This window comes from Chelon labrosus (assembly GCF_963514085.1).
Source record: "Chelon labrosus genome assembly, chromosome: 21".
NCBI lineage: Eukaryota > Metazoa > Chordata > Actinopteri > Mugiliformes > Mugilidae > Chelon > Chelon labrosus.
In genome coordinates this window covers 16225730-16369908 of record NC_140354.1, presented here as the reverse complement: position 1 = coordinate 16369908, position 144179 = coordinate 16225730, and the positions used below count along the sequence as shown (strand labels likewise).

At 41.3% G+C, this 144179-nt stretch overlaps 4 protein-coding genes across 5 annotated transcripts; 3 read left to right on the top strand and 1 right to left on the bottom strand.

The window, feature by feature from the left end:
• Window positions 1-12351: 12351 nt before the first annotated feature.
• Window positions 12352-29423, top strand: LOC311506935 (vesicle-fusing ATPase). Of its 2 annotated transcripts, XM_084571091.1 has the most exons (20): window positions 12352-13154; window positions 14811-14910; window positions 15014-15053; window positions 15156-15322; window positions 15415-15525; window positions 17133-17208; window positions 17499-17654; window positions 18108-18307; window positions 18387-18552; window positions 19112-19186; window positions 20090-20277; window positions 21072-21167; window positions 21250-21406; window positions 22047-22180; window positions 22805-22951; window positions 24374-24508; window positions 24790-24903; window positions 25591-25646; window positions 25876-25933; window positions 27935-29423. In XM_084571091.1, the coding sequence occupies exons 1-19, from the start codon at window positions 13072-13074 to the stop codon at window positions 25904-25906; spliced, it is 2232 nt and encodes a 743-aa protein (XP_084427217.1). In that variant the 5' UTR covers window positions 12352-13071; the 3' UTR covers window positions 25907-25933; window positions 27935-29423. The 2 variants fall into 2 exon arrangements, with proteins under 2 accessions (XP_084427217.1, XP_084427216.1); XM_084571090.1 differs by lacking the exons at window positions 12352-13154; window positions 25876-25933 and having other exon boundaries at window positions 14648-14910.
• Window positions 29424-31332: 1909 nt separating this feature from the next.
• LOC311506934 (thyroid hormone receptor alpha) lies at window positions 31333-118621 on the top strand. The gene is made up of 11 exons (XM_084571089.1): window positions 31333-31965; window positions 45541-45647; window positions 57528-58744; window positions 82666-82879; window positions 97250-97311; window positions 99816-99937; window positions 102773-102920; window positions 104503-104708; window positions 107096-107242; window positions 108432-108690; window positions 110284-118621. Exons 4-11 carry the CDS (start codon window positions 82824-82826, stop codon window positions 110532-110534), a joined length of 1251 nt encoding a protein of 416 aa, XP_084427215.1. The 5' UTR covers window positions 31333-31965; window positions 45541-45647; window positions 57528-58744; window positions 82666-82823; the 3' UTR covers window positions 110535-118621.
• Window positions 118622-126614: 7993 nt separating this feature from the next.
• On the bottom strand, window positions 126615-129493 carry LOC311506326 (dual specificity protein phosphatase 3-like; the record flags this gene model as incomplete). The annotated part of the gene is made up of 3 exons (XM_084570237.1): window positions 126615-126823; window positions 127142-127374; window positions 129315-129493. The coding sequence occupies 3 exons, from the start codon at window positions 129491-129493 to the stop codon at window positions 126615-126617; spliced, it is 621 nt and encodes a 206-aa protein (XP_084426363.1).
• Window positions 129494-131392: 1899 nt separating this feature from the next.
• On the top strand, window positions 131393-141039 carry LOC311506234 (bMERB domain-containing protein 1; the record flags this gene model as incomplete). Its single annotated transcript, XM_084570117.1, has 6 exons — window positions 131393-131474; window positions 134143-134263; window positions 136655-136728; window positions 137527-137641; window positions 139024-139094; window positions 140571-141039. The coding sequence occupies 6 exons, from the start codon at window positions 131393-131395 to the stop codon at window positions 140687-140689; spliced, it is 582 nt and encodes a 193-aa protein (XP_084426243.1). The 3' UTR covers window positions 140690-141039.
• Between the last annotated feature and the right edge of the window lie 3140 nt (window positions 141040-144179).

The following is a 144179-nucleotide window of genomic DNA, read 5'->3' as shown; positions in this document are numbered from 1 at the left end:
TCTATATAAAGATGCAGTTATATAAACATGACTAAGTAATGTCCGGACTGTGTCCTACCCCCTAGAGCAGGGTTGTCAAATTCATTTTAGTTCAGGGGCCACATTCAGCCCAGTTTGATCGCAAGGCAGCTGAACCAGTAACATAACCTCTAAATAACGACATATCCAGATGTTGTTCTAGTGCAAAGAAGCACAAGCACATTATGGAAATGTTTACATTTAATGAACTATCCTGTGACGAAACATTGAAATCTCCTAAGATTGCTGCTATTTACAGTTTGGTTCTGGGTCTTAGTGTTATGTTTGCAACTCTGACTAAAATAGTGTGACTACCAAGTGGAGAAATGAGGAGTTGCAGTTACTTTTATGGAAAAAATTGCCATTAATGTCGTATATGTAGTTTTTGGACTACAAATTCATCCCCCGGGCCAGAATGGATCTCCTGGCCGGACCTTGAATCTCAACGCCTCTTGTCACTGTAGAGACCCACTGGTGCAGGACACGCCAGGAAAAACTAGCAGAACACAAATGGCGGCCGGCTTGGTGCTTCACAGCCCTAAGAGACTGAATAGACCAATCATGTCCAGATAGCTTAGCTTAGCATGTAGACTGTTAAAAGCTAGCGTCGAGTTATGTTGCACGATCAAGACTCATTTTGGGGTTTTCCTTACCATTGACTTGCACCATAAAATGACCCTTGTACAGCGTTATTTGACACCATAAAATAGCATGCATAAAGTATAAAATGCATTGCAAAAACATAGAAATTTTGAATGCCATAAAGCTGTGCTAAGCTAATCTAACAAGCTGTTAACTTCACAGTATAAATTTTCTTTAATTTTGCATTATTTAATCAAGTTTAGTAGCTGCTGTAGTAAATTGTGTTTCAACTTCCACCAGTGCATTGTTTAGTGACAATCAAGTCGTCACACCCAACTTGGTACTGTGGATGAAACCATTTATCTAGTTCATCTCATGCTACCAGGACAATGTCGTTTAAAGTTAACGTCAAAGATTTGAGACTGCCAGATCTCGTTGTTGACCTCCCTGCTTGCGGCAAAGGCCGTAGACTTCGTTTTGGCACAAGCGGGATGTGTTGTTTTGCTACTAGATGGTGTGGACACACCTCAGACATTGAGCCGAGACAGGTGTTGAAGTTGTCTTTCACTGTTGCTGCTCTCTCCTCTAGCTGCGCGAGCTACTTTTTTAATACACATCTTTGATTCATCAGAGTATCCCTGACTAATACACACTTGGTTATAACAATTTAAATCTGACAGGCTAGCATCATTACAGCCCGTGAAAAATTACAGCACCGGGTGCCCTGAAACCTGCTCGATTGAATCCCATCTTCATTTGCCAAGAAATTACTTAGTGTGATTTATTTACTTGGGAAAGGGAGTTGGCTTATTAATTTCATAATGAGCTTTGAGAGCATTGATTGAATGTGCGTGTGTGCATGTGTGTGTGGGTGTATGTGTGTGTGTGGGTGGGTGTTGGCTTCAGGCGCCAAACAGGAACTAATCAAAGGCTTTGAAACTGATTTGGGCCTTTTCCTATTATTTACAGTTATTATATTTAACGTGCATTGCTTCTGCATTGTATTGTATTGCTAGTATTAGTTCGAAAATGTAAGGTCTGGAAATGATTCATTTAACTGCTGGCCCTTGGACAGGAAAATTCAGACTGCACTGTTTTTAAACTGTAGCAGAATCCCTAAACCAAAGTAAACACAGACACATTAACAGACTATGTTCAGTTAATTTTAATCTTTAAATGTATGTTTTCTCATACTGCAAATGTGTATTTTATGTTTGTATATTTTCTATATGTATCTTTTTACACTAGAATAGAAACAGACCAACTTCTGCAAGAGCTTTCCATAAGATTTTACTAATCCGATTTTTTAGAAAATTTGATTTAAAATTTTTCACCGTGGTCAAATGAACAATTATTTATGTGTGGTTTGTACAGGTATACCTAATGTCATGGCCTAAATGAACATATTGAACATACAGTACATTTTAATTTTATATGTATATTTTTGGAAAGTTGGTAAAATAACTTGAGTGTGGATGCATTTTAAAGTTGCGTACGCCTTTTTTTATTTTTTGAAACAAGCTAAAAGTCACACGTTTTTGACCTTGTTTACGGCCTTGTGTAGTTAATTTAGCTAACATGTTAGCAAATGGACCAATAGTGGCGTTCATGTGTAGATGTGTTTAGGCTGAAATGATAAACGTTAGCCAAGTTAGCTAATTTTTTGCTCTGCTTTGGTCTCCGCCGATTCTTAAGAATAATATCTGTCTAGGCTATTGCTGGGCATGTAGCTTAGCGTCGGTACTTTGGTTTGTAGGGCAGTGAGCTGCAAAACCGAAACACTGAGCTTAAAGATGCTAAAAGGCTACTTAGAGTGGACATGAAATGCGGAGTTCATTGATAATTAACTATGCATTCTTCATGAAAAGCGTCCACTTTCACATTGCACATAGTCACATGACCCGTTGCTCATATGAAAATAGTCACTACTGCAGCTTTAATCTCAGAAAAGCTTAATTTAAAGATATGTAAATGTAGAGAAAACACAGCAGTGTGTAATAACAGCAATCCAGAGACTGATTTCTTCAAAATAAGAGGTTTGGTAGGGCTCTTTGATATAAGCTCAGAAAACTCTAACTGCGAACGCCTTCAGGATTAAGTCCAGAGCAACAGGGAACAGCAGATGCGATGCTATCCGCTGTGTCGCTATCTTAAACCCTTGGCTCTGCTGCAGCGGCTTCATTACCTATCGATCTCCAGCGCAGACATCTGGCTGGATAACACCCCCCCCCCCTCCCCAAGGCACGGCAGGATGAATAATTTAATGGGATGCTTGGAACAGAGGAATATTTAGGATGAGGAGGTGCAGGCAAGTGACCGCGTTAGTTATTCAGCCACTCCCTGCTCCTGTACTTTCACCCACCGTCAAAAGGCAGGAAACACATTGTGAATAATAAACGGAAGAGGCAGGAGGCAGCAGATTTGTCATAAGGGAGGGAGGGAGACTTAGCGATTGAACGGTAATTGGGGGGAGGGAAAGGCCTCCGAATATTAACAGGGCAGGAGAGAAATTAGTTTCAGCATATTGAAATAATGACGAGGCACTGGAGAAATTTAGATGCAGATAAAGATGTCGGCTGAAATGAAGGCAAGTGATTACATGAGGGGTTAACCCCAAAAGAGATGCGTCTGATTAGCAGCGGAGTGTGTGCGAAGGACGCAAAGCACTTCATTGTCTGTAAATAAAGTGGCCATGCTGCCGTCACAGAATAGCAATACCAAAGACCTTTGGTATTGTAAATACGTACACAATGGAGGAAGAGAAGGATGGAGGGAAGCGTGGAAGGCACAATGCACTGCTGTCAAACATACGGTGGCCCGTCAGAGGGTTTAATCTGGCCCGCGGGATGAATTTGCAATTTGAAAGTGCGACACTTGGGAACACCAAGACATAGAACTATACAGAAATTGCACTTCTTTTTCTTAAGAAACATCCAGTTGTTAATTACATCTTTAGTCATAGAGCAGTTAATTTAATGTAAACACTTTCATATTGTGCTTCTTTGCACTAAAACAAAGGGAAACATTAGGAGTTGTCGTTATTTATAGGTTAATATGCTATTGTGTTACTGTTCCGGCCCCCTTGAGATCAAACTGGGCTGTGTGTGACCCCGCTTCTCCTCCTGTAAATGGTCATAGAAACAGCTGGATCATGGACCTAACAGCCAAACCAGGCTCTTGACGGGTCCTCTTGGGTCTAAGGAACAAGGACCTGACCTGAGTTGGACAATGTCCAAATTCTCCTCAGTCTGTTCCAGTTACATCGAGTCCCGTGTTAGTGCCACTGGTCTCGGGTCTGTGTGACATCTCACAATGTCTGAGTAACAAGCCGAGGCATGTCATGTGCTGTCAGTGAGCATTTTGTAGTTTTGGTGGAGTGTTGTGTCATGACAAGTAGTGCTTATCATGAACTTTCTACCCCTTGAGTGCTCTTATCTCTTATCTCTAATTGAGATGTTTTGAGTGGAAGTAATGGGCATACAAGATCATTATTTGGGTTTATATTATTACAATAGGTATTATTGACATATACCTGTCAATTATTCTGCTACAGGTCTTTGGTTTGGTCTCTAGAGCTCAACCAGATTTTCAATTAGGTTTATTCATGTTAGGTCTGGCTATGCTTTGGTCACCCTTAGGACCTGTATCTCTTTTCTGAAAATCAACTTGTGCATGTGGGGTTTGGATTGGAAATACTCAACATTTTCAACAATATGTAGTGAAACTGTAAGATCACCATCACAAAAACACAATTTTTTCACAAGTGGATGCCAAAGCCTTGCCAGGGAAACACATGCATAATAGACAGCATTTAGCATTATATGGCTAACATAATGGACTTCTTTTAATGCCATACACCCACCGTTCACTTCCTGTCTTGATATTTCCTGGTTGCCAGCTTTTTGTTTTCGGATGTTCCTCGATTCTTGATGATAGCAGTGATGGTTGTACATGAATAATAACAAAGATAGAAAGAAATCTTCTTCATCGGCCTAAGAATGACAAATAACTTCAGGAAGTTGCCGTGCCTGGACAGGAAATAGTCTAAAACATTACCGTCTGTACATAAAACCACCGTGTGGTGAAAGTGTTGGGTGGACGCATTGATTTTGGTGAACAATTAACAAGCAAGCTATCAACTGCTGAGCTTCAGAGGTACCAGTTGGCAAATTTTGTTAACTCTGCCTTGCTTTTGCTCCCCGATTCCAGTCTTTGTGCTATGCTAAGCTAAGCAAAGCTAAGCTAACACTCTGCTGGCTAATGCTACCAAGAATGCAGATGTGAGCTGCTGTGACATCCTTCTTCTACCGTTCTGCTCCAACAAGGAGACGTTTCTTTGAGTTATGCAGCTGGTTTTGAAGCACTTTTCACCCCTCCGCTGTTTCTCATGAGTTTAAAAAGCCGTCATAAGAAGCTTGGAGCATCCTCCAGGCTAAATTCGGCTCAGCTCCGCTAAGAAACTGGGGCTAGAAATCACGCAAGATGACTATTAAAAAACATTGTGTTTTCTTCTGACATTGTTACGCTACCTGTGGTTGATTGTTTGTTTGTTGCCACATGCCCGCTAATGATAACTTATCCATTCCTAACCACCATAACAGCAGACAACAGCAATAACACAACTACCAGATCACTGCTTTTCATACTAAATAAAAGGATCAAATTAGAAAATTTCTGATAAAAAAGGGCATATCGCAGTAAGAGTGTCCATTACCAGTGTGGTCACCTTTATTGTAATTTCACATGTCATTCGTCAAAAATCATTCACACATCAGAAACAAAAACCAGCTGCTTTCCTTCCCAAGCGGTTGGCGTTTTGCCTCCAATGTGGAGAAGAGATAATTGACTTGTGAGAAACATAACGGCGAATGTGTTTGGGTGAAACTACCAGACTTGGGGTGTAATTTGTAACAAGAACATGTGTAAAATTCACAGTTTGGAAAAAGATCCAAGAAGATATAAAATAAAATTTGGCATCCAGTCAAGACAAACCCCAAACCTGGCCTGCATGCATTTCACTCCACACCAAGTAAACGTTTTAAATATGTGTATGTCATGCATGAGTGAATTCATACATTTGAATGCAGCCACTAGCTACACTCCTCCAGCTCCAGCAGCTTGCTGCTCTAAGCCCCCCTCTGTCTCAAACACTGTCTTCTGTCCTTCCTCTCTGCTTGCCTACGCTGGCGTCCACAAGGTCGTAATATTTTTCAAGGTATGTATGGCTACACAACTGTCAAGGCGAGCTGCCGTCTTCTTCGTCATGTGTAGTGTAACTATCAAAGTGTCTGTGGCTCTGAGACCGGAGAGCTAGCTGCTGCTTAGAGGTTGTGCGCTTCAAGCCGGAAAGCTGGGCCGGATCCTCGTGAGACGCGAGACAACCATAGGATGTCTGACGCCATTGCAACCCAGGGACTGAGCTGCAATGTCATGCTGGTGTCACGTGCTGACTGAATGGAAATGCTAACTCATTAGCATCCATTAATCACCTCCCCTGTCGCACTTGCAGGTCTCTGATGCCCAGAGCAAAATGGATTTGTTCCGCGAGGAGCTTGCCATTTTGATTCCGGTGCCAGGTAGTCTGAATACAAATAAAAACCTTTAGTATTAGAGCACCGTAGCCATGTTTATGGAAATATGAAATTAAAGTTGCCATTCTAATGTAGACTAGTGTAACACGCCATATGGATTTCATTATGGGGCGTGTTTCAACTGATACAACTGAGGAAAAAAACATGCAACTGGTTAGTTCTGGAACCAATCGGAGCCATTTTGTTGCTAACAAATCCAACTCCACGGCGCTTGGATACACGTACGACTACGTAGCTGTTACTCTTCTGTCCATCACCCAAACAATTATATTGGCCCAGCAGATCTTTACCAAGGCATAATCAGTTCCCAAAGGAGGGTTTCCAGACCAGTTTTCTGTCCCAAAACATTTGCAGACGGGGAAGTTGGTCTGGCTTCCAGGTCGAAGGATTGTGGAATATTCTCCTCTGGATCAACGCGTTGCTTCTTTTGTTGACTGTTAGATCAACTCCAGCAGCCCTGAAGTTGTTAGTAGCATATGGAACAATATTTAGGGTCATAAAGTTGTTCCATTTACTACTAGTGTAGCTGCAGAAATCTCAATTGCAGCAATTATCTTCTAGGAATGGCCTTGCAAAGGATCTGGACAAAAATCCACCTTTCAACTTATTAAAATTATGTAGCTGCAGACTTAACATCTTAAAGGGGAATTACTGTTTTTTACAACCTGGACCTTATTTCTGGCATAAAATACGTTCATTTACTCACCTATATAACTTTGTATTTGTAGTCGTTTGTCAGATATTTATATCCGTGTATATCCATATAGTGGGAGTGACTGGGGCACCGAAACGCAGGCTCTAAATAACGCATTATCTGCCCTTATTTACCTGTAATTTGCTTCTGCTAGTTTTTTGCAACATGGCTGAATATTTTTCCAATTCTGAGGTTGTGGACGGCGACTTTGTTTATGATGGACGTCCTTACCGTTTTGAGCTAGAGTACACGGATGAGGTGCTCATTGAAAGGAGGATGTGGAGGCAGAGAGAGGAACAGCTGGCCAAAGAACAACAAACCGCTGCACATCCACGAATAGACAACAGATAAATCCAGACTCAACGGGGAATAGCACTAGTGTATCATAGAAAAATATTGATGAAATGAACGAGTTTTGTGGCAGATAATACGTTATTTAGAGGCTGCGTTTTGGTGCCCCAGTCACTCCCACTATATGGCTATACGCAGATGTAAATATCTGACAAACGACTCCAAATAACACCTAAGTTATATGGGTGAGTAAACCTCTCTTTAATGCCAGAAATAAGTTCCAGATTGTAAAAAACAGTAGTTCCCCTTTAAGGACTTATGCCAAATTCACAATGAAGACCTTGAGATAAGGAAGGATGCTCCAGAAAATAATGATTATTTTACCCAAGTATAATTCTGTATACCAGTAAGAAGATAATTAGTGCTCAAAACATCCTAGTTTTACTAGTTGACGTTAATAATACTGTTTGGCAGGATTTATATATGGTTTTGTCATCATCTGCTGAACTGATCTATGTATTTCTTACGTAAAATACTGAAAAAAAATAAATTTTTTACTTAAAATGGGGTCGAATTTTAATTAGATCGTGGATGCCACACAGACACGGCCCTCGGTTTTAAATAAACCATGTTACGATGCTTGATGCTCACTGTTTTCTAGGCTACCCAGATGCTTTCTAGGTTAGGCTAGATGGGATGCAGATGGCAGATAACCATGCTGCCTTCCCTATCGTCCTTATTGATTTTTGTACCACTTCCCTATATTCCCTGTTCTCCACCATCTCCATTACCACGAAAAATGTTTTTTCACCCTGCGTCGCATTTCTATTCCGTTCCATTATCGTTTTTCATTCCTCTCTTTATTGCTTTGGCCCTTTTACTTGATTAGATCTATGCAAGATATTTGCGAATCAATTCGGATGCATTGTAATTACACTGTCAACATATGGAGTTATATTTGAACAAGTCCAGTCAGTCAATCTTTTTTAATGTCTCTCCATTTAAGTACATACTGAATTCGACTTTGACTGATTGTATAGAAATGCAATCAAATGTTAAACTTTGCGGCTCCACTAATCAATATAGTTTTGTGTCAACAGCATGTGGATGCTCTTCGTGCAAATTAGAAAGTTAATTTATTTTTGACATGCGTGCAAAAAATGAACACACAACCGTGTGCCTCCACAAATATTTTAGCGTCTTTCAGGTTCGAGTTTTGGTTTTATATTATAATCTGAGATTCTGTTTCTCATATGGTTACGACTCCAATCTCAGAAAGCCCCAATGGTTTTTTCTTGGAATAAATCTCCAAGCTGCAGTTTTTTTTATATAATTATTTTGTTTCTACTTGTGGCCATAATTAAAAGTACATAGGTTTTACTTTTATTGAAACCTTTGGTAATGTGTTTAAGGTGTGCAAAAGAAGAAAAATCAAACTTCATATCTAGAAATAGCTGAACACATGAACACAACTGAATCTGAATATCTACTTGGAACTGATAAAGAATTCATTCGGGTTCCTTTAGTGGAAAACTGTGTCTTGTCCTCTAACATTGTTAATATTATTATATTAGCTCCTTTTTCACAAAATTTGTGTTTGTATTATTGGATGGCTTTACTATTTTGTGAATGATCAGCATCGATGAATATCAAGATTATTCCTGATGGAGAGAATGAACCTGGTGAATCCGTTGATCCGGATAAAGATTGTCTCCATTGTCCAGCTCAAAACATTACCAAAAGCTTTAAAAGATTTGTAGTATTTCTATTTTCAGTAAACAAAAATACAGTGCACCAGGAACTGATTTTAAGATCTAGGTTTGTTGTGTTGTTAAAGTGATAGTATGGGCTATGTTATCTTGCATTCCTGAGGTATAAGGTCCAAGGATATTAACTGTAAGTGATGAGTTAAGGCTCCTTTAAGGCTTTCAGACAAGATGGCCTCGCTCTGCTTCACCTCTGTCTGGCCAGACTTCAGGGGGTGCAGGTGATGTGGGCAAAGTGCCAGCACTGCAGTGTCTCTGTTCTTATTTTCCCAGTTTGTCTCCTTATCCACTGTCTTTGATTTCCTCGTATATTATTGTCTGTCTTTATCTCTTAAATTCAACAGAATATTCGTGGAGACAGCCTTTTTAGTTTTTTTCATTTTATATGTGAATTATTGTTTCAGCAGTTTTGCAGTGTGATATAAAATGCTGCAACGGTGAGGTTGCGATTTTTTTTGTTTGTCTGTGTGTACTTCCAGGAAACACTCTCTGCAGATAAATGTATGGATTTGGCAGAATTTTGGAGATGAGATTAAGCCAAAGTTTGGGTGGTGACTTGATTTTCTTTGTGATCTGGATCTGGAAAGTCAAAATTATTTCTGTTAATGGCAAGGGCCCTGCAACATTTATGTTCTGTTCAACTAGTAAAGGTTGATCTCAAATTGCTGCAGGAGCTGCAACTCTTACCTGACTCCTACATCTGCTATAGGGATTGTATCTTGACACTATTCATTTTAAAGCATTTAATTATAATTTGAGTCAGCTGGAAGCCCAACAGTATGTATGTCCGGTTATCATGAACCAATGACACGGTGAATCACGTAATCCTTCTGAACTAGGCATCTAGGCAGAATGAGATGGTTAAGTCTGAATTTACTTTTACCGACAATTTTGGACATTTCTGACAACACACTCCCTTGGGACTTTCTTTTACTTGCACATCGGAGGAGGAAGCTAGGGCAGAGAAACAACAAACCTTCCCTGTGTGTTCTGCTTGATAACGTTCAGTCTCTGGACAACAAGCTGTGCGCACTGAGTAAACACCAACGGGACATTGGGAGATGCCGTGTTCTGGCATTCACTGGTTCGTGGCTGGAGTCCAGTGTCTAGACTGTGCTGTCACTCTGGAAGTTTTTCTATCAACACCGAATGAAGGACAAGTATGTGTCTCTTCACAGTTGCTCACATGCCGACAGGTTTCATCACTCTATCTGAACTTGTTTATAAAATGTTTGATCTTGGACTAGAGACTTTTGGTGGGCATGTTCCAGGAGATCATCGTCTGGTTTGCTGAAAATGCAACAATCCTGGGCTTCATCTTGGTGTTGAGCTGACTGGATTTCTTATGCAACATATTTCATTGTGTAACTCCCGTGTTATTCTACATATGACTGATGAAACCCTGAAAGTGAACTGACACTAATGTGTCTGTGAAGGTTCTCGTTCATCCAGGTCAAGGTATATCCAAAAGCGTTTAAGAAAGGCAACCGGACTTGTAGAGTTTCTTGAAGACGTTTCATCCAAGTAGCTTCTTCAGTTCAAAAGGACTGGTGGGAAGTTGGGGTTTAAATATGCACATCTGTGGGTGTTACCCATCAGAGCAAAACATCTTCACGAAACTCTACAAGTCTGGTTGCCTTTCTTTTAATGCTTTCTGATAACTGACACCGATATTGGCACTGGCAAAGAGACCTAGCATCAATATCTTTCCATCCTTTGGCGTGCCACAAGGATGCGTGCTTGGTCCCCTTTTCTTTTAAACTTAAAAATCATCCTTTGGTCCAATGATCCGCTCATGTTCTATGCTGACGATACCCTCTATCTTCCTCAGTGATGTCTTAAAGATCTTTAAGCCTATCTCTTGATAAAAAACTTCTGTCAATCTGACAGTCCGTTTCATACTCCTACAAAGTCTACAAGACCTCTTTAGTAACCTTCACTATAAATCTTGCGTGTCCCATATTCGGCCACCATTCAGATTGTCTCTAATGCAGCAATACATCTAGCCTTCAACCAGCAGAGAACATCTCACGTCATTCCATGTTTCATTACTCTCCACTGGGTTCACTTTAAGTACCCACCTGCATCCACCCACCTGAATTCATTCAGTCACGTTTATGAGCCATCTCATTCTCTGCAACCTGCAACCAATGATGACTAATTGTACAGTCACTGAGAGAACTGCATTGATGCAGTTGAAAGCTTCTCCTCTATTTGATGGGACTTGAATTGTACCTGACTTGAATGAATAACTGTGAATGGCACACGTACGCATCCATACCCACCGCTGAAATAATTCAGCTCTTCAAGGGAGGTGGTTTCATCATTGTATGTCAGGAAACCTCTGCGTTGTCTTGCCCCACCGGAACAAATTACTTAAAACTATTTGTGGTATTGTAGCTGCTTCATCCTCGAGGCGAAGCGGCAATTCAAGCTTGTGACAAATCAGCCAGCAGTAAAGCCTGATTTATCGTCAGAGGCTCTGGTACATTGCTTAATGTAGTTACCATGGTTACCATTTCATGTGTTCAGGCTGCAGTGATGTGCATTGGAATCTCTTCTGCTCTGGTGTCTGCAGGGTTGTTTCTGAAAAAAAAAAGGTTTTCAATTTGTGTAGAAACAAGAACATGTCGGCGTGTTCTTCGCTGACATCGGTAGGAAAAAAGGCCAGAGGAAAAATAGATGGACTGAGATGAGGGATTCATACCCATCGCGCTGCTGGATTCTTTTCCTTTTAGACACATTTAAGAGAAATTTAACATAATCCAAACCCAACTAAAATAGCAGACTGCGAAAAAAATGAGAGAATGTAGGCTCAAATGACATTTCTGAATATTGTAATGAAAAGTCAGACAAAAAGGAAATTATAGTGTTATGATTACAGTGAAGCCTGGACTCGAACAACAGTGGCTCGATTCCTTTTCAAACCTGAAACATCAAATATTATTACAAATCTGTCCATCTCTGACCACATGATGATTAGGGTGCTTTTAATGCCATCAGTCATTTCATAGCTCTGCTTTATCGCTTCCTCTGGTATCATTAAAGGTTTCCTCAGTTACATTTTTCCCTCGCTTTTGGATAAAACATCTGATACAGTGATGTATGAAGCTGTTAACTTGCTGGCGGACGTGCTGCAGATGCAATACTCTGTTTCCATTTAGCACTAATGTCAGGAGATTGTAAAGAGGTTGAAAATATTAACGCAGCATTCTGCAAAAACCATTTTAACTTATTTAACTTGGAAACTTAACCATTGTTTGTCCTGCTTGCTAACTATATATGGCATTATTATAATATTAATTATAAAGCTTTATGGTGTGAGTGATATTTTACTGTGAGAAAAAGGGAAGACATTATGCTACGCAAATTAGTGTTAATGTTAAGGACATTTTGTAAAATGGCCAGAAAACTTTAATTAAATGAAACTATTTGCAAAGCTTAAAAAAAAAAGGAGTGACGAATGTCAAAAGCACGGACAGCTACAATTGTTGCTCAATTGCTCGTTGGCGTTGGCGTCGGTGAAGTCATCCATTTGAAAGATGAAACTGGTGAAGCAACCGCATGTGATTGGTTGATGCATCACCGGATCATTGCAGTGTTGAAAAAGGCCGAAGCCACCTGAACTTAAGTAGCACATCATACCCATGCAAGTGCCAGGTGTCGACTTGAGGCTTAATATCGCCAACTCGAAAATGAATCGTAGCATGTTGCTCTGCCTCTGGTACAGTGAACACACTCGTAACCACAACCATCATATAAATGTAGACCAGTACCAAGTATAGTATTTCCCTCTCAAATATAGCGAAGTATAAAATAAAGTAACTTAACATATACATACTCAAGTAAAGTACAAGCATGTCAAAACTGTGCATGTACGTAAATGACAGTAGTTCTACCTCTGGTTATACCACTTTGTTTGCATCAATCTTTACAAGTGTGAATCGCTGATCTTTATGTATGAACAGCTTTGGGCAAAGTGCATTTTGTTGATATATTTCACAATCTCAAAATTCATACTGGGTGAAACAAAAGCTCGCTGATACAAAATCTGTTCTGCAACGCAACACATATTGGTTCTTCCCAATATCTCACTCTCCTCCTCCTCTTCTCTTGATCTCTGCAGACGATGCAAGCGGCGCGATGCCCGACGGATGAGCTGTCGCTGACTAATTGTGCCGTGGTGAGCGAGAAGGATCTGCAGTCAGGACAGTGAGTAGTCTTTATCGCCTGTTCATCGCTGCGCATGTCGATACGAGCGCACACCTGGGCACCTCTCCAGTGACCTATCAGGCCACCCACTTTATCTGCAATCATTTACCTGAAAGGTCACGATCAATAATCTGATACAAGACTTGATCATAAAAGCTGCTGGAGATTATTTTAGTATAGTCTCTACAATGTGGAAAATTGTAATTAAAAAGTGCTTTTACATTTAACAAGACTCCAAAAACCTAAACAATGAATTGTGTTTTTTGCTTTCTTTAAATAAAGTCTAAGAAGAGAATTGTCTGATAAGTAAACTAGACGGATTGTTAAAATGTTAAACCACTAAAACCGAGCCATATGCATGAGTCGTTTCCAGCTTAGCGTAGCATAGCTTAGCTTAGCTTAGCATAAAAACTACAAAAATGGAGAAATGTCTGGCTTTCTTCAAAGACATCAAAATCTGCCTACTAGCATCTTTAGAGTTCACAGTTGTACATTTTATATCTAACTTCTTTACTTTTACAAAACTTATGTTCTACACTTAGTTGGCTTAGTTGAATGCAGGTACAAGAGTGATACTAATAATGTTTTCTAATAATGAAAAAAATATGAAAGAAAACAAGCTTACTCTTTGAAATATTGAGTCGAGCACTTCGGGCAGTGATTGGGGGGTTCATGTATTTCGAGCAGAAATAACATTTATGAATCATCAAGTAGAAATTCATATCAAAATTGTCACTGCGTGTATTCACGTTAATCCCACTTTGCTAAAGTTTCTAATTAAGTACTTTGGTTTATGGTCCCTGTATGCTTTCTCGAAACAGTTACTTATTTGGGAGTAGCTTAAATAATAATTCTTATTTTCAGTTAATTTTCTGCTCTCTACATGAAGTGAAGTGTCCGTGTGTGTCAGCACTTTTTTTTTGTCCCTGCCAGACAGTTTTATGCCGCTATGAAATCTGCTTGGTGTTGCATTCTGCAAAATCATCCCAGTCCAGACTTTTTTTTACTGCATGTGTGGGAGCGAGATAGAAATTTACTGTCACATGCAGCCGGACACTGGATCATAAAATACATTTTGATGCACACATCACCTGCATATTTTTTACTGTCATGGCAACTACAGCCTTGTCTTTCATTATCATTAAAAGTGTGTAGGCGTTGCCAACAGAGTTCTGTGCACACTCTTCTCAGTTGCAGAAATAAATACAGTATACCTAGCACTTTATGGTCTGCCAAGAATTGTTAAGTTCAAGACTTATGGCAGCCTAGCGTCTATATAAACGAATATGAAAATGAAATAAAGCTATTTAAGAGTTCAGTTTAAATTTAAATCTGTTGCTATATAATGTCAGACTCTTTGAAGAATATACAGTATGTTGTCTCTTTTTTTGTATTTGTATTCCACTGTGGGATAAATGAAAGGATTCTCTTAAAGGATTCTCTTAGTGTTGTCAGCCCTTAACACTCTAAAATTTATAATGAATATTAGACTTTGCTACATGGAAAGAAACACAATTTAAAACTCAAAGCAAATTTTTCTCAAGTTCTGATGATGTTTCCGACTGATTTTCCGACACACCACTTTAATCTCAAGACAGTAATGCGTGTGCTAGTTACAACAAGAAATTACAATGTAATGATTTGCTATGCCCGCAGACATGTGACTGTGAAGACCACACCCAACCACAAGTATGTGTTCACAGTCAAGACCCACCATACTGTGGCGGCCGGATCCATCGCTTTCAGCCTCCCGCAGGTAAACTAGTGAAAAGTACTCACGCGCCGACACACAAACGTTAACGTTAATTAGCTGCTGCTAAGATTCTAAAAATTTGTCTTTTCCTTTGTCTCTCCTGTAGAGGAAGTGGGCTGGTCTGTCCATTGGCCAGGAGGTGGAAGGTACAAAATATCTGCTTCATAGATCGGTTACTGTTATTAGTTTTGTTAAGTCAAAACTTAGCTATGATGAGCGATAACTGTGGCCCCGTCTGTTCCCCACAGTGGCCAACTACAACTTCGACAAATCCAAGCAGTGCATTGGCGCCATGACAATCGAGATTGACTTCCTGCAAAAGAAGAGCACCGACTCCTCTCCCTACGACTCGGACAAGATGGCCGCCGAGTTCATCCAGCAGTTCAACAACCAGGCCTTCTCAGTCACCCAGCAGGTTCCTGCTCCCCCGCCTCCAACCCTCAACACTTCAGCTCCTTCTTTCTCTTCGATTTTGATCACCCCTTTTCCCCCCTCGTTGTCTTTCAGCTCGTGTTTAGTTTCTGCGACAAGCTGTTTTGCTTGGTGGTGAAAGACATCGAGGCAATGGACGCCAGCATTCTCAAAGGAGAGCCGGCCACCGGAAAGAAACAGCAGAAGGTACCAGATCACCACACTAAGATCAGTCATCACACGGAGTGAAAAAATAAAGAAAGAAAGAGAATCTGAGGATTTTTGAGAGTCTTGCTGCTCCTGGAAGACAATTTAGTTCTGATTGGAGTCTCGTTGAGATTCATTTGTGGCACCTGTGGGAATTTGTTGATTGTTCTGGTCCAAAGTTTTACTCCTTCGATAATTAAACTGCTAGAGAATCAGCTGGAAATTGAATTGATTTTGAGAAATGTAATGACCCAGTTATCATCTGGATCCCTGGTGCAGGCGGGTCACAATAAACTAGGACAGAAATATACACATTAACTATACTACTTTATGGCTTCAAGTTAATAATTCATTGACATTACCACATAGCTACGATCCATACGCTATGTACTCACTCCTCTACCAACAAGCATCATTGAAGCAGAGAACAGCCTCATACCCCATGTGTTTGGTGCAGTAATTATTTATACGTGCCCATTAATACGGCATCCCCGACGGGCCAAACAAATGCAACAAGTGCTTGGTTTTACTTTGGAATATTAAAATGTAATGGATTCAAAAACACATGAAAAGAAAGGAAACGATAAAAACAAGTTCAGTGGTTTTTAAATGGCAGGTTCTCCTCGATGCTGGTAAAATGCATCACCAGGCAAGTTTAATTCCAATCTTATAATTTATATTTATATTTACAAAAACAACTGCAGTAAGTTTACGTCATTTTCTGTCTTTAGTGGATATTTAGTACAATAAAATGTGAAATTAAAGATATTTAAACTACTTTTATCTGCTCCTGTTGTCAAGACAGAAAATCTTATGTTAGATCTAGCTAGTTAGCCATAGCCACATTAACAAGACTGTTCAACAACACAGGAGCATTAAACCGAATAGTATTATTTGACTCTATAGAAGGCAAAGTAAGCAGTTTGTTCTAGATCACGCATTTCTGGTAAGCCATACGTACTACAAATCCCCAGTTTTTCTTTATGAACTTACGTAAAATTTCACAAATTTAAATAATCCACTGTAGCACTCTGTTATCGATTAAACAGACTGGCTACAGTGGCTAGGTTAACCATTCTAACTCAAAGGCGCATGTAATAGGAGCTATTTGTACAAGGATATGACATTACCTTGGAATACTTTAGGCCAGCAACAGGTAAAATAAGTCCATCTCTAAAATAAAACATCTATTTGTATCTGGAGCTTATTTCTTTTAGTATCTGGTGTCTATTCTGTGTGGATAAATGTGCTGCATTTCTGCGCCTGTTGTCGCTCGTATGTTGCATCCTCAGGGGCTGCTGAACATTAATATTCCAAATGAGAGTCCTCTCCCGGCCAAGGCTTTAATGGAAGAGGAGAGAAAAAGAAAAAATTGAAAGGGCAAGATGAAAGGAGGAGAAGTGATCACTTGGTTATTAACGCCGCTAATCTCCATCAAAAAAATAAATTAATAAAACGCCCATCTCCCTTTTTATTGTTAGGATTCTCTTTTAGATTCTGCGATGAGCTTTTATCTCAATTAAGGGCGGCAATGAATAAATAATATGTGTAAATATGCCCTACTTTTTCAAATGGAGTACCGGCTGTAACTCTCTTTTCTCTGACAGATCGACAGCGGCCTAATGGTGGGCAACAGCCAGGTGATTTTTGAGAAGGCAGAGAGCTCCTCACTCACGCTAGTTGGTATGTTACATCTGTTTTTTGTTTTTTTTCATCATCATTTGTCCATATAAATTGAATATCACTGCGGTAAACTGCGCTGCATACCAACACGAGGACCATTCTGATCATTCATGTGCCCATTTCTTCCACAAGATGGCAGTAAGAGCACGTTCTCATGAGGGCCTCATGCTCCACAAATCTCCTTATATAAGAAAGAAAATAAAACACAAATCACAAAAGTCCAAAATCCCTTAAATCACACCTTACCCTGTCTTCTCTTCCCTTTAACTCACTCCTGTGGGATTTTACAGGAAAGGCAAAGACCAAGGAGGCGCGACAGACCATCATCAACCCCGACTGGAACTTTGAGAAGATGGGAATCGGAGGTCTGGACAAGGAGTTCTCCGACATCTTCCGCCGAGCCTTTGCCTCCCGAGTTTTCCCTCCCGACATCGTGGAACAGATGGGTGAGAGACCCTCCTGCTACTCTCCACTAAGCTTTAATTGGCTGATGAAGGGAAATTACTTTTTAAGACCTGACACTAGAGAGGCAAGAGCTCGTTTTCGTCTATCAGACGTTGCTATGACAACGTAAACATGCTTTGTGCACATTGTATTCCCAGCAGTAGAAAAACGCATATTACAAAGGAGGTGCTATAGTGTTTTTATTTATTTATTTATTTTTCTGTACTCACACACACATAATATAACACCATTTTTATTGGTTTTATGATCCATTGTATTAATCTGGTTCATTCCCCCTCTGGATTTGAACACAACATATCATATCCCTCTCCTCTCTTGTCTCATTCCTGGTTTCTTGTTCAACCTTTTTTTTTTCATCCCCGATTTCTCATTTTCCTACTTTATTCTATCTCCTTGGCATTCCTGGTGCCTCCTCCTTGCTTTCTTACGTCCAGGGTGTAAGCACGTGAAGGGCATCCTGCTCTTCGGGCCTCCAGGATGTGGTAAAACACTGATGGCCAGACAGATCGGCAAGATGCTCAACGCCCGCGAGCCCAAGATTGTGAATGGCCCCGAGATCCTCAACAAGTACGTGGGAGAGTCTGAGGCCAACATCCGCAAACTGTTCGCTGACGCGGAGGAGGAGCAGAAGAGGGTGAGAGGCATGCTCAGTGTGCTTTTGTGTGCGATGATTACAATTGAAATATAACTGAAAAAAACGTTTAACTTTGAAGCTGGGAGCCAACAGCGGCCTCCACATCATCATCTTTGACGAGCTGGACGCCATCTGCAAGCAGAGAGGCACGGGCGCCAGCAGCACAGGCGTGCACGACACTGTGGTCAACCAGCTCCTGTCTAAGATTGACGGCGTGGAGCAACTTAACAACATCCTAGTCATTGGTAAGTAGCATCAGTGAAAACTATAGACTGTATAAAGATGGAAGGCGGAACAGTTCCTCAAAAGTGTAGTCAAAGCAAGTAGAGCTCCCCCTGGTGGCTGGCTGCAGTATAGGTCATAAGCTCCACCTCCTCCATGTTAGTGGGCGGGACTGGGGCCAAACTAAAACACTAAAATACACGTCAAATAACTTTTATTCAAGGAGAGATTCTGTCATTTTAGGTAGTTAATATAATGTTGATGCATGTTCAAGTGTCATTTTGTTTGTATAAGTTTTGTTTTAGTTAGTTTTTTGATGCTATAGAAACAGGATGTTACATAATGCCGACTACCGGTTGTCATTCCATGTTCTGTGGGACGGTGAGAGTTGTAAAAACAATTTAAAAAATAAGTACAGTGAATAATCCAACATTTCCTTGTAACTGGTGGAGGTAGAGTATATATCTACATAGTCAACACTGTGACAAATTTCGATCATGAGTAAAAACTAAAGTTTCCAAGTCTGCCACATAATCCCCATCCTTGCTGTCATTCTCTGCATCACTGTCTTTTTCTGTCCAGGTATGACTAACAGGCCTGACCTGATTGATGATGCCCTGATGAGACCCGGCAGGTTTGAGGTGAAGATGGAAATTGGTGAGTCCTCTAGTACTTTTATCCCTCTGCTTGGCCCTCATTTTAGTTCTAATTCAAATCTATCATCTCTGATGTGAAAATGCTGTTTTGGAATGTAGAATATAATATGATTCATTCATTCATTCATTCTCTGTAATCACTTGATGCAATTGCTTATTTAAAATCGCTTCCCATAAAACAAAACATTGGAAAACGGTAGACACTAACAACAGACGTGGGAAGCTTGCAGAACATGTTTCAGAGTTTTCTATGGAGGCACAGAACTGACAAAATTAAACAAGGCAAATATATAACTTCATTTAAATAATATTGTTAGTTGTTGTAAAAGAAATGTGATAAATAGTCTAGATATGTGATTTTTTTTTATTCAAGCTACATCATGAAGTGTTTTTATTTCAAAAATGTATCCTTTGATTCTCAGTGCAAAAAAGCTATTACCTCTTTTAGCTAGCTTTCAGGTCAAGGCCCTCTTTCTGTATATAAATATACCAGATTGTTCACATACTGTTACTACTATTACTTTTTTTCCTGAAATGCAATGCTGAGCTCTTATTATCAGCTCATAGTGTTCGGATGTAAATGCAACTCGTTTGGTACCAATGAAACATAAACTGACTCCTCACAATCATCTGCTTCGGCTCATCACATTTCATTTTAGGTGCAGAAAATGAGTTGGGTTGATAATGTGCAATCCCAGCGGTTCTCCCTCTTAACAGGATGTCACCGAATTGCCCGAATACTTAACTCTAACCCTAGCTAAAACATTTAAGCTTGCTAGTAAAAGAACACATTAAACAAGCTAGCGCTAATTCAGAGTTGACAGACAACATGCTTTACTGTAAATTTCTTTTCTTTGTTGTTATACTTTATGTACTTATATACGCCCCGTCATCCATCCTCCAGGTCTGCCGGATGAGAAGGGCCGCGTCCAGATCCTGACCATCCACACCAACAAGATGAAAAACTTCGAACTGCTAGCAAACGACGTTGACATCAAAGAGCTGGCCGCCGAGACTAAGAACTACAGCGGTGCCGAACTGGAGGGTCTGGTTAGGGCAGCGCAGTCCACCGCCATGAACCGTCACATCAAGGTCACTTGGAACTCTTTCACATACTCAACTAGCGGTGGGTTAGAATGGAAAGTGTAGTGGAGAGCCAACACAGACTTTATAAAAATAATTTCCCACTAAATAACAAGATATGGAGGTAGTACACATCCTGGAAGCTTAGCTAGTTAGCGCTAGCTAGGCTACACCAGTCAAGTGTGGCTTACATCAAACTGATTGCCTCTAGGGCAACTTGTTGCTTCCAAAGTAAAACTGAACAATATATTGATTCCTTAAGAAAAAGACATGAAAAGTTGGTTCTCGACCTTGGGAACAGTCTGTTTTTCCAGAGCTTGTAATGACATCTCGCAGCCTTCATCAGCAAGTACAATTACAACGATGAGGCATAACATTATGACCACCTTCCTGATATTGTGTAGGTTGTTAGTAGGGTTCCTTAGGATCCTATGGATTGAGGGGAGGGGCCTCTGTGGACCATCCCACAGATACTTGACCAGTTTGGGATCTAGTGAAGTTGGAGGCCAGGTCAACACCTTGTGCTGTTAGTTGTTCAACCAACTCTAGGACATGCTCCCTTCCCCGATGAAGGATATAAGATGTGGTTTAATGCTCAAAAAAAAAAAAAAAAGTAAATGTAATTTTGAGTATTTTGGCCAAGCTTTTAAGAGACATTGTTCTGCTCTCTATGCATTTTTTTTTTGCAAAAGCATATGATGTATTTAACCCTCTATTTACATGATGTCTATGATGGAGATGTATGCAGTTTCTATCCCAGAAGATTGACATTCTTTGAATGCTGAAATGCATTTTTGTTCCAGGCTACATCCACAGTTGAGGTGGACATGGAGAGGGCAGAGAAGCTGAAAGTCACCAGATCTGATTTCATGGGATCCCTGAACAATGACATAAAACCAGTATGTACCAGTTATTTGTTTTATTTTTAAATATTATGCTATATGAAAGCATGGTCCCTAACACTTGTGTTGTTTCCTCCAGGCATTTGGTACAAACCAGGAGGATTACTCAAGCTACATCATGAACGGCATCATCAAATGGGGCGACCCGGTCACTCACGTTCTGGATGACGGAGAGCTGCTGGTGCAACAGACCAAGAACAGCGATCGCACACCACTGGTGGCTGTGCTATTGGAGGGTAGGAAATCATTAAACGGACATCCTCAACAACATCCATCACAAGTGTAGCAAGGAAAGGAAGGACTGAAATGCAAGACACAGGGGAAGGCAGGAACAGGAAACAATTCAACTAAATAGGATTTAAAGAAAGAACATAGCAGAAGGTATTGCAGTGACATGGCAGCGTAAATCCAAAGTGAGTCCAAAACCAGAGTAATCCAATGGAAAGCAGTCAAACAAAAGGTGATCCAGGATAAGATTATCCACATAAACAAAAAGATACAAAGCAACTGCAACTAGGAACAGCAAGGACACACAAGCAGAGGAATCAATAGACAAAGGGAGAAGAAGGATTATATACTGTACGGGCATGCAGAAAAGCAAAGGAAAAGAAAAAATTCACAATGCAACACAGGGGCAAGAAAAGGCAAAGACAAGGAAGTAGGTCACCGATTACGAAATAAGACAAAGGAATCAAACTGGATAACAAACTCATAATTGTAATATATGAAACCGTTGACTCTGAAACATTAAACTCTTACATTAGATATTCCGAATTTGCAGATAGTACCAGTCTAGAATTCTATGTTATTGGAGGGATTTATATATTTACTTTAATCAAAAACCAAATTTGACCCCTCATCTTGATGCGCATGCAGGTCCACCTCACAGTGGAAAGACGGCCCTGGCTGCTAAGATTGCAGAGGACTCACAGTTCCCCTTCATTAAGATGTGTTCACCAGACAAGATGATTGGACACTCAGAGATCTCCAAGTGCCAGGCGATCAAAAAGGTAAGTGCTGCAGTGTCTTTTTTAGCCTTAAGGCTGTTTCATACTCTGCGAAAAATGAGAAGCTTGTTCTTGTGGCCCTCTTTTGGGATTTCTCGCAGCTTGTTCTCAGCTGTTACTATTCTGTGATTGATCAGAAATTGGATTTGGGCGTGGTTAATGTGGAAAAGTGGAAATGCTGGCAGCCACTGTGTGAGCTACCATATGCTAGTATTCGTAGTGTGACCACTAATCTCTCCTGGGTAGAGATCGGCATACTGTGTGTGGGTGCATGCTGAATGAACGGCGTGATCCGACGGACACGGTCGTCAAAACTGACTGTCCGACATCCGAAAATAAGAAGAAAAGTGCCTCTCGATGTCCATCTCCCGCATCTCCCACAATGCTTAGCGCATGTGACATATGCTGCAGTGGGAGAGCCCTATAAGGACTTCCCGGAGTTCGGCACTTGAGGTTCTTGACGTACTTTGTTCTTGTTCTTTCCTACCTCGAGAACAAGAACAAATTTCTCGCTTCTCGCGGATAATGTAACAAGCTTCACAGTATGTATTTGTAATTGATGTTTTGAAATCTTCAATCCATTTATTAATGTTTCCATGTCCTAATTCCTCTCTCCCTTTACTTCAGGTGTTTGACGATGCCTATAAGTCCCAGCTCAGCTGTGTGGTGGTGGACGACATTGAGCGTCTGCTAGACTACGTTCCCATCGGCCCACGTTTCTCCAACCTGGTCCTTCAGGCTCTGCTGGTGCTGCTGAAGAAACCTCCACCCAAGGTAATGACTTAATCCCATGAACAAATACTCTGTGTGTGTGTTTGTGTGTCCAAACACTGCTAATGTATCTAACTCACTTGTCCCACAGAGATCTATTGTTGTCATAAAAACCCATAGGTGAGCCACATCCTTGAAGACGTTCTTTAGCTTGAATGCACAGACTTGAACTCACAGGTTAGCAGTTACCAGCCTGAGGTTTAGCCCTTGGAGTAGATCCAGAGCCAAGCATTCAACCGTAAATTGTACTAACCCTAACCCTAAGCAGCCAGAAATACTAAAGTGGAAACATGCTACTACCAAGCGGACCAATCACAGCTCTTGTGACACATAGTTACATTTCTGGGGGGGTGCATGTCAGGCTACGCGTTAGGGTCCTGGCTGATGCCTTAGCTACGCCTAAGCCTAAACAGCCTGTTAGGCAGAATGGTCCCTCCATATCAGCTGGGTTCTGCTAACCCTAACCCTTACTGTTTATAAAAGTTTTTCCTTTCCTCCCTTGCCTCCTTGCTAACTCTAGGAGGTTCAGGCCAGGTTTCACACCAGATTTTGTAAAGTGTCTCGAGACAATTTGAATTGTTGTTGACGCTATACAAATAAAATTGAATTGAACTGAATCCTAGTTTTACTAGGTATTACATCTAGCTGTGAGCGTCAGCGGTGTTTCTCACTGTATTTTTTTTGTTTTTGACAGGTACTGTAGATCCAGGCCACCTGTTTCCCCAGTTCTAGTCGTTATTCTAAGCTAAGCTAACTTTCTTTTTGCAAGAAAGCCAATAAGCCTATTTCACGTTTCCTGTTCTTTAAATGACACTTGTGTAATATAAGAATAATCAGGTGAAAACTAAAATATCGCCCCTTAAGTTCCGATTTTGTGGCTTGAGTTTTTTTAAACGCCTCAGGACCGCCGTACCACTGCCATAATCCAGCAACATTTGACAAAGATACATTTCCTTAAGTTTTTTAATACAGCAAAACCATAATTTTTACAGCATATTTTCATTTTATTATGACTTTTTCTTTTCTTTTAAGCTTTGCATTTAGTTTTTATAATAAATCTCTTCTTGTTATGCCGACAAATCACTATTTATTCCACAAAACATTCTTGACTGCATTTCAGCACGCCAACTCTGTACAGAGCAGTACCAAACAAATACATAATTAAATGCAGAGTAAATGCCATGACACATGAATACAATTTGCCATCTCCTGTCATATGTTTATCTTGTAGAGGTTACTTGGTATAACAAAATCTCAAAAACAATTTTAGTTGTAAAAGTTGTGGTATGGGATTGTATTTTTCGTGATGAAAACCACTGTGCCCTGTAAGCGAGCAATTCATTTTTAATCAACAAAAATGTATAATTCACCAAGTGGTGAATCAGCTACAGAGAAAACCGAGTCCACCACTCCTCCTTCCCACAGGGCCGGAAGCTGCTCATCATTGGCACCACCAGCAGGAAGGACGTCCTGCAGGAGATGGAGATGCTGGACGCCTTCAGCACCACCATCCACATCCCCAATATCTCCACCGGGGAGCAGCTAGTCGACGCCTTAGAGGTATAAACACATTCATGCAAACACATCTTTTCATTTTTTCTGGTAGTAGTCACTATTGTGCACACACGTTTGAATGAATTAAAAATGCTTTCAAACAAGGACTCGCAGATGAAGGTGGGGAATTATATATAGGCATCCCAATCTCTAGAGCACGCAGTCAAGTGCATATACAGCCTTGAGGAATCTTTTACCCTGTGGAAAAACATTAAGTATAATTAAAAGGATGTGTTAGGCGGCACTGAAAATCTCCAGCTTTTCAACTGCCTTTGTTGTCCTTGCAGCTGCTGGGGAGCTTTACAGATAAGGAGCGTGCCAGCATCGCACAGCAGCTCAAAGGGAAGCGAGTCTGGATCGGCATCAAGAAGCTCCTCGTGCTCATCGAGATGTCGCTGCAGGTATGTGGGCCTCTCCAGCAGAGGCAACCGGCCTCAAAAAGCACCACGCGTGAACTGTGATCTGACACGATCTGACACGTAGAATGTTTGTTGTGAAGATGTTCCTTTGACAGATGTTCCTTTGGAGAGGACGTGCGTTAGCTCGGAAGTCACATGGTCATTTCTGACTTAGACATGTAGCACCCACCTAGACCAGACCAGGCACCCCCGCCCCATAGCAATGACACTCCAGACTGACACAGGCACATACACAAAAATGCTTTAGGAACAACTCGAAAAAAAACATGAAGAACAGCACAAGGTGTTGACCTGGCCTCCAAAATTCACTAGATCCCAAACTGATCAAGTATCTGGTTTGGAGGCAAAAGGGAGACCGTATAACATTATACCTGATGAGTGTATATTTGACATGTGTGGCAGTTACAGAAGCATTTGCATGAAAGCGTAAACGTAAATATATGGTGCTGCTGTGAGAACAAGTAATAGCACTACTATTTAATAGTAGGCGTTGTTATCTGCAGATCTGAGATATGAATGCTTGTGTACATACATAGATCATAGGCCAGTTATGCAAAGTGAAGACAGTTGCGAAAACGTTGAATGGAAGTTGTATACAGCAGTGTATACGGTATAAGATCGGTTTGTTCAACTGTCGTTTTCTCTTCCTCTTTGTTTTTAACTGCCTAGATGGACCCTGATTACAGAGTGAGCAAGTTCCTGTCTCTGCTCAGAGACGAGGGGGCGTGAGTACAACCACTCTTATCACTTTGACTGCCCTCATCTTCCCCTTTGTTTTCTCATCTGCTTCCCTTCCACGCTTCCCCTATTATTTTCTCTAGTCAAACATGGTAACGTCACACAATTAATTTTATTAAGGCTCCAATTCTAGAAAAAAAAAATAAAAAATACTAATAATTAGGGGCCTCTTTTCAACAGCTACTAACTTCAGTGGCTTTATTTTGCAATCACCAGGTTGAATGAAGGCGACCAAATCCGAATTTAAGCTGTCAATCGCACTCGCTGTGTACTGGTAAGGCTCGTGACGAAGTGATGAGACTAGTAGCTGTAGAGTAGAGTACAGAAGTCCCAACTGTGCCAATCCCAATATATAGTAAAAGCTAAGAGTCTGCAAAATAATAAAATATTAAACACTAAATATCTATGTACAATTTGGTAATGAGAGCAAACTGTTTGGTTATATATTAAAAAGGTTGTAATCCAAAACCAGTGACTGTTTACGTAATAAAGGTCACGTGTGCACTATTATTTCTTATGAGTTCAACTTTTAATCCATAATAGACAAAGTGCACAGTTAATTTAACTCTGCCCTTTGCCTTTCCACGTTCACATCCCTTTCATTTGATAAATTGTTAGATTTTTTACAAGATATTTCTTTTTGTAAACGTTATACGCTTCCCCCTACATTAACATTTGATGGAGTTTAGTAGTTTTAATATGTAACATGACATTCTACATGTCATGCAAGCGCTGAATTTTTACTCACCATTCATCTTTATTTTCCAAATGCAAGCAATATTGTATACCTATCAGTGTTGTATTTGTATTTGTATGTGTAGTAGTTCGTAGCATAGTCTTCCTTTATATGTTCAGTATAACTCCTAAAGTTTAGATTTTAGGAAACGGTTGCACCAACTCTTTGTAAGTTCCAACCAGTTCAGTCTTACTAAATTACAATGGATTGTTCCACAAAGTGAGATTTGTTGCCCCCAAATATTTGAACCCCATGTGTGGCTGTTGTGTTGAAAAGCTAATGAACAAAGCTAAGATTAGCCTGCTCACATAGGACATGTTTGAAAGAAGGAGTAAATTAAATGTCTGACCTGCCACTTGAAATGCTCATTCATAGTAAAAAATAAAATGGGAATATTTTAAATTACACGTTTCACATAAGTAGTGGGACGATATATATCAGAAATTTGAAAATGTCTGACTAAATGGCTAAATAGCGGTTAGCATGGTGGGATATTTTTACAGTCTCAACTGAATAAATGCTACTAGCTTGGGAATTTACTTCACATGTACTATAAACCAACAGGTTGGTATACCAAGGTTGATATACCGTAGACACTCATAAGATTATCACAGCGTGTTATGCTACAGCTTGCTAGCATAGCTTATTGCTTTAGACTTGCCGGCTCTAGAAATCTCTTATTTTTACATGTGGCATTAGCTGCAACAAACATCACATCTCAGTTGTAGTTACATCTGGGCATCTCGGATTTTCTGGAAACTCAAAATATGACTTTAAGTAGAAAAAGAAACGACTGTGGATGCATGGTAATCATGCTAGGTTATATTAATTCTCTATAGACATCTGCAGCCAATATTTGAGACCTGCTCTGTACGTATGTCAGTAACTGCACTCCATGTCCTTGACCCTTTGTTCTGGTCATGTAGTTTTCTCATCTTGACTTTGTCCTAAAGCATAACACAACAATCAGAGCCGCTCTTTTCGCCATCAAGAGGTCGCCATGGTGTTTTCAAGTGTTTCTTGAGTGCCGTTTGTGGTCGTTAATTTACCTTTTATATTTTCGCGATTAACTCTGATGCAACTTTCTTGACCCCTCTGATGATGTGAACACCCAGTTTGCAGTTTCTACAACCTTAGGCAGAACGGCGGGTACAAACTTAGCAACTGGTTTATGAATAATTGGTGCAACCCGGTCCGGGTAGTGGGTGTGAAAGTCCTAAAGGAGTGGAACTTGGAACCAAAGACTACAGAGTATTAACTGGACAATTTAAGCTATGCAATACATCTAAGTCTTAGTCTGGGGGCATTAGTCTTATGGTTTACAGATGTATTTTGCCTCAACTAAAATGTCTAGTTCGATATCTAAACTGATGCATAGGTCATGGGTAAATGGCGTGAAAGACTTGATGAGCCAAATGTACAAATTTGGTCAACAAAAAATATGTTGTTAACACGTATGTCAGTTGTTAACACACAGATGTCGGATGAAATAGCTCAAAACCGACAGGAAACTGAAACAAGACTTCTTCCCTTCTCTAGTGGTCGTAGCTGTTACGAGTAGAGCAAGCCGGAGGAATGACGCAAACATCATCTCTGCATCTACAAACCGCCCAAAGGGACAAAATGAGGAAGAAGCAAAGCAGAAGAAAAGGACGAGATATCCCTTTTGTCAATTCACTGATCACACTATTTAAATACCCACCTGGTCCAAGATTGGAACATGCAAAAAATCCTCCGTATCTCAGCATGTTTCTGTAGGCAATATCACCACAATCCCTACTACTACTACTACTACTACTACAAGTCATACTGTTAAAAATAAGAATCTGTTATCTGTAAAGAAACTGCAATAGATGATTGTAAAAAAAAAAAAAAAACATGTGCTGTTTTGTGCATTGTGCGTAAAAATGACCCATAAAAAGTACGTTTTTAGCTATGCTATTCGTTGTATTTGTTGCATATCTCCCGTCCTGCTAAAGGTAGTTATCATCAGTGTATCCTCACAGCGCACAAGCAGTATAAAGAGAACACAAAAAGTGACAAAAACTATTAAGATGTGAATCTATAAGAGGCTTTTAGTGAATGTGTAGTGGCTGTAAAAAACAAAAACAAAAGAAAAAAGAAAGATGTTTCATGTGTAAATGTAATCCCTTTAAATATACAGTATGTTCACGTTCTGTAAATAGTATATATAGACAAAAATACAGTATATCATGAAAATAAGTTTATTTCGTACAATATCAGTATGATTCCTGAGATGTTTTACCAGGTTAGTGTAATAGTGAAAGTAAATGTTGGATTGTTGGCCTGTCTGTCTGTGTTGCAGTACAGTTCAGTCTAGCTAGTTGCATAATCAGTGTTAAAAATTAAAATGGCAAAAAAATTAAAGAAAAAAAAGTCTTCACTTTCAACATCGACTACAAACTTTTAGTACTTCTATCTTGTTTTACTTGTGGGGCCCTGTGTCGTATTGTGTGCATGTGTGGGGGAAAACCAAATGCTGCATGTGTCCTGAGTGTGTGATGGTGGAACATGTGTGTGCGTGTATGTTTCAGTGTGTGCAAGTGAATCAGATATAGACCAACGGTGGTTAAATGTGTGATTTGTTTTTTTTTCTCATGTGTTCAGTCCAAACTTCCTGTTTCGTTACTACCATTGACAATGCGTGTGTGTGTAAATATATATCAACATGCAGATGTATTATTGCAATAAAAAAAGCACATATGCACAGAAAAAAAGGAAACATTCAGCTTCTTGTCTAGTCTCATTTATTTGACGTAGTCTTGACGTGAAGTATTTGGACAATTTTTTCTTGTCCTTCAGGTTCAAAAACATTCGATTTGAAATAACATTTTGGTTTTAAGAATAAAGTGGCCAAACTCGCTTTAATTTCAGTATCTTTGTGAAGGTTCTCAGTCATCCAGGTCATAGAATATCCAAAACAACAAGCTGAAACATTTCATCCAAGTAGCTCCTTCACTTGTAGAAGACTGGTGGAGAGTTCAGGTTTAGGCAACACCCACAGATGATCCTATTTAAACCCTAGCTAGAAGCTACTTAGATGAAATGTCTTCGAGAAGATCTGCAAGTACAGTCGCACTTGTTTCAGCTTGTTTTTTTGTGGATTTAATTTCAGTAGATTTACGTCTGTATTGAAAGAACTGCGCAGGAGAAACAATCTCTTCAAATCATAGCACCCAAAGTAAATGGAGTCATTCCTTTTAGAATCCTTTCAGTCTTGGTACATGCATTGCATGTATTATTGCAATACAAAATGACATTTGCACAAAAGAAAAAAAGAAAAGCTCAACTTCTTGCCTAGTTTCATTTATGTAACGCAGTATTGGCTGTAAGTATTCGGCCACTTTGTTTTGTCCTTCTGGTTCAAGAACATTCGGTTTGAAATATTGTAATGGATATAACATTAAAGTGCCCAAACTCTCACTTTCATTTCAGTGAAGTTTCTCCGCCATCCAAGTCAGGGTATATCCAAAAAAACAAGCTGAAACAAGGGCAAATGGACGTTTCATCCAAGTAACTTCTTCAGTTGTTGAAGACTAGAGGAGACCTGAGGTTTCGGACAGCACCCACAGATATTTCTATTTATACCCTGACTAGAACTGAAGACGCTACTTCGATAAAACGTCTTCAAGAAACTCTACAAGTCCAGGTACTTTTGTTTCTGCTTGTTTTTGTGGATTTAATTCAACATCTGTATTAAAAGAACTGTGCAGGAGAAACATTCCTTTTAAAACATGTTGCCCAACGTAACTTCAGTCAGTCCTCTTGAATCGTTTCAGTCTTAGTACATGCACAGAAGCTCATGCATGAATTAGAGTTGATTAAGAGACGAGAGTTACCATTTAGACTGGGATGGAGTCGTCTATCAATATGAGAAGAAAAGGTGACCAAGTGAGTGAAGAAGACATTACTGAAAATCAATGGCAAACAAGCTGCTGGGCTGAGGAACACAAGTCTTGTGGTTTAACAGGAAATCATTCGCATGGTAAACAAAAACCCCACAGTAAGTCAAGAATGCTCTCCAGGATATTTACTGACAAAGTTGTTTCCCGGTGGACAATCAAGAGAAGACTGATGACCAGAAACAGGATCAGAGGATTAAGATTAGATGCAAACTCTCATCAAGATGCAAATCTGTGACTGTTTGACTTTTCAAGCTTCTGAACCAATCCCCAGTGGCACATTCACTAAATTTGTTTTAGTTTTGCCATACATCTTGATTTGAAAATACTAACTCTAACCCTAACCATCTACTGGTTATTAAATGTTTTTCTGTTCAAGCTTAAGCTAAGACATTGTGAAGTCCCCTTTCTGGCTTTATTTGTTTATTTTCTTTTTCTTATTTTTTTTTTTTTGCTGTTAATGTCTACCATACATTTTGAGCTGCTGCTAATAATAATAATAAAGGTCCACTGTTCACATATTTTATACCAGTGTTTTTCAACCTTTCTTGAGCCAAAGTACATTTTTTTTTTTCATTGAAAAAATCACAAGGCACACCACCAACCGAAAATGTTAAAAAAATGAAACTCTGTAGCCTATATTGACAATATAAAGTCATTCTTGTCAAAGTGTCTTGAATAGGAATCAAATAAACACAAAGAAAAAAGTATTTTATATATCTATACAGACAGATATATATACACAGACACTTGACAATGGCATATTATTTGCAGATAATAATTAATTTGTTTTCAAAAAATGTATTTTAGATCAATTAGGTGGATAATTTCCCACGGCACACCTGAAGATCTCTCACGACACACTAGTGTGCCACGGCACAGTGGTTGAAAAACAATGTTTTATACTATATATAAATAATACATAAATTAAATAATAATAATTCAATACTGCTCTTTAGATAAGATTTTTTTTGTTACTGTAGTTTTTTTTGTTTTGTTTTTTATGTCAGTGGCTACCATACACACCAGACATGACACAGGAATTTTTTGTGTTATAAATTTATAATACATAAAATGCAAACACTGTTCTTTAGGTAAGAATGATATTTGCTGTTTTTTTTTACATTATCCTTTATAAATTTATGGTGGTTTGTAGACTGCATACATTTAAAGTTTTATCAGCTATAATGCATTTTGTATACCATGTATAATAAATAAAGTATAATAATAATAATTTAATACTCTTCTTTGGGCAAGAATAACGTGAATATTTTTTGCCTTCTATGGCTCCCATACATTTGCGTCGCTAACAACATCTAATCCTCCAGGTTGCCTGTATTATGTAACCGCTCCGCTGCAGTGATCCTCCCCGGCCGACGGAGGCGCTGCGGAGCCTGGTAATGAATCGTTGCCGGCGGGTCCTCTCAGCTCCTCCTGACCCGCATTCACTCGTACTGTACAGGCATGGGGGAGGACCGAGCATAGAGAGCTAGTAAACACTGTAGAGTTCCCTCTGCAGACCGTGGCCATGACTTTGGCAGTCCCGGGCGGCGGACGCGGCTCTCCCGTCTCCACGCACCTGATAGCGGATTGAAAGGGGAGGCTAACACCGGGGGAGGGAGAGAGAGAGAGAGGCATTAGCTGACGGTAAAACTGCTTTTTATTTCTCCCGTGTTTGTTCTGCTTCTTTCACTCTCTCGTTGCGCTGCTGTTCCGCGTTCGCCGGGCTTTTCTGTTTACGCTACGAGAGGCGTTTTAATAAGAGATGTAGCGGTGGTGGAATGCCTGTGGCGATTTATTATTTGGAGCGAAATGCGGGGACCGCCGCTTCTCGGGGACGGCCGTGCAAGGTGAGTGCTGTCCTCACGTCAACCCGGGCGCTGCGCCGGCCTGCTTACTGTACTCTACCTATAGGTTAATGCAGGGGAAGAAGCCAACGCTCTGCAGCCGTGTAACGTCCCCCCTCTGTCCCACGGTGAGACCGTATGTGACCTACATGGAGACCATGCGCTTCCTCCGCTGCCCCTAACGTTGTGCGATCGCTGCAATCAGAAACCTGTTAACCTACATTCTGCGCCGCGAGGAAAAGGTGCGGGGACGCTGTCGGCGTGTAGGCAGCGTGGTGTACGTGCTGTGCTGTATATGGATATACAAATATGTGGGCCTCCCGCCGCGTGATTTACTGCCTCTGCTCGCATTCCTCGGCTGTGGCATATCCAGAAAGTAGGTCCGTCTTTTTTTTGTGCGTAAAAGTGTGCCAAAGCGTGCGTGAGTACGAATCATGCGTGAGTCACAGAGATATGGGATATGAAATGTGGCTCCCAGCCCATAGCTGCCCCTATAAGGGGAGGGGTTTTGTGTATGTCTATCATGTCATGTATTAAGTTACACACAATGCCAGAAGTCTGCTATTGATTGTGTGTGTGGTTGGTGCAAGGCTTCCAGGATTGTTTTGCTGTATTCTTGGACCAATCAAACATTAGTTCTTATTTTGGACTCCTATCCATAGTTTGAGACACCTTGGCTTTGGGTGAATGAATGACCTAGGGCAACCCTCAGACTTCTTGTTTGATCTACTAGTGGTAGATCTTAAATAAACAAACCGCCCTCCCCTGGAGATTCATAAAAGCTTTTCTTATCTTGTATTTTTCCCAATCATGCGTGCGACTGGATTAAATCCAACAGATATTTCTGTCAAAGTTGACGTAGAGTGGAGAGGGTAGCTCATACCTTGGCTCCAGAAAACCCGTGTTCTGGTCATCCAACGTCATAAACTCCATAACTCTCTTTGGGATATTTTTCACCTTGACGCCGTCTCCAAGAAACTTTTCTTTTAAATATAGCGTTCGGTGTTTGTTTTGGTTGTTTTGCAGCAGCCTTCAGTCGTGTGATTTGTTTTCTCAGTGGTGAATCAAGTTGGTAGTGTTAAACGACAGTCTCGTACTACCACCTTTGCAGAACGTTCACATTGCATCTGACTGACTTCGTTTTCCGGAGCAGACATGTTTAGTCACGTGATTTTGGTTCCTCTTCTTGCGTCTAAAACCGTCGAGGAAGGTGACGTTTTGATGCTACACCGATAAAGATCTGACTTGGCAGAAGCCCCATCCCGATCGGATCATTTTACAAATGTCTGGATCTGGCCCGGCGCTGATCGGGACATCCTTAGACAAAACTGTTGTAGAAACTGTGGCTCATTTGCATCGTACACTGTCTCTCCACATTTAATCTGTAAGCATATAATGCTCCTCCGCCAGAACTGACGTGAATGCTTTTCACACTTGTACTCTTTGCATTAAGAACTGACTGTCGGTCGTTTGCTGGTGTCTGAAAATCTGTGGCCTATTTGTTGCGCCACATCCTGCCATTGCCACTACTATGAACCCTGTCGGTGGCTTTTTTTCCAAACAGGCATTTTTTTTTTTTTTTTTATCTTCGCCTTACTTCTCACAACATGGATCTTTCACAGTCAATAAAACTGTAGGCCAATAGATCAGTGTGATTCAGGAGAGGACAGCTCTGTTGAAGCAACACGTCCAGTTAACTGAATTACAAATCGTTAGCCTCATAGCATAATTTCCCAAGTCATTTTTTGGCCGCTGTTACAATATCAATAAAATGTGCTTGCAAAAGATTTTTATTTTTTCTTGTTTTCTGAAAACGTTAAAATATGACTAAGGCAATTATGCTATGAGGCTAACGAAATACAATCTACTGCCACCTGCTGGTATGATGAGTTATTTCCTGTTACACAGGTGCAGGATGTATGTGCTAGCTAATGCGGTGTGTTCAAGTGCAACTTTTTGGTCTGGATAGAGGAAACGTGAGGCGACTTTACAGTTGCACTTTCTTACCATTACTTCTTTCATGTCCATTTGTTGCGTCCGTACCATAAAATCCTCCGATTTGGTCGACGTCGGCATGCAAGATCTTCAAACGCTTCCATCAAGTTGTCACAGTTTACTGTGTGTGAAACAGGAACGCACTAAAACTGACTACTATACAATATTTCCCTAAAGTGCAAAAGCCAGCCCTTCGTAAAATTGCACAGGAAAGTCTTGCTGCCGCTGTGTTGCCCTGGTAACCCAGTTATGAATATAGATAGCTGGTGATTTTTTATTAGTTTATGGCAACCTTAGAAAGATCTTTGTGAGATCCTCCCTGTATGTTTTTTTTTTTCTTTCTGGGAAGCAAAAGGAAACATCAATAGTTACGGAATGAAGATAAATAATTCAAAACATGCGGTACGTATATATGTTTTTCAGCTACACGCCAGCTGGGAAGGTTTCATACATTGAAAACAATTAAAGAATGAAACATTTGTTAGATCTCTTAAAGACGTGACATTGAAAATGCCATTGGAATGACTCACAAAGCAAAGAAGGGCCCGTGTAAAACACACAGCGTATGTGTACATATACATAAGCCTTAATCTCTGCCAGCAGCCAGACGTGACCTCTTTTGACGCCCCCCACCCGCCCCTCCCACCTCCCTCTCTCCCGTGCTGCAAGGCCAGCGTCCTGGTTTTCCGTGGCTGAGGCTTAATGTATAGAGAGTGTAGGGAGGGGTGGAGGGGGAGGAGGAAGTGAGAGACAGGAAAGAAAACCAGTGCTCACCAACCCCCTTCCTCACCCTTCTGCCTCAGTGTGTGTCTGACATTGGTTACATAACCAGGCCCGCTGGCCAGTGCCCCAAGGTCCCACGGCCTGCTCGTGTCAAACAGATGTAGAGTAATGGGAGGGGCTTGGAGTACGCTGTTGAGTCAGTACCCTAATTTACCCCTCACACACTTTTCTTGGATCCTTTTGGAGTTGTTTCAACAAAGACTTCTGAGGAAATTAGCTCAAGAAGTCAGATTCTTCTTCTGTGGCTAATATTTGAGCATATCAACATAGGGGAAGTAGTATGGATTTTTAGTGTTACAGCATATAAATGTTAAAAGGAGTCATGTCCCCAAGTAATATGTTCCCCACAAAAGTCCAATACTCCCCAAAACCCGAATGCTTCAGTGTGAACCAATGAATCTTCCCTGTTGTAAATTGTAGGGATGCACCGAAATGAAAATTCTTGGACGAAACCGAAAACCGAAAATGGAGCCCGCAGCCCATATATATAATACTTTATATATTGAAATACGTCCACACAGCAGACATGCCCGTGCTGGCTGCGGTTGTTGCTTGCGTCATCACAACATCCTGTTTCGGCCGTGTTGTTTCGGTAATAAAAGTCTTTCGGCCGAAAACCGCAAATCCACTTTTGGGCCAAGTTTCGGCCGAAATTTTTTGGTGGCCGAATATTCGATTGAATATGAATGAATGCATCAGTTTTCAACCTGGATTTCAACCAAGAATTTAAATAAAAGCCAAGAATTTAAACTCAGTATACATTTTAAGGAAGTCTCTGCAGCAGATTATGAAGTAGAAGAAGACAGTGGCTGTTCATATATCACGTTTCATTTCAGCATTGCTCTCCTCCGTTTGCTAGAACCTTTTTAAAATTAAATTTCCTTCATTCTCTGTCATCTCTACTGATAGCGTTATCGGTATCATTTCCTCCGATGTACCCTTCCTTTGTGCTGGCATGACGAAGCGTGATTGCGGGGAACAGAAGCCTTTCAGAAAGATGAAGCTCTGCTGATGATAATTTGCAGTGTGTCCAAATATTAGTCTGTTCCTATAGAGGAGGGAAAAGTTTCCATTAAAGCGGGGAGTAAATCCCAGACTTGTGTAGCTTGTCTCACCAGTCTCGGCTCTTTGAAGCTTAACGTCAGCTGACAGCTTGATGGATGATTTTGTCCCCGCTTTTTGTACGTTCGGCGTCAGGTCACACGTTCGGTTGTATCTTATTTCCTCCATTGTTAAACAGCAAAGACGTTACACAAGCCTTCAGAAGCCCTGCAAAAGGTAAATCTGGGGGCTAACAAAGCACTTTTTTGGGCCGTTGGAGAGACAGACAGGTCTAAACACATGGCCAACTGACTAAACACAACTGGCAAACCAGGAATTTGTCACGTTATGCCCAATAACGAGTTCCCCAAGAACTTTTTTTTGAGGGTCTTGTATAGGGATCTCACTGTCACGTTTTTTGAGGTACCGACTTTTTAATATTGAGTATCAGCCGATCCGAGTCCTGAGCCGATCTTAATTATACAAAATGTACTCGCCTGAAGATTCATAAAGGCTTTGCTTCTTATCTTACATGTATCTTCCCAGATCACGTGTGCACCTTGCGACTGAATTAAGTCCAATAAATGGCGCCGTCAAAGTTCATGTGGTGTCAAGAGGGTAGCTCGTATCTTGGCTCCAGAAAACCTGTGTTTTCTACTCCAGAAATGGGCTGGTCATCCAACGCCATGACGCGTTGTCTCCAGGAGTTGTTGTTGTTGTTGTTTCGGTGCAGCATAGTACTAAATGACAATCTCCTACTACCACCTCACCTAACAGAGAAGTTATCGTCTTCTTCTTTGTTTCTTTGGCATCTTTTGACGATAGCCAACCGCCATTAAAACAGAAGACGAAGAAGAAGTTTTGATGCTACAGGGAGGTGCTTTTGTTCATGGCAGACCTAAAACAAATGACTCCAAAAGATCAGACTTGGCTGAACCCTGATTTGATCCGATCATAGTAATAATAATCCCTGGACCGATCTCCCGATACAGATCAGGACATCCCTAGTCTTGTAGTTAATTGAAAAGCTTCGTCAACTTGCTGGGCTAGGGCTAACTTCTTTGGAGCCGTGAATGTTAAAAGTGTCTCTACACACAATGAGGGTGAAGAACACTGTTTTAAACTATAAGTGTGTCCTACCTCTATGTCTTATGTGCAACCAAATGGCCACACTTTCAATTGTATTTAAAAAAATATCATTCCTAGTTTGGCATTCCTTCACTCTAGTTTCTTGTTGCTAACGTAGGCACCATTGCTGATATTCCCAATGAGCTAATACTGGCCAGTATCTTAGCCTGAAGACATTTAAACGAAATGACATGTATGACATTCATGTAGTCATCAGAAACTGTATATACCTGTATGGTTCTTTTAATTTGGATTTGTCACCATAGACCAGCGTCACGTTGTCATTTGGAGCTTTTCGAACTGTCTTGACTCTTTGGCATTTTGGACCGTTGGTTGGACTGAACACAAAGAGAAGAAAAATGGAGTGGGAGATAAGCAGTGCGGTGCCTGAAGAGTTAATAGCTTTCCTTTGTAATGTGCGACAGGTCTGTCAGAAAGAGATAAGAGAAAAAGCTATCACCTGAGTGAACGTCTATAAAACCGAATGTACAGGTCTGAAGTGAGCTCACGCACACATGCAGCCCTTAGTTCGTCTGCTGGAATGTTCTGTTCTACTTATTTAGGAGAAGAACATCTTTATTTAATGCAGCCTCCATCAAATTAGGGTCAGAACACCAGATCTAGACATGCATCTCCCAGACAGAGAATTAAACATCTGTCGGTGAGTCGAGGACGATTCCTCCACTATTTGACAGAAAATGACTTAGAGATGGTCTTAAATCTGGTTTGATAGTGGTCAGAAGCCTCATGACCTACGGAGTTATCATATTGAAAAGATGATGCTTTTCTTGCTTCTAATTTGTTTAAGTGTTTTTGTGTTTTAGAGCATGTGGTATACCGGATTTAACTTCCCAGATTGATTGAATTAATGGAAAATGTGCTTAACTTATATTCCTCTATTAATGGTACAAAATGGAACAGTTTCCACTTGAGGCAGGACACTTTTAGTCGTAGTCTTGATAAGATCTTTACCTCCGAGCTCTGTCCCGAGACTGGGATGTCTGTGGTGCCTGTAATGCTCTCTGGGTTTTCAAAACGGTGCGTTGTGTCTTTTGTATTTCACCTGTGGTTTTTAACATCCTCACCAGTAGCAGTGGCCCTAAGAATTGTAGTGTCGCTGTCTGTTTTCTGATCTGTCAGCCCACCTTTTTGGTGACTGATTTTTCATCTATTGCCATCATGCAACCAAAATTGGACTGTGAGACTAAAAGCTGGTGATCTGTACCATGCTAATGGTGTCAGTTCCCAAATGTTAGCACCACTAAAGCCGCTAGTGTCTATTTCCCCTTTCATTTCCACAATTGTGGAAAAATAGTATGCATTCAAGAACACTACACGTGGGTCTAGTTTCCCATGCTGATAATGCAAATATTTTAAGAAAACTGCTTGTTCAACACTACTACTAGCTACGGGCTAGGGTGTGTCTACCTGTGACCCTGTGGGTCAAACGTTATATTACTCACACACTTATCATCTGCCTTCTCCGTCCTGCTGATCAGTTTAGTGGTCTTTTCCTCTGTTTATGTGAAGGATAAAACCTTTGAGCACTGTAAGGCACTCTGTGGCTTCCTTAGGGCTTCCACATAATCTTCGTACACTGCAATACATCCTTTCTGGCCATATCCTCTTGCAAGGCTCATGCAGCTGCAGCCTCAGACTGTCTCTGTTGGACTGCTTCCTGCCCTCTCTCTAAATACCCTGGCATTTCTACCATTGTTATGGATGACTATTTATCCAATTATAGTAAGTGGAGCATGTATTAAAATGTTTTTAGGCTGGAATGCCCATAAACATTAAAGAAAGGAACCCGGACTTATAGAACCTACACATCCAGATGCCTTTCTTTATCGTTTTTGGATATACCATGACCTGAATGACCGACCGAGAACCTTCACAGACGTAAGACGTCAAGCGTTTTCCAAAAAGTGTCTTTCTCACACATCTAGCAGAGTAATTAGCTTGCGGTATATACACCAATCAGCCAGGACATTAAAGCCACCTGTCTAACATATTGTTGGTCCCAATCGTCCACCATTATCAGCTTCAGTTCATATGAACGTGGACATGGGATCTCTGAGATGCTCCTGTGCTGTCTGGCACCAGGATGTTGGCAACAAATCTTTTGGGTCCTGTCGGTAGCAGAGTAGTGCCTCAGTGGAGTGGACTTTTTCCGTCGCATCCTGCAAATTCTTGATTGGATTGGGATCTGGGGAGGTTGGAGGCTGGGTCCTTGGGGCCTGTGTCGTGTTACTCAAGCCATTCTTGAGAAGCTTTTGTGTTGTGCTGCCGGCCATCGGGGAACACCTTTGCCAGGGGATCTGTTGCCTTGTAATGAGATTACCAATGTTAATTACCTTTCCCGTCAGAGGTTATGACTCTCTGGCTGATCGGTGGAGATATTTGTCTCGTTAGCTCTGCTGCATTCACCAGTCATGTCGGCTGTTTAATGCCGAGCAGGTACAGTGATGTGGCTTTTGAAAACGAGGCTAATGACATTAGTGTAATAGTGGATAATGCTCTCAGTTAAACGTCAGTACAAGATAAAAGGTTTGAAAGCAAGATTACTGCTTATTACTTTAGATCTCAGTGTGTTGATATTACCATACAATCCAGTATTTGAAATTGAAAATGCAAATAGCCTTAATAATCTAACAAATCCAGAGTTAATATAATCGTCCAACAACAGCATTTTTAACAATAATACTGATGGGCCAGGTGGCTGATAGACTCGACAATTGTTTATCCATGTGTCACTTGTGATATCTCAAACTCTCTTAATCAAATTAGCTAAAAGCTCAAGGAAATTAAGCGTACCATCCATGTGTTTCCACCCCTTTGCCCAGAAGTGGCAAACATTTACGTCTTCATCCAGTTGTCATGTGCGGCATCCCAAACGCAACTCATCAGACTGTGGGTAAATTAATCTTGACTGATTCGTCCCACTGTTCTTTGTGCTAATCTGAGCCAGAGGTGGTTCGCCATCATCCATGAGTGACGGCATATTTCCTGCCACAGAGGTCCGTTTCCTTTTCCTCCTTCCATCTGTCAATCTATTGCATCAAAGTCCTCTGGAAGCGTTTCTCAAGGGGACACGTGTGGTTCAAGGGAGTATGCCAGGAGACAAAACAAAAAAGAAACCTGCTTCATAATAAGCGTTTCTGCTTCCGAGGGGTCTTCGCACCCAGTGAGAGTAGGCACAGCTGCATGCAGTATGCAGCACGCTCACATTCACTCTCTGTCCTGTGGAGAGAGGAACCGAGACCGGCGTCAGGAGTGGCCACAACAGGAAGTGTTCTAGGGATTACATGAAATGCACAGACTCCCTGCTCAGAATGAGTTTCTGCAGAGAGAACCGAGCTGTCTTGCACCGTAAAGCTCACATAGCCGCCTTTTGAAATAAGATTTTCCTGGGAGCGTGTTGTTCTCAATATGGGAGATGGGAGATGGCAAACTATCAGATCAAGATAGAAGGGGATGGATATAAGGGAGGTATTGCTCCAGACGTGGATTCACATTGCTGGAGGCATTTGACACGGCCCCATTTTGTCTTATAAGGCCCTGTCAGAGGAACCGCACTGAGCTGCAGCTAATGGATTTCATTTCACATTGAACATAAGCTGTGCTGGTGTTTGTTTCTTTCTCATTTTGTCAGTCATGTAACTTCTGATTCATAATCCTGATCATATTTTGGACATGTATAGCAAATCTTTACAGTTCCCTGTCTCTCTCAAGATAAGATGTTTATAACTACAATATATTAAATCATTGGATCAACTGAATCAGATTCCTCTACGCATTCTTTACTGAAAGAGAAACTTGAGTCTTCTTAATTGCCTTGCTTGCAAAGCTTACACACTGCCTATACGTGTCAAAAGGCTTTGGTCGTTGAAGTGGGCCATTCAAACCTGGTCTGCTGGTAGGCTCAGCGTTTGACTGGAACAAAGAAAACCGCTTGTTCAAGTATCTCCACCCTAGCCTGTGGGTCAAACTTAGTGTTATGTGACGAAACAACACTTGTGGTCCTGCTAATCTCACTTGTATTTTCCACTTAAATCTCTTAAATAAAATCTCCAGCAGATCCCTGTCCAAGTGAAGGGTAAAACATTTGAGCACTGTAAGGCACTCACAGGCTTCCTCAGGGCTGCTGGTGCTGACGTCAGTAACCGCATCCATAAAAATCTTCCCACACTGAAGTTCACCCCTCCTGGCCATATACTTTTGGCAGGTTACTGCAGCTGCAGCCTCGGGCTGTCTCTGTTGGATTGCTTCCTGCTCTCTCCAATGGAAAAAAAAAAATGGCTATCCAACCTAGCATACTGTTCTGGAAAAGTATCCTCTTCCAGAACATTTTTAAGCAATGTCAAGAGCACCCACCCTGGATTCAGCTTGGATCAGGTTCTTCAGAGAACCCATGACTTCATTGCAGAGTTTCCCATAGAATGTTAATACTATGGCGGCCCGCCACGGTCCAGTTTACTCCCCAACGGAAATATTTTTGCATGTGTCAAACAATGTTGTGCGTGCGTTGTGTTTTTCCTATTGCTCTCTCTTAATGCAATACACTCCTGATCAAAATTTTAAGACCAGTTGAAAAATTGCAAGAATTTACATTTTGCACTGTTGGATCTTAAGAAGGTTCTAAGTAGTGCTTCAAAATGCAAAAAGAAGAAATGGGAGTGAGACAAGAAAAAAAATTGAGTAAGCAATTTATTGCAAACAACCATTAAACTGAAATAGGCTGTTCATCAGCTGATCAAAAGTTTAAGACCACAGCCTTTAAAAGCCCAAATCTTTGCAAAAATGTGGATTCAGTGTCATTTTCTGTCAGGTACCCACACTGTCATGACCTCCTGATGGCAAAGGCAAAAAAGCTTTCTCTCTTTGAACGCGGTCGGATTGTTGAGCTGCATCAGCAAGGCCTCTCGCAGCGTGCCATTGCTGCTGAGGTTGGACGCAGTAAGACAGTCATTTTAAACTTCTTAAAAGATCCTGAGGGTTATGGGATATAAAAGTCAAGTGGTAGACCCAAAAAAATTTCACCGGCCCTGAGCCGGAGGATCCAATTGGCTGTCCGTCAAGACACGGGGCGATCCTCGGCCCAAATTAAGCTTGTCACTGATGCCAACTGGAGTCCCATAACCATTAGACGGCATCTGCGAGAGAAGGGTTTTAAGAACGAAAAACGTCTTCAAAGACCTCGTCTCTTTCAACGGCACAAAATTGCCCGTTTGGAGTTTGCACGAGAGCACCAAACATGGGACATTGAAAGGTGGAAGAAAGTTTTATTCTCTGATGAGAAAAAATGTAAACTTGACGGTCCTGATGGCTTCCAACGTTACTGGCATGACAAGGAGATCCCATCTGAGATGTTTTCTAAACGGCACAGTGGAGGGGGCGCCGTCATGATCTGGGAGGCTTTTTCCTTCAATGGAACAATGGAGCTTCAGGTTGTGCAGAGGCGTCAAACGGCAGCTGGCTATGTGGAGATGTTGCAGGGGGCATCCCTCATGACTGAAGGCCATCGTCTGAGTGGTAATGACTGGGTTTTTCAACAGGACAACGCTGCAGTTCACAATGCCCGCCTGACAAAGGACTTCTTCCAGAGAAATAACATCACTCTTTTGAACCATCCTGCGTGTTCCCCTGATCTAAATCCAATTGAGAACATTTGGGGTTGGATGGCAAGGGAAGTTTACAAAAATGGACACCCTCTGTGAAGCCATCTTCACCACTTGGAGCAACATTCCCACTAGCCTCCTGGATACACTAGCATCAAGCATGCCGAAACGAATTTTTGAGGTGATTAACACGAATGGTGCAGCTACTCATTAATGAGTCCTTTTTTGAATATTTTATTTCTGTTTTAGGGGGGTTTGGGGTTTTTTTGAGATGTGGTCTTAAACTTTTGATCAGCTGATGAACAGCCTATTTCAGTTTAATGGTTGTTTGCAATAAATTGCTTACTCAAATTTTTTTCTTGTCTCACTCCCATTTCTTCTTTTTGCATTTTGAAGCACTACTTAGAACCTTCTAAAGATCCAACAGTGCAAAATATAAATTCTTGCAATTTTTCAACTGGTCTTAAAATTTTGATCAGGAGTGTATTTGCATATTGTGGTAATGACAGACTGATAAAAACGCATGATCTTATTGTATGTGCAGACATTTCAAATTGATTTTAATAGGTGGGATAGCATCATAATTAGCTGTTCACATGAACAGAGATGAGGCTGAAAACCACAAAACCATGAAGGACACTTTGTACAGTTGCAATTCCGTACTAACCAAAATCATGTGACTGTGATTACATTACTGCGACCAACTGAAAAAGACATTTTTCTGTCATAATTCATATAACTGAGTGGAAAAACTAAAAAAGTATGCGTGACCCATGCATTCAATGGTGGACTGATGACTTGATTAACTGTTTAATCAAGCGGCATGTGCAGCACCAACTTCAATCTATTCATTTTACAATAAACTGTGTTTTGTTGCGTTTTAAAGTCTTTTGCAGAGAAAGCAGTAATTCATTGGAGTGCTTTAGCAGTCTTTTCTGTGTGTTGATGTATAGGAAGTGGGAAATGGCACTTGACACATACGTAACGTCATTAACACCCGCTGCTTTTTGTAGATTTGTCAGTTTTTATTAACCAAGTGAATGCTGGCTGCAACCGTTGAAGTGGAGGACTTAGGAAAAGGTGTTACGCTCCCCAATATCTGAGCCATGTGTGGCAGGTCCTAAACTGTGGAATGACCTGCCACTCGTGATGCGCCAAAATACATGTATGTCCACTTTTAAAACTCAATTAAAAACATATCTTTTTAGCTTAGCTTACCTGTCAGCCCCCTGATCTCTACTTACACCGCCTCTTTTATTTTATTTTATTTTCCCTGTTTTTATCTGTCCTCGCTTTGTGCTCAGTGTACTGTTGTGTGTGTCTGGGGGTGTTTTTGTGTCTGGGGGTGTTTTGTGTTTTGTGTTCCTTGCCTATACCTACTTTGTACAGTGTCCTTGGGTACCTTGAAAGGCGCTTCTTTAAATAAAATGTATTATTATTATGTGATTTGAGGCTCAAGTTGACCCTTTTTTTATATAAAGAGTCTTAACATTTATATCGAGGCTAACGTTTTTCTTTCCCTTTCATTTAAAGTTAATCAGCTTAATCAGTGTAACAAAGACCTACACACTCGATTACGGAGATGTCCTATATTTTCTCCGGCCTTACATAATTGAATACAGAATGGTGTAAAGCTTTTTAGTGTTGGTGCTGCCGGGGAGTTTCAAGAGATACTGTGGCAGAATCAGTAAAGGAAGTCTATCCTAGACATGGATAGCTTTGAACTTGGTGGTATGCGAATCATCTACTGCCTCCCAGACTGTTTAACTATATTCACATTCAGGTGACTTCTGTTTTCAGAGAAATAAAAACACCATTTAGGGCAAAATTGAAAACATTTTATCTTGATTTTTGTGACTAGTGTTGCAGAGAGTTAAAAAAAAAAAAAAAAGCCAAGCAGAAGTGCAAATGTATGGAGGCGCATTGGTGTCACAGTTTTTCTTTTTTTCAAATTTCGATATCCGGATTTTGTTATTCGAGGAAGATATCTCACAGTTACAAAGTACACATCCTGTAAATATGAGTGTTGGATCAATCTATAAAACAAATCGATCTCATTTAATGTAAATAAGAGCTTGAATAGCAGAATGTTTTTTTTGTAAATAATAGATTCTGTCCCAAATTTTTAGATTTTTGTTTAATTTTTTTTAAAGCATAGTTGTACAATTTAACAACATTATTTATTATTTTTTTGGTTTGCTACATTTAATGCTAAGCTAACTTTGCTAAAGCTGCCTCTTCTGCTAAATTGTTAAATTCAGGAAGTCATGAGTCATTGCCATTGTTTTTAACAGTTATAATATGGTATACAGAAAAGCTTAATTGGCAACCACCTGCTGTCATAGCATTCACTGTAATAGGCTAACAATCAACTTTCTAGATAGCTGTGAAAGCTGTTTTAGAAAGCTAAAAGGGACACTGACTACATTTTTTCCTAAACTTAAAGAACCAGAAAGTAGTGTTTCTCACATGACAAAACTTAACCAACTAAAAATTTACGATAATTAGCTTGAGTAGCGAAATTTTGCCATTTGCAAGTGACACTCGTCAGTTTATCCACTGAAATCTGCAGTCTTAAGCTTTCGTCGGACTACATTTTAAAATATAATTTATTACACAATGTAGGATGTAATTTATATTGCTATTTTTCTGTCCATGTGTCAGTAAATCTATTAATAATTAGCCGAAAAGTTGGACAGTGGACGGATGTGGAATGAAAAATCAGTTTATTAACTGTAGATTCTCATTTTTACCAAACTTTACAAGAAAGGGAAAAAAAACTGAACTTGTTTTCTTTCATATTGTTTCAGATTTTCCAGACCATCGTAGGAAGTGTATATCTGTTTTCAAGGAAGACGCTCTGCCATCTGATGTTTTTGTCAATAAAGAAGACGGGCCTCCATCTTCATAGCACCAGGTGGGTTCTGTACGTTCTGTCTACATTTTTGATTTGCGTGGCAGTCTCTGCATTTACTTTGCGTGCCACTAATTGCAGCAACACAGTGTTTTTTAGCATCTTGTTAAAATGATTTACATAATCTTGAAGCTGCATTAAAACCACACGTCCAGATGTGGTTTCTGCCGTGCATGCTGAAACGCCGCTTGATAGTTAATCGATGGCTGCGTCTGACGGCTCCGATGTGAAATCAAATCTACTAAAATAAAAAAGCTGTTTAAGAAAGTTTGATTAAATCGTGCACGTCTGTACGCATTTAAATTAAAATTCTCACCAGTGTCATATTCTGCATATTTGTGACCGTCTGCTGCTATTTAATCAGTTGTGTGTAAGTGAAATCAGCTTTTTATCAGTCAGTGGGATAATTGTATTATGCCTGCAGGACTCAAAACAGTTACACAACAAGGCAAGAACAGGAACATTCCTGAAGTCTTGAGACTTTTTGCTAAATAAAGACCTTTAGAAATCGTGGCATGTATTGACATGAGCATATTAACCTTTTGAGCGTTTCTGTGTATTTCTAGAAGCCTTTGTGCTGCGGTATAAATAGCTTTGGCTGCAGCTAGAAAAGGAACATAATGGCAGTTAATTTGAATAATAAAATACAAAATGTGATTAACCTCACTTGCATTTAGTTAGTCTGCAAAAACTTTCCCACTGATCATAAAGGTGGATTGATTTATATAGTGCTTTAAAGTGCAGCTGCAGTAAGTTGGCTTGTATTCTCCACGTAGTGTAAAAGAAGTCGGAGAAGAGTTAAATTTTACTGTGACATTTGATAGAAGTAAGCAGCGGAAATGTGTCTTCCTCTCTGCCGTGGAATATTGTTTCCCCTACAAACAAGGGCAAGATCAATACGTTTTTAAAACTGGGAGCATGCACACATATCCAAACCAAAGTAGGGCAAGTGTCTGCCCTGGAAAACAACAAAAAGAAAAGTATTGTTTGCTGAAAGTGTCAGTACTTTGTGCAATACATAAGTGAAATTTGTAGCTTTGCCTGTAAGCCATATGTTTTACTGCTAGATAAATATAAATTAAAAGAGTTTCATTTTCTTACTCTTCCTTGAGATTTTAAGAAATGCTCATTCCTGCTAAAAGAAGGTGAACCCTTTCAAATCTGGTTCAAAAAGAGCTGCAGTGCGATAAAGGCTGTGAGAAATATAAAAGGCAGGTTGTTTTATCATTCATTCAATGCACGGCCTACACAACATCATTTCCCTTTATTTGTTACATGCACGTCATGGATTTCTGCATGCTGCTTTTGAATTAGCAGAGGCAGCTCGAGTAGTGTGTTTGCGTGTAGACTGTGAAGTAGTACCACCCCCGGAGGACGGTTGTTCGTCCTTATTACTCCTGCTCAGTGAGTGTGTGGGGGGGGGGGGGGGGGGGGGGAGCATGGGGAGAAGTGGAGGAACCAGACAGACGCTCTTAACGCTGACGAGATGCGATGTGACAGGACGTATTGTGATGCGACGGAGGATATAATGGGATTTGATACAAGTTTATGTCTCGTCCAGCCCCAAAATTACTTTCACGCTGTTAAGTCTCCATGATCCAAATTACCAACACGTGTTCAGTACCTCCTTCGTGACCACGTCCTCATTGTCCAAAGGCCCTCCCATCCGAGCAAATCTGTGTGGAGCTGCTTCGCATGACGTGCTAGTGAACAAATCGGAGGTCACCGGCGCAGGCCACGGAAACAAGAACGTTCCCTCATATTCTTGCAGCAGCAGCTGTGCAGCTCATGCTTTATGCAGAATTGCACAGATCAGGGTCATGCGGTCTCGGGATTTCTGCACTCCAGGGCATACTTGAATTTCATGAGCAAAGAGATAAAGAGACAAAGTGTTGAACAACAAAATGAAACAAAATAATAAAAAAAGAGAGTCCACGGACGAGATGCTGTGCCATCCTCACTGCTATCCTCGTTTATAATCCCTTGTTCAAACTCCGAGCAGTACACGGACTTAGAGTTTGAACTGTATTGACCATTTTAAGACACCAATATCGTACCAATAGTAGTAGTTCTTTGTAGAGAGTGTCCACAGACAAACAGTAGTTTCTTACATCTGTGAAGGTTTTCAATCATCCAGGTCAAGCTATATCCAGAAACGTCAAAGAATGGCAACTGGGCTTGTAGAGTTTCTTGAAGACGTCTTCAGCTCTAAAGGACTACAAGTCCAGTTGCCTTTCTTTAACATTTTTGTGTAGTAGTTGTGTCCAATGATCGAAATGCTTCCAATCATCGGGTGTAAATATGAAGGGACTAGGCTGCTAGTTGTTTCTTTTACATTAATCAATGTCAAATGCCAGAAAGTAGTGAGAAACGGATGTAGTGGACCAAGTCTTCAAAAGTCTTGTTTTGTCAAATTGGTGTCCAACCCCGAAAGAACAAGACGGTGACATGTTGACAAAGAAATCCACTGAAGCGTAACAGTTGTTTGCAGTAGTGGCCATTGTAATTTTCCGTCAAGCCAGCCTCGATTCCTATAAAAATGTGAGTCTGATAAATGTATTTCTGTACGCAACTAGATACTCCTACAACCGATCGAGTTTGTTGTTAACAAAATCCACTCCATGGCGCTCAGTTGACGCGTTTGACTGCATTTCGGTTGCTCTTCTGTCCATCACCGCATAAAGCCCGCCCGTACAATTTGATTGGACCGTAGGATGTTTGCTGAAGCATAATTGGTTACACAAGGGAGTGACTCCAGACCAACTTACGGGGCTGGTTTAAAGCTGAATTGGTGCACGTCAGGACTAGACATGGGCGTTCCTAATGCAAATACCAAGAAGCATTCATAATGCCTGAATACGCATGACCATAGGCCGCAAGTTGGTTGGTTTCAGGAAGTTGTTGTAAATATTTCAGTGTTGTGGTTATTTCATGACACTTCTCGCATTGCTTACAGTAATAAATTATTTGTTATTTCAGTGTAGTTTTTATTTTTCTGTGGTTAGAACTTCAGTCACTTCAGTTAAATGACGTTCTACCGTAGCCCAGCGGGGGCTCTTTCAGCACTTCCAGGGTTACTGAACATGCACTCTAAGATTCAACCTCTCCCTTCACCCTTTCATCTTAAATTATAGAATCCGTCGGTGATGCATTAATAATTTTGTTTGGGAGCCTTTCACTACACTACACTAGGCGCAGAAAACAACAGACCCCGAGGCGAAAAAGGCATTACGCTACATCAGTGACGATAAGATGCGTTGTCGTGCATTTTATTTGAGATTTGTACTTTTTAGAAATGGAAAGAGAGACTTATACCCCGCCTCCTCTAAGGCACAGAAACGTTTAGATCTGGAAAGCCCTCGAAGGTTATCTCATGTACAGTCACTTGCCAGTTCATTAGATTCTCCAGTGGAAGCTAATGCATTTTAACATAACAGTCCTGCTCTAAATCTCCCCTTTATGACACGTTGTAATGTTCAGTTTATGAAGAAACCACATTGTAGAGGTTGTAAGTCAAATGGACGATCATTTTGGAGGATGTTGTTTGTGTTGCTGTTACACCGTATTGAATTTTACTCTAAAGTGTTCCTGTTATTTAGCCTAGCCCGCTGACTAAAATGGGTTTGCCAATAAAATAGAACAAACAGAATACAATTCAATAGTACTACAAAACAAAAACACAGCTGAATCGACAGCCCTCTCTGGTATTTATATAACAAATGCTGAATATCTTCATAACCTTTATGAAGATGGAGATTTAGTGCGGAGTGGTTTTCGTTGGTGTACCTATTGAACTGGCAGGTGAGTGTGTTCAGCAGCTGATTAAAAATAAGCTCTCTCTAAAGCTGCTAATTATCTGGATTTTCGAACAGTGTGTCCACCATCCAGACATCAACCCAACAGCCTTTTTGTTTTCACAGTCAGGTTAGTCAGACAAAGTGTGGAGCAGGGTAATTGTGATGGTGGACTTCGGGGCATATTCGTTGCCGTCTTCCACGCTGCCCTAGACCCACAGGTAATTGCTAGCAACCGCCTCTAATGGCCCGCTAATGGACGCACTTCCTGCTGCACTCAGACACCGACTCTGCTCTGACTTTCTGCTCTGTTGTGCTTTTCTTGGATCTATCCTTTATGACATTCTTCAGATTGTTTCCTACTGGAAGAGGCGACTGTAGGGATATGAAGGTGTCCCACAAACTATTTTAAGCGCTGTCGTATAAAAGCATGTGTTGCCTCGAAGATTGATCTCGGACTTCCGTTCAGTGCTTGTGAGAGTAGCAAACAAGCAAAACACCGATGTCAGGATATTGTGTTGCGTTGTGCTCGCGCTCCGGGAACAGAATGTCTTAAGCTCCGGTTCCACCTGGAAGGTTTTGGCAGTGCACCGGTTTGTTGTCTCTCATCTGTAGCATGCTACCAAGAATAACTTCAAAGACAGTTCTGGAGTTTAATCGGATTTAATTCAAAGGGTGCAAAAAGTAAGTTGTGCATGTTGTTTATATGTATGGATTAGCCCTGTGATGGACTGGCTACCTGTCCAGGGTTAGGCTATCGATGATGGATGTTGTTAATAACACTGCAACACATTTTAGATTTAACTTGGATTTACTACACCAGCGAACATCGACTGGCAGCCCGCAGGCCACATCCGGCCTGCCAGAGTTTTCCAGCCTAAGATATCGCAATCGCCCCCTAGTGGCAGTACAGGTAATATGAGTCTGTTAACGCTGACAAAGGCTAAAGAATAACATAAATTTGGAAGGAAAATTTATATTTAAAAAAAATAATATATTACTTGGGAAACAATATTTTATTTCATTTTATTTTACAAGAGCATCTGGCCCTCACAGCGTCTGATGGGAATAATTCTGACCCTTGGACAAATGTAGTTGATGACCCCTGTACTACACTACTTTCACTCCGAGTTTAACGCTTAGAGATCTTTTGTCTGTGAAGGTTCTCAGTCATTCAGGTCATGGTATATCAAAAAAAGTGTTTAAAAAAAAGGCAACTGGTCTTGTAGAGTTTTTTTGAGAAGACGTTTCACCACTCATCCAAGCAGCTTGTGACGAAGAACTGAAGAAGCTACTCGGATGAGATTGGTATCTTTTTATTCAGCACAACTTCACCAATAAGATCTGCTAATAATTTTTTTTACCATATGGGTCCCAAAAATACACAAAAAATCATCAAAAAACTAGTCTATTTTTTTAAAATAAAAACTAAAAACATGCTCAATGAACTGCTTTGGAACTTAAAGGTGGCAAACATGAACATACAACGGTAAAATTGAAAATAGTAAAACTATGTACAAATAGTCAGCTGCAGCTCTTCAAAGCATACTTATGTACAAAAGTGTACAGAGAGCTACACCAGCACTATTTCAAATAGTGCAAATGCAACATAAGAGGTAAAATTGAGACGTAATCAACTATATACAAATATTTCAAACACAAATATTTCAAACACACTCCCGCAACCCTTCACAAGGGTAAGCTACAGAAGAAGATGAATATCTACAAACTATATTCATCACATAGAGTAGTATCAGCCAATATTTTTGTACTATCAAGTTAAATCTGTCATATCTCTGGTTTTACACAGCCTATCAACGTCAAGACAGTTTCAAACTCCACTTTTTAGTGAAGCTGATAGCAGCACATCTAGGTGACCTAGTTATTCCTGTCACGGCTCTTTGACAACGTCACATGATCTGGTTCACAAACTGGTCATCCAGCCAACACACAAAACTTCAACAAAGAAAATTGCAGCCAACCCACTTCATGTTGCACGTCAAAAGACCTGCAGTTGTTCACTCAACCCATCGTCAAGACCAAAACTAAACGTTATGTGTCAAGCTTCAGTTCTGTTGACTAAAGATCAACAGTCTGGCACATGGAGTAAAGGCTGTTACATACTCCTCAAGAAGTTTGTCCTTGCAGCACTCGTTTGGGAGTTCTCGTACCTTGTTCTCAAACTTTTTTCTCATGTGATGTCCAGCAGCTATTCTGTGATTGGTCAGAAATCGGAAGTGGGCGTGGTTAAAGCGGAGAAGCATAAATGCTAGCTTCCAGATGCTAATAGTCGCAGCTTAACCGCTAATTTCTCCTGAGTAGTGATCGGCATACTGTGTGTGTTGCCTCTTGACGTCCATATCTCGCATCTCCCACAATGCTTAGCGAATGTGACGTATGCTGCAGTGGGAGGGGCCTATGAGGACTTCCCCGGAGTTCGGCTCCGGGGTATAAATTACCTGGCTGAACAAACTTTTTTTTTTTTGTTCTCACAGCCCTAGGAGGAAGAACAAACACTCGATTATCAGTCTTTATCACTTATAATTGACTCATTCGCTTATAGTTAACAGTTAAATGTTCATCTTCTGACATTGTTATACCCCGCACGTATTTGTTCATCTGCAACCTTCAGTGTTTGTAAGTATTCCCACCTTCTTGACAAAGGCAGCTGTCCTTTCAGATCCTTGGTGACATTTCTCCAGTCAACCAAATGAAAGCAAAGTGAAATGTCATTCACTGTCAGGGAAGGTGAGGCACATGCTCACGTCTTCAGGTGCGTCGTGTACCCGTGTACTCGCTTGCATGCGAATTCCATTTGCTGTTTTGCGCTCGTCAGGCTCGAGGCACGGACCGGGGGCCGGTGAATGCTTCGACAGCACAACAAAACAGCCCAGCTCATTTTTAAACCAACACCGAGCGGCATGAAGCATTGATGAAGCAGCTCTCAGCTTCTTTGAGCAATGTTTGGTCATCTGTTGTTGTGCTCCAGGCCTCATTTACAAAACCATGAAGTGCTGCTGGGCAGGTTTGAATAATCTGGCATGAAGCCCAGATAATACGGGACAAGTAAACTCTTGTTCCCATCTGAGCGACCCCGCGACATCAACCGCCACCACACTTATTGTCCCTTTTTCATCTACTGTATCTCGCGGTTTTGTTGACGCTTGAATGATTTTGAACATCACAGCTCCAGCTGACAACTGACCTCAGGATGAACCCATCATCACTTTGAGGTCAAAGGTGCCGTTGCCTAGGCGATTAGACATCTGTGTGATGACCCATTTTGAGGAATGTTGATGCGTTGAGGAAGAAAGGCCAGTGGCAACGCAAGCATTTTGTAGTAGCTCGCAATGTTTGTTTGTGGAGTAGTGGGCTGATTACCGGGATTAAGAACAATTAAGGCATTTTTTTTTAATCCCCTTGTGTCGGCTGCACAAAACCCAATCAATTTTCAGTTCTGGTTTGTTTGCTGTAGCAGCACACCGGGCGGGGCGAGCGCTCTTAAAATGCTGCAACAGACCGAGTATTGAATGCAGTTTAAATTGTCAACAATTAGCATAAATTAAATTTAATGGTTTTGAGATCCACATGGAAATGAGGATTCACAAAGCAATTAGTCTTCATAACAACTGATAAATTGGGCTTGGTTTGAAAAAAATTTTCCAATTCAAATTGATCTTGCTTTGAAAGACCAATATTGATTTACGAGACGGGTTTGCCGTCACAAATCGTCCCCTAGAGACCGCGCAACGAAATGAGTCCATGTGTGAGGGAGATCCAAAACTGTTTTGAAACTCAAATACACCAATCAGGCATAACATTATGACCACCTTCCTAATATTGTGTAGGTCTCTCTCGTGCCTCCAAAGCAGTTGTGACTCATCAGAGAATGGACATGGGCCTTCTGAGGGTTTTTTTTTTAGTTATTGCTAAAGCATTTTTGTGGTTGCATCCTGCTGGGGATGGTTGCTGCCATCAAGGAGTGTCATTGCTATGGGGTGGGGGTGCCTGATCTGGTCTAAGTGGGTGCTACATGTCTAAGTAACATCCACATTTCCTAGAACGTTGTATTTCACAAGATGGTCAATGTTAACTTCACCTGTCAGTGGTTTTAATGTTGTGGCTGATGAACTGATACTGAATCGAATCAGAATCTAATCAATTCAGGAAATTACTAGCGACACCCATCCCTACTGATTTATTGATAATATTATTCATTTTCTTCTCTTTGTGGTCTTCTGTTTTTGTTCCTCTCTGTAGGCCACAATTGACTTCCCCTTCAAGAAATGTTAACAGCCTCTTCACACAAACACTTGACACCTCCTGGGCCTGCACCTCTCCCAACTCCTTCACTTAAATTTAGCGGCAAAAACAATAGTGAAAGGCATTTTTTTTTGTCTCTTCGATACACTCAAGCCTCTTTTGCAATCAAATCAGACCTCATCAGAGGGTCTAATTAACTGGCAGCGGGAGTCGCCGAGTGAAAGAGACGCCAAGATTAATCTCATGAAGAAGACAGAAGGAGAGAGAGAAACAGACATGAGGGAACAATTATTCCATGCAATATGCATCACTCTTGTAAGACAGACTGGAAAATGGCTTCCATCCCCCACCAGTTACAGTAACAGATGTACAGTACGGGCTGCTAGCAGTAGTTTCTCGGAAATACTGCAGAAGTGTCAGAAAGTAAAAGAACTGATGGCTGGATGCCCGCCAGATTGGCTGTGAAAGTAGAAAAGAAAGACACAACCATTGGTTGTTGGAGATGGACAGGAGAGAGAGATTCCCATTTCTGTTCAAAGATTTCCTCAATCCTTTAACATTGTGTGTACAGTTGTGCATATTGAACATAGTTAAATCCTAAACCACGGTATGTTGTGTTTTATAAAAGGTGTAATGTCATTCTTTTGGAAATTGTGCTTCTGGGGACGGGAACATCTGTCCGTTAGTGGTCTAACAACAAGATGGAATGATATCAGATTTCTGTACAGACATTAATGGTTCCTGTTGGACGAATCGCTTTGAGTTTTGGTAGTTTCTCTCACGCCACCATCTTTGTTTAAGAAAACCGTTGTGGCCCAACTATGAGATGGAATGATAATCCCTCTGACTGATGAGTCTTTCCCATAGCACCACCATTTTTGCTTCAGAGAATAGTCTCAAAATCCACGTCTGTGTATCGCCATTCAATCTTGTAGGCACATCCATGATCTATTCCATATGATCTGTCCTAACATTGGTGATGATTTGTGTAAATGCACCTGGGATGGATGCACCAACCCCATAAAATCAAGGTCTTATCTGGGCGTGTCATGCGCTGGATGGGGGTTGCCTTTAAATTTTTTAAACGGGCCTTTTCCCGTGACGTTATCTCCAGCGCCGTCGTCACATCAAAATTTCAGTTCGTCCAGAAGCCAAGGACGTGCTCAATCTTTAGAACTGCTGTAACATGCATGGTAACGTTGCCATTGAGCGCCTATTGGTGTGCGGCGTTTCCCCTACCCTTATATTATTATCAAATTGTTCAGTTGTTATTTTGACTTTTGTCAATAAGTGCATGAACACCTGATCCCCAGCCCCCTCAACGCCTTAAACCTAGGGGAAACACCAAGTGTGTGGATATTAGCATTTAGCAAACATGTAGCTTTCCTGCTGTGTAGCTTTTTATTTCATTGAAAATACAATCTATCATTGCTCGATTTTTGTCTACCTTTAATTGAACATGTTTTTTATATGAGGAGTTAGCATATCTGCTCATCCATTCAGTGCATCAACAAGTGGCGCTAACAGTGTTAAGAGTTCTTGCGGCCGGGCTCGGGAACAAAGGTTTATTTCTATAAAGCCTTTGTTAAAGTAGAAGGCAAACCTTGACTGTCTCTCATGATAGCCGTGGACAAAAGCGTGGATGCGTGTGTCTCCTGAGCGTGAAACTAACTCGTGTTTGCCTTGACGAGAAAGAGAGTCGCACAACAGGATGTGTGTCTTCAAAGAGACCCAACCCAAGAGCAGCATGCACAGATGGAAGAAGATTAACAGGGAATGTATGCGTGTATGTATGTGTGTTTGTGTATGTACATTATGTGCAGTGCATTCAGATGCGGGTTGCCAACAATAGATTTCCCACCCAGTAGCTGCTTTGCATACTGAACAAGTCCTGTAGCTTTTTGTTATTACAGGATGAACTCAATGCATTTGTTATGAGCATCTACAGTATCGTCGCTAGAAGCAGAAACACTTTTTTTTCTTGTTTTTCAGGTGTGCATGAGTCACCTTTTCTTGTCTAACATTTATAGCATCTGACAAGTGTGCATGTCACAGAAGAAACCTTCCGTGAGAATGCATGTATTTTTGTTATCCAGGAACAGGTAGTTCCAGTATAAGGTGCGTTTCTCGTTCTAATGTCATTTAGGATTTTTGTTTTAACCAAATTACACACATATGAAAACAAACTGATCAATTATATTTACTACTTTTATCTTTATCCGGTCAAATTATATGGTTGTCATGATAATGCTTAGGCGCCTTGGTACTTTTTTTGCTTTTTGTTCGCTGTATGGCATCATTAACCCTACAAAGAGCCCGTAATGCAGCATTTGCTTTAGAAAACCAGAGTGACATGGTATTCTCTCTGTTCAAAAAGGATATCTGAAGACGCACTTGTCCTCCAAATAGAGTACTACCCACACTTATACGTTCAGCCAGTGGAGTATCATTTCTCTCCAAGAGTGCTGTAGAACACAAAAACACTTTAATGTTCCCAAGTTTGACAGTGTGAAGGTTGGTAAAAACTAATTTTCACCGCTCAAGGGCCTGTAGTGGCCCTGGGGAATTGTGACGGTGGCGGCTCATCAACCGACAGATTGACAACGTTCTACTGGTAAATTCCTGTTTCTGTTAAACCTTGGATAAACCTTTGTGCAGATCAATCCTACGCACTTTGGCAACTTACTTTTCCTCTACGTTACACCGTGAGGCTGAAAACAACTTGATAATGGTTGAATGGATGGCGATTGCACATATTCAGCATATCCAAAAAACAACCTGAAACGAGGGAACTGGACTTGTAGGGTTTCTTGAAGATGTTTCGCACCGTGTGACTGTATTAAGTCCAGCAAATAGGGCTATCCAAGCTAATGTCATGTCAAGAGGGTAGCTTGTATCGTGGCTCCAACAGACGATGGAAACCCATGTTCTTTGCTACAGAAATGGTCTGGTCATGCCACAAACTCTCCCTGTAATATTTTTCACCATGACGTTGTCTCGCAGCATTCAGTGTCTGTAGGTGTTGTTTCGGTGCAGCCTTTGCCTTGGTGTACTCTGCTTTTGGTGGTGAAACAAGTTGGTAGAACTGAATGCCGATCTCCTACTACCACCTCGCCAAACATCTACATTGCACAAACTACCATCTGCTGTGTGGCTGACTTTATTTTCCAGAGCAAAGTAAAGTCTTCCACACAGCAGACATGTTTAGTCATGTGGTTTTGCTCCTTCTTCTTGTTTGTTTTGGCAGCTTTGATGCTAGCCAACCGCCAGTAAAACAGAAGAAGAAGACGTTTTGATGCTACAGAGACATGGTTTTTGTTAATGGCAGACCTCAAATAAATAACTACAATAGATCGGGCCTAGCTGAAGCTTGATAACGATCCGGTCATTTTAAAAATGCCTGGATTGGCCCAGGTTAGCACTGATGCCTCACAGCAAGAAGGTTCTGGGGTCGAATCCATGGGTCGACTATGGCCTTTCTGTGTGGAGTTTGCATGTTCTCCCTGTGTCTGCGTGGGTTCTCTCCGGGTACTCCGGCTTCCTCCCACCGTCCAAAGACATGCTTGTTAGGTTAATTGGTGATTCTAAATTGGACGTAGGTGTGAGTGTGAATGGTTGTCTGTCTCTCTGTGTTAGCCCTGTGATAGACTGGAGACCTGTCCAGGATGTACCCCGCCTCTCGCCCGATGACAGCTGGGTAGACTCCCCACAAACCTCCAGAGGACCAACAGTTACAGAAAATGAATGAATGAATGAATGAATGAATGGATCTGCCCGATACCCAGCGGGTAAAAATAATAACCTCCTTTTGTTTTCTTCTTCACAGGTGGAGGCTCTGAAGAAACCGTCCCGCTCACATTAAAAGGCCGAGCCAAGAAGCGACATTTCTCTTCCGATGGACTCTGGCAAAACACCAGCATTCGTTTTCGAAAAACACAAGACACAAGAATACACTTCAGGCGTACCTCCTGCCGTCCGCTCCGACCCACGCAGAGAACACCACTACCTCTCAAAGACATAGAAAAAAAGAAAGAAGCAGCAGCAGTTTCTTATCCGTTACCTTTTTCCTATTTTTATTTCTCTTCGTGCAACTTTTTTTTTTCTTTTTTTTTTCTTTTCGTTTTTTTCTCATTTGTACCTCAGGGATTGTCTCCCACTGCCTACCTCCACCACCGAAACAGCCAACTCAGTGACTGGAACACGGCGCATATACATCACCTGTGACCTCTCACTGTTGTTACCGTGACAACCTGTATTGCCTCTCAAACTCTCCTCACTGCAACCGTTATGACCAGCAATGACCTTGGACCGCCACCTGCCAGCTCTGGCCTGCCCGAATTGTACTGATCCACACTTGCTTGGACCTGAGGCTAGTTATCACTGGGAGGTGGAAGGTAGCTACACACTCACACTAGCCTCACCCCTCTGTGCAGTACCCCTGGCAGGCAACTATATACCTCAGCAAACACACCTTCTGTGACACTGGAAAGGGAACAGAGGAGAACTTTTCAGCAACAGCATTCACTATCCTTGTGCTTTAATCTGCCCGGCAGGTAACACATGCTCGCTAGCCTGGTGCTCTAATCTACCCAGTAGACAACTCACTCCACCATCTTCCGTTTGCCTCGGAGGCAAGGGTAACGCAACGGACGCCCGAGGAGGCCTCTGGAGAAGCAAATCAAGAGACTCAGGAGTACAAGCCGGTGGGAAACTTCATACCCAGGCATTACAATCAAAGCAGTAGCAGGATCCAGCAATTGCCCGCAGGGCCCTCAGAGATCACAGCAGTAACCCAGCCCCACCCCTCCGCCCACCCTTCGCCTTGAGTTTACCCTTCACCTTGGAAGGCCCGGAGAGGAGCCATATCAGCTTTTTTTCCCGCACTCTGACGGCACAACGCAAATAACAAAGGACCGAACGCGAAAGAATTACACAAACAAATGAGAGAAAAGAGTAAACAGTGAGGAGATCTGCATTGTTTGACACTGAAGACTGAAGGACGGGGAGCGAGGCAGAAGGAGTAAACACAAGAAGAATGCAATGGTAGGTTCCTTTTTCTTGTGTTTGCCATGTTACTGTCACATGTCCTCTCCTCACCAACAGGCTTCTACTGGTTAGGGTATAAATATATACACAACGATCAGGCTTATCATTTTGACCACCGTCTTAATATTGTGTAGGTCTACCATGTTGTCTCTAAAACAGTTGTGACTCATCAGAGAATGGACATGGGCCTTCTGAGGGTGTCCTGTGGTGTCTGGCAACAGAAAGTTGTTAGTTGGGGGGCCTTCGGGTCCAATGGGTTGAGGGGAGGGGCCTCTGTAGATCATCCTACAGATACTTGATCAGTTTGGGATCTAGTGAATTTGAAGGCCAGGTCAACACCTTGAGCTGTTCTTCATGTTGTGTTTTGTTTTTGTTATTCCTAAAGCGTTTTTGTGATTGCATCTTGCTGGGGATGGCTGCTGCCATCAAGGAGTGTCATTGCTATGGGGTGGGGGTGTCTGGTCTGGTCTAGGTTGGTGGTACATGTCTAAGTAACATCCACACCAATGCCAGGTTGAAAAGTTTCCCAGCACAACATTGAATTATCATAAGATGGTCAACGTTATTCACTTCACCTGTCAGTGGTCATAATGTTGTGACTGATCGGTGTATATACTGTATATAACAGAGGTGACTGAAATCTACACAGTTCCTCGCTTGCTCCCATCTCTGCTAATGAGCAATAGAAGAATATTTTTCCTACTTTTGACATTTCCTTCCTACATATCACTAACTGACATTTAAATGGCATTTCTGCTTTATTACATGATAGAGTGGAGACAGACAGGAGATTAAGGAGACGGAAAGACCGCTGTGCAGTAAAGGTCATTAACTGAATTTGAACTCACCTACAATAACACAAATCTCGGCAAAACCCCTGTCAAATGACCCGGCCTCGGAGAGTATAGCTTGAAACAACCTTGAGTATATGTCAAATTATCACTCGACAGTTCAGATTATTCACTTGGTGCACATTAAGATTTGAGTTGACTGCAGTTATAAGACAATTCACACCACAATTCTGTTTAGACTTTCAGGTTCTTTCAGTGACTTTGGCGGTCCCATTGACGTCAACATCTCAACAGTTGTCGTATTGGAAAGGCTCTCTACGTTTATGGTCCCCAAGGGTGAATTTAAATACCTCTGACCTCGTGTCTTACTCTGGCATGAAACAAAGTAGCAGCATAATGATGTGTTGATTCTAATTAGCAATGTTAGCATACCAACATGCCAAACTAAGCTGGTGGAACTAGTAAACATGGAGCTTGTATTATCATTGTGAGCACACTGACATTAGCAGATCGCCGTTGTGCCTAAATACAGGCTGACGGAGCGCCTAGCACAGCTGCCAGCTCCTAGGCCACGAACATGCTGCACACAAGTCTGCCTTTGAGCACGACTCTGGTGTTTGCCACGTGAAAATCCTTAATATAACCCAAGCATGAGCTGCAGTCTGAAGGGTTGCTGTAGCTTTATGCTACAAGCAACTCCTGTCATTTGGGTTGAGTTCTGCTCAAAACAATCAAGCTTCTACAAAGTTGTAGCAGGACTCTGTCAACTCCTTCGTTCTCCGTGTTACCTCCGTGACCAATTTAAAGGGCAAACATGAAGTGTTTGCTGTGATTTCCACTCCTCCAGGTGTTTGTTTACTACTGGCGCCGTGGGAAGACTCTGATTAAGTCCCACCCACTAACATGGAGGGGGTGATACTGTAGCCAGCCACCAGGGGGAGCTCTACTTGCTTTGGCTTCACTTTTGAGGAGCAGTTCCACCGTCCATCTGTATACTGTCTATGGTTTAAATCCCTACTGTGCCCTTGTAGATACCTTTCTATGGCTGTATTGTCTACAACCTTGCAGACTTTTTAGAAATTCAGCATTTTTATTTTTTACCCTAAATTGATTAGTTTAAGATTCAGGATTTTAAGAGGGTCTCTATGCCAAATGAATGGCTTGAACTATCTGGTTGCTAAACGATTGATTAGATCTCTTGCAGGTCACAAACTTTGGTTGTCTAACTTTTTGTTGAGCGGGTCCACAGTCCAATTTGTCGAGATCAGGTGCCAACTGCTGGGTTGCTTTCGCAGTATGTTTAGGGTCATCGTCCAGCTGTCTCCCATTTACCGGCGTCCTATCAAAGCTCTCTTTGTGCGACTGAATCCGAGCGGGCAGCATGTCCCCGTGCACTTCAGAATTCATCCAGCTGCTTCTGTATTCTGTCACATCATCAATAAAAACCAGCTACCCAGAGAGAGAGAGAGAGAGCGAAGGAATGTTTCACACCTGGCTTTTGGGTGTCCAACTGCGTTTGAGTCTTTGAAAGGGTTCAACCGTGAATGAAAACGGTTGTAATTCCTTCACCTTTTCTCCAATATGGATGTGAATGTCTTCAAAATAAAGCAGAGAGTCTGCACTCGAAGTCTGTATTCATAATATAACTATAACATGAACATATGTAGGTATGATAACACAACATATTATATGTTAATAGTATGACCACCTTATCCAACAAAGGTTCAAAAAAGGCAACTGGACTTGTAGAGTTTGTTGAGAAGACATTTCACCACTCATCCGAGTAGCTTCTTCAGTTCTAGGGGACTGGTAGGAAGTCTGAGGTTTAAATAGGAACTCCTCCTGAAAAAACTTGCTTGTTATGCTTCAGGAGGAGTTCCTATTTAAACCTCAGACTTCCCACCAGTCCCCTAGAACTGAAGAAGCTACTCGGATGAGTGGTGAAACGTCTTCTCAAAAAACTCTACAAGTCCAGTTGCCTTTTTTGAACCTTTGTTGGATATACCATGACCTGGATGACTGAGAACCTTCACAGACATATGACCACCTTCCTAACATTGTGTAGGTGTCCCTTGTGCCTCCAAAACAGATAATGGACATGGGCCTTCTGAGGGTCTTAAGGTCCTATGGTTTGAGGGGAGGGGCCTCTGTGGATCATCCCAAAGATACTTGATCAGTTTGGGATCTAGTGAATTTGGAGGCCAGGTCAACACCTTGTGCCATTCTTCGTGTTTTTTTTTTTAGTTGTTCCTAAACCGTTTTTGTGGTTGCATCCTGCTGGGGATGGTTGCTGCCATCAAGGAGTGTCATTGCTATGGGGTGGGGGTGCCTGGTCTGGTCTAGGTCCAGTCTGAGTAACATCCACACGAGTGAATGGCAGGTCCAAAAGTTTCCCAGCAGAACATTGTATTGTCACAAGATGGTCAATGCTGTTTACTTCTCCTGTCAGTGGTCTTAATGTTGTGGCTGATTGGTGTATATGGATCTAACTGTTCATTCAAGCCAGTAAAACGTCTACAGACATTTGATTTTTCTGCTCATTATTAGTAATCAAGTATTTTTGTTATATGATCTAGTCATTGGTGTATACAATTTATAGCGGTGTCGGTTTCAAAGAAGATGTTGCAAGTTTTAAGACCCAACAAGACCCATATTTGTAACATCAGCTTGGCCTCGTGGTCTGTCTTCATTTATTTTAAATTATGGAACAGCTTTACTAATTCGTAAGGCGAATGTTGAGATGCGAGCGTCCTCCTTCTGCGAGCCGACTCTCATCCTTATGCCGAGATACGCCGCTGATATAATGCGGCGTTTTGTCTCGTGGCCTCACGCCGTTTCCTCTTTTCATGGTGGGGAAAAGTAGAGGGGGAAGAAAAATAATGGCGCCGCGTGAGCATGACGAGAAACGGAGATGTTGCAAAGACAGGCGGCTGAGAAGTGGGATTTGGAAAATGGGAAAGAGAGAAAATGAAGTAGGGGGGAGGGTGACAAAACAATGTATGAGCCTCACCTCAGAAACCCTCTGTCCTCTCCCTCCCTCCCTCCTCAGTCAGTCAGTCGCAGGGAGTCATACATGCATTTCCAGCATTGAGAGTCTCCTCGCATCGTGCTGCTCTCTGCTTTGTGTTGCCATGGCAGCCTTAACCCCCCTCCACACACACACACACTACCTGTGGCTCGGATACGCAGTTATGTATAGAACACAGAGACGGAGTCGGCCAATCAGATTGCCTGCTCCAGCTCGCGAGCCCGAGTGCCGTCTTCTTTCTCCGCTCCACTCAGTGTTTAGGAAACACACAGTTGGCTTTCAACCAATCACAGCGGCCCGTGGAAGTGTCTGCGAGGTGTGTGAGGTCACATATATCGCTTGGTGGCCCCGGTGTGTCCCTGCTGCCGCATTAAAGGGCACCAGAGGCTGCGTGACATCTCATTATATGGTTTTTGTGCAAATGCTTGTGTGCGCAAGACGCATGCGAGCAGAGCGGGGGTTGAGTCATTCCCAGAAACCATAGCTGCAGTCATACTGAGCGCGTGACTGAATGTATGGACATGTAGGTGTGTGATGCCACTGACAAAGCTGCCCAGTGGAGAAGATGAAAAGCACTCAACCCCACAGAAACCTCCTTTAGATATAATGGAACATTAGGTTAGCTGTATTTGTGTGTTTCATTCAGTCTTCAGTGCAGTGTAATATCTACATTCACTTTGCAGTTACATCAATTTTATTACCGGTATTAATAAAGTGAAACAAAAACAGCAGTATTTACCTTTAACTGAATCGTAAGTGGTCTACATCTGGAATTTGTGGCAATCAACACTTCTACGCTTAAAGGGAAACTACCCTTTTTTTTACAACCTGGACCTTATTTCTGGCATAAAATACGATCGTTTACTCACCCATTTAACTTTTGTGTCATTTGTAGTCGTACGGAAGATATTTAGAGCCGCATATATCTATATAGTGGGAGTGACTGGGGCACCGAAACGCAGCCTCTAAATAACACATTATCTGCCGCGAAACATTTCCCAAATATTTTATGATACGCTCGTGCTATTCCCTGTTGAGTCCAGAGTTACCCGTTATCTTCATCCGGGGTCTGTAGATTGACCTACTAACCTCTAACCTGGATGATGTCATCTCCGAGCGCCGCGCGCACCCCATGCAGCTTGTTTACCTGTAATTTGCTACTGCTAGTTTTTTGCAACATGGCTGCATATTTTTCCGATTCTGAGGTTGTGGACGACGACTTTGTTTATGATGGACGTCCTTACCGTTTTGAGCCAGAGTATATGGATGAGGAGCTTGTTGAAAGGAGGATGCAGAGGCAGAGAGAGGAACAGCTGGCCAATGAACAACAAAACGCTGCACGTTCCCGAATAGATAACAGGTAACTCCGGACTCAACGGGGAATAGCACTAGGGTATCATAACAAAATATTGGTGAAATAAACGAGTTTCGAGGCAGCGTTTCGATGCCCCAGTCACTTCCACTATATGGATATACGCAGATCTAAATATCTGACCAACGACTCCAAATGGATTACTGTAACGCACTTTATTTTGGGGTCAGCCAGTCTTCCATCGTACATCTCCAGTTGGTCCAGAATGCGGCTGCTCGTCTCTTAACTGGAGCACGTAAGAGGGACCACATTCTGGCCTCCCTCCACTGGCTGCCGGTGCATTTTAGATTGTTTTGTTTGCCTTTAAATCTTTTAATGGTCTCGCAATGCCTTACCTCTCTGAGCTTCTCCATCCTTACACTTCTGCTCGGTGTTTCAGGTCAGCTGATCAGCTACTCCTAGAGGTACCGAGGTCTAAACGGAAGCTAAGAGGGGACAGAGCTTTCTCTGTTGCTGCTCCCAAAGTGCGTAACGACCTACCACTGCACATAAGACAAGCCCCCTCACTGTCCATTTTTAAAACTTGTCTTAAAACCCATTTTTATTCCTTGGCCTTTTCAACCCAGCATGAGACCCTGTCTTTGTGCTTTTGTTTCGTGTTTTTAGTGTTTTGTTTATTGTTTTTACTGTGGTTGTTTTTAAAGTGCTTTATAAATAAAGTTGAGTTGAGATAGTATGAAAGTATTTAAAGTATATCGTGATGGGTGAGGGGCTGATACAGTTATTGGTGAATAGGGAGGGAACAGGAAGGGGCTCAGGACACAACCTTGTGGGACTCCGTTTTTGATGATGGTGTTTGGGGATGTTATAGTACTCTGACTGTTACTGGTCTGTCACTGAGAAAACTTTGAGCCCAGTGAATGAGAAGTGGAGTTTCTTGATCGTCTGGTGTTGTTGAAGTTGTGTTAAAACCAGAACTGAAAAATAGGATGCTTCAAAAACCAGATATTAACCACGAAACCACCATTTTCTTGTTTAATTATCAGACGTTGTCTCCGTCATTGTTTTTCTTCTGTCATCTGTCATAAAAGACATAATAAAATAAACCACAAGAAAAGAGACCGATGTCAAAGAAACAGTTCAACAGAAACACGCCTAGTCACTCCCTTTCTCTGAGTGACAGGAAAAGATCAATACGTCTCTCATGTATGTTCATTATGGATTGCCCGGAGCCATTTAGGTTGAATTAGCAGAAAAACTGGAACGGCTAGCTCAGCTCTGTGCAGAGTTACAGAACAAGAAGATGACACTGGGATTCATTTCTCTTTTGCGGAAGAGTTAATATTCCCACAAAAGTCGTCTCTGCAAAGATGGCTCGCTGTTGAACCGTATCTTGAACAATTCGGCTCCTCCACGGGAATTCATTGATTTTGCTGTGAAAATTCCTCATTGCAAATTCAGGCTGCAAAACCAAGTGACTGCACAACGGATTATTTTTATCTTTGTAAAAACAGTGAATACAATTTAGTAATTTATTGAATTCACATTGATTTGAAATAATTTTCTTTTGATCTGAAACAGTGCATTATACCTGCTTTTATTCACTGTTAGAAAAACAATAGCACGTAGAAACCTTAAAGGGGAGATGATAAGAGACAGTCTGCCTCTGAGATATACAGTGCCGTCCATTGTTTTGCACATAAATTGCTTTATGCAACACAACAGAAACCAATCATCTGTCCTGTTGTTTTGTTTTTTTAATAAAAGTGATTGTTTCCCAGACTGCTGCATCGACGCTCGGCCTTTCTACTCTTCGTCTGTCCAGAACATTGTGAACGCTATTAACGCTCAGAGAACTCCCAGTACTGATCAGCGTGTCCATGGACTCTCCATATTAATTGACCACAGCCAGACTGGTGGGAGAGGCAATCAATACTGTTCATGTAGGACCAATGAGGGACTGCAAGAGATACATCTTAAACTCAGTTATAGAATATAAATCCTTGTTAGTCTTTTAATAATCCCTGAGGGGTGTCACGAGCAGCGTAACAGGAAAGACATATATTAAATCAACCTAGAAACACACACGAGACTTTATATAAGACTGAAATAATATAATTCTGTGAAGAATTTACTGTACCAACGCCTGAAGCTCTGGGTGGATGTTATTGCCCAAAACCTCCAATCTCAGGCAGGAGATGAGGTGAGAAGAGGATAATTTGTCTTTGCAGGTGTTGAAAGAGCCACGTCATACCTTGTACCTTGCTTGTACCACATGTTCCTAAGATATAACGGAAGCCAGAGGTTTCAGTTCAGTTCCTCTCTTTAGTGATGATTCAAATTATACAGGGCCACAACCGTTAAAGGCAGCTCGGGATACATATTTTCTTAATGAGAACGTTCTGTTTCACTGCATTAAAGCCTCATTTAAATTGATAAATTATGTACAGAATGTGGTCATTAGTCTCATCAGTTCAGTCTTTGGAGGATCGGGCTCTGTTTTATATCCTAGCCCTTTTTTTCCCCCCTGCCTCCCATCTATCAGTGAAATAACTCCAAGGCAATACACAGAAACACAAATCTTTCATCTATTCTGTGAAATTCTTACTAAAATTTAGTCCTTTTTTTTCTTACATGAGCCTGTGACTGGCTTCTGATGATTTCCGCCTCTGTTTGTGAAGTGCTTGTTATCACAGTAATACAACAGGTTACAATGGCAACCGGCGGTTCAGCTGTGTGTCAAAGTTATTGATAGAATAAGTGGGAACACAGCAGGATGGAAGATCTGTAACTGAGAACAACAGCTGATGGTTAAACAATGAGATGCACAGACATGTATCTCCAAATTAAAGGCTTTACACCGTGTCGCTTAAAAGTTTTTGGGTCCCTAAAGGAACTAAATATTTCCAGTAACTGCTGATCTGTCGTCTGCAGTATCTTGGAGGGATTTTAGCTCACTACTCAGGACAGAACGGCTTCAGTTCAGAGATGTTGGTTATTCAAGAAAATAAGGCATTTGTACATATCTATGAGTTGCAAAGGTTTGTAAACCCCTTTTGCAGCAATACCAGCAACTAAACATTTCCGGTAACTGCTGATCTGTCGTCTGCAGCAGCTTGGAGGGATTTTAGCCAGGATTTTGGTCAAATGAATGAGTTTCGCGGCAGATAATGCGTTATTTAGAGGCTGCGTTTCGGTGCCCCAGTCGCTCCCACTATATGGATATACGCTGATGTAAATATCTCCCGAACGACTACAAATGACACAAAAGTTATATGGGTGAGTAAACGATCGTATTTTATGCCAGAAATAAGGTCCAGGTTGAAAAAAAACAGTAGTTCCCCTTTAATGGCAGTGGCCTGTCCGTAGCTAGCCAAAAATGTTCAGCACCACAGAGGTTCTTAGTCTGCTATGTCCAAAAAAGTATAACATTTAATATCATTTGGCAGATTTTATCAGCTGCAGCAAGCTCGCACATTGCACTCCAAACAACATTAACCCAGTTTTACTGAGGCGTTAACTCCTCAAACACCAATAAATGTTTGAACGAAGCAAATAAACCTTTATTCTTGTTTTTACGTACACGTGTTGCGCACACTAATGTGGCCTTTAATGTTTGCCTTAGATTTTTTGTGGAACATGCTTAACAAGTTTGTAGCTTGGAGCAGATGAATACACTTTTGTTGTATTTTTTGTTTGAGAGCAAGCTGGACAAAGGAACTCTTCAGATGTTTAGTATTACTCTTGCTCATCACAATTTCAGTTTGACTGACCTGTCCTGCCTAGCATGGATAAGCTGCTATTTGTCCTTGTTTGGATTTGAATGGACTTTGTTGTTGGACGAGGGTCCTGTCCTTCATCACAGTAAATGAAATGAATCTAAATCACTGGTCCTCTTTCCTGTCTTTAAAATACTCCTGTTTTTTAAAAGGTATTTCTTGTGCACCATCCATCTCTACATTTGGTTTCTCTCCTCTCAAAATTGTGATTTCAGCTTTTATGAACTTTTTATTAACAATGCTGGTTAATGAATCACGCTCCACCTGAAGCCGTGATTTGTTGCTGTTTTCCCTTTTGTCTTTATCTGACCGCACAGAAGTAAGGCTTTCCATATCAGAAATTTTAATCTTTCGGAAAATAATCCCTTTACAATACGACCTTTTGCAAATAGTCTTGACTCTTTGTTGTGAATGTGAATGGCACCTAATTTCCAGTTAATTTGTTTTTCTGTGAGACGTTTATGAGATAACGCACAGTCACAGCTTACAATCTGTGAAATTACAGGGCCGTGGTCAGGCTGTGCAAATGAGATGAGAAAATAAATCATTTACAGCATTTGGAAAACTGGATGGTGAACTCAGGTCATGAGGTTTGATGCACAAAACATAATTACAGCAAAAAGAAAGCAAGCCAGCTCATGCACTATTTTGTTACAATTTACATGCTCTGCAACCTTCTAATTTGATGAAGTTCTTTAAATCTATTGTGGAAAAAAAGGCCTTATTGAGTGCACATAATCAAAAAAATGCAGCACATAATGCGACTCATCACCCACTGTCAAGGATGTTTTCCTCCTGAGGTCAAGAGTGAATGCTGCCTTCTGCAGTTAAGCTGTTTATTTACACCCTTGCACTTAATGCAGAGAGCCCTCCACTGCTGCGAGCAGTGACTTCATGTGAAGTGACCCTGCAAACAAAAGGGGCCACAGAGGGATTGTTAGGAAACGGTTGTGGGCAGAGACTCGCAGGCATCATTGATTCCTTTTTCTTACATTTCTTTGTCCGGCTTTTCTTATGATTCCAGTGTGTTATGTGCTGTTAACTTTAAATCTGGTACAATTCTTTGAAATCCTAGCATTCCACATTAAAAAGCCCTATGCAAGGACATAATACACCAATAAAGCCACGGTACGCTGTGTCCTCCACCTCTATAGTCCTTATAACCAGATAAAAGATGAAGGCGCAGGAGCTTTATTTGAGTCACAGTTTCTTTAATGTAATTTCATCTCTTGTTTTCAGTTTCTCATATATGCCGAGCCTTTGTAATTTATTTATTATGTTGTTCCCATCCTTCAGTAGACATCTCTTGTAAGGTCAGTGTTTTCCTGCTTTCAGTTCACACAAAATAGATTTTTATTTTTTTTTTACCATTACTGGTGGAGACTTGCAAATCAAACGTATTGGAGAATGTTAGCTACCAGTGATTTCAACTCGTGGCGCAACACTTGCTAAATGAATGTCCGCTATGGTCGAGTCTTTGCCAAGCGAGTTCACGCGATGTTTATTAAGGTGATCGTGTCAGGTTAATCTTTCTGTTTTTCACAGTTCATAGATGTTTTTGGTGTTTGTGGGGATAGCAACGCCACTTACAGCAACCAGCAATGGAAAGAGTATGGCGGAGAAATGAGGGTTATGAATGTAACTCGGGTTCTATGAATTCAAGAATGAAAGAAAACCGAAGAAGTGTCCAAGAAAAGTTTCCGATTCTGCAAAAAACAATAAAGTTGGTGTTCAGATGAAAGGTTACAATCAAAAGAGATTACTATTTTAGTTTTACCGTCCCTTGTTGGAGCGCAATGAAAAAGGAGACTTTAGGTATACGTCATAGTAATGTGTGGCCAGTGTTTCTTTGTAATGTTAAAGGGGAACTACTGTTCCTGGACCTTATTTTTGACATAAAATACGATCGTTTACTCACCCATATAACTTTTGTGTAACTGTTGTTGAGATGATGAAGATTTGTAATATATTTCATCTTTTATTAATGAAACAAGCGGTAAATGTAAACGGTGAAGACACGCGAGGAGAAGCAAAGGTTAGAAACTGAATCTCACTTCATCTGTACGCCAGCTGGCAGCAGGATTCAGGTTTGCTCCGAGTTTACTTCTCAATTCCTGTACCGTAGTGTTTTCAGAGTGACCTCAACTGATAATATCAAATATTAGATTGGACAAGTAAAGAAGCTGAGGAAGGAATTACTGGTCATATATATAAGGAAGGGATTAGATGAGGAAGGGGAGGTCAGTGGGAGGAAAGTTGGATTGGAGGTTAAATCCATCCAATAACAGAGGAGCCACGGTTATCCCCACCGTGAACACTGTGTCCTCTGGGTCATTGAAGTGTTAACCCTGAGCAGCAGAGCTCCTGAAGGCAATCCACAGAAAATTACATCCACTACTTCTTCTTTATTGAAAAATCCAAAGTAGACATGTATGAAAATATTTCTTTCTTTTTGCCAAACCGCATTTTAATAAACCCAACCCACACTTTTAGGTGTTCCCTGGCTGGTATATGTATGTGGAGGTATGTGATTGGTTGGCCTGATGCCACAATACCAGCAAGCTCACCTTGCAGGTATTGGCCTTAACACTGATCAGGCATAACATTATGACCACCTTCCTAATATTGTGTAGGTCTCACTTGTGCCTCCAGAACAGTTGTGTCTCATCAGAGAATGGACATGGGCCTTCTGAGGGTGTCCTGTGGTGTCTGGCAACAGAATGTTGTTAGTGGGGGCCTTTGAGGCGAGGGGCCTCTGTGGATCATCCCACAGATTGGGGTTTAGTGAATTTGGACGCCTGGTCAACACCTTGTGCTGTTTTTCAAATCAAATCTGCTTTCGACTGAAAGTTTAACTGTAGCATGACATTACTGGAAGACACAACAACTACTGTTATGGTGTTAAACCAACAAAGTCCAGTTTGTGCGAGTCAGGGTACCAGGATATCAATCTTTAGGCTAACATCAGTAGCTAGATTCCAATAACCAAACTCTGATGACTTACTGTTGTGTCCTCAAACCTCCTCTTTTCTCCTGTAAAAGTAAAAAATACATTTTAAATATTCACATAAATCTGACCAGTATGTTTCCCGTCCAGTTATGGTACAAGTCATGTTTTATTCATTTATTTAACGCACTAGATCCTGACACTCGGCCAACTAAATCTGCCCTCTACCGTGATATCCTTTACTGTTTGTCCAGCTGATGAAATCCATAGCTGTAGGGTTGAAATGAGAAACTGCTAGGAATACACATACAGTGCAACCCGACACCGAAACGAGTGGTGTTCGGGGTTAGCAACCTGTTTCCTTGACCTCCCCTGGCCGCTGAGACTTGTGCCCTGTACCACACCCCTCTGCACTTGATATAATTTATCCCCCCAGCCTCCCCCGATGCCCCCTTGACCCTTTACTCCCACTTCCTAAAACGGGCAAATCTCCAAGCAGTACTTTAAAGGGGAACTACCGTTTTTTACAACCTGGACCTTATTTCTGTCATACAATACGGTCATTTACTCGCCCATATAACTTTGGTGTCATTTTTTAGTCCTTTGGAAGACATTTGGCTCCAGCGGGGCGTCGCATACATCCGTATAGTGGGAGTGACTGGGGCACTGCAACACAGCCTCTAAATAACACATTATTTACCTTGAAACTCGTTCATTTTACCAATATTTTGTTATGATACGCTAGTGCTATTCCCTGTTGAGTCCGGAGTTACCTGTTATCTATTCCAGGTTGTAAAAAATGGTAGTTCCCCTTTAATGGTGATTTTGGAAAGCAAATGTACCCGATAAAGCACACACAAATGCACATGTACCAGCTTTCAACCTTCTCCCGACCGTATTTTTAGACACGCAATTTTAGCGGCCCACTATACTGAGTGTTTTCTGCTTATTTCCGCCAATAAAAACTTTGACATTGGTTGGGTTGTCTTTCCCCTGGAGACTGAACAATTTGAAGGCCGAGGTAGTTGGATAGAGAATTGGCAGATTTCTGAAGTGTGCGCCAGTCTTTTGTATTCGGCATGACCACTCTGCAGCAAGGATTTGTTGTAGTCCTCATACAAAAGTGATCCAAGCATGGCCTTAACTCACCTGCTGCTGCTTCTTCTACTTCATATCGTTCTCCTGGTCTGGCTTCTTCTTGTCTTTTGTCTTCTTTGTTTCCTCCGTCTTTATGCTCAAACCGAACAAAGCTGCTCCAAGGTTGCAGATTTCAAAAATGAAAGATTTGAAAGTGTAAAGTACTTGAACGATAAACCGACTGATAAACAGGGGTCGGGTTTAGAAGAAGTTGCAGGAACACGGAGTGAGGATTAGCCGGACGCGCAAACAACATACAAACACACGCCGACGTGGGATTACGATTCCTTCTACATATTTCCAGCAGCAGGTTCATTAATGCAGCTACAGCAGGGCCACAGCTTCTCCTGAATGAATAACGACGGCGGGCGGAGGGGGGTGAAGGGGAGCGCAGTCGTTCTAACACATCCACACAAAAACAGAGAGGAGAGGCGAAGGGAAGGTCAACCATGGCGGTCTTGCATTCTTGGCAGCCCTGACACTGGTTGATCATTAGAGAGCGGAGAGTTCAGGGAGGATGGAGGGCTTGGAAACAAAGAATCAGAGATGGAGGATGGGAGACTGCAGCAATATGGAGGAAGCTGTAGAGCTCTGGTTTTGGAAGGTCAGTTATTATACATGTGTTGCCGATGCGCATGGAAACACGGGCTCTGTGCAATCTCACGGCAGTTGCTGCACATGTTTGCTGTTTGACTTTATGCAAATATGTCTGCGTTAGCCCCAGCCAGCCTCCACGTCTATGTTCACTCCAACAGAAAATAGGAGGGGCCGTGTCTCTGGCTTCGACCCTTCAAAGTAAATATAAAACACTAATTTTAATATGAACTGCTCATGCTCTTTGTGTCCCAGCAACACTTCCTGGCAGCCAAGGTGCCTAGTAAGAGTTGTGGCTTTAATTATGAGCTTTTCTGTCTGCGGTTACATGATCATTATAAAAAATAAGTATTTTTATATAAACGTACAGGAATCTGTGAGCAGGAGTTAGTAGCTGGGCTCTAAGTAATGATTATATATATAAAGAGTCAGAATCAGCTTTATAGGCCAAGTATGTGTGCACATACAAGGAATTTGACTCTGGTAAGTTTTGCTCCCTTGTACAAAAACACAGAATTTAAATAAGCGTAAAAAATAAAAGCGTAAAAAATAAACTCAACATGTACACGTGAAATAAAAAAATTGAAGAATAGAGGATAAGAGCAGATAAATATACAAGATCCAGAAATTTGTACAGTGAATATATACAATTAATGCATATTCATTATTATTTCATTTATTTGTGAATACCTTTCATATGCCTTGTGATGTTGGCACGTCAGTCCAAATTTAATTTAGTCGTACAGAAAAGAAGAAGCATCAGATCCTCACATCTGCCAAATTTAATCAATTTCCCTCATCAGTTTATCTGTAATTGATTCATCTCTATAGTTAATTCTCAAAAGAGAGATTTTAAATTTAATTGTTAACATTTCTTCCATTTCTTCTTCCAATAAAAGGTTAAAAGAAGGTTTCGTCGGCGTGACTGTTTTCAGCTTTCATCGCTCCGTCGTACAAAGGATAAAGCCGTCTAAAAGCGGAGTGCGTTTGAGTTTGTTAAGGTCCATTAAGGGGCCACTACAGATTGAATAAAAGCCCAGTGGCTCTGTTTTTATCTCTCTTTACCCTTCTGACTACCGGTGTGAGAAGCAGATAACAGTCTTTCCAGGCGGCGGATGGTGGACGTGAGAAGATCTTCATACCTAAAACAAAATCTACACATTTTAAAAAGTCCCATCCTTCAGTTCTAGGTGTTCCAAACAGCCTGTATCCACAAACTAGACCTTTAAATGAGCCATCAGGACTCCCTTCAAGTTTACAGTATGATAGCGGTCCACCCACCAAGCCAATATACGATTCATTCCTCTGTCAAGCTTCAAACCAGTGGACCAGGGCTGGTTGTCGGTCGCAATTTGTGCTTCAGTCTTCGTTGTGAGGACTTATAAGACATCCAAAAATCCTCTAGACAACCGTACAACTCCAGAGTATGAGCACAAGTGTCCAGGTACACATTATACATCTCTGACGCATGGCAGAGACTGTTGAGCTTAGTCTATAAGAAGTACAATATGTTCTGTGTGAGATGTTTCAGTGATCAGCTGCTATCATTATAAGAACACTCAAGATTGACACTTTGCTTTTTCTGAACATCTCTGGTTCGCTGGGAGGTTATAAATAAGAGTGTTGCATACACCGATCAGGCATAACATTATGACCACCTTCCTAATATTGTGTAGGTCTCCCTTGTGCCTCCAAAACACTTGTGACCCATCAGAGAATGGACATGGGCCTTCTGAGGGTGTCCTGTGGTGTCTGGCAACAGGATGTTGTTAGTGGGGGCCTTTGGGTCCTATGGGTTGAGGGGAGGGGTCACAGATACTTGATCAGTTTGGGATCTAGTGAATTTGGAGGCCAGGTCAACACCTGGTGCTGTTCATCATGTTTTTTTGAGTTGTTCCTAAAGTGTTTTTGTGTCAGGCTGCATCCTGTTTGGGGATGGCTGCTGCCGTCAAGGAGTGTCATTGCTATGGGGTGGGGGTGTCTGGTCTGGTCTAGGTGGGTGCTACATGTCTAAGTAACATCCACATGAATGCCAGGTCCAAAAGTTCTCACCTTATCTTTCTGCTACTTACACTGGTTGGTTCCCACATGTGTTTCTTGTGCTTTATCCACTAATACTTTTACTCTTTTGAGTCAAAACCCAAGCTACGGATTTAGCCGTTGCTCTGTGACTTCTAGATTACAGTTATGTGTGTTACGCCAAGGTTAAATAAAAATCCATCAAGTTATACAGCAAGGAAGAACAATGAAGCTGTGTACAGCGGGTGTTATCAGTTGGGGAACCTGTTTGGCAACCATTGGTAGAATATGTCCTTGGCTTGCACAGTGGTAATGAGCACCTCTTCCCAAATGATTGTTTTGGGTTCAAATTCACAAAGCCTGAAGAAATGCATTAAAATCACATTCAGTCACTCATAAATATTAATTTTATTGTTTTTTTATGCAAGTTGAGATAAATAGGACACAGAATGGGACATTAAAGAATAAAAAAGAAAGAATTTACTGTATAATCCGAAAAAGATAAGCAGGTAGTTATGCTTCCTAAACACATAATAACACAAACACATAATTTGCACACACAGAGATGAAAACCAGAGGGGACATGCATGCATGCTAACTCATTATTGCATACTGGGTTGTGTGGAGGCAGACTCTCGCACATAAATTCACTCGCATCTGCAGGCTTGCTGAGAGCCCACACATTCACGAGCTCCCTTCGTTCTGTAATTACAGTCGCTGGCAGAGAAACAGGGGCCGTACATAGGCAATGAGAGCGGGGAAAACAATAAACACGCGGAGCAGATGATTGCTGAAAATAATAGAAGGAAAGTGGAACATGGAGGAGAGGGGGAGTGCACCATGCCACGGGGAGTTGAAAGAACCCGGGCAAAATAAAGACGGAGGAGTTTGAGGATGTGCATGATTAAATGAGGTGGGAGGGAATGGACGTGGAATGAAGTTTTCCATTTCTGTGACAGTTTGAAATATTTACAAGTACTTTGACACTGTTTCAATACGTGCGACGAGAAGTTGGGCAGTTTGGTTTTATTAAAAGCTAAATGTCAGAAGGACTGTGGTAATTCCCTCAGGTGAAGTTGGAGGATATGAAAAGGTTGACAGTTGTAATAATTCTCGAATGACCTTCAAATGTTGATCTTCTCTCTCTGGGCTGCCTGGTTTTCAGCAGAAAGTTCATTTTCTTCAGGACACTTGAACACATACTCCACACATACAAAGCAGTAACTTGTGGATAAACCTCCTTGAACACACATCTGAATTCATTTCGACAATGATCAGCACACTTTGCACTGTAAACTAAAGTCAGAGTTCAGTGTGAACTTTTTTAATTGGGGCTGGGTTTCCAATTCAAATGGATGTTGATTTGAAAGATCGGATAGTGCTTTATAAAATCCTCTGATTGTTTTTTTTTTTTTTTAAATACACCCATTTCGCAAAAATAGTTGTGTAACACCATAGACTGTATATAAATATGGACAATGCGCCCCACTTGCGACTCGCATCCACTCGCGTTGTCGTTTAATTAATACTGCGCTCTGCTCTTCCTCCACCAATTACAAGGAAATGTTGGATTATACACTGTTCTTGTTTTCAAATTTGTTGTTTACAACTCTCACAGTCTCACGGGACCTGTTTCTATAGCGTCAAATAACTAAGTAAAACAAAACCTATCCAAAAAATTGCACTTGAATACGCATCATTATTATATTAACCACTTGAAATGACAGAAACAGCCTAAAAAACAATATTTAATTTTAGTGTTTTTGTTCGGCCCAAGTCCCATCCACTAACATGGAGGGGGTGGCGCTTATGAATAAACTGATATTGAATCGAACCCTGGGTAAATTTTTATTTCTCTGGACATGACGATGTTGGTGGGACAGTCCATCCAATGCCAATTACGAGATGGATTGCTAAATAATTTTTTACAAGTATTCATCGCCTCTTCCAGATGTTGAATGCAAATTATGTGTTTTTACTTATTCTGTGAAATATATGGTACAAACATTCATGGTTCCTACACACTGAAGCCCCCAGACTTTGACTTACCTTACCTGTTACATCACCACAGGGTTTCCCATACAACGTTAATACTATGGCGGCCCGCCAGGGTCTAATTTACTCCACCATGGTCTCGTAACGAATCTGCAATATTTTTGCACGTCTCAAACAACGTTTTTCCTATTGCTCTTTCCTCTCCAAAGCTGCCCTCTCCAAACCCCCCACCGCACACACCAGTCGCTCCCCTGCTCTCTACTCAATTTAACCTGTCGGAGAAACGTTGGACAACGTACGGAACTCACGTAGCATGTGAAGCTGTTTGGTCGTTCACTAATAAAAATTAACGTTACAGGCGCTGCTTGAAATCCAGTGTTTGTGCTCTTGGTTTTAAAGTCCATGGAGATTTGAAATGATTTTAAGAGAGTTGGTCAAAGCACGGAGTGAACGACTCCAGATGTAACGTGAACTAGCTAAACTTTATAAGCGCTAGCTAGCAAAGTGAACTGTTTACTATAAATTTGTTTTATTTGCTGATACTTTCTTTAATCTTATATTTGTCCATAGAATAGTATGTCTCAACAGAGTTTGTTTAGTATTCATGCATGATCTTATTGTATGTGCATTTAATAGGTGGGATAGCACTAATTAAATGACCTCCCCCCCTCCCCCGAAAATTGTTGCCATTGGATTTGGTGTGAACACGTAATAACTTTGGTCACTCCTTAAATTTTCATCTAGGACTTCCATAAGGACACATTTTAACATGTCCACAAGTTGGTTTTATCACGAACTACCTTCAAAATTCATGATGTGCCATCCGCTACAGCTGCAATTAGATATAGCATCAGTTAGCAGATATTAGCATGCTAAGAGCTTAACCTGAGACGCAGTTATAAGAACAACTGTACCTGTTTAGCATTAACCATACCGTTGTCACTTTAAGAGTATTAACATCCTTAAGTTAGCATTTAGCTCAAAGTAGCTGGTATGAAATTAGCTTGCACCCAATCAGACTAAGACAAGCCGTGACGAGTACTTCCATGCATGCGATGTGTGACCCAGACCTGCTTTAAAAAAAAAAAAAAAAAAAAAAACAGCCTGGGACATCAACAGTCATTAACTCATTTGCGGTGATAAAATCAACTTAGCCCAGAACATGCTAATCTTTTCGCCCTGACTTGGCCCTTTAAGTCCCGACTCCGGCCTTACTGGTTTGTTAGACCTTTGCTCCAGACGTTGTGGGGCAGCTGAGGCCGCCGCTCAACGCGACATATTTATCCGAGATACATATCAACTAATGCGAACCATACACTGTATACACAACTCAGAACTCCAGCCGTATCAGTCCAAGGCCGCTCGTGTTAAACATGCACCCAGTGAACTGTAAGGCATCCAAATGTCAGCTGTTACGGTACGCGAACCAACACAGATTTATAGTGTGTAGGTATATTCAATACCTTAATAAACATGAAATTTAAAAATGCAATTAAATGCCATAAGAAAGAGGCAAACTCAGTCTGGATATATATGTTGTTCCAGAACATGCACTCGTTTGCAGTGCAGCTTCTCTCCAGCTTCAGTCGATCCTGAGGAGTGATTGTACAGTAGGGAAGGGGGGTGATTGATATATTGGTAAAAGGGAGAAGCGATTTGGAGGAATTGATAGAGCGAGCTACAGAGGCAGGAAGGGAAACAGACAGCCAGTCTTTGATCACACTGCGCCGCTTCTTCACTCCCTCTAATCAGCTTGGATGTCATCCAGAGCCTGCCTACTCAGAGACAGATATAGGCTTGCATGAGTGTGTGCGCAGGGAATATGTTTCAAAGGACTGTGGTTTGCGTGTGTTTGACGGTTGAGGCAGTAAATGTGTGTGTGTGCGTGTGTGTTTCGCAACACCCCTATGTGATCTCCTAATTGCCCAGCCCAGTCTCCAGACAGATGGGTACACTATGTACAGAACTGTGTGTATGTACAGATCTACATGTGGTCGATGCAGTACATTGATCTGGATGTCATCACCGACTCATGTTACTTTTGTGCCGAGTTTTGAGGGTGTAATAAGGTTGAAGAGGCTCAACTTAAATCTCTTAGCGCCTTGTTTTCAAATGTACAGCTAAATTTGAGGATTTCTTGGTCGCTTTTTTCAGAATCATCCATTTAATGACAATAGTTCAAGGGAAGGTATAGAAAGACTAAAAGATGGTTTGTAGAAAACTACAAATAGATGCACACATCAGCCAAAGACATATGGTATCCACACAGTCAAATAGTGCATATTACATTAACATCAATCTTTTGAAACACACATTTTATTGAAAATATTTAATTTTTGCACATTGCTCTTGTTCAAAATGACTCACAAAGAAACTGAACTGTCTTTGCTTTCACTATAATGGAAAAATTGCTGCACATCACAGTGGTTATTATCTTGTATATCCACTTTAAATACGGTTGTGCAACTCTAGCAACTCTAGCAATGCTAACTTAAAATACCCGGTTTTGGTGATTTTCAAAAAAATCTAAGATATTCTTATTTTAAGAATGACCCTAACACTTTACGGTATGAACTTTTATTTAATTCATTGTATGTATCTACTCTTTAAAGTCAAAAAAATGCCAATTTTTAAAAAATATAGTGTGATGTCATTAAAAGAATGTGACAGAGTTTGGGGTATAAAGTCAGTCTTTATCTCTCACACTCTGATGCCATCTACTGTCACATCTAGAGGATTGAAGCTCAGCCGCTTCCTTTATTTATTTATTTTTTTAATGGGTTCAGTTCCAGGCAGCGTTAAAAACATATTTTAAAACTGTGGAAGTTGAACCAGTGGATACTCTCTTATAAGATATTACAGACACTACGTTTTCACATCTTCCTATTATTATCATCACAAAATCTCACAAATAAACCAAAAACTGAGAATTAATCCCATTAACGTGCATCATTTATCGGTTACATTGAGCTGATGTAGCTCCACCAACATTTTTACCAAACTCTTTCAAACTTTTTTGCTTAATAATTGATGATTTAAGTAATTCAAGTAAAAGACATTCTGCCATTACAGCTTCTTAAATATGGCCACATTTCCCTCACATATTACTCATATCAGGAGTGTTGCTAAGACCAAGCAACACTAACTTTACAATTCCAGATATTTCTCTTATTGGGTCTTAGGAATTATTATTATTATATCTAAAACATTAAATACACATAGTTGCAACCCTAGGTTACAAACCCTTGTGAATTTTAACTGAAACGATTGGTTTCCTTGATTCTTTTGAGCCAAAATGCCAAAAACTGCCAAATTCCAGCTTCTCTTTTTCAAAATTTCTCAGTTTAACATCATTGGGTATTATTTTGGGCTGTTGGCTTTGTTGCCACATGCGTGTTTGGAAAATTTTGCTTGGACACTGCTTTTTGGGATATTTCACATGAAGGATCCTTTGTTACAAGGACATTTCCTAAGCTTTGATTTTTATTTATTTATTTTTTTCCATTAATTTTCTTTGGGTTTTAGACTGTTGGTTGGACAGAACAAGACATTTTGAAGACACCTTTTAAACCATTGTGAAGACGACATTATTTTATTCGACCAACTAATCACCGATAATCTGGTATTGACATTAATCCTCATTTGTAACGCTGCAAATAACAGATTGGGGCAAATAAATCAATAAAATGCAGTTATGTGGTTATAGTCAATAAAATATGCTTTTTTAATTTTTTCTAACATATATTCATTCATTCATTTTCTGTAACCGCTTGTCCCCTGGAGGGTTGCCTATGTTGCTATGAGGCATCAGTGCTAACTACCACACCACTATGCCACCTGTGCCATTAAGCTGCATTATGTGCATTAAACTTCACCTTTTCAATCATATCAATCTGATTAATGCCACAAAAGTACAAATTTGCCTTTAGATCACATGTGTACAACAAATTAACCAAACCCATCTTTAAAGAATCACATTTACTTGATAAGCAGCTATTATCAAGGCCTCTGTAGTCGGGCTAATTGTGTTGGGAACAGCCTCTTAAAGTCCAGGCTCTGTTCAAGAACCAGGTCAGCTCAGGACACGTTCACATCCAACATCACCAGTGTTTTGGTGACACTGGTGCCCTCCTCTGGCCCAATCTGCTCCTCGCATGGTATGCATCTGAGTGGTCTAAACACATACATAGTGTGTATAGATAGAATATAGAACGACACGTGCCCTTATAAGTGTTATTTGTTGAGTTCAATTTGCAAAACGATCGCGAGTGTTTAAATCTGACTAGACTAATCTCTGTCTAGTGTCCACAGTGTCTACTGGATAATCCACTCTGGGTTCTGTAGCCATGAAACATGACATTAATAACTTATTGGCATTATTTTATCCAAGATTTGTAAAGCTTTGTTAGTCTAACAAGTAGGAACAACCTGTATTTAACGTGGACTGCAACAAAAAAAATAGACAGTGAATTGGTCTTGGTTTGTCGGGTTTGTCGATGACACTGAATTTGTCCAAAAGAAGATGATGACAGGGAAGGACCCACATTATAAATGTCACTGCCCACATTCCGTCTTGAACTTGTTTGAACAACAAGTGACTTTTTAGCATCACCTGATGTTTTCCCCCCACGTGGCTCGAACATGCGCAGAATTAATGTATTTATTCCAGCCGCAGACAAAACAATCCAATGGAACATTAACTCACTAACAAGGCACTAATACTGGACTTCTGAGGTGAGTCATTTTAACTCACATGGTCGGCCGGTCGGTTGCCTTGTGCAGTGTAGTTGACAGAGTAACCACATCGGCAAGATTAATAAAAAATTACAGCGCCTGTCCAATTTTTAAGGCTAACGCTACAAGCATGCTATAATTATAGCTAACTTCTGGTGCACTGCCAAAAAGTACACGTGAATATGGAGAGTCTTCTGACAGTAATTCTTTAAATCCCAGGGCAAATTGAATCAGATGACTTGTACCAAAGAAAATACATATTTTCTTTTCATAATATATGTCCTGAAGAACTGTTTTTTAGGCCTGTTTCGGACTATTTGTTCATGTTTTTTTAAGAAGGTTGCAAAGTTGAAACACAAACGGCTGTTTTGTTGCATATTGAAAGAAAATGTACCATGTGGTGAAAATGCTGCAAGGCTCAAATTTTCCTTTACAGATATTTGCATGGTTTGAACTTCAGGGAATAAAAGAACATGAAATTTGCAACTTAGATTCCTTTCAGAGGTCTAGTAAGTAGCTTAAAGTAAATTAGCTTTGGCTCCAGTCTGTTTCTTCTAATAGATTGAAGACGGCAGCGGCGATCGGAGTACAGACAACACAGAGGTCGTGTTGTGAGAGCTGACGATCCTCTGTGAAGTCCAGCTTAATATGTGTAATTAGGGAATTAACAACTGAACAGGGTCAAAGGGTCGGACCTCAGGAAGATTAGGATGGACGTGATCTCATCTCTTCAGCTTTTGGTTCATGAGATTTATTCATTACTACCCTAAATCATCTTTTGATCAATTAAAACAAAAAGCACTGCCAGTTTGCTGCTGGCCAGTGTTATAGAACTCATTGTCTGTGATGGATAGATTTCCTAAAAGTTATTACAGACATTCCTGTCTCACCCAAGATGATTATAAACACTTTAAGTTATCCTCAGCTGTGCCCAGTATTGCCTCAGTTGTGCGTAGTTTTAAATTAGGAAACGTTAGCATGCTAACATCCCAATACATGCTAAGGTTAGAGATCTGCAAGGCTTGCTCTAGACCGGGGATCTTCAACGTTTCGATGGAGAGATGGAGCAGGGACCCCTACTTATGTATATGCGTATTTAAAGGCATTTAAATTTGTGGGAAAAAAAATGTCTAATCAACCAAAACTTTCGCAACCCACCTGGAGTACCTCCACAGACCCCTAGGGGTCGTGGACCCCAGTTGCAGTCCTCTGCTTTAGAATAATCCAAATCCATCCAAATTTTACACAGAAACTTTATCAAAGGCAAACGTTTCAAATTTCAAATCAATCATCAATTTTAAAATGATCGGTCAGCTGATCAAATAAACTGATCAAATCTGGTATTTATAAAGTGTGAATATGGATCAGTGTATAAAACTGGTTGTAATTCTTAGACCTTGGATGCAGATACTCTCTAAGAAGAAGCTGAGAGTCTGAACTTGAGGCCCATAATCATTTTATGACTGTATCTTGAATGTGTTTTGATAAATATATGAATTTGAATTTTCGATGCATGTCATTTTTTGTGGTATAATATTGTAAATGTCACTGTGTTTCTGTTTCTCTATCTTTGCCATTCCAGCTTTCTGCCCTGCCCTTCTCGTGCTTCCCAGCCAATCGCGGCCCACAGTCCCAGATGGGTGACAGCTAAAGGGGCCGCCAGCGAATGCTGAGCAGGCTGGCGAGCTCGGTGTCCCCCTCTTTGTCCTGTGACTGGCCGCTGGACGAGACTGAGGCCGAATGGAGCCAATGTCCAACAAGCAGGATAGCAACTCATCAGAGGGAGACGAGAAAGCGTGAGTCGGAGGGTGTGTGTGTGTGTGTGTGTAAATGTGTGTGGATGTGTGAGACTCTGGCATGTGCTACTTTCGGGGACACACACCAGACTCTGGACCAGTTAAATGAGGACGGCTGGTGCAACTGGGGACAAAAGTCGCATCCAAAAGTTGGAAAAGTGAAGATGTTTGGGTCAGTGGTTAAGGTCAGGAAAGTAGTCACTCTGGTCTGAAGGAAATTAATATAATGTCTATGTAAATTCCTCAAAAGTGTTTGCTTGTGTCAAACATGAAACGAAAGCAAACAGATTAGGTTTGACAGAAATGATAGATGAAAGAATATCTGCAGGCGTGGACTGATGGATGGCTTGATGAGAGATGGAATACACTTCTTTCAGCTACAAGATTGAATTATTTGTGAAATGAAATGAAGAATAGAAAATAAAAAATATTAAATAACAAGATGCTGTCCAGATGGATATTTGCCTATTTGATGTATTTTTTGGGACGAGTAAAAGGCAGAAAGCACAACACTCCGTCCCGCTGCCATCTGCGCTCACTACGTTTCCCCAGCACGTGCAGTCCACCCATAAACAAACGCACATGCCGCCCTCGTCGCTTTATTAAATAAATTCACAGACATTCAGTCTAGAACCGACGAAGAAGCGAATGGAAACCCAGGCGAGTAAATCCCCCATGATCCGTCCAGGGTACGGAGGCCCGAAGCGTACGATATTACATAACTAAGACTGGCATGATTAAATAAAAAAATAACTTGATTTAGGTTGTGTAAAATGTATTAAATCAATAGAACATTTTATCTGATAGGCGATGCTTGTTATTTTAACAGCTGCGACCAAAGTTAACCTGTTAGCTGCTGTTAGCGTTGGCAATGTTTTCCTCGATCAACCAAGTCGAGGCTGCAAATTATGACAGATCATGCCCTTCTCCATAACTTATTCATCTTCACCAGCTGCGCTTGCTACGTACATAGATCTGTATGTACGTGCATGTGTATGCATCTACAGGAGTGTGTGTGTGTGTGTGTGTGTGTGTGTGTGTGTGTGTGTGTGTGTGTGTGTGTGTGTGTTAATATGCCTGCGTCGTACGTACAAGCATGTGTGTGTGTGGATTAGCGAAGCGGAGAGCGGGATTAGGAGCAGCGAGGGCAGATGAAGCCAGAGAAAGCAGAGGACAGCTCAGGACGCCTCGATATGTGACATCAACAGGGGATTGTCGTTTTGTGTTTGTGCGCATGTGTGTCTGTGTTTCTCACATAGTGTCATTGACCATGCACGTGTTCTTGCGAGCGCTGCCTCATGCCCTGACCCCTCCCTGCTGTGATTTCTGAGTCACGGAGCGTTCTCCATGCAAACGCGTGCACAAACACACAACGCTTGCGCACACTCTTCTTCACATAGCCCGGAGTAAGGATGCTGAAATAGAATTTTGTGAGTGTATCTGAGTTTATTTGTGTGTGCGTGGGTGTGGGTGTGTGTGATCTGAATAAAATGTGGTGCAAAGCCTCTGAATATTTCAAGAGACACTTGGCTTTCACCACTACAAATCAATTAACGTCTGAAGAGAAGGACTGAAACCATGTCCCTGTGCATATGTATACATTGTCCACTGTTGAAAGGCTTTCAGGAGCTTTATGTTGCACATGTGCCTTGATTATCCTTTTGTCATGTAAAAGTAGCATACCAATTAGTGCACTCAGAGAGCCACAGTGTGAACTCGTTTTTAAAGGGATTGAGTATAATAGCTTTCTATAGATTAATACTCTCTAGAAATCAACAGATTAATTTAAATGGAGTCACTTTAGTTGGGTTTAGTGAATATTAGACGAATAGTAGAAGGTATTAAGTGCTGATTAAATGTTTCTGGCCCACTGAGCTGGTGTAACAGATATAGTCTGCTTGCACATCTTCCTTTACATTAGCTATTGAGTTAATAATACTGTATGATATAGTACATTAAGGTTTAATTGTTGGATTTTGACCACTGACGCTGACTGAGCTAAAGGAGAATCATTAGCGATTATTTTTATCCATGATATCACCCGTAATAGCGCGTCTTGGTTGCACTAGTGACGACAGCGTTTGGTTGTTGTTTTGCTGCCGTAACAAATGTAATTACCTCTATGCAGATGACACCCTTCTTGGCTTTTCTGTGAACATAGACATCTGCTCTATGGTAATCAGATTTTCAATTTACATCACAGGTAGGAAAAAAAGGCTTATTCAGGAGAGGTCAGCTGTAACCTGTTTAGTAAAGTGCATGAAATGCGTTGATTGGCATGATGTGATCATCTACTAAAGAAATCTTGTCGCTCCTTGGTTGCCATTGGTTCCCGGTTATCCTGTAACTAAATTCAGGCAACTCCTGGTTGTATCATTTCACAGTTTCACGCAGTTTCTATGTGCTTCAAACATCCTTGGATCATCAGTATAAATGATGAATGACTACTATAATTCAAGGCCATGTTTTGCCAAGACAACATTCAATTACAGATTACTTACGTACGTGTTACAAGCATCACCAGTCAAAGCATCAGTATTACACTGCTGAGATAACAAATTACAATCTTCCTTTAGTTTGGGATGAATTTAGTAACCAGTCCTAACGCTGCCAACGTTCACTTAAAGATGTAAAGATACTCAACTCACAATCTATCAGAGTGACAGTTGAGTATAAATATGGCTTTTCCCATCGGGAGCTGATGTGTTGGCTGACGTCAATCAACCACAGAGACATTGCAAAAGGCATTGCCACTAACCGTTGACTGGCAGGTATAAATAGAAACTTTACAATCCTTAAATTTGCGTCCATGAAATTTTAACAACAGCCCAGTTAGCTAGCTACTAATTCAGCCTTCGGCCAACTTCCTTGTCTTAGAGCAGCTGCATATACGCCATTTGAATCTGGTTGTGGTGATAGATGGGTGGACATTTTATGTATTGTGTAGATTGTGTGTGTAAAATATGTTTTGTAAATTGTTTGGCAGATAAATGTACAGAACTTGTAAATCCATGTTCAACGGTTATTCACAATAAAGTTGAGGGTCATGTAAAATATATGAATTTCCCAACAGAGTGGGATGTTGCAGTGAGGTGTCATTGACATACGGGAGAAATTTGGTGGGGGAAAAGTTGGCATCTCATTCATTAACGCAAAAAAATAAATAAATAAATAAAGTATGGATGGAGTAGGAACCATCTGATATTGGATAATTCAGATAATTTAGAAATTTAATAGACATTAACGTCCCCCTCTGCATAAATTGTTTCAAATATAATTATATCAAAATTGATTTAGTCCAATAATTTAATTTTTGACCAGATACATTCTAAAGGTATCCACACAGCCTCGACTATACTTTTCTGTTTAGTGCTAATTAGTGGATTAGCATGAGCAAGGTTTAGCCTTGCTCATGCTAATCCACTAATTAATGTGTTGAACGTTAAAAACATCTTTTATAGGGTTTGCTTTATTCACCACCATTTGGTTGACGTTGTGAATGGTAACTAGATTTACAGTGAAGCTGTGACCTATGCTTGACTCTTCATTTATATGCATGCGCATCCACACATGCAGCATGTTGTTTTGGACTTGATCATTTCTGATGCAAAGAGCTCTCGTCTTTCGGATCTCAAAGCTGATTGAATTTCTGTTCAAGGACCAAATCACATTATTCTTCGGCATGGTTTTCGTCTGAAACGGGCATTGATGGGGGACTCTCGCTTAGTGCCTTTTTGCTTTCAACCACTATTGACCCTCAGGCTTAAAATTGCAAGCATCATACGTGTGGGGGTTGGTATAGCCATGGAAACATTTCACTAGAGAATTTTTTTTTCATGCACTTTTCATAGATTGAACTCCAGAACAACAGCGTAAAAACAACATGGTTCTTAAGATAAAATTAACAAATAAGCATTTTCTCTCCTCAAAACAAAAAGCCACTCTTTCTCACTTAGTAATTGCTTACCCTTTAGGTAGTTGTACTTTGAGGATGTTACCTGCAGCAATACAAGTAAAAACTAAAGCAGCTATGTATTTAGTCGATAAAATAAAATTTCAAGGCGGACTTATTGTTGTTTTAATACAATAATCTGTTGAAAATGGTCACTAGTTGTAACATAAAACCACACCCTGTCGACTGTTCTTGTTGGGATTAGGAGAAAATAAAGACAGAACCCTTTCACATTGTGATCATGCTAATGCTGCTAAGAAGATGCCATTGTTATGCTGTCTTTGCTTGGTCACGGTGAACCAAGTCAGCAGTCCCTTTTTTCTGTCCTCCTTGCCCCTTCTGAGAAGTGAGATGAATCCAGCTGTGAGTGCAGAACAACTCTCATTGTCTCTTAGAGGGTTTTAACCTGATAACCCCTGGCTACATGTGACAGCGGCATGACATAACAGACATGGGTTCTCCTTCATGAAATTGAATGCCGTTGTTTCATTTTAGCGTGACCATGATCCATTACACGAGAGCCCGTGTACTGTTTCAACCCGGTCAGCTATTAAAAGAAACATTGGTTTTTATGTTCCATCTTGTTCTGCTTTGGACCAGTGATTGCGAGAAAAGGCCACACACACGGCTTCAGTGCAGTTGTTGGCGAGATCTCCACCAGCAGCCTGTAGGGCAAACACGAAGAGATCTGTGGCAACAGCTCCAGCCAGATAACTTCTTCCTAAACATCAGTAATACCAAGCAGGTGGTGGGGGATTACAGTCAGGCTTTTCTCAATTGAGAAAGGCAGAAAGACAAAGTTAGCACTTTGAAGTTCCAGGGTGTGCTCAATACAGGGAACCTGTCATGCGATCTCCACTCAGGAACTGTGATTATTAAGGAGGAACAGCTGTGAATGTATTATCTGAGTCAGGAAGTTTGACTCGGGCCAAGAGAATCTGGGGACGTTCGATATCTGTTAGTGCTTTCTGAGCTTTAGGATGGTATCAACGCTCTAAACCGCCACACCTGTAGTTTGTGTTGGAAGCTTTTTTGCTCAGAATCAAGTCAAGCTCCTCCGGAGGCACAGAAGACATAACACAGCTATTTTAGCAGTACAGTAGTACTCATCATGAATAGTAAAGTGAACTTCCAGTGTTATTTGCTAAATGTTCACCCTCAAGAGCAAATCAGAAACCGGCAGTACATGATGGTAAACCTTGCAAATGAAGTTGGACAATTATGCAAAATGCCTACCTTTAACTTTCCGGGTTGATACTAGCTTCAGACGCCAGTGATTTTCTTACTTTCTTATAACGTAAAGCTCTGAAGAGTCTGTAGAAATGTTTATTAATCTTCTACTATGCTTTTAGTCTTACTACATGAATATATTGGCCTCTGTGCACTTAGAAACTGCAACTTCTCCACTGGCTGTACTGGTCAGTTGACGAGCAACCATGTGGAGCTCACAATGAACATTGCCGTGTCCAATGGCAATTCGAATGAGGTTCCGATGTCCTCAGTGTTGATAAAAATAAAATAAAAAGAGAAAGGACTGTTGACTTTCACGGTTGATTTGTCTTAATCGGCTTTCTTTTAATCTTGAGGTTATACAACTGTACAACTCTACAATAAACACGGGTTCTGGTGAAGCAAAGTGTCCCAAAGACCCAACAAGTCTGAACAAAAAAAATGAATTTCCAGAGGAATCCAAACTAAATTTGACCTTTATATGAGTATTTTAGAGTGTTTGTTATGCGTGCAGTAGATGTGTAATGTATACTTATAGAATACAGTCTGGAAAACAGTCTGGCTGTTTTTGAAGGTCCTCAAGGAAATGATGACACCGTGCAATATGAGTGTGCCAGCACTTATGTAACACTGATGCTCCGTCTCTGAGCATCAGAGTGAGGACATTTTGACTGGTCCCTGCTTTCTCATATTTCAGGTTTAAGACTTGGTTTTATGGTTAGGGTTGAGATTAGGTTTAAGGTTAGGCACTTAGGTTAAGGTTAGGACCAAGGGAAGTATCTCAATGTTCTTACAAAGATAACTCTACACTGTAAAACATTACTTTTAACATTATATTATGTGAACGTTTTTCTTCTCTTTAACTAATAGTCACAACAAATTTTTGATATTGAACTAAATTTTCAAAACTTAAACTTAAAGTTTTCCTTTGTCTGGACTATGTTTGACTTTTGTCTGCATGGTGCTAACAACAGTGTTTTTTTCATTTAACTCAACTCTTTAAGTTTTTGAGTTGAATAAATCAATGGGCCTTGGGTTCTCTCCAGGTACTCCGGCTTCCTCCCACCGTCCAAAGACATGTTCGTTAGGTTAATTGGTGATTCTAAATTGGCCGTAGGTGTGAGCGTGAATGGTTGACTGGCGATCTATCCTCTCGACCAATGACAGCTGGGAATTAGGCTCCAGCCCCTCTGCGACCCTCCAGAGGACAAACGGTTACAGAAATTGAATGAATGAATAAATCAATGGGGGGAGGAGGACCAGCCGCCATTTTTGCCTTTTTTTAACTAGAAAGAACTACTACGATAAAATGGCGATACCTTTGAAACAAAGCTCTACAAAAGAGGATTAAACCACGGTATTACAACATTAGCAAAAATATTGGCACCATAAGCGTAATGAATGGGTTGGATTTAGAGCCCATTTCCCTTCCAGGAAAGTGTCTTCCAAAGTGGCTGCTTTTGGGTGGATCAAATTTTAATGTCCTCCTCTCTGAACGGCCTAAACGGCATTAAGGGAGGGCATTGTTTCAAATGCCTGTACCGGCTTTTGTACATCTTGTCGATATATTTTAAAAAATAAACGGGAATATTTTTGGGCAAACAAGATATGAGATATGATATGAGCTGCAATCTTGGGTAAAGATGAGAAATCTAAGTAGAAACCATTTAAAATGGCAATTGATGTGAATTATATGAACTATACATAGTATAGTTGTTTAATTGAAATAGTGAAGATGTGTGAGTTCATTTGACAAGAAAAAAATTTGTTTTCTGCAATGGATCAAGGAACGTAACAGTGACCACGTTTTGCTCGTGTAATTACCACAGGAAAGTAACGGTATGAAGCCTTTCAGAGTCCCTGAGGGCTGACCCCCACATGCAACACTCACAGTCTCATGACAACCTTTTGAACTTTTTGAAGCCGTTTGGTACTTTCACACATGACCACACGCACAACACAGTGGATTAGCCCCGCTGACGTCACTGCCATGCATTGACCTGGTCATCTACGGCATCCAACAGTAGCCGTGTAATTTTTGGCATGAAGCTGAATTAATTGCTCAGTCAGCAGTGAAGAAAAGAAAAGAAATAAAACCCTTGTCAGTGCTGTTTTCTCATCTTGAGTTTCTAAGGCATCTGACGGATAGATGACGCTATGAAATTTATCTTGAGGTGTTGCTAAAACTGTCTGCGCTTGGATGGAGGCTGACGAAAGGGGTGACATTGTCAGTAGAATGAAAGAGACGTTAGCAGAAGTGATTGGCGGAAAGGGAATAAAGGAGTGGGATAACAGATGACGGGCGGCGGTTAGTGTGGTGGTTAGCACTGATGCCTTACGGCAAGAAGGTTCTGGGTTCGAATCCGTCCACCTTTCTGTGTGACGTTGGCATGTTCTCCCTGTGTCTGCGTGGGTTCTTCCTCCCACCTTGCTCGTTGGCAACCTGTCCCGGATGTACCCCACATCTCGCCCAGTGACAGTTGAGATAGGCTCTAGCCTCCCCACAGGACAAGCAATTACAGAAAATGAATGAATGAAGGAAAACAGATGGCCATATACATCCAAATTTAAATTTTCACCAGTTGAATAGAAGTTACAGTCTGACAGTTGAATAATCATTTCACAGGATCTTGTAGAAAGCTGGAAGTCCTTGTTGTTGCACTTCTTCACTAAGGATTTTGTGCACTGTGTATCCACTCTGCCCGCACTGATGTCCTCGTATCCCTTCTTACCACTGCAGTCGCAGCAACCCTCAACATAAATGTTTCATAGATCTGTTTTTTGCCATCAAGCGAGTCCTCTTTCTCGTTGAGCTAAAACATCGTGTGTTATGCGTCGTTGTGGAATTACGTAGCCTGCTTTTTAACAAGTGCAAATAGCAGAGAAACCCTAATCTTAAGGTATATTCTTACATTTGAATCACCCCATGTTTAGCTAGCTAGCTACGAGGCTCTATGGATTGCCAAGTCAATCAGTCCGAGTCAATTCACCGTTTTTATCTCTCAATATAACATATAATAAATGAGCTGACATTCATAATCCCCAGAGGATTAAACTTTGGCGCTCTCTGACATTTCCTGCCGCAACACCATTGGAGCTCAAATTAATCAAAAAATATTCAACTGCTGAAACAGGAGACAACCATTAATTGTGGTACAGACTTTTCATGGTCCCCCCACGGTAAATCCTTAAAACTAAGGTGGTCCTCTGACCTTTTCATCTAGTTCCGTCATCATTCCATGGCCAGTACTTTCCTTAATACCTGAAAAACTAGCAAGTATTACTGTGAAAGTGTTGCATTCAAAAGGCATGGTCAAAAAAACAACTAAAGCATGCATCTGTTAAAAACTGAATGTCAGGGGAGAAAAAATATTTGCGATCTGCAAATGAATTCATAGCCAAAGGACTAGATTGCGGTGCCGGTAGCCCTCTGGTTTTTGTTTGTAGTCCAGGTAATGCTGACCAGTCATGTTTGGCTAGGGCAGATAAGGAGAGAAAAAGAGGCGGAATCCTCTTTCATAACCTTGTCGACAAGCAACGCGTTCAATCGATCAAATACATTAAACAAAGCAGCTGTAAACTGCTGTAGCCTCCATTTTCACCTCTACAGTTGCGAGTCAGCCTTGATACCAATCAGCCACAACATTAAAACCACTGACAGGAGAAGTAAGTAACACTGACCACCTTCTGACAATTCAGTGTTCTGCTGGGAAACTTTTGGACCTGGCATTCACTCATGTGGATGTTACTTAGACATGTAGCACCCAGCTAGACCAGACCAGGCACCCCCATCCCATAGCAATGACACTCCTTGATGGCAGCAGCCATCCCCAGCAGGATGCAGCCTGACACAGACACACAAAAACGCTTTAGGAACAACTAAAAAAAAAACATGAAGAACAGTAGAAGGTGTTGACCTGGCCTCCAAATTCACTAGATCCCAAACTGATCAAGTATCAGCGGGATGATCCACAGAGGCCACTGATCCCCACTAACAACATTCTGTTGCCAGACACCACAGGACACCCTCAGAAGGCCCATTCTCTGATGAGTCACAACTGTTTTGGAGGCACAAGGGAGACCTACACAATATCAGGCCTGATCGGTGAGTTTGATGGCTAAACCGGAAGCCGTGAAACATTTGCCCCCCGAGGCTACGTCATGAGACGCTAACAATGTGTTTCCAGCTCAGCAACCGACAAACTTGTGGGTGCCCGACATCAGATGACCCTGTTAGCGATCATTCAGGAACAATTTGTAAGATAATTCTTAGAGCTGCTGTGGTTGTGGCCTTCGCAGCAACTTGTTTTGATTCCACTTGGAAACAAAAAAGGAATCTGCGAGCTGTCTAATTCAATTGATGAGATGTCAGGCATCTCTGCGTCCTCATTAGACCTCACTCGCCCGTGCATCAGACTGATGTTATGTAATCAAGTTAGCGTAGCTTAGTGTGTTCGAATGTAGAGAGAGGCAAAAAAAAAAAAATGTTTTGGTTTTCTGCCTGAGGATAAAATGGAATGGAGTTAAATAGAGGGAAGGAAGGCTGAAACAAAAGGGGGTGTGAAGGAAAAATATGACGAGAATCAAATAGAAAAGTATGAGCATGGACGACGGGTGACGGAGAAAAGATGAAAGACAAAAAAAATAAAGGCAGGATGTGGAAGATGGTTGTAAGAGGTAGATGACGAGGTGTGTTGTCGCCGGGGGAGGAACTACACATGCATGCATGCAGACAGGGAGGGAGGGAGACGAGGAGGTGGGGAGGAGGGAGGCTGGGTGAGAGCAACAAGAAGGGAGGGAGAGAAAGAGGGAGGGAAGTTTTTTTTTTTTTTTTGGGGGGGGGTGGCAAAAGGGAAATAAACAGAGTGGCCATTCCTCCCAGCAGCCAGTCTGAGGCAGGCAACAACTACTGCCACAGATATTCCAGCTGACGGGAGCAACTCCACTTCACCGCACTGTGCTTTCGCTGGGATCTCTCAGAGTCCAGCAACCAGGGATTAAAGCTCTGCAGCCGCTGCCTGTTTTCATGTGAGGCTGAGCGGGACCTCTCAGAAAGGCTTGGAGACCGCAGAGTAGCGTCGCCCGGGTTTACTTTCTCCTCTTGCGCTATTCCTGCAAAGGGAGCAACATGCATATCTTACAGCCCTATTGCATCAACAGGTTTGTGTGAATACATTATTTGTGATAAAAGTAGACGTGTGCGCGCCTCCTGCTGCACGTTCCTAAGGGATGAAGCGTCTGTTTCGGTTTCTGTTCTACTTTTTTTTGAGGGGGAGGGCAGCGTTTGAGTTCGTAACCAGTGGTCCTCAAATCGTATGGCCATCTTAATCTAATCAAATTTCAGAAATTCAACATCCAATCATCTAATTATTCACATGATTCTTGAAGTACATTTCATGACCAGCTTCCTTTTTGCGACGTCAATTAGCAGCAGAAGCTCACTCAAAGTAATACATATGTTTTATCCGTTGATATTTACAAAAGGGAATCTGTTTAGTGTGATGCTTTGTGGCTTCTAGCTTCCACTGTCCTGCAATATATTCCGGCTGCAGATCATTCAGCTGATACCTCCTGGGCCGGCCTCTACACTGACTCCTGAGTCTTGTCTTGTGTTCTCTTATGTAATTATGATATAATTCAATACATAATAATAATAATAAAAGTAATGAAATAATAATGTGACAGGCATCGGGCTTGGATGGTGGTTTCTATTTATACTTTCGTCAGAGGCCAAATTACCAGGTCAAAGATTTAAGAATTGGATTAAACGGAGTGTGTATTTGTGCTAATGAGAGCTGCATTAGCGCGTCTGGCTAAGTAGCTTACTACCTGAGTTGTAGCAACGCTAAAAGATCTGACTAAGGCAACGGGTTTATTCAACTTGGCTGACATTTTAATGATTAGATAGAAAATTGCCCTATTTTTACATTTAAATTGGCAATCATGCTAAAAAATTTGCCTACTCTGCTGCCCCTAGTGGTCAGAAATGAATAAATGCAGTTTTAAGTTTCACAAGGCACTCTTCTTGCTGTTTCTGTGCAGCAGTCATCCTGGTTACACTTTTTACCTTCCGACCACCGGTAATGTTTTAAATAAAGGCAGGGATATAATGAAGGGTTTTCTGTTACGGTTGTGCAACTCACATTGATGAGCAACCAGAATGGACAGCTTCCCACCACACTGCTGCCAAGCCATGTGCGCTGCAATAAATTTAATACATTTGCTCGACTGTGAAGAGAAGCAAGAACTGAGAAACTGTTTTTTTGTTGTTTTTATTTTTTATTTTTTTGCTAAAGGAAAGTGGATTTGACAGCCAGAGAGAGGGAGGGTGGGATGGATGGAGGGTAGTGGTGTTACCTAATACTGCTGGTGGAAGTTTGGAGAAGAGAGAAGAGAGAGATGAGGAGAGGGGTGGAAAAGAACTGGGAGAAAAGGGAGAAAAAATTCAGAGAGTAGGCAAAGAGGGGAGGGACAGATAGGGATTTTATGGAGGAGAGAGGGGAAATGGAAATGGGAGGGGTGTGGAGCTAACATACCAGACATGTGGATAGACAGAAAAAAAAAAGAGGATGGTAATCCAAATCTGCCGGCAGGAGCAAATGCAAACGCCATCCTGTGAGAGTGAGCTAGGAGGAAGGATAGAGAATTATAGAAAGAGGTGTAGAAGAGATGAGTGAAGGAATTATCTCTATCCTGGAGTGTATGAATGTGCATGTGTTTATCCTTCAGGGGAAGCATTTTGTAAGCGTTTCAAACTGATCAAGGTGTCTCCATATATATTTGTTTTAAATTGAGAAATAATATAATGTGTGGGATGAGTAAAAAAGCAAAAATGAATTTGCAGAGACAGAAATTGACCCAGACATCCCCCCGGTGCAGCCGCATTGAGGCGACTTATCTCCAGCCAGCTGAACTTTAACTGTGCCACCAGCAACTCCACAAGGCGTCTGACGCCATTCAATTTCAGCACAGGATAATTTGATCGCAGAGAAAATTTTGAACGCTGAGACTGTCCGTTAGCAGTCAGACGCATATTAGCTGTTGAAGCAGGTTTGCTTGAGGTGAATGCTCAAATTAGCATGTTAACAATCCTGACAGTGATAGTGTTAGAGTGTTTAAAATCTGCAATGTGAAAACTTTGGACTTAGACTTTTTGTAGGCTGTCAGGTACAGTACTAGCTGTAAAAGCAGCTTTACTTGATGTGAATGCTTAATCATGCTAACAATGACAATGCTAGCATGTTGACGTTTGAAATCAGAAAATACTTTACTGCCAAGCGTGTTTGTACATACAAGGAATTTGTTTTGGTGTTGTTGCAGTGTGTTAGTTTAGCATCTTGGTAACACTTTGCTTTCATTGCTAAATAGTGTAGAAAACTTTGGACTCACTTTTTTGTACGCTGTCAGGTACAGTGCAAGCCGTAATAGCAGCTTTACTTGAGGTGAATGCTTACATAATCATGCTAACAATGACAATGCTAGTATGTTGACGTTTAAAATCTAGAGTGTGTTAATTTAGCATCTTGCTAACACCTTGATTTCATTGCTAAACTGTGTAGAAAACTTTGGACTCAGACTTTTTGTAGGCTGTCAGATACAGTACTAGCGGTAATAGCAACTCTACTTGAGGTAAATGCTCACACAATCATGCTAACAATGACAATGCTAGCATGTTGATGTTTAAAATCTGCAGTGTGTTAATTTAGCATCTTGCTAACACTTTGCTTTCATTGCTAAATTATGTAGAAAACTTTGGACGCAGACCTTTTGTAGGCTGTCAGATACAGTACTAGCCATAATAGCAGCTTCGCATTCTAGTTTTTAAACATAAACATGCTAACACTTTGCTAACATTGCTGATTAGCATACTAAACTTTGGACTGAGATTGTAGGCAGATACCGTTGTAGCAGCTTTACATAAATATGTATATATAATGTGATAGTTTAACGCGTTGCTAATTAGCACCGAACACAAACTAGAACGTAAACAAATGCTAATGGTGATTGAATTTATAGTAATTGCACGACACTCCAGCCAATAGTTTTTGAACTGTTGACTCCAAAGTCAGTTGGATAAATGATCTGGAAATCACATTTTTACCGCCATACGTCTCTTAGCTGTCAGTATACAGTACATCACTGCAGACCAACAGATTAAAACTGACGAGTAGCATGGCAAAAATGCAGGCTTTCCCATCTCTGTTTTGCAATTTTAAATGAAAACCACATTACATTCCATTTTTTAAACGTGTTATTCCATCAAATGTGTCCATTATATCCCAGATGGTCTAAATGTTATAATAGCGAATTGCTAGATTCTTCAGATGTTTCTGAGTCAGACAAGGAGGACATACAAATATTGCTCGCTCTCTTTTTGAAAAGAAAATACTGTCAGTGACATCGCTGCTCTATCTGGGTTTACCTCGACGCTACAAGCTCGCAATCAGCATGAGGACTTGTTGTGGATGGTGTTTCCTTGTGGTAAACACATGGTAGACTGCGTTTCCATTGGATCTAGTTCAACTTGGTACCTGCCCATTTTGAGTTGCCAAAGGTTTCTTTATATGTGTACGCTCCTTTTGATTTTTGTAACCAGTGGACATAAATAAAAAACAATGAATGCATGGAGAATGAAGTTTCGTCAAGCACTCGGTCAACAAAAGTTTCATCATGAATGGAAAATGTTTGAGCCTTCTTAAGCCTGAGGAAGAATGTTGATATTTCAACTGGACAGCCAAGCGAACACTCTTCACGTCCTTCAGCACTAAATCGGAAGCGGAACTCTTTAAATTTCACGGACTATGTATTCACACCAACAAGAACAGGTGAACAAAGCGAGTCATGTACAGTAGCTAACGTCAGCTTGGTAGCAGGCTAGCAAATTGTCGTCCCTTATTGTGGGTTTGGCTGGGAAAGTGTTGTGCTGATCACTCCAAGACACTTTGTTTCTGTCCCATTTACAGAGCCGGGGCTTTGTACGGACACCTGTTTTTTTGTAACAGACATCTAGCCGTCCATGAGATGTTTGTTGAAGTGTACTGGATTAGAATAATTATTCTACCTCTAATTAAAATGATTTAGATTGTCACCTTCAGCTGTGGGAAATTGGGATTTAATAATCCATATTAACGGGTACGGACAAGTAAATTAAAGTATTTTAATCACATTATTCTTTTTTCCCCTCCCAGGTGGATTGATGTGCCGAAGAGAAAGAGGAAGAACAGCCAATGTTCGGTGAAGAGCATGTCTGGTAAGGATTTTTTATTATTTATTTTTTTGGTCACCTCCAAATAAAAAAAAAAAAAAAAAAAAAAAAAACAGAATAGACACAACATGTTTAAGTAAAACAGGTCTCATTTAAGATGCTCTGCGCTTTGATGTGCTGGAGGATGAGGTCCCTTGGCTTCGAGTGGCGTCCTCTTGGTTCTTTAATACGATAATCTTCTCCTGATCATGTCAAAATTGCTCCTGGACCTTTGTTGAACTCAAACTAGTTCACCTCAGTGAGATTTGAGCTGTAGATAGGACTACCAAGTTGGAAGCAATTTAAAATTTAAACCATCATGTCCATTTACGGCAAATCCTTCCTTATCTAAAAAGGATCTATAAGTATATATATATAATACAGACGTACTCAATGGTATTAGTGACTTCGAGGACAATCCAACAATTTATATTCCACTTAATCCTCATTTCTACAAATATTACTGATGCAAATAATTATATAAAATGTATAAATCCTCTACAACCGTCTTAAAAGGGTCCAGTCCGATACAGTTTTGATCTTTATTGCTGTGATTTTGTCTACATTTGCATTTTTGGCATTGCCAGAAGCTAAGTGTTGACAGGACAATATCTTCCTCAATATATCAACACCGTAGAATAAATATTAGAAATCAGAAAATCCTTAACTGAAGCTCCGGGGTTATACTTCAGGACGTTGTACAAAGTCACCCCTTTCATACATCAGGGCGATCACATGATAAGTCACATTTGTGCCTGGGGCATTTAGCCTACATCTGACCCATTGTTCATTCATTATGTCATTAGTCGTGGTATCATTAGACCTTTTTCAAACTTTTTGTAGTGACCCTTAACATCTTGTTGGATACAAAAACAAAGCAGACATTATGTATATGATGTATATGACAGAAAATAGACTAATAAGCGAAGTTAATCTGACATTATGGATTTAAACGCATAAATTAAACCAAACCAAGTACTTAATTGTTCAAGAATGACCGTGTGAGTTGTATTTTAGTGATTTCCATGGGGTTGTTTAAATTAGCTTTACATTTATCTGTTTAACATGGTCAGTATTCCTTCAGATCTCTTTAATCAGGACCAAAAATATGCTCCAAAGGATGTCTATGAAGTGATGCATACTACTCTAAAGCAGCTGACAGCACCCCTAGAACTTAGCATGTTAAACTTAGAAGACATTTAAGAAAGGAGGTAGGTTATTACATAGTGTGTCTGGTTACTAGAAGCCTCTGTATATATATGTGATTGTGGGCAGCTGTGATTGAGAGGTTGAATTATAGTCTAAGTATGAAAATGTATGCCGAGGTCTACTATATATGAGGAATATGGGCTTTCCGGGCATGCTCAGATGACCGTCAGTCTTTTTGCAGCCACATTTCGGCTTAGAGGTTGGATTTCTAAAGACAATAATTGCATACGTGCAAATTGTGAGTGTGAATTAAAATGCAATGAAAGGAGTATGATTTATGGCGGAAACACAAGTTACAAATGTAACCTGGGTTCTATGAATTCAGCCAGAAAATAAGTAAATAGCACATAGGTAGTATCTAATGTGAAAAACAAAGAAACTGTGGGTTTATTTACTGAAAAGAAAGAGTTTGAAGGTGACGTTGTGGTTTGTACTCGTCGGATAACGACGGAAGAATAGAAAGAGTGTAAACTTTAGGCGTATGTCGTACACGCCAACAGTATTTGTGTCATTAGTCTCACAGTCAAAGGAGAAGTCAAAAGCTCCGCACTGTAGCTTTAAGGCCAAAATCATGAAGTGTGAACCTCATAAGCTGGCAGGTCCGTGTGTGCAGAGAAGACTGCCAGTCTTATATACACCGATCAGCCACAACATTATGACCACCGACAGGAGAAGTAAGTAACATTGACTCTCATCTTGTGACAATTCAGTGTTCTGCTGAGAAACTTTTGGATCTGGCATTCGTGTGAATGTTACTTAGACATGTAGCCCCCACCTAGACCAGACCAGACCTGGCACCCCTACCCCATAGCAATGACAGTCCTTGATGGCAGCAGACATCCTCAGCAGGATGCAGCCACAAAAACTGTTTAGGAACAACTCAAAACAACATGAAGAACAGCACAAATTCATGCCACAGGACACCACAAGACACCCTCAGGAGGCCCATGTCCATTCTCTGGAGGCTCAAGGGAGACCTACACAATATTAGGAAGGTGGTCGTAATGTTACGCCTGATCGGTTTATGTTCCATCCTGTGTCACAGTGTCTTGGGGCCCCATGCACAGGTGCTTCATTAAGGCTCCTGTGATAACACTCAGCCCCTTCCTCCCCTTTCCTTCTCCACCACTTCTTCTCTTCTCCTCTTCATATCTCCATCATCCCTCTCATCTCAACCCCCCCTCCCCCCGTCACTCAACCTCCCTCCAACGGCCTCACCGCCCCGTCCTTCCTTCCTTCGTTTCGCCCCATCTCTCATTCCACGCTGTCTTCCTCTTCAATCTCCTCCTCCTCTCCTATAGCTCTTAGCGTCTCTGTTCCAGGTTACATCCCCAGCTACCTGGAGAAGGACGAGCCATGCGTGGTGTGCGGGGACAAGGCGACCGGGTACCACTACCGCTGCATCACCTGTGAAGGTTGCAAGGTACAGCAGAACATGTCATACTCACTAAAACGCTCTTTAAAAACCAAGAGGCACAGCAGGATCGACTGTTCCCAAAAGCTGTGTCAAACTTTCGATTTGCCTTTCAGTTTGTGTGCGACGCTGTCATGTGAGCAATATTTAAATGGTGGTTGTTGTTTTTTTTTAAGCCTTTTCCAAAACCAGGGTAAGAAAAGAGTAAGGAACGGATAAAAGAGCGTCATGTTTCATTGGCTCTGACAGCTTTGACAGGAGGTGGAGGTAGTCGATCCGGCACCGAAATGACAGCTGACATGAGCCCAGAAAGGAACTATTTTAAATTCCGACGGCAGCGGGATGATTTATAAACAGTTTTCAAACAGCCTCAGTCAGCTGAATAAGATGAAAGTGGGGATTTAAAAAAAAATAAATAAAAAAAAGCAAAAGACGGAGCTTGGATGTAAAAATGTAGACTTCCTGGCTGAACTTTTGCTTAGCCTAATGTAGTGTTGTTAATTTAATTATTCTGATTAGATTAAACTATTTCCATTTCTGTTTTCACTAGAATTAAATCTTTCTATTTGTAATGATCAGCCTTCATTTAATTAGGAAAAAAGAAAACATAGTTCAGTCTCAGTAGATTCAGGCTTTATCATACACTTTACTGATGTCCTTCATCTCATAGCCTTATCTCTCTTTATGATGTAGAGTCAACGTCTGCCTCATTATATTCATGAATACGAAATCATGAATATAATGAGAAATCTCTTTTATTCACTGTGATGAGCAGAAGGTTTTGCAATAGAGACGGCATTCCTTGATGTGCGCGCTAATTAGCAGGAGATGACGGCGTAGCCTAGCTGGATGTCGAACCGACAACCTCTTTAGAGTCACCGTGATCTGAGCATTGGCCCTGTGACCTTTGAACCTCCTTAGCTGCTGACAAGCATTCACGTAATTTCCATAACAACGTCCTCCTTGTTGGTTCATTAAGTTAATGTCGTTAACTGGCCTCATGTGTCGCAGCAACGTGATTGTTAAAAAGAGATTTCATTATTTAAAGGTAAAGAGCTGGGTTAATTCCATATATTATTGTCCCATGAAATGATGAAGATCAACAGTCTGCATCCAGCTTGGTCCCGCTTGAGATGAAAATCTTAAAAAATGGGATTAAAAATGTATGTTTTGCACACCTGAGTCAGACTTTCATCACATTTGACACACTATGTATGTTTGAAATTAAACTACGGTTCGCAACACTCTTAAAGCCCCCATGTTGTGGAAAGTAAGATTCCCATTTCCAGTGCCCGATGACAGCTGAGATAGGCTCCAGCCTTCCCCCAATTACCCTCTAGAGGACAAGTGGTTACAGATAATGAATAAATGAAACACAGTGAATGAATTAAGATGCTAAATCCAGACAAACTGTGCCTTCCTATGCTAAGCTAGCAGCCCCCAAGATCAGAAAATATCAAAGCTACTGTGCCATAACGTCCCACAGCCTGATTTTAAACCAAATAAACAAGGGCTGTGTCTTCATGTTGCCTTTTATAATTCAGTGCAGCCCTAACTGAGCCGAGTCTTCGTCAGTGCTTCTCGCCCCAGCCCTACTTTCTATGCTCCTTTATGCTGTATTTTAATACAGATGAATTCCCCTATAAAGCTGTCCCCTTTAAAATATTCATAACTGTTTCTGTTAGACAACGGATCAAGTGTGAAATAGTGACTGAAAACGCAGCCTGCGTACAGTATGTTAAACAACTGCCAGCTAGACACGGAGTCTTCTTCCTGAAATGGGCGTGGCCAGAACCAGACTGAAACGGCCCATTTTGAACGGGGATAAAAAACAGGGATATGTAGGCATCACAGAACCAACTATCTGAGCTGTAGTTTGAGCTGAAATTTGAAATACACATTCTGAGGACATGGCAAGACGTAAATTAACACATGAAAAATATTTCTGATAGGGGTCCTTTAAAGTCTGGAAATAACTGCCGTTTGCTTGTAGTGAAGTTGAGGTAAATCTGAAATCTGAAGAAATTCATATTTACTCCAAACAACTGCATTGGGTTAATGATAAATTGTAACATTTTTGGCAGTGACTCTTAAAAACTGGAAAATAATTTTGTCCACTATGAATTTAATGAGATTTGTGTTGTATTGTTTATTAGTACGGACTTAGCGTCAGCTTAAATGGCTTTAGAGGGCTTTAAAGGGCTTTTTTTTTTTTTTTTTTCTAACAAATTCACATGGGAAATGAAGCACACTGAAATGCCCCAGTGGAGCTGAGAAGCAGAAATGAACTTGTTTTCCCTCAAGACATACACAGAAATACAAGAGGTTTATTGTTCTGATATTATATTATTACCAATGAGGCTGTTTTTAGGTTTTTATGGCTTTGAGTTAGGATCATTTTGGGGAGGGGCCAGCTTTTCATGTTTAATATTCCGAAGACAAAATAACAGCTTCTTCTTTGATACAGTTTTATGGGGGTTTTTTTCTATCACCGTGTGATTACAATCAAACTGTCTCAACAGATTTATATAAAGGGCCTCATGAGAGATGCTCGGCCGTACGATAACTCCGTTGCTTAACGATTCTTGGCAGCAGGATCCTGCGACGCTATCACCAGCCTGCCATGTGATGTGATCCATTTAATGCGGCTGTTTTATGCTAATCTGAACACAAGAACATTTAATTAGTGGATTTAATTTAACTTTATGCACAAGATACGGAGTTGCATGATTTTTTTTTTTTCCAATCACCAAAGGCATTTTCCTTCAGATTTATGATCCTATTATTTGTTCATTAAATGTATCATCTATCTTATCTTTTCTCCATTCGCCTCCCTCTCTTCAGGGTTTCTTCCGCAGGACCATCCAGAAGAATCTCCATCCGTCCTACTCCTGTAAATATGAAAGCTGTTGCATCATTGACAAGATCACCCGCAACCAGTGCCAGCTGTGCCGCTTTAAGAAATGCATCTCTGTGGGCATGGCCATGGACTGTGAGTTATTATAAGCTCATGAATTCTTATCACCACTAGCTTTTACACAGAGATCCATGAGACTGTAGCAGCCATATTTTTAGCCTTGACTTGTGGGAGTGGTCTGTTGTTTGGACTTTGGTTACCTATAAAATATTTGCATGAATTATTTGATGATTTGCTCAAGTGATGCAATGAGAACATCTTGAGAGTCTTTTAACTTTTCATCCAGTGCTAAGCTTGTACCCTGGTTTATTCACAAACTCCTAAAAATCAGTGGTACTTTACAGTTGCTGCTGTGAAGTGCTCACCAAATGTTTGCATGCTAGCATGCTAATATTTTCCGCTAATGGACAAATGTTAATACCTAAGACGGTACGCTAAACATTGCCTCGTAGCATTAGCATTGTACTTCCAAGAAAAAAACAACATTGTACTTGTGAGCACGTTAGCATGCTTACATTAGCATTTAGCGCTAATCGTCACTTTATGCTGTGGACTAGAAGCTATTCATGCGTAAAAATTTAGCTCTAGAAGCTAATTTTAGATGAACAATGCAACTTTTATGAATAAATATATATTTGCACTGATTCATAAAAGTTAAATATGTGTAGAAATGTTCACAATAACAGAGGTGGTCCTTTAAATCAGTTGCAGTGGAGGCCTATGAATCAATGAACAGAAAAGCTTGTGACTATAACTGTATCCATCATGGAGGGACAATGAAGAATGTATAACACAATTAATGATTTTATCTGTGCTGTTGCAAGCACTGAATCGCGCACATACAATATACCATAGTGCAATACATCTTGCTACAAAGGTGTTATTTTTTTATGTCCATTTGAAATCTAGTACCATTTATTTTAGATTAATCTCAACCTTTATATTATATATATATATATATTATCGGGACCAAATTTGCTGAAAGTCATTCACGTCCCTGCAGGAAAGGATTGATTATCACTGTGCTCATGCTGGACGCGCTCTGCAAATAACAGGCACTCAGTGAATGAGTCATCCAGCCTCAGAGCACAAATGACTATCAGGAGAGTTCACTGTGGTTTATTTAATGTGCATCACGGTGCAAAATCTACAATCGACAAAATAGTTGTCAGCCACAATCATAGATAGTGTGTTCTTTAAAGAGCTATAAAGAGTTCCCCAGAGGATGCATCCCAATGACTTTGATCCCCTGGATTTTGAGGGCCTTGATGAGGTTGACATTTCTGGATTTGAGTAAAATATCTGTCAATCAGTCCAATTAGTCCTTAATTTAACCTTCATGACAAGTAAGTACAGCAGCTGCCCTTTCAACAATCAGCTCAACAAGGAAACAATCACCAAATAATATTTTAATTGAAGTCAGGGTATTTCCCATCCCTCTTATTTAATAATTGGATTGCCTCTGCTATGAAAATGTCTTTTGTTGAATCGTGTGCTGCAATTGAGCCGCACCACCAGGGAAACCATTAAATTAGTTCCAGACCTCGGCATTCCCCGCTCAAAGAACCAAAAAGAGAGAATATTTATCTGACTTCTGCCCTAGCCACGCTACATCATCTCACCCAAAGTACTCTCTTCTTCCCATCCTGCCAACCAGTGGTGTTGGACGAGTCGAAGCGTGTCGCCAAGCGGCGCCTGATCGAGGAGAATCGAGAGAAAAGGAAGAGAGAGGAGATGGTGCGGACGCTGCAGGTGAGGCCGGAGCCAGACACCGCGGAGTGGGAGCTGATCAGGATGGTGACCGAGGCCCACCGGCACACCAACGCCCAGGGGTCCGCCTGGAAGCAGAAGCGCAAGTTCCTGGTAAGCTTCTAGGTCCACAGAGCCTTGGTGGAGAGCACCGTTGAGTAATGAGTTTTACATAACTCTGGCCTTTGTCCCCCCTTGCTCTTTGATCAAAAAAAATAATGTTAATACTCTCAATAGTTGCATCATTTGTGGAAATTAAAGTGCTTTGAGTCACTTGACAAAGTGTAGAAAAACATCCATAATTCTGTTTAGAAGCTACAAAAAGAAAGATGCTTCTCATTGGTGATTCAGCAAACTGACTATTTGCTGAAATCTAAAAACAAAACTTTGATCCAAAACTTACACTTAAAAGTTTAGTTTGGTTCAATTTACTTTCTGTTTACAATGCAATCATCGAGACAAAGTTAGCTACGTTTATAGCTAAATAGTTCTAATTTGTGTAATTAGCATAGCATTGAAGGTTGATGGTAGAAAAGTAGACAAGATGGCAGCATAAACGGGACACAATGACTTGATTCAGGCCTCTTTATTTGGTCTGCTGCATTAATGTATACACCAATCAGCCACAACATTAAAACCACTGACAGGAGTTGTCAATAACATTGACCATCTTGTGACAATCCAATGTTCTGCTGGGAGACTTTTGGACCTGGCATTCGTATTAATGTTTCTTAGACATGTAGCACCCACCTAGACCAGACCAGGCAACCCCACCCCATAGCAATGACACTCCTTGATGGCAGCAACCATCCCCAGCAGGATGCAGCCTGACACAGGCACACACACAAAAATGCTTTAAGAACAACTAAAAAAACATGATGAACAGCACAAGGTGTTGACCTGGCCTCCAAATTCACTAGATCCGAAACTGATCAAGTATCTGTGGGATGATCCCCTCCGCCTATAGGACCCAAAGGCCCCCCACTAACAACAATGTATTGCCAGACAGCACAGGACACCCTCAGAAGGCCCATGTCCATTCTCTGATGAGTCACAACTGTTTTGGAGACACAAGGGAGACCTACACAGTATTAGGAAGGTGGTCATAATGTTTTGCCTGATTGGTGTATATCATGATATTTATATACCTACACAGATTTAACTTTGCAGAAGCCATGGTCTCTAATTAAGTCACAAAAAACACCAAAAGACAGTATAAATTAACCGAATGTCATTGAAATGGAGATCTTAAGTGGATTGCCGTTAGGGATCTATGCATTTGTTCTTTTATGTAGCTTGTTATCCCAAAATGTTCAACCCGAAGCGTGTAGAAGTCGCTACTACTTCAAAAATCAAGCTGTAACATGAAAGAAGGCAACTTCTTTTCATTTCCAAAAGACAGCTCTCCGTTTCATCATCATCTTGCTCGTTGGCTTCCCACGTGGTACATGCCACGTGCAGACACGCGTGTCTAAACCGCCGACAGTTACCTAGACGCAAAGGTCAGATGACAGTTACTAGGCAACCATTCCATGAAGGCAAAGAAAACATTTTCTGAAGGTCTGCAGAAAAGTTGCAGACCAAGGTGAACAAAGAAGAAGAAAGCGCCCAGGAGCAAACTGAACCTTATGTATTTGACGATGGGTGATGGAGCCAATCAGAGCGCAGGCAGCCTGTTGTCAGAGCAGACTCACGGCTTTACACTTTGGATTGGCTGCCATCTGGGGAGAGCAAACTTTGGAAAGTTACGTCACTGGAGGAAAAAAAAAATCACAAAAAAAATCACTGAAGGTTTCTGCTTATTTTACAAAAGAGCACCTTCAACGGAAAGCTCCAATGGTTGCCAGGTGATTTGCATCGTGCAGACACTGCTAAATTCTTGACACTTGACAGCAGCCTGAATAGCCGGCAAGTTTTATGAAGTCCAGTCCATAGTTTTGAATTTCAGTACATGATTTTTGTAGATTTCGTTGCAGTTTCTTTTCTTTCTGATTCATAATAATCTTCCTAATGGCCTTTCGGTATCCCTCTAGCAGTTCATGAAGTCTAAACCTGTTTCCTGCCCGTTATGGCACTTAAGTTCCCATTTTATCAAAACAGGATAGGGATCAGTGAACGGAAGCCTGTGCAGCGTTGGCAACATTTCACAGAGAATTAGGTCTTCTTACTTTAGTCCTGTTGCTCTAATTTGAAAAGACTCCCACACGTCTTCCACTTTGACTTTGTGGGACCTTTCTAAACCGGCTACAGTTGTTCTTGCTCATCACCGTATTGGCTCACAAGGTGTTCTTGGTTTACTCTGCACTCCTGTCTACTATCTGGACTCTTTTCATCTTTCAAAAGATATTGAAATTGGTTCCAGACTGTTGCCATGTGAGTCCATAAGCTTAACAAGCAAAATCTTGGCAGGGAAAAGATCAAAGATCAACTCACAAGCTGCAATTTGAACCAAACTATTAGCAATGAATGGTTCAGTTACATGCGTCGTGTCTTGTTTCTAGCCGGACGATATTGGCCAAGGTCCGATGATGCCCACGTCGGACGGAGATAAGGTGGACCTGGAAGCCTTCAGCGAGTTCACCAAGATCATGACCCCCGCCATCACTCGCGTCGTCGACTTTGCCAAGAAATTGCCCATGTTCTCAGAGGTGGGTGGTTTTATATCTGTTTTTGTGGATCACAGTTCATCTTAAGCCTCAGAATACGATAGTCTGTCTCAATCGTAAGCAAGTAAACCCTTCCTAAGCGGATTCGTAAAGCTTGTATACTAAGTGTTTCATTTTACCTCGACACATATAATAATTAGGTTTAATGAGTCCTTCAAATGGGCTCATGTTTACAATTGTCACATGAAGAGACCACATGAACGCTCTTCTTTTGTGGTATTCACAACCCCATAAGCAGACATTTTCTGTAAGGTTCCGGAAAAAACCACAAAGCCACTTCCTGGGACGTGTTAGCTTTAGCGTCAGTCCTTTAACATGCTAACGTGTATTTAGCCGAGATTCTTGTCTAAAGTCTAAGTCTTGTCTAAGAGTCAGCTGAAAATCTCGTGAATATAACCAACTCGTGCTAACGTTAGCTTTATTAGCTCGCTAGCTGTAGTTGATTGTAGTTGACCAGTGATCAATTGTTGGCCGAAGGACGGCAGACAGTAAATATAGCGTCCTAACAAGCTTATTAACCTAAATGAGGTCTTTTGATTGGGCACTTCCTCCGTCTGTAGCCTTAGTCTTTAGATTTGCCTGTCAGATGGGATTACACCAAATAATATTCCAACCCTTCCCCTCCCATCCTCTCATGTCTCACCACTAACTGATATTGCTCTGCTTTCTATGGAAGCGATCTAAGGGAGAGTGTGCGCGCCGGCAGTCTACTTAACTGAGTGCAGGCATCATGTATATTGTAGGTGCTTCCCAGTTACATAAAGCATGGCAAGGGATTTGTCGCGAATAGAAAAGTACAACCTTTTCTCTACGCCAAGAAAAAAAAATACATTTGGGCTTGAAGAAAAGCATGCATGCCGTGTCTTGCTGTGGATTTCAGAGGGAGGTTTATCCTGACGGCTTTTATGTTTGATGAGTGAATCAGTGAAACTAACCAGTTGCAGGCCCAAAGGGAAATGTTTGAGCTTTCTATGTGGACATTCAATCACTGTTGATGTAACTGTAGTCAATTGAAACAATCCTAATAATTCCTCTGTGCTCCCCTCAGATGCACAATCTGTAACTGAACAATCTGAATAATCTTTGTTTCGGCCTTTTAATCTTTGTTTCGCCCACATGTTCATCTCCCGTGCCCGATGTATCCCTAACAAAATCATGTGTTGTTTCCCAGCTGCCTTGTGAAGACCAGATCATCCTGCTGAAGGGCTGCTGCATGGAGATCATGTCGCTGCGCGCCGCCGTACGCTACGATCCCGAGAGCGAGACGCTGACGCTGAGCGGCGAGATGGCCGTGAAGCGCGAGCAGCTGAAGAACGGCGGGCTGGGGGTGGTGTCGGACGCCATATTTGATCTGGGCAAGAGCCTGGCGCAGTTCAACTTGGACGACTCGGAGGTGGCGCTGATGCAGGCCGTGCTGCTCATGAGCTCGGGTGAGGAATTAGACTTCTGCACACCACAAGTTTCCTCGAGGTTACAATAAAAGATACTGACTGCTACATATTTAATAACAGGCTCATGAATAATTCCAGTGAAAGATTGGCTGCTTGTGAACTCAGATCACTGGTTCTCAGATTTCACATTTTGGTTATCTGACAAAATGTGTCCTTTTCTTTACCCCAACGCCATGTTGGTACATGTTGGTACCCTTTGTACATCAAGCTTCTAACAGTTTAATTTAACATAATCTAACAAAATAGCCACTCACTACTACCCTTAGTGCACCAAAAGTAGTGCATATACATCAATCAGCCACAACATTATGACCACTTACGGGAAAAGTAAATAACATTGACCATCTTGTGACAATTCAACGTTCTGCTGGGAAACTTTTGGACCTAGACTAGAGCAGACCAGGCAACCCCACCCCATAGCAATGACACTCCTTGATGGCAGCAGCTATCCCCAGCAGGATGCAGCCTGACACAGGCACACACACAAAAACACTTTAGGAACGACTCAAAAAAAACATCAAGAACAGCACAAGGTGTTGACCTGGCCTCCAGATTCACTAGATCCCAAACTGATCAAGTATCTGTGAGATGATCCACAGAGGCCCCTCCCCTCAAAGGCCCCCCACTAACAACATCCTGTTGCCAGACACCACAGGACACCCTCAGAAGGCCCATGTCCATTCTCTGATTAGTCACAACTGTTCTGGAGGCACAAAATTTTAGGAAGGTGGTCATACTGTTATGCCTGATTGGTGTATATGCAAGTTCTTTAAACTGTATGTTTTACTTCAGTCTCTTTAAACTCAGTGCCAACTGAACGTTGTTTAATCTCGGCTGAGAGAGAGCGGCGAGCCTTCAGAGCCTCACCGCTCTGCGCTGAAAAGTGGGCGACAGTTTGTGTCATTTTTCCACCGCTGCCGCCAATGGTCGATAAATACCCGCGACTCCAACTGAGTCATTTAACACAGGAAGGAAGGAGGGAGTGTGGATCGTACCCTTTCCCGCTGAAGACAAAAGCCAGATGTGAGGAGACTCAGTGGGTTTGTCGTCCAGTGTGATAGGAGCCTAAGAACGCCTTTCAGAAATGGGATTGAGAGTAATCTCGTCTAATCTGACGTTAATGCCATCACTGCACAAACCTCAGTTCCCAGACAGTCACCAAAGAAGACTTAATGCATCCATGGATATGAATTATGATAGATTACATGCTTTATATGCACATTTTATTTCCATGTGTGACTGGCAGTTCGAAAGTGCTGTGCAGAAACACAACAAACGTGACCAGATTAAGAAAAACACAGATCTTGTAGGACTGCAGCTGCTCGTGCCTCTGTCGGCATCATCTCGTGCAGTGTTTGGGATGAGTTTTTGGTATTTAATCTTTATATATTTTAATGCTTTACTTCAATCTCTTAAAACCCAACGATGTTTGAGCTCAGTGTGAATGGAGATAGTTGGAATATGTGGTTGCAGAGCGTCACATTGATTCACCAACTCTTTCCCTTCATCCAAGTCAATGGTTTTGGGTTTTTTTTTTTTTAAAAACACCACCTGCATTTTTCCTCTATCCAGACCGTTCGGGGCTGACCAGCATTGAGAAGATCGAGCAGTGCCAAGAGTCCTTCCTGCTGGCGTTCGAGCACTACATCAACTACCGCAAGCACAACATTCCCCACTTCTGGCCCAAGCTGCTGATGAAGGTGACGGACCTGCGCATGATCGGGGCTTGCCACGCCAGCCGCTTCCTCCACATGAAGGTGGAGTGTCCCAACGAACTCTTCCCCCCGCTCTTCCTGGAGGTCTTCGAGGACCAGGAGGTGTAACGCTTGGGGAGGGAGTGCGTTAAAAGACAAGAGGAGCAAACTGGATTTTTATTTTCTTCAGTAAAAACATGTCTTGATTTGTTTTTTCCCCCCACCCCCCTTTTTTATTTGAGAAACTCACAAGACCCGCCCACTCGCCACCAGCAAACACACATCAGAGAGAAACACACTGGCAATCTGCTTTTTGTTGTTCTGAGAGGTGCACACACACACACAGAGCATTTATATAGATAGTATATTTATATAGATATCCACACACTGCCATAAAAGTACAGTATATCTATATGCAAACACCTTTTGCAGCTGCATGGATGAACAGCTGTACTATTCCTGGAACTAATGCAAACCGAGGGGCTTGGCTGCGTCTCTACTAGCTGAACACCTTCCTCCGACAACCCGTACAAACACCCACATCCCCTGCGTCTCCCCGACCGACTGCAGAGGCGTCCTCCAGTCTGTGCTTGCAGCCCGACCCTTAGCCCGCAAAGGCCCCGACAGCGTCCGGCTACCTACCTACCTACCTACCTACCTACCTCCCTCACGGTCCGACCTCTCTTATCTTTCTCATGTACGCACCGAGACGCGCCCGATGCACGTGCACAGAGCGCAACCCCTTACACTGTTACCTCATACATTGCAAAAATGTGTTTCCTCGTTTATCGTGCGGGCGGCGGTGGTGGTGGTGTGATGAGGAAACGCCGAGCCACGCAAGTCCTCATTTACCTCTACGGTTATGTATAGTTTATTATTTATACACGTGCAAACACATAACGCAGCGTTCATAAGACATTGTGTAGTTATTATTATGCATTAAATGCATGCCACGTCGTGGATGGTGCTTTCTGTGATCACGGAACAAGGAGTGTTGTTATAGCAACTATAGGTTGCATTGATATCCATATTTGTACAGAACATGATGAGCTATTTGCAAAAGTTAGATAGGAAGTTTGATATCATGCTCGTGTCTTTATGGTGTCTTAATGGCCAGCAGCTGCTTAGCTTAGTTTAGCTTAGCTTAGCTTAGCTTAGCACAAAGAGTAGAAACAAAGAGAAACACTTGGCCATGTTCTGTCCAATGTGTAAACACTACATGTGGTTTTTTGGGGGGTTGAATTAGGCTGTTTTTGTTAATATGCTAGTAGGCCTTCCTGCAATAAGCCAATATTTCAAATTGCAGAACATTAATAGCTGTTAGATAACTTGCTGCGTTAAGAAACGTTACGCTAAAAACTAATTCCAATCAACTTGAACTGTCTTACAACCGATTAGCAAATGAGGATTTTTGGATTGTTATTTTCGCTAATCTCGTAGCATCATTATCAGCTGCAGGTGTTTTTTTTTTTCAGCAAAGGTGCTCTATAACCAGATAAATACCATTCTCACAGGTCAGGGAAACAAATGTTGTGGATTGCACGTAAGTGTAGCACAGCAGTTCACAGCTACAAAGCCAGATTTCCTTGTCAGGTTGGAGGAGACCAAACATGGAGCTAAAAGTGACTAAATATTGGATTTCCATTAGCCAGGCGAGCCACAATCACCGCTCCAAATGAATGCTAATATTGCAGAGTGAAAAAATTTGTGTGGAACTGTTTGTCAGCTAGCTTCGTCAGTCGTGGATTTTCTGATTTGTGTTTTACCCCAAGAATAAAGAGTTACGGCTCTTAAGACGAGTGAGATGTTAGGAAGCCACGTGACCCGCTGTAACCTCATTCCTCCGATACGTTTCCAGAAAGCACCGTTTCCAGCATAAAAATCAGTGTCATATTGTTACTTCTCTCACTACAACCTACACTGGACATAAGCTCATATTTATATACAGCTTGAATACCTTTCCAACACATACCTCCTTGTTTTCATTACCTCACACACCCACTCGGTTGTTTTGTAATGTATTACCTCAGCTGCTTTGTTGCTCATCTCTTCCCCGTCCTCGATAACCACTGGGCCACACACACACACTTCCTGTCCTCTTGTGCGTGCATGTGTGTTTGTGCGTCTTCTCATCGGAGCCCCTGCCCCGTTAACTGGCCCATAGTTCCACCACCTCAACTCCCCCCGCTGTCTCGCGATAGCTTCGGCGCATGGTGGTGCGAGGGGATCTTTGTCGACTTACCTCTGCAGGCCTCCGCCTTCGTCTGTACCCATTTCAAGTCCCGCCTGAAACTGACAGATTCTACCTCACCTCTCATGTCAATGCAGCTGCCCCTCTGTCTGCAACACATACTCTCACATGTACAGATATATATGTATATATAATATATATATATAATATATACATATATATATATATAAATGCAGTGCACAAGAGTAGTTGCCAGCATGGACCCATTGAGTGTGCTGCTCTCTGTTGAACGGGCCATGGATCAACAATTGACGGCTGGCGCGGCAGTAATTTTCTCCCATTTTTCATTTTTTATCGCACACCACACAAGACCAAGAGTCACTTTGAATTCTGTTTTCTTTTAGGAACTTGAAATGACAGTCAGGGCAGGGGTGACTTTGTGACATAACAGTGTGCCGATTGAACTTTAAGGAAACTGTCAGGGGACAATGACAGCTGGAAGCTGGGACTCCAGTTGAAGCCATTTTGGCCCTATTGGGTCAGGCCAACAGACTCTTGTGGGTGGTGACTGGGAGGTAAATAAACAGCAAGTGAGTCAGCAGTATTCGTCCGCGGATACGCTTCATCCCGGACGAGGTGAGGGGAAACGGCGAGCGTGCAACCGTGGCGATGTGACTCAGGCCACTTGCAGACGTCACGCAAAAAAAAGAAAAACGGACCCTACGATAGATCTCCAGATCCTTCCCTCTCGCCTTCGCAGCAGAAATGGACAAAAAGACTTTCTGGGCGACCGTCCTGTCCCCCAAAAAAAAACCAACACAGGAATCAATCACTGCTGAAAAGATCTCCACCAACCATCCACCACCAATTGCCATCCACAACAAACGATTATCAGGTTTTTTTCTGTTGCACTAAAACCACAATGTCTGTATCCTTTAGTAGTCCTGAACCCCTTCCTCCACCCCCCTCCGCCGACACCTTTCCTCTTCCTGCCTGCCTGTAGCAGTCTTAACAATATTCTCTCAGACACACAAAGAAACAAAAAAAAGCTCAAGGTCCACTGTTTCATCTCACCAACCGGGACTGTGACACGGCCTCTCACCGGCGCCACCACTCTCTCAGTGTTACCAGTCTACGTTGCAGGGTATTTTAGCAGAACATGCCGACTATACAGGGATACGCACACACAAACACAAACACAAACACACACACTCAGCAATACGATGACTGAGCTGTACAGGTTCACGCCTGCCGTCTCCAGGCCTGCTGCGTTTGTACTCCGCTCACAATCACTGTGAATGAAAGCCATGCTGCCACCAGGTCATGGCTCCGACAGGCAACGGATGGCTTCGTTATCCAGACGCGTCAATGTGCCTCACAGAGGTCCGTTATACATAGAAACACTATACAGCAAATAGAATCATATATTTATACATATATAAATTTATATACATATATATATATAAGTTACAGTTATGTGGCATTAGTGCTATCAGTGGCTGGATTTATGCTGCCAGCTCCAATCAGATCACCAACTTGTCTGACAAGTCGTGTAGCAGAGAGTAAGTCAGTACTCACCTGTAATAATATCTGTGATATATATATATATGATTTATTTTTATTTTTTTCAGTTGACTTTTCAGGCGATTCCCAAACTAACCCGCCTCTCGCAACTACACGTTGACTAGTTCTTTTTTTTCCCCCGTCGTTTTGAGACTGAAAGGATGCGGTCACGACTTGTGATTTAGATTCGAGCTGGCAGGACAGCCCCTCCTCTCTCTTTCTCTATGTCTCTCTCTCTCTCTCTTGTTCTCTCTCTCTCTCTCTTTCAGCCAAATGATCACTGGAGAAACCCTCTCCCTGTCCTCGTAAAGAAATAAACACACCAGCAGCACAGAGCACACTGCCTTCAGCCAGGATCAGTTGCACCAGCATAGCAGAGAGAAAGCAACTGTCCTCCTCCTCACCAAAAAAAAAAAAAAAAAAAAGAATTCAAAAAAATTCAAAAAACAAAAAAAAGCCATTTTACCTGGACGCCACCCGTTACCGCTAACCTCAGACAGACAGACAGCAGGGTGATTCCGGGTTACTTTAAATCATCTGATCGGGTTTACCGACACTTACTCGACACGCACGCTTGCTTGCTATTTTTACGACCTCGGTTGCCGTAGCGACGAGGCAGCCAGTCACACCGGAGCAAGTTTTCCGCATGACGACCCGAGGCGCTGCCACAAACTGACACGGAGAGCTTAGTCGAGCTTTTATGACTTCATGACCCACTTGGTGTGCGTTCACGAGAGGAGCAACTCATTTTTGGTTTTCCAACGACAATAAAGTCAACATAGCTAAACTGCTACTTCGTGCTCGAGCGTGATCCGAGCGCACGGCACACGGGTCAAGTTTTGCTAAGACTAAGCAGAATATAAAAGGTTTTCGAGCCACAGCCTCAGTAGTTGCACTCTTACCGTTACCACACCTTCCACACTTCATAAACAAGCTGCAGAATAAACCTGTGAAGTATTTTACGCACCGTTACCACCACAGAATTGTTTTGTTTTTTTTCTCTCTCTATCTATCTCTCTTTCTCCTGTACTACATTTAGGGTTATGTTACGTTTACAGTGAACAAAAATGTGAACTCGATGCTAAGCTCTGCCACCGCAGCATGGCACAGACAGAAACACTCTACAAACAGCTACTATGAAAACCGCTCAACTACTGCTTTTATTACTTACCCAGGGAAAACATCTGTAAGTAAACATCCTTACATCGGTCTTTCCTTCACTAGTCCCCTGTCCTTTCCTGTTTTCTCTCTATTTATTTCACTCTGTCCTCCTTTCTCCCCCCCCCCCCCCCTCCCCCTCCAAGACACAAACCTACCCCAACTCATAGCACTCTTTGGTGGAGAACGACGACAATCCTTGCAGGAATATGTCCACACGTGGAATGTAAAATACTGAAATTGTACGATTAAAGACACGGTGTGAAGTCCCACACTCATGTTGTTTTTGATGTTGTTGATGTTGCTTTCGTTGTGCACCAAGTGTTCGTTGTTCTGCTTATTCTAGGGTGGAGGAATTTGCAGGTGGGGGTTAAAAACCCAGGTCATGTGACAGATTCTTTTTCTTTCTTTCTTTTTTTTTAAATAAGACTCGCGGTGTGAGGACTGAAAACGTTGAGTGATTTAAAGCAAAGAACGTTTTTTTGGGAAGAGGAAAAAAAATGGTTTTTTTAATGATTATTATGTCGTTATTAATTTGCATCTGATTTTCTTGGTATGTGAATGTCTGTCCATCTGTGTTGATGCTTTACTGTGAGATTATGGCTGTATATGCACTTTCAGACCATCGTTGTTGCAGTGGTAAATAGTGCTTAACCCAGGGGTCAGGGTTCAGTTTCAGTTTAGCTAACTAGAAAAATAAGTTGTTCTGGGTAATATTGATAAATACACTATTAAAGTATTCTTTATGAATTGTCCCATTGGTCCGTTTTCACACATTCATGCAGAGTTTTGGCATCAGGTCTAGCTATGGCTAATGTAAGCTGTGATGCTAGCACTGTAATATGCCTCATTATTGGTTAAATATAGAGACTTAAATTATTCAAAATGCACAATTCTGTTGTATAATACACTTGGCAAAGAGTTCATAACATTGATTTTAGCAAAATACCAGAAAGAAATAACACATTTTGAAGCCTACATTTTACATTCTGGCTTCCCGCCTTTTTCTGCAGTTAGCTAATTTGTTAACTAGCAAACTAACCCTTACCGCTACTGAGTTTACGTCTGTTCAGACTCGGATGACATTTCTTTTGACAGATTATTAGTTCCTATTTCAGTTACAGCTAATTAAAAACTGGATCTGCCCCCACTAGGAATTTACCATTTCACATAGAGTTTACTCCTGTTGAGCTAACTGGCTAACAGGCTACTTTCTCCACTGTTTACTTCTACGTAAACAAACAAATTGCATTCTGTTTTATGTATACTTTAATGCTCATAGCGTCTGGCATATAATTAACTAAATTGGGCCGTGAATGACTAAACAGGAATAGATTTTGTTGTATCTGTTTCCAAATTTAAGTAATCTGCATTTCAACAAAGATGTCTACACACTTCAGTTAAAGGGCGCAGCCAGTCTAGGCTTCTTCGACTTTACACTTTAAGTCGACATTTTGCATCCCAAACACATGGCCAGCTCAGATACAACTCACGCTTGTTCCCACACTCATGATGTGTACGGACCAATGGGACTTAAGTCCAACAACAAAAGTAATTCAGTTTAATTTACACAATTAAATGTCTTCACTGGGTCTCTCTTTTTTCGGTGTTTTAAAGGGTCTGCGCAAAAATTGTTGTCAGGGTTGGTGTTGAAAATTATTTTACCTTGATACAATTATTTATATTTGCTTTTCTTGGGGGTGGTACAAACCTACAATCAAGACCTCCGAAATTCTCAAAATATTCAGAAATTTAAATTCAAGAAAAATATTTTCTAACAAAATACACCTGGCATAATTTCAGTACAGTCCCTAAAGACACCCTAAAAATACTAGTTTGTTGTGGTATTTAAGACGTTTACTACAATTTTGCCAAGTCCATCATTCCGGTTAGTTGAATTGAAAGAATTAACCCCAAGTCCTGCTCTCCACAGTTGCTTGGGCTGTATCACTTGCTAAGCTGGGCGTTTGCCCTTAAACTTGATCTGGGTCAAAAAAAAGAAAAAAAAAAAGAAAAGGAAACAACGTTGACATCCAGATAGATCCAAACACGAATCTGACCTCAAACTAGGGCTCATCTCGCAGTGTATGGATCTGCCATTTATAAATCTCAATGTTGTGACAAGAATATTGCTTTTGATGGTAAAGTAACTTTCACTGTACAAAAAAAAAATTAAAGAAACACATAAGAAAAAAAAATCACAAAATGGAAACCAAAAAAATATATTAACAACTATTCATACCTCATTGTACTGCTTTGCTTAAAGAATGGGGAGTGATCAGTCTCAAGCATTAGAAAAAATCTTGAACAGGAGCGAAGATGATTACATTTTTAAATAAAATGTGATGGCTTTGAGTTTTTCTTTTTTTTGTTTTTTTTTTGCTGGGACAGCAAAAAAAAAAAGTACCACTCGAGATGTCGTAGATGTTCATGGGTGAATTTGGTAAAAAAAATTCTTACCAGATCTGTTCAGGTTGTAAAGATACATCATTGTGACAATGTTGTGGCATGAAAAAAAAAAGAAAACATGTTTTAAAATGACTGCACTTATTATGTCTATAAGAAATTGAAAGCATGAAAAGCGAAGTCATGCTTTGAGTATTTGTCATCAGCTGGCGGATGTTTATTCCTTCTTGCGTGTGTTCTGCCCTGACAAACCAAGAGAGGACTGGAACTTCATCAGGACTAGAGAGTACGAGAGGGACGCACTGAGTCGTTTGGCCAAACGTAACAATTAAAGCGAACTTAAAATTACAGCCTGATCTACTTAGCAGTTGCAAAGACGTCAATGGGAGATGTTATGCTCTCATCCTGCAGGCCAGTAAATTGTGCCTTGAACGAGAAAAAGTTTAGGACCCCGTGTCCCGGACTACAACTCCCATGATGAAAATGTCCTCTCTTGTTTTTGTTTGTTGCTCCCTGAAGCTCCCCTTCACAGTGACTTTATGCAGTAGCACCAACTGAGCCCTAATTAGAGTATCTGAGCGACATCACGTGAGGCCCTGCACAAGCAGTCGGCTTTTTCTTGTTTGCGTAGCAGCCATAGTTTTTTTTGGCAGAGCACAGTGTTGAATGTAAAGTTGAACGAGATGTGGGTGGAAGCCCCCTCCCCCCCTTCCTCCCCTCCCGAATGAGAGGGATTTGACGGTGTATTTAATAATGCTGGTCGCGGGTTTGTGTCGGGCACGGATGTTGTTTGTCTTGTTTTCTGTGACAAGTCGTTCATGGCACAATCAGAGAATGGCATCTCAATGGCTCAAAGCTGTTTGTGTTTGTGGCTATGTGACATTCATTTTCAACATTATAAAATTATTTGATATCAATTTGTCTACTTTGTCTCTGTCCAGCTGGATGGGGGGGGGGGGGGGCTGTTTGTCTTGGTTTCTGGATGCACAGCTGATGGATACACAAACCTAACGCAATGAGAAATTCATTTACAATTAGACATTTTGAATAGTGCAGGTTGGGGGAAAAGACATTTTTAATGGACAATTTTTTAAAAAACAAATCCAATAACCAGGGTCATAAAAAAACAAACTGCAAATAATAATTTTATATAATATGTGAAGTAAAAATCATGGGTAATTATAACTGCAAACAATCAATCATGTACAGCCAAGCCCACACGGGTGTCCCATTGGCTTTTATGTAGGCCCGCTATATATAAGCCTGACTCTCTGTAGACGTCTGCACTGAAACGTGAGAAAAATCATGGCAAGTCACTAAAACCATTTCTAAAGCTTTGAGTGTTCCCAGCAGCATAACGAAGACTTTTAGAACCACAAGACGTTTTGTAGAGGTGGCTAGGGGTTGCGCAAGTTCAGATTTTTTTTAAAGTCGAGTGTTATGCGGTGAAAGTTGACACCAGCTAGTCTCCCTGATGAAGTCACTAATAAAAACAGAGTAGAAAGTAATGCTTTGCAACTGTGAAATCTATATTCTTGACCTGAATACAGACGTTTCAGGTGCTACATACTGTGCACTGCAGATATGTATAGCATGTAAAAAAACAGGCAGCAACTCAGCACCATCAATAGCGTTTAATAGTACCCTACAGGATGGGATAGTGAAGCCGGGTTAAGAACAAAAACAAAAAAAATTGCGGTATTTCTGTGAAGCCTTTGTCGTGTGTAACAGCTAAAGCTCTAATAACTTTGACAATGAACTTCACCAGTAAATTGTTGATGTGCAGCCTCCTTCTCTCTGTTACCACAGGGCGTTTGGTGAAGTGGCTAATTGACTGCTGTGGAGAGGATTGGGACCGTTCCTCTGCTATTGTTAGCAGATGCCTTATCACATAAGCGTACATTGCAGCAGTACATTTGTTGTATTTCAGGACTGACATGTCACGGTAGTATGGGCTTCATCCTTAGTGAAATATTTCCACACACTTGATGAACCGCTGCTGTTTGCTGCACAAATCCTAGTCAAAACGTCTCTCTTCATTATGTCCTTGAACGGCAAAAATATTCTTGTCCACAATGAGTTAATTAACAAAAGCTAAGTGACCTCCAGATAACAGAGTCCTTTATTTTTAATTGCAGATGCTTTTTACCCCCGAGATAAACAGTTTAATTTGACGTGTTAATTATTTATCTACCTCGTCTCCAACTCCTGTTTCTCCTCTCAGCTGGAAATATGCCACCTACATTAGATTCAGTTCCGCAAATAAATTCAGTTGTGAATGATGGATGGGGACACAGTCACGCAAGCAGTAGGAACAGCCAACAACTGCACCGTCCTGCTTGCTATTGATGTGATGAGGAAGCTGCAGAAGCGGTGAGTAATGAATACTGCAGCCTGGTGAGGCTGAGGAGGACAGTGCACTGCAAAAACTCAGCTTAAACAAAAAGCTGTATTCAAACAAGTATTAAAATTACGTACATGGTACTTAGGTAAAGTTAAGTTAATATATCCAACCTTAGAGAATGCACAGATACACTATATTACCAAAAGTATTCGCTCACCTGCCTTTACTCATTCTATGAACTGAAGTGCCATCCCATTCCTAACTCATAGAATTCAATATGATGTCAGTCCACCTTTTGCAGCTATTACAGCTTCAACTCTTCTGGGAAGACTGTCCACAAGGTTGAGGAGAGTGTTTATAGGAATTTTTGACCATTCTTCCAAAAGCGCATTGGTGAGGTCACACACTGATGTTGGTCGAGAAGGCCTGGCTCTCAGTCTCCGCTCTAATTCATCCCAAAGGTGTTCTATCGGGTTCAGGTCAGGACTCTGTGCAGGCCAGTCAAGTTCATCCACACCAGACTCTGTCATCCACGTCTTTATGGACCTTGCTTTGTGCACTGGTGCACAGTCATGTTGGAAGAGGAAGGGGCCCGCTCCAAACTGTTCCCACAAGGTTGGGAGCATGGAATTGTCCAAAATGTTTTGGTATCCTGAAGCATTCAATGTTCCTTTCACTGGAGCTAAGGGGCCAAGCCCAGCTCCTGAAAAACAACCCCATACCATAATTCCTCCTCCACCAAATTTCACAGTTGGCACAATGCAATCTGAAATGTACCGTTCTCCTGGCAACCTCCAAACCCAGACTCGTCCATCAGATTGCCAGATGGAAAAGCGTGATTCATCACTCCAGAGAACGCGTCTCCACTGCTCTAGAGGCCAGTGGCGGCGTGCTTTACACCATTGCATCCGACGCCTTGCATTGCACTTGGTGATGTGTGGCTTGGCTGCAGCTGCTCGGCCATGGAAACCCATTCCATGAAGCTCTCTGCGTACTGTACTTGGGCTAATCTGAAGGTCACATGAAGTTTGTAGCTCTGTAGCAATTGACTGTGCAGAAAGTCGGCGACCTCTTTGCACTATGCGCTTCAGCATCCGCTGACCCCTCTCCGTCACTTTACGTGGCCTACCACTTCGTGGCTGAGTTGCTGTTTTTCCCAAACGCTTCCATTTTGTTATAATAGAGCTGACAGTTGACTGTGGAATATTTAGGAGCGAGGAAATTTCACGACTGGATTTGTTGCACAAGTGGCATCCTATGACAGTTCCACGCTGGAATTCACTGAGCTCCTGAGAGCGGCCCATTCTTTCACAAATGTCTTGTTTCACAGTCTGCATGCCTGAGTGCTTGAATTTATACACCTGGGGCCAGGCCAAGTGATTAGAACACCTGATTCTGATCATTTGAATGGGTGAGCGAATACTTTTGGTAATATAGTGTATCTCAAAATGAGTGTTTTAGACTAAAAACAATTGGCGAAACTCGTTCATTTCGCCAATATTTTGTTATGATACGCAATTCCCTGTTGAGTCCAGAGTACAGATACACTTAAATCAAATACATTTGTCTGGATAGGAAAGATTTAAGTATTTTCTTAACGTGTAGAAAATGTTACTTAAATTTAGCATCCAGTGCTGTGGTAATATTCCTGAAATAAGGTTTAATAGACAGAGAATTTACAGAGAAAAGTACCTTAAACAATCCTAGTCCTGTAATGCTCGAGCACAAAAACATCCTAGTAAGAAGAATTATCTAGGGAGACTTGATTCAACATATTCAGTTCCGTTTTTGCAGTATAAGAGCCAAAAAAGTCACAGTTTCACTGAATGTCAGTTGGGTTGGTGACTCAATTAATTGAAAATGTAAGAATTGCATCGTCTTGTTATGTACATCTGTAACTTTGCTAGCAAGCTAGCAAGATTAATGATATGACATTTGTCCAGAACTAAAGTGAAGCCAAAAAATTCTGGAAACGGGTGCGGCCATCTTTAGCTGCTAATATTATCTGTAGGCAGAGCCAGTGCAGTTGCAATCCGGGCAGGGCTTTGCAGTTTGTTTGTTTTTTCCACGTTGTGTTTGCATTTTGAAGGTTAGCTTAGAGATAGATTTATTTGTATGTTTCAACCAGAGAGAGAAAAGCACAGCCAATGAACGGGGAAAAGATACCGTAATATAGCTAGCTAGCTAGCTAGAAAACTAGCAGTTAATAATTAGTTTTATCCAGAAAATCCTGCAGTGAGCATCCAAGACAGTCGATATTACAGTCGCCCGACTACATTTAGCTGAAGGGGTGAAAGGGGGGAATCCCATGCTACACTGACTTGCAAATGACAATGGCAGCACCAAAGTCCTTGATCTTTTGGCTTCGTTTTTGTGTGCAGTGGGAGAATGTGATCATGACAATGGTGCTCTGTGCTTGAACGTCAACATGCTCAAACAAACCATGATGCCTTTGAGCAGCTGGGACCACTTTTGATTGATCCTGACCACTGTAGACCGCGAACACCCCGGTCAAAAAGTGCATGTGTGAATGCCCCTGCAGGAAAGAGCTGCAGTTTTGGAGATTCTCTGACCCGGTCGTCTAGCCATCACAGTTTGGTCAAACTCACTCCTAATCCTTATGCTTGCAAATCTTTTCTAAGACTTTGAGGACAAAATGTTCTCTTATCCCTCCCACTAACAGGTGCCTTGATGAATAGATAATTAGTGGTCATAATGTTATGCCTGTGCAGTGTATTTTTGTAAAGCATCTGACAAACAAGAAGGCATAAAGTGTTTTAGCAGGCACAGTACTTTTATTATACTTGAGTTGTTGGGACGTCAGCGATTCTGTTCTCCAAACACTCTTCAGATCAGCTGACACCAAGTAATCCTGTGAGACAGTTAAACCTTGCAGCTGTTAAACCACTTTTACACAACACACCAACATTTACAAAATTCATGATATCACTGCCGTCTTCTGTGTGCAGTTTAAACGACTTATCTAGTCGGTTCGCTCGAGGCCACGTTCGGACACAGGCCCGCTGAATTATTACCAACGCTGCTGCTGCGACTCCAGTGAAAGCCAGTCGATGTCAAATTTGTTTTAGGGTTGTTGTGGAGGCGATGATGTAACAGTGAGCAGCTTTTGCTCTGCACCAATCCCTCACCACCCACTCCCACCCAAAATCCACCCCCTCCTCCTTCCCTCCCAAAAAAAAAAAAAAGCCCAAAACACAGAAGGGCACAGTTGGTACGAAGCAGACATTGCTGCAGACTGGCATGGACTATATATATATATATATATATATATGTGTGTGTGTGTGTCTGGCATAAGAGAGACACACACCCTTGTACACAAACACGGATTGACAGACCAGGACATCCATTACAGATTTTTCCTCTCAACCAAAGGAAAAGTGCTCCCAGCAAACCTCTAAATATAGAGCGCCGCTGTATTTTGATGATGCTGGCATTCAGTGACATTGCTCATAATTTCAAATCATTTTTGCAGATTTTTATCAAAAGCACATGCCGACGTTTGCACAAACACATGTCAGCGCACGTTCCTCGGATATCTGCAGCTTGAGGTCAATACCCACCCAATTCAGAACTTGCTTAAGAATCATCCTGATTTAAGTTTTCTTGATTATCAAAGTAACCCGGTGAATGTTATCAGTACGACCATGGCTAATTTCTTTAAAAGAAGTGCTAATAGGTTATTCGGCTCGTGTGTTATGGTAAAGATTTGCCCAAAATATGAACAAACTTAGGCCAAAACAAGTCACATTTACAGAAATATGAGATTTATTTCTTCTCATCTGAAGAATGCTATCTAGTTAGCATATTTGTTAGCATCCACCTCAAGGATTTCATTGTTGTCAAGTTGACTGACCCACTAGCATGGGGTCTGTCGGGTTTAGGAGGCTAAAAGGGGATCTACGAGTTGGAAATAAAGTCCGAGGAGCCATGCGTAACTCATCCACAGAAACACATGGCCACCCCGTCTCGTCCCATCCCCCATCCCCCATCCCCCGTCCCCGGATTCATTCATGCAGACTGGTGTTATGTAAGAGAGTTACCCTCCTCTCCTAACAGACATGTCCTCGCCTCAACTCGGAGCAGAAAAAAAAAGACAAGGAGGAAAGAACAACACCGGGGAGGGAGAGAGAGAGGCCGCACCGTGGAGTTAATCAGAGAGGACAAGGTGCTTCATAAATGGCTGTCAGCGAGATAATAGAGACTTAAGAGGGAGGTAAAGGGGAAGAGATGGAAGAGTGCAAGTGAGGGGTGAACCATTGTTGTGGAATGGAAAACATAATGATTGGTGGATCTGGATAATATCGGGCCTGTGATGGATCTGAAGAGTAGAATAATTGTTTAAAATATTCCCTCTGGTGGCCGCTCTGCAAACTCTTGATTCTGAGGTTCACATGAATCCAACGTCCGTGCAGAGAGTTTAGATGTTTTCTCTGAGTCATAGTGCAAAATATGCTGGGCTAATCGACCTGGCGACCTGTCCAGGGCATAGACTGTATATAAATATGGATGACATCTTCCCACTTCCTTGCACTGGCCGAACTTGCGCTATTTCCCCGGGGATATGGGCGGCGCCATCTTGCGACTTCGGAGCCAGAGTCTTCGCAGTGCGGTCCCAGAGTGGAGCCACGCAATGACCCGACCACACTTCCTCTAGACTCACTCGCGTTTTTGTTTAATTGGTATTCCGATCTACCGCCACGAGTTACAGGGAAATGTTGGATTATACACTGTACTCGTGTCATATCCTGTTTCTATAGCGTCAAATAACGAACTAAGACAAAACATTTCCAAAAAATTGACTCTGGAATAAGTTATTTTAAAGGAGCAGTATCTGCGCCAGTGGATGCAGCTTGTATTTTTTTTAGAATATTGTAAAATTGATGGGAACCCTGCAGTTTGAATTGCTGAACACTGGTTCAACTCCAGCTGTCCTACTGCGCCCTCCAGAGGGCAGAGTGGTCACTGACCAGTAATCAGGCAGGTTTCATGAGGGAGTGAACTCTTATCAGACAGGATAGAGAGACATGTGCTCAATGCAGCTCAATCGGCTCAATGCCATGCAGCAATGTCTTCTTTTGGACTTCACTTGTGGTTTGCAAGTGGCTTACAGGTGCATTACCGCCACCTACTGGTCAGTCTGGGCATAGAAATAAAAATAAATAAATAAATGAAAAGTCAAACTAAATGAATAATAACAATAAATGTATGGAAACGAAAAGAGGAAACATTATCATAAATAAACAGTAAAATAAATAGAAATAAATAAAAAAATAATAATATAATATGGAAAATAATGAACAAAAATAAACTAAATATATTTTAAAAATTTTATAAATTTTAAATATTTATTTTCAAAATGAAATGGTACAGTTATGAATCTAAAAAAAGAAATGAACAAAACTAAATTAAATAAATAAATAGAAAGTAAATCTAAATAATACATTTATGGAGCCAAAAAGAAAATAAATAACAAGCAAAAAATAAATAAATAAAAGGAATCAAAAAATTAAAAAATACACTGACTTGTTGAAAAAAAATGCAGAAGAAATTCAAAATCGTTTGTTTTTAATAATTTATTCCTGAATGTATGAAAAGAGAGATACAACAATCACCAGTGTCAGTAGATAAAGTGCACTTCATTGGAGCAGTGTCATAATCCGTGAGACTCAATAAAAAGCCCACCGACATGACCGGTTGTACGTCACATCCTACTCCGAAACAATACATACGATGATTCACAAGTTACAGGCACAATTAATGTACATTGTGACAAATAATGCACACTACGACTCACTAAATGATACGAACACAAGCTGTGTCTACAAAGACGCTGAGAAATACTTCTGAGGCAGGCTTCTAGATGTGAGGTCAAATATTGTACCGTATTAGTTCCATAAAATTCATTTGATTCTGTATGAAAACACAAAAAATAAATAAATTCACAGTGTCTATTTATAATCCCAGTGGGAGTGGCAGAGACTGAGACATTTGGCAGTGTTTGCAGGAGTGAGGCCAAGACAAAAGGGCCCGATTCCAGGAGGGAGGAGGAAGTAGGAAAAGGAGGCTAGATGAAAATAGGCAGTATCACATCAGTTATTTTTCACTATGTTTCACATGGATCATATTTAAATGCATACTGACATTCATTTCTTACATAAATGGATATTGTTCTCTGAAACAGTGAGCTGCAGGGAAACACACCAAACTGTACAGGACGTGAGGAATGTGATCTGAAACAATCTGGAGCGAATATTCAGAATAGAAGAGAAGTAAATGAGCTGTACCTGAATTTACTTTGTACACATTACATCGTATGTCTTTTTTAAAAAGTGCACAATGAAGATAAATGTGTGTCACAAGTGCATGTGTGAGATCGATTATTTTGTGATGGAGAAACGCCTCCTTGCTTCCGGGACACTCCCTCGTTGACCTTGCAGCTCGTTTAAAGCTGTAAAGGAGGTGAAAGTGAGCCTCATTTTGCTATTTTCTGACAGATGGCCCGTGTCGTTCCTCGCCTATCCTCGCCTCATTTGTTCCACAGCTTCCCCTCCGACGCCAGCCTCTGGTTCAGCCGACAGAGCTGCCGAAGGAAGCCGTCGTTGGGGCCGATCTCTCTCTTGTGTCGCACCGTGGCCAGGGCAGCGTGGACGTCCATGGTTTGGCGGAGCATCAGGTAGGCGATGACCAAGGTGGGCGAGCGGCTGTAGCCTTCCCTGCAGTGAACGTACACTCTGCCTGCAGATGAAAACACAAGCAGGTGTTTGGGTTTGATCAAATTCCCAACAACGATGCCTGATGTTAAACAGTCTGACATTAAACAGTTAACCCTAACCCTAACCCTAGACCTAGCCCTAACCCTAACCAAATGTTTGGGCATCTAGGGAGGTAGCAGAGAAAGCTCCAAACCCAAATATGGTGTAGGTCTCCCTTGTGCCTCCAAAACAGTTGTGACTCATCAGAGAATGGACATGGGCCTTCAGAGGGTGTCCTGTGGTTAGTGGTGAGTATTACTAAAATGATTTTGATCTTGACGTCTCCTTCCGTTCCTCTCACCTTTTCCATTCTTGTACGCCAGCGCCTTCTCTATGAAGTCCGCCGCCTCTTCAAAGTAAACGCTGATATCGAAGTGGTCGGTGTCGCTGGCTGGGATGCCGTGGTAGATGATGCCCGTGCCGGCGTAGAACTCGGCGTTGGTGTTGACGTGCATGAAGGAGTTTCCCTCCGCCGCGTTCAGGATGTGGGTGATGCCCAGACGCTTCAGGCGCATCGTGTTCGTCGCCACAAATCTGCATTTGAGAAAAAGAAAAGACACAAATGTGGATATGAAATAAAACCTCACTCTGTGTTTAGACTATATTTCTGGAAGTATTGGCATTGACATTTTTTTGGCAAATGTAATGTTTAATTATTATTTTTTATTAGATGTTATACCACATTTGTTGGGTCCCTGTTATCTTTTGTCCTTTTTCTGTCATAGAAACGAGAGAGATGCTGTTTTTCCGCTGCGAACTTCTGGGACTGCAGCGTCGCTTCCCACCTCCAGACTTTCAGATGTGGAGAGCTAAAAATAGACTTGATGCAGACTGGCACTGCCGAACGCAACACAGTGGAACTGGGACAGATATATCGTAAAAAAAATAGCTCAAGCGCTCTTCTCTTCTCTAGCCTTGGCTATCCATCTTTGTATCTTTGTCCTATAGCCTATTTTTAAGAGGACATTAGCTGTTCTCTGCTCTCTCCTTTATGGGTCTTTTAGAAAGGCAGGAGGAATAGAGCAGACACTCAAGAGGCTTTCTCTTGCATAACTCACTGTGCTAAAAAAAAAAAACAGTTTCTCAGATCAGCCATGTAAAATTTATTACACCTATGTTCTTGCCAGTCGAGAACATTTCCCCTTTTGTATGCCAGTCCAAATAAAAGACCTGTGATGGACTTTAAGTGCTATTACGTCGCATGTGTACAGCTTCCCTACTTTCTAATATTCATGACTGACAAATGGCTGGATTACATATAGTACCGCTCAAAAGCTTATTTGTACTATTTCCCATATTATAGATTAATACTGAAGAGACATAAAACAATGAATAGAGTGACGGGATGGGTTGGACCACAGCAGAGCAGCCGACAGGTGCTCAACACCTCTGGGAACCCCTACGTGACCGTTGGAAATCCATCCATCAGGTGACTACCTCATGATTTAGAGAACGCCAAGAGAACACAAAGCTGTCATAAAAGCTAAAGGTGGCTACACATTCTGGTTGGTTTTACGTTGATGTCTTAGCTGTTTAACTGTCCAAAACAGTTGGGACTCATCAGAGAATGGACATGGGCCTTCTGAGGGTGTCCTGTGGCGTCTGGCAACAGGATGTTGTTAGTGGGGGAACTTTGGGACCTATGGGTTGGCCTCTGTGGATCATCCCACATATACTTGATTAGTTTGGGATCCAGTGAATTTGGAGGCCAGGTCAACACTTTGCTCTGTTCCTCGTGTTTTTTGAGTTGTTCCTAAACCGGAGTGAAGGAGTGTCATTGCTATGGGGTGGGCGTGCCCGGTCTCGTCTAAGTGAGTGGTACATGTCTAAGAAACATCCACACGAATGAATGCCAGGTCCAAAAGTTTCCCAGCAGAACGCTGAATTGTCACAAGATGGTCAATGTCATTTACTCCTCCTGTCAGTGGTTTTAATGTTGTGGCTGATCGGTGTGTAAGGATGCTTTAGGAAACTAAGAGGTTAAGCTCAGGAGCTGTATTTTCCCCTCCTACATTTCTACCACCTTCTATCTCTGCCCCGTTTTTGGCTTTTTCATAACACCCTCCACCTCTTTTTATTAAGAATTCATGCTCCTTTAACAGATGACTCATAAACAAGACAGTAACATTCCTATTTTTTATACATATATATTTATAAATACATCCTCTACGTACAAAAATGGGTTATTATGGTGCAGCAGCGTGCCTGTACTATAAATACTGGCATTCAGTTTCTAAAAATATCCAGATTGTTCTGGAAGACAGGAATGAGAATCCTAAAATATCCTTGCAAAACAGACACGGTGCATTCAAATGTTGCTTTAAATAGCGATTCTCTGCAGCAGGTTGGCGTTTTTAATCACGTTTCATGCTATAATTTAATTAAATAAGAGGTCTGATCATTGTCACTGGATGCCAAAGACACATTATTCCCACTGCAGGGTGGGAAAAACAATAATCCCAATAATGACTCACGCATTGCCCACGTAGATCCTCGGGTAAACCTCGTGGAAGTGTTTTGTCGGCCAGCTGTAGAAGCCGCTCTCGTCCGTCAACAGATCGTTGAGTTGCTGGAGAGAAACCTCGAAGCTGGACATGTCGAAGCGGTTGGGAGCCGAGGATGTCTTCACCTGCTGGCTGTGTTTGTTCTTCATACCTCGGAGAAGATTCACACAGAAGGAAAGAAGGAAGGAAGGAATTAAGGAAGGAAGGCAGGAAGGAGAAGGTGGCAGACAGGTGTCGGTTTACCGGGATGGTGTAACGAGAAGCGGGAGCTGCGCTGCTCTCCGTGCGCCTCCGGAGCGGCTCTGTGGACACTGAGCTGCTCAGCGGCGGTGAGCAAAACGAACCCACACCCAGGGCCGGAGCAAAGATTTTTAGGGGCCCCTCTAAGTCTGAGGTTCCCAAGATCATACTGAGTGATCCAAGATGGAAGAAAAAAAAAATCAAATGGCATCGAGGTTATTCTAGTCAGAGGGAGTCCACTGTGAGGCTTATCTGCAAATAAATGTAGGTAGAATATTTTTGATGTACACTGATCAGCCACAACATTATGACAGGAGAAGTGAATAACGTTTACCATCTTGTGACAATGCAGTGTTCTGCTGGGAAACTTTTGGACCTGGCAATCATTGGTGTGGATGTTACTTAGACATGTAGCACCCACCTAGACCAGACCAGGTACCCCCACCCTATAGCAATGACAATCTTTGATGGCAGCAGCCATCCCCAGCAGGATGCAACCACAAAATTCTTTAGGAACAACTCAAAAAATGAAAAACAGCACAAGGTGTTGACCTGGCCTCCAAATTCACTAGATCCCAAAGTATCTGTGGGATGATCCAAAGAGGTCCCTCCCCTCAACCTATAGAACCCAAAGGCCCCCACTAACAACATCCTGCTGCCAGACACCACAGGACACCCTCAGAAGGCCCATGTCCATTTTCTGATGAGTCACAACTGCTTTGGAGACCTACAGAATATTAGGAAGGTGGTCATAATGTGGACTTATTAACACCTGAATACTATGGAATATATTATTTAATTCATTGTTACTTGGGACCGTTTTGCACTCAGTGGGAACAGTGATGCTTCCCTTTGGACTGAAGGATGTTTGGCAGGACATCACAGAGATGGATGTTGGTCATTCTGGTTCTCAACGAGTCAACAAGTCAACAAGTCTTCAATTCGCCGCACAACTGTGTTTCTGTATATGCTAACGTTGTTGAATGCCTGCCTTTTATTCCGAACAGAAGTTAAAAAAAGAAAAAGGAGGAAAAAAAATAAGCATTTGTTTTTGAGTTTTAATTTGAAGTTTGGTTTTAGACTTTAAAATAATACTAATAAAAATAAGAGTTTATTTGATTTTCAATTTATAAAGCAAAAAATAAACAAAAAATAAAAAAAAATTGCTAAGCAAGTAAATTTACCTTTCGTCCTTCAATATATGTAGACTCTTTCTGGTTTCATTGAGGCAAAATCGTCTCTTTTTTTTTTTTTTGATTTATTGCACTTTTACTTTTTAAATCACGTTAGTAGAAAGAAAACTGAGTTTAATGTTAACTTTCTCTTTTACATTTCAGACTATAGCTACATTAAAATAGAGGTTTTTGTTTCCGTTTTTAAAAGCAAACTTGAAAGTACACGGACCTTTGAACGCATCAGCCTGGGTGTTGATGTTCAAAATTAAATCTCATGTGTGAAGTTGTCTTATAAATGTCTCCTTGAACTGTTTTAGACATTGATTTGACTCCTTAGATTGTCCCCTCCTGGTCAAACATATCCAGTTAGTGTCCTCTCGTTGGTTGTAGTAGCGTGTGACATCCCGTAGGTGTCGCCTGTGTGCGGCGATGAGCTCCGGTACGTGAGGTGATCCACAACGAGATCCACCAGTGGAGGACTGGATGGACTCGGCATCAGTTGGCTGCTCTCCTCCTCTTCCTCTTATATTCTTCCTCACTCGTCTCGGCAATGCTGCATGACATTTTAACATCCATTTCCAAGCTGAACGTGTGTCTCGTTTGAATTCTGACAAAAACTATTTTATGAAGAAAATGGAAAAAGAAAGAAAATCCCCGCAACTGTACGGCGCGCTGGAAAAGACTCAAATGGGCGAAGCAGCGACGGAGAAACCAGGTGAGTTTTTGTTTGAATTTGATTTGTGCTCTAACAAGGTAAGAGCACGGGGTGAAAAGTTAATGAAGTAGACTTCAAATAAAGATTTGCGAAGCTTTTGTTCTCTGCAGATCACCAATGCGGGCATTATGTTAAAGTTGTTCATCAGCAGGGCCGTAGATGAGGTCTTCGAGGGCTTTAGGGGCACCCACGGGTGGCCTTGGGTGGAGGGGCGAAGAAGATAAATATTAGTGTAACAGCTTATATAACCAGTAAGAACTACTAGACAACAACAACTATAAAATAGAGGCTTTTCTCATTTCATTTTCATATGATTGTTTTTATTTAATGTTTCTTTCCTTAACGTAGTAAATATATGATTTTATACTTAGAATAATTTGCCACTAGATGCATAATGTAATAATATTTCACACCTATGTCCTGAAAATAACTATGTACTTTGGGGTAAATGTATGGAAAATGTTGTGTTTCAATTAAGTCTGCAACTATTATTCATATTATATTGTGATCTGAAGAATATTGTCCTGTTTGGTCAATGAAAAGCCAGAAAACTGTGAAATAAAATTCTACAGATGAGTTAGGTTCAAAATAGAATAGGGTAAGAGAGGAAAACTATGTATGAGTAAATATGTAAATACGTTTTAAGTAACTTATTACAGAACTGCACTTAAAAAATAATAATAATATTGCACCAAAATGAAACAACAACAGAATTACAATTCATGTAGACAAATTTAACAAGAGTTAATTATAAGAACAGGCACATACAAATTAGTTTAGCCATTTCCTTTATATACTATATATATATCCTTTATATACTACATGTTTGACGTTAGGATCATCTTAAGTACTACTGCAGTCTATCAAAATTTAACGCAGACATTTAACAAGTTTAACGAACCACTAAAAATGCAGATTGTATATTTTCACAAACCCTCTGCAGAACAAGTATAATTAAAAGTGAGAGTGTGAAATTAAAAGCCAAGAGCAATTTTAACACAAGTCTTGGAAAGCGTGCAAGATAAACCACCAAACCACGTGATGAGTTTTGATGGTGTTTGTGACTCGCTGCCATCCCCAGGGTTTAAGTGTAATGCCTTTTTCACACAAGGTTGTGGTAATTAAAAGACAATCCAAGGTCTGCTGGATGAGTCATCACCGTTGTTGAGAGGTGGGAGGATGCTGCAAGAGTGGGGGGCAGTGCAGTTATTCAGGGGAAGTATCCACAGAGCTCTGGTCATATCATATCATATTGTTTCACTGTTTAGAGCTGAACTAGGAATACTGCAGGGCTGACTATGTCGCACGTGATTTGCTCTGAAATTTCAGGTAGTCCTACATTTACATTTACTCTTTCCTTTCTGTGTCCTGAATCTTGAGAGCATGGATGGAGAAGGGGAATAAACTGCCTCCATTAAAGCCATTTTGCAATTGAGGCGCACCAGGGAGCTGGACAGCATCTGCACAGAATTCAATTATTTTTCTTATTTTACCTCAAGTCTTTGTGCTTATCCAAGCTGAATGATCGTTACTTCTGTCTATAGGAACCGTTTTATACCACTTCCAAAATGTGGTCTGAGATCAGATCACTCAAATGGATCCTCATTGCATCTTGGGTGTGTTCCCACCTGTACTTTAAGCTGATCACATGCATTAGGACTGGCCAGGGTGTATGTTAATACAGGTCTGAACCATAGACTGTATAAATATTGACAACGTCTCGCCACTTCCTTGCATTGGCCAAACTGACGCTATTTTCCTGAGGATACTGGTGGCGGCATCTTGCGACTCTGGAGCCAGAGCTTTACGGAGCGGTTGGCATGGCAACTGGCAGTCATTATGTCACATCCTGTTTCTATAGCGTCACATGACTAACTAAAAACAAACAAACAAAAACTTATCCAAACAATTGACACTTGAACATCCATCAACATGTTTTAGTTTTGCCCAAGTCCCATCCACACGGAGTAGGTGGAGCTTATGACCTATACTGCAGCCCGCCACCAGGGGGAGCTCTACTTGCTTTGGCTTCACTTTTGTGGAGCAGTTCTGCTGTCCACCTTTATACTGTCTATGGTCTGAACGAGGGCCTTAGAGCATAACATCAATATAAATCTACATTGTTTAGTTTTATGGGTCTATATGCACAAAAACAAACTGCTACAACTTGTAAATGCCATGCTAGCCATTAGCATCTGCTCTAGGGACTTCGTTTTGTTGACTCTATGTCTGAATAACAAAAGACGAGGACACAACGCCGACCACCAACCAACAATCAGAATACTCCAAGTACTGACGCTGCTGTCACGTCGTTTTGAAAGCCGGCATATCTTCTCTCTTGAGATGCTTCTACATAGCAGTTGTGCTAGCATTTTTAGCATTCCTGGCAGTAGGAGTCATCCCAATAGTCACAAATCTATATCATAGTTTACAAGACTTTTTCTTCTAGTCATTACAATAAAAAAGGTATAGCTAATATCCATATTGTTCAATAATAATCCCATAAGAGTCAGTGAGACATGCCAAGGATCCAGCAGGTCTAATAACCACCTTCCTCATGTGATAGCTACCTCTCTAAGGACTAGTTTGGCTTACAGCAAATACTGAAGTTCTTCTTAGCCCATTATCAAACCCAAATATATGTTTTTCGGTCTTATCTGTCTTCCAGCAGAAGATGTCGTTTCGATGGCTGACTCCACAATTACCGCCGAGGACATCGAAGGAGAGCTGTTCAGAATTGAGCGGATACGAGACATCCTCGTACGGAGAGAATCAGAGCTGAGATACATGTAAGATTTGCTTCTTGGCTTTCAAACATAGACAACAGCCAACTTTTTGTTTTAGTCTAGAGCTTTTGTGACATTGGACCCAAGAGGATGATCAACATGCTGCTGTTATGTATTGTGATGTTCCACTGTTTGGTCTGGTGCTGCCAAAACTGTGCAGTATAGGGATTTGACTACACCAAGATACTGATGGCAGTCCCTCAAGACTAAGAGATGATGTACAGCGACTGTCAGCCACCAACAGTGGGAGCAGCCATGTGCATTATGGGAAAAAAGTGAGGAAAACTGCCATTTAAGGTTTTCGCAGACTGCCAGCTTGGAAGTTGCCCTTTCTCTCTCATCCTTGCTTATAATTATTTCAGTATTTCTCTGCAGGGACCTCTTCATTATTTTGACAATGGTGGAGAGGGAACTAGAGGCCATCACTGCATGATGAGGCCATACAGTGAGTCAGAGAAACTGAGAGTTTTGTTGGGGTTATGTTTTGCTGGTCACTAGTCTGATAAGTATTGTGGTCCGTGAGGACGCATACCAGTTTCATCTGCTTTCATGTTGAACCATAATCAGGGGGTAAAAACAATCCCACGCCTAATAATAGATCATTCCTGTTTCCAGAGGTCTGCGTGTGTTGACTTACATGTCAGTTTCTTTCACACTTATTAAAATAATAGTTTATTGCTGAGCAGCATAAAGACATAAATGGCTCTGTCCAATTTTAACAAAATCCATCAACCACTATCTCTAAAGCTCATTAATTAACGTGTTAGGTGTTGTTTGTTTAGTCCATGTAAAGACTGCAGAAGCTACAGATTTAGTCTTGGACATACTGTTCAGTTATGGATCCTCTTTGAAAGTCACAACACCATTTTCAAAGTTAAAATCAGGCGTGACCAAATAAAGGAACTCATATATTAAGTTCTCCACAAACCAAATGTTGTTTTCTCAACTCCATAATCTTGGAAGAGTATTTTATTTATTGTTTTTAACTTTGTCCACATTATGAGGGCAATCAATTTTGATTAGTTTGAATCAAAGCTTTGTCCAGTACATTCGCAATTCTATCGACATTTATACTGACGCTAGCAACCGTCAAAAATACCAGAAGAACATCATCTTTTTAAAAGTACTTAAGCTAACTAGCTAACAGTCTGATAGCGGTCCATTAGCTAGCTGCATTCACGAAGAGAGAGGCAGTTTTGCTTTTTCAAAGCTACATTTACCTCTTCTACAGAAGAACATCTTTTTAAAAGTAGTTAAGCTAGCTAGCTAACAGAACGAGAGTGGTCCATGAGCTAACGTACATATTGCATTTATGAAGAGAAAAAGAAAAAAGTTTTTCAGGGTTTCTATATTTTCTGTCAGTTTTTATTTTTATTTTTTTTTCAGGGCTGCATTTACATCACGGTCAGCCTTTGGCCTTTGTACTACAAAAAATACCCAAAGGAGAACATCTTTCTAAAATCAGTTAGGCTAGCTAGCTAAAAGCGGTTCACGTATATATGAAGAGAGAGAAGACTTTTCAGAGCTCCCATATTTTCTGTCAAATACATGTCTTATTCACTAAAAGGACAAAACCAATTAAATTAAGTGTGAATGTGTATTTGTCACCTACAGACAAAGCCAGCCTAAAGTAAAGCTTACCAGATGCTAGGCTTGTTAATCGATGTTAAGCTTTAGGACATTTCCAAGTTATCAGAACATTCTTCTTAATAGATTGTGTTTTATTCAGCAATAAAACTTTTATGTTTTCCAAGAATCATTCATGTAATTTTTACTACTAAAATCTACTCATTGGCAGCTGATGGAGCCCGTCTTTCAGGCTGTCTGTGATACTTAGCATACAGACTCCTGCTTTCGTGCACAAACTACATTTTAAATAAACACTCCTCTCCGAGCCTTGAGTCACTGTGAAATACATGCAGACACCGCGATCCATCGAAGCGAAACCTATTTTATTAAACCAGCAGCTCGTTATATCTAATTACAGTAATTTTCCTGTTTTTACTATCGTTGTTCACACAAGCACACGAACACGTAACACTTGTGCGACCGGGCACCTGATGTTTTTAAATTGGCATCCGAGTCAGAGGGTGAAATGAGATCTGATACTGTCAGGTGTGATTCATTCTCCAAGGCCGGCGTTGTGGTGTTATTTCAACTAATAAATTCACATCTGACATCTGAGCCCAGAATTTGAGTCCAGTGTTTTTCTGTTTGAGTGTAATTTTCACACTGATGCCTGTATGTAAATGTAGGAAAGGAAATGGCTTTGCTGCTTATAACCCCCCTGAAAGGGAAGACTAGTTTCATTCAGAATATTTGGAGTTGGATAGATTTTACATTGGCATCAGCTGCGTATTAATAACTATTTTTCTATGTCTGCTCTCCACTCAGGATGGATGACATCCAGCTCTGCAAAGAAATCACAAGGCTGAAGCAGGAGCTGCAGAAACTTGTCTCAATCCCAGGTAAACTGAACAGGAGTGTGGGTTATCTGCGACGAGAACATTTGTTTTAACCTCTTTAAAGACAACTTTTCAGCTTGTTCTGTTGTCAACTCAAGCAACAATTAGCCTGTCAAGGCTTTTCCTAATGCCACTTGAACTCTGGTTATGTAAGACATCTTCAGTCCAACACACGCATTCCTCTGTTCATCAAGTTTAGATGGCAGCTCTAATACAGTACAAGGTTGCTGTGGCAACTAAAAAGATAAGAGGCTCAAGTTAAGTTTTCTGAAGTCTATGAAATCAGGAAGATCTTGTTGGGATTTATTGGCACACGACACGGTGACTCCATTGATGGAATTGTCCGTCAAATTTTGTCGAGATTAAAATATTTTAAACTGGAATATCATTATATTTGTCTTAGAAATGTTCATAGATACCAGAGGATGAACCTTGACAACTCTGGTGATCTCCAACCAAGAGGCTAGTATTTGTGGGTTTGAAAATAAATGTGTCATCAGCTGTTTTTTTTACAAATTCCCATGGTTCCCCCTTCTCCAATGTTTTCCCTTGCTGTAGCTTCTTCTTTTCACCTCGGAGATGTGGCGCTACGTTAAAACATCTCAACAGTCATTAACCTCAAAAGCAGCAGCAAGCAGCTGAGTGCAATCCCAACAGCAGCTGGCTATTCAAACAATAATAAAGCAGCAATTAATATTTCTAATAACTTGAGTAGACGGCACAGTCCTAAAGTACTTTTTAAATTGAACACTCTGCGACAGCTGTAATTTATGTAAGACTTGTTATGTGACTTTTGAACAGACAACGACAAGACCAAAGAGGACCGGGTGAGGGAAGAGGAGCTGCTGCAGCAGATCAACAAGCTGGTGGAAACCAGAGACTTCCTCGTGGATGATGTGGAGTTTGAAAGACTGAGGTGAGGCTGAAGAAACAAAAGAGCTTTGACAGAGCGTACATATGTATGATCATCCATCCCCTTTCAGCATTTGTCCTAAACAGTTTCTTGTTTGGACTGTTTATCAGAAACTTTTTTGGATGCTATATTTTTCTGCCTTACCACCAGAGACTTTTAATTCTTACAACCTTGGTTACGTTAGTAACTCTAGTTTCTCCGCCACACTCATAGTTGCTATAGGCTACTCCATCTTTACCATGGTTGCCTTTTTTACAGCTTTTGTGTGAGCTTCTTTGGTAAGAGTTTGAAAGTAACAGGCATTTGTTATGCAGTACATGTAGTATATTTATATGAAGTCCTGTACTATTCTACTACTATACCTTTCTAAAAGTTTGAATCTTCAGATCAGCCACAACATTAAAACCACTGAAAGGAGAAGTAAATGACATTGACCATCTGATGACAATACAAAGTTCTGCTGGGAAACTTTTGGACCTGGAATTCACCCAACCCATAGCAATGACACTCCTTGATGGTAGCAGGAACCAAATTCACTAGATCCCAAACTGATCAAGTGTCTGTGGGATGATCCACAGAGGCCCCTCCCCTCAAAGGCCCCCACTAACAACATTGTGTTGCCAGACACCACAGGACACCCTCAGAGGGCCCATGTCCATACTCTGATAAGTGTTTTTTAGGCACAAGGGAGACATTCATAATATTAGGAAGGTGGTCATAATGTTATGCCTGATTGTTTACTTCGTGCTGAGAGTTTATGAGTCCGAAAATTCCCACAAACCACTTTAGTCTGGTACCTCTGCAATGTGACAGGATCTTGTTGACCAATGTGATTCATGAGCTTTTACAAGTGATGTTTTCACTGAGGTCATATACAGCACCTGAAGATTATTTTAAACTCTAATTTACTTGTTATTGGACCTCAGATTTAGTAAGTTTTTGATTGATCTCATAGCTCTGCTGCTATAAAATATTTTGCATTCTGTGTGTCCTTCCTGCATATTACCCTGAATAACAACACAGAGGCCAGCATCGCTTATATTATTTGTTTGCGATGCTAAATTAGCTGTCACAGCTGATAGGCAAGCAGTTGTTGTTGTGAGGAAAGATCTTTGAGTGACATTTTGATTGTGCACGGAAAGATTAAAGGGATGTGAGAGCCCATCGTCCTTCATTATTCAAAGTGGACGTGAAAATGGAAACGAAGACAGGATCTGTGAACGCACAGCATTCGCACAATATACAGGACATTAATATTCTCTGAAGATGTGTCAGCCCGGTCTACGTCCTGGGTGTCTCTCAAATACGGCCCAGTGACATTTAACGGGACATAACAAACCTCTGGCTTCCACAAATAAAAACCACGGAAATATTCTCCTCCACAGGGAAAGAGAGGAAGACAGAGAAATGGCAGCCTTCTTACAGTCCAAATTCCCCAAAGCTTTGGCCACAAAAGGTGAGTCTGACTGGAAAGCTGTTATTTACATGCTTCCAAGTCTTTGTCGCCATCATTCATTTCTGTTCGCAACATTTATGTCTAAAAGGAAGAAGGTAGTCGGGATTATTTTTCTTAGTAGCTCAGTTGGCTTAATAGATAACAGATTTGTATGTATGGTGAAGTTAAATATAGCAAATTTTTTAAATATAAATACATTACCACCAGAGAGTGGGTTTGATATTATGAGCAATTTTTGATTTTATCCAAGTCTTCATCTTTTAGTCATTTTTATCTCCCACAGTCTAGTTTCAGTTGATGAATAGTAATTGCATTTGTGTCAACTTTTAGTCAAACTTCAACTACTAACGTTCGTTTTAATCTCCACAGGTTTAAGCCTTACTGTTGTGCAATATATAATGGAGCGACCGTTCACAGTTGAATATAAAAGCTTATGTTAGCTAACTGATGTTACGTTAGCTAAACTTAAACGGGTTTTGCGAGAAAAAACAATTTAACAATTTTTAAAGGGGACCTACTGTTTTTTTCATCCCGGACCTTATTTCGATCGTTCGATCGTTTACTCACCCATATAACTTTTGTGTAATTTGTAGTTGTTCAGGAGATGTTTAGATCCGCGTATGTCCATATAGTGGGAGTGACTGGGGCACCGAAACGCAGCCTCTAAATAATGCATTACCTGCCGCGAAACTCGTTCATTTCACCAATATTTTGTTATCGTACACTAGTGCTATTCCCCGTTGAGTCCGGAGTTACCTGTTATCATCATCCGGGGTCTGTAGATTGACCTATGGACACCGGATAATGTCTTCTGACCTGGATGATGTCATCTCAGAGTGCCACGCGCACCCGCAACGGTTGGCTTGTTTACCTGTAATTTGCTGCTGCTATGGCTTGTCCACAACTTCAGAATCGGAAAAAATATGCAGCCATGTTGCAAAAAACTAGCAGTAGCAAATTACAGGGTGCGCGCGGCGCTCAGAGATGACATCATCAATAGCACTAGCGTGAGATAGACAAAATGTTGGTGAAATGAACGAGTTTCGCGGCAGATAATACGTTATTTAGAGGCTGCGTTTTGGTGCCCCAGTCACTCCCACTATATGGGTATAGGCTGATCAAAATATCTCCCGAACAACTACAAATTACACAAAAGTTATATGGGTGAGTAAACGATCATATTTTATGCCAGAAATAAGGTCCAGGGTGTAAAAAACAGTAGTTCCCCTTTAACTCTATATTATTTTCCTACCTAACCCAGGTGTTGAGGCCATTGTGGCAGTTTTTATATACAGTCACCAAGCGATTGATTTTCTTACTTTTGGATGCTCGGCTAATAGCTTTTCTATGCTAACCAGTTACTGATTGAAGCTTCACATTCACAGTCACTCAGAAAGAAAGTTTAAAAGCGAATTTTCCCAAAATTTGCTTTGCGCAAGATGATGCTAAATGTGCCATGGTCTCCTTTTCAATCAGATACCTTGGATGATCAAAAGGTGGCCACCAAAGCCCAGCAGACATCAGCACCATTAATCACTAAAACAGGACTTACGCTACTGAAAGAATGCTGCGGCTTCACCTGCTCCATCATGTAACCTGTGGATCCGACCTGCAAAACCCTCCTCAGTGCTTTCATGTATTAACTGTGTGTCTGCACTTTCAAGAAGGTCTGTGTGCATTCATACTCAAATAAGCTGCTGTGAAATACTGTGTTTGAATGTCTTTCAGCGGGGAGCCTGACCGGTTTATGGATATACGGATGATTCGTGCCTATAATTAAGGTAGTTAGACATTATTACCGGCTGCTCCGACAGTGCAACCATCCATTTGTGATATATAAGACAGTGTGAATGTCCCTGACGGAACAAACTAAATCAGCCTTAGCCCTTTGCTGCAGTAGCTGAGTATTAAAATAACATTGTTAGGGCTTTAACTGGGCATTATTTTAATCTCTCTCTCTTTTTTTTTAAGTAATATGCCTTATGGCGCGTGTTTTGTAGAAGCTAAAGGAAATAAATGTGCCCATGAGTGTTAATTTTGTTTGACTGTGACTGTAGCATCTTTGCAGTGTTATTATAATAAAGACTTTTAATGCTTTCTCTATGTCACGGTGCTCAACATCACTTAATACTTGATACACGGACAATCAGGTATTAAATCTTTTGTTCGTGTCTTTTGAATCGTTTTGGCACTGGAATACTGTAATAGGGAGCTTTTTCTGGCTATAGCAAATCATAAAAACCTCAACCTTGTTTAAATAAAATATATGGGGATGTATTGGATATTTCTAACAAGGAGGGTTGTAGGTTTAGTACCGTTCTGGTTTGAGCTCTGTGGATAAAATCAAGCTACAGTCTGTATGTCTGAAAATTTAAGCCAATGCTAATCGTGCGTTTACACGACCCATGACAAAAGCTATCAGCTGTTGGCCACGCAACTGTCATTGATTGGGGGGTTGTATATATAACATGTTAATGGATAAATCGAATGCATATGTTTGGTTAACGTGGCACCGCATCAGATGAGCGAAACAAAAGTGGAAGCTAGCTCAACTTTGCTGTTGCATGTCTTGTCCAACAAGTAACAACAAATGTCGGATGTCAGATTGACGTCAGCTTCATTTCGCAGGCTTGTAAATGTATTGTTGCGTGTCGCTCTCTCAAGGCTAGTATGAATGCACCATTAGTGACAGAAACTGCAGTTCCTCAAATGGCCACTAGAGGCTGGCTCCTTAAGTGAGTCAATCCCCATAGGCTGTGGGGAATGACACATAGCCAGTGGTCAAACTGACTGTAGATTTCTGGGGATGCAAGCAGCGGCATCTTGCGAGTTTGGAGCCAGAGTCTGATCAGTACTGTCAGAGAGTGGAGCAACAATATCGATGGCCCACCAATACTTTCTCTAGACTCACTCGCATTTGCGTTTGATTAATACTGCACTCTGCTCTTCCTCCACCAATTACACAGAAATATTGGATTATACAGTATAAGGCTTGTTTCCACACAACTTGTTTGATGTTTGTAATTCTGTAAATTCTATGACCCCTAGTGTTCCAACACAAGGAAATGCCTTCTGCCTCAATGTGTAGCTACCTGAAGCAAATGTTAGGAAGCACGTGAGTACTAGCTTAAAAGTACTAATTGCCATGTTGTATGTTGGTACATTGTGTTTACCATGATTTTATAATGGGCACATTGGCAAAACTAGTTTATTTTTAGTTAATCATTTAGAGAATTTGATTACCTCCATGATCAAGCAGCTGTATAGCCTAATAGCCTGTTAGCCTGTTAGCTAATTAATTTTTTTCCGACTTCCTGGTACATCATGTTGGCTCCACATGCGTCTTTGCAAACATAAACAAAGCTAGGTCGTAACAAGACATGAATGTTAATTACTCTGGCTTGTATTGATTATTTCTTTGAGGTACGATAATAATTTCTAACAAAATCCAACAAGACCAACATGAATAAATGGAAATGTCAGCTTGGCATTCATCCAGCAGGTTGAAATGTCACAGACGTTGCATCACCAACGGCAATCTGATAATAATTCAATTGGGAAAAATAAACAGATTTCTTTCAATTCAGGAGCTGGTCAATGTTTGGCAAATCATGTTCCTTCTTCTGCAGAAATCTGCCCACAGTCCTACAAGACAGATGCAGATACAGATCCTACTAGGGTCTTGCAGGCTTCCTTTTTCCCCTCTACCTCGACATAGCTTAGATTTCCTTTGCCTAGAGTAAATGTCAGAGAGGATTTCTATAGGGATTGCTATTGGGTGGCAAAAAAAAGACAGAAAGAAAGTCTTTAATTGGCAGAAAATAGTATCGCCTTGCCAGGGACTGCTTAATTTCTCAGCCAGGGCAAGAACAAGCAGCATTCCCACCACCATTTAATTAGAGTGGGCTGACAGTAGCTTGTCTACGTTCACAATATGCGTTCCCCCCGATTAGTCTTCTCAGCCTGCAAATTAAACACCGTAGAGAGCGCTCCTCGCCTGTGTGCTGGTCTGTTTTTTTTCCGGCAACCAGCTGTGACGGCCTTTATCAGCTGCCCACGAGAGTGGAACCGCATAAAAAGACCGGATAATTGAAGGTAAACAGGCAAAAACGGCACGGACAATGTGTGTAATTTGGACGTTTATCGTTGCCACAATAGAAAAGTGAATATTCAAACCAATTAGGCTGCTTCAGACAAGATGTTTCATCACATGAGAGGACGCATGGGAGGTGAAAGCAGCGAGCTGAGGTAAGTTATGTGGAACTGAAATCTTCTGGTTTCCTCCAACAACCAACACCACCTGTTGTCATGGCAGTAAAACAGACTGGTGGCAGGGTCTTCTTTGGAGAGGGTATGTATGTTTCTAGCTTCCTCCGGTTTCTGGAGACATATTGAAGGAAGTTAAATTATGTCATAGTAAAGAAATCAGTCACTGGTAACCAACCAGTACATTGTGTAGAGAGGTTAGTAAGTAAGTACTGAGATAAATAAAGCATAGACGACTGAAGGACAGCTGGAGAGAGCATAGAACCATCAGACACAAGTGTATAAAGGGATACATAAATATTAACGGGAGTATTAATCAGCTTGAAGACTGGATTTGTGTCTCCAGCTGTCACCATCATGGCCTGACTCCAACTAACTCCCAGAGAACTCAAACATTGTAAAGATGTGATGTCTAAACAGACATCTAGCAACTTCATAGTTCAGTTTATACAGATGATGCCAGAAACTTTGCGTATCAAATTTGACTTCAGAACTGTTTTTTTTACCGGGCTGTAAACATGTTTATTTCTAATGTGATGTTTTAACATGGACGTCTACAAAAAATGACTACCCTTAGGAAGTCTCTGACAAACCAGAACCAGAAGCCCTGGTCTTGGCTTTAACCCTAACCCTAACCCTCCAACTCAACACCTCTAGGGCAGTGGGGGAGGGGATCTTCCCTGCCACATTCACCCATCCCAGCTGGAAGAGCCTCCACCCGGACCCATGGCACCATTACCCTCTTCGACCACCAGCTGAACCCGGGGGTCCCACACTTTAACACCCAAGGAGAGGAGTTACGGAGGTGTGTCTCGCACC

Coding starts and splice junctions, on each gene's coding strand:
- LOC311506935 (XM_084571090.1), top strand. CDS start 14,704: ATGATGTTTCCGACTGATTTTCCGACACACCACTTTAATCTCAAGACA. Junction 15,323..15,414: donor CCTTCTCAGTCACCCAGCAG/GTTCCTGCTCCC, acceptor GTTGTCTTTCAG/CTCGTGTTTAGTTTCTGCGA. Junction 15,526..17,132: donor CCGGAAAGAAACAGCAGAAG/GTACCAGATCAC, acceptor TTTCTCTGACAG/ATCGACAGCGGCCTAATGGT.
- LOC311506934 (XM_084571089.1), top strand. CDS start 82,824: ATGGAGCCAATGTCCAACAAGCAGGATAGCAACTCATCAGAGGGAGAC. Junction 97,312..99,815: donor TTCGGTGAAGAGCATGTCTG/GTAAGGATTTTT, acceptor CCTCTCCTATAG/CTCTTAGCGTCTCTGTTCCA. Junction 104,709..107,095: donor AGCAGAAGCGCAAGTTCCTG/GTAAGCTTCTAG, acceptor TCTTGTTTCTAG/CCGGACGATATTGGCCAAGG.